The 144179-nt window shown below is 42.0% G+C and overlaps 2 protein-coding genes across 7 annotated transcripts; one reads left to right on the forward strand and one right to left on the reverse strand.

Moving 5' to 3' along the window:
- The first annotated feature begins 17799 nt into the window (after positions 1-17799).
- Positions 17800-30879, forward strand: LOC110493762 (uncharacterized). Of its 4 annotated transcripts, none has more exons than XR_016487643.1 (2): positions 17800-17881; positions 18006-18431. XR_016487643.1 is itself a non-coding variant. In XM_090204242.1 (2 exons), the coding sequence occupies exon 2, from the start codon at positions 30136-30138 to the stop codon at positions 30790-30792; it is 657 nt and encodes a 218-aa protein (XP_090060368.1). In that variant the 5' UTR covers positions 17808-17881; positions 30132-30135; the 3' UTR covers positions 30793-30879. The 4 variants fall into 4 exon arrangements, 3 of the variants coding, with proteins under 3 accessions (XP_090060368.1, XP_021423899.3, XP_021423900.3); XM_090204242.1 differs by lacking the exon at positions 18006-18431 and adding an exon at positions 30132-30879 and having other exon boundaries at positions 17808-17881; XM_021568224.3 differs by lacking the exons at positions 17800-17881; positions 18006-18431 and adding exons at positions 28874-29160; positions 30132-30879.
- An 18105-nt stretch (positions 30880-48984) lies between these two features.
- Positions 48985-95074, reverse strand: egln1 (egl nine 1-like protein). 3 transcript variants are annotated; one of them, XM_090204178.1, is made up of 5 exons: positions 94794-95074; positions 66512-66631; positions 51706-51842; positions 51202-51269; positions 48985-50848 (listed from the first exon to the last, which is right to left on the reverse strand). In XM_090204178.1, exons 1-5 carry the CDS (start codon positions 94794-94796, stop codon positions 50793-50795), a joined length of 384 nt encoding a protein of 127 aa, XP_090060304.1. In that variant the 5' UTR covers positions 94797-95074; the 3' UTR covers positions 48985-50792.
- Positions 95075-144179: the final 49105 nt, after the last annotated feature.

Consider the following 144179-nt stretch of genomic DNA (forward strand, 5'->3'; position numbering starts at 1 on the left):
ATTTTTAGCTTGTGTTTGAATGTAATACCCTGATGTGTGATTTTTAATCTGTTTGTATATGCCTATACAATGTACACCATATACAGTGAGGGAAAAAAAGTATTTGATCCACTGCTGATTTTGTACATTTGCCCACTGACAAAGAAACGATCAGTCTATAATTTTAATGGTAGGTTTATTTGAACAGTGAGAGACAGAATAACAACAAAAAAATCCAGAAAAACGCATGGCAAAAATGTTATAAATTGATTTGCATTTTAATGAGGGAAATAGGTATTTGACCCCTCTGCAAAACATGACTTAGTACTTGGTGGCAAAACCCTTGTTGGCAATCACAGAGGTCAGATGTTTCTTGTAGTTGGCCACCAGGTTTGCACACATCTCAGGAGGGATTTTGTCCCACTTTGCAGATCTTCTCCAAGTCATTAAGGTTTCGAGGCTGACGTTTGGCAACTCAAACCTTCAGCTCCCTCCACAGATTTTCTATGGGATTAAGGTCTGGAGACTGGCTAGGCCACTCCAGGACCTTGATGTGCTTCTTCTTGAGCCACTTTATTGTTGCCTTGGCCGTGTGTTTTGGGTCATTGTCATGCTGGAATACCCATCCACGACCCATTTTCAATGCCCTGGCTGAGGGAAGGAGGTTCTTACCCAAGATTTGACGGTACATGGTGTCGTGTCTTTGGCTATGCCGGATTAAGTGATATGACATGCTATTCCATAAAATAATTTATCCGTAATTAATATTACCTGATTGAGCTAATCATGTAAATGTAATTAACTAGAGAGTCGGGGCACCACAAAATAATATTTATAGAGCTGTTATCTTCCGAATAAACTCTTAAAGACCTAGTAATATTTTACATCAATAGCAGTCAATATTAATCGTCACCTTAATTCAGTCTCATCTGAAATAGAAATCACAAACCCTGGCTAACAAGTTGAATCAGCAATACAAAATTGGGTTTAATTATTTATTTACTAAATACCTAACTAATCACAGAATTACACATACACATAATTAATCATAACTTGATTACAAATGACGTCATAAAGGAAAACGTTCCCTAGCAGGCGGAACAGATATGACAGCTTGTTACACAAAAGAAAAGGGGCTGGGTTTGAGTGAAAGAGCGGGAAGACTAAGTAACAAAGGAAGAAGCTGTGCTATCGTAAATACAGTATCTTATGCATTCTAAATTACCACCCATTTGGAAAAGGAAAAAGGAATAAAGATTTACTCTGTAGGTTGGTGGTAGATGAAAGGCCGTGTTGCCAAACCGAGTCCTTTGTCCTTTGAAGAATGTCTCTGGTGGTCAATTGAATGCGTTGTAGTAACGTCGTTGTGTGATAGACGGGATACTCTGTCTGTTCCTTCCTAACCCTCGTTTGCAGCTGCTGTTGCTAACTCAATGGCTAGGAGGTATCACTTCTGTAGTGAATAAGAGTTCAAAGTTCATACCATTCGCAACCAAAGCTCACGCTGATGTTGGCTTCGTTCTGTAGTTATTATCTGAACCATTCTGACATCGGATCGTCGTCCTCACATCCTCGGAACACATTGTCGTCAAGGCTTTATATAGGAAGGGAGAAAAGGGGTGTGTTTCATAGTTTACAACCTATGTCTCTTCACGTGGGAGGCCACTGAGTTGGGCCTAATTCACTCATGAAAACCCAAATCTCACATTTTAGAAGCTAAAATCACATTTCATCCCATCACGAATAATTTCATATTCAAACATTTAAATTGAACAACAATTCCATGTGAATCCGATAACTCTGATGTGCAGACTTTCCACTGTAGAGTTTATGTCATCTTATCATTGATGATAATGTCTCAGATGACAACCGAACTGATATCATATTCATTAAGTACCACCGCATGTTCAATTGGTCGGATTACCAGAATATAGTTCATTTCCCCCCACCTTCTGATGTTCCCAGAATCTATATGTGAACCAAGGTGTTTGCAAATATAACATCAGTAGGATAGAGAGAGGAAAAAGGGGGGAAGAGGTATTTATGACTGTCATAAACCTACCCCCAGGCCAACGTCATGACAGTGGCCCCGTCCATCGTCCCTTTGATGCGGTGAAGTTGTCCTGTCCCCTTAGCAGAAAAACACCAACAAAAGCATGTTTCCACCCCCATGTTTGACGGTGGGGATGGTATTCTTGGGGTCATTGGCAGCATTCCTCCTCCTCCAAACACGGCAAGTTGAGTTGATGCCAAAGAGCTCCATTTTGTCTCATCTGACCACAACACCTTCACCCAGTTGTCCTCTGAATGATTCAGATGTTCATTGGCAAACTTCAGACGGGGATGTATATGTGCTTTCTTGAGCAGGGGGACCTTGCGGGCTCTGCAGGATTTCAGTCCTTCATGGCGCAGTGTGTTACCAATTTTTTTCTTGGTAACTATGGCCCCAGCTGCCTTGATATCATTGACAAGATCCTCCCGTGTAATTCTGGGCTGATTCCTCACCGTTCTCATGATCATTGCAACTCCACGAGGTGAGATCTTGCATGGAGCCCCAGGCCGAGGGAGATTGACAGTTCTTTTGTGTTTCTTCCATTTGCGAATAATCGCACCAACTGTTGTCACCTTCTCACCAAGCTGTTTGGCGATGGTCTTGTAGCCAATCCCAGCCTTGTGTAGGTCTACAATCTTGTCCCTGACATCCTTGGAGAGCTCTTTGGTCTTGGCCATGGTGGAGAGTTTGGAATCTGATTGTTTGATTGCTTCTGTGGACAGGTGTCTTTTATACAGGTAACAAACTGAGATTAGGGGCCCTCCCTTTAAGAGTGTGCTTCCGGCGCCGACAGAGTACTCCGGCGCCGACAGAGATGGCCGCCTCGCATCGCGTTCCTAGGAAACTATGCAGTTTTTTGTGTTTTTACGTGTTATTTCTTACATTAGTACCCCAGGTCATCTTAGGTTTCATTACATACAGTCGAGAAGAACTACTGAATATAAGATCAGCATCAACTCACCATCAGTATGACCAAGAATATGTTTTTCGCGACGCGGATCCTGTGTTCTGCCTTACAAACAGGACAACGGAGTGGATCCTATGCAGCGACCCAAAAAAACGACTCAGAAAGAGAGGGAAACGAGGCGGTCTTCTGGTCAGACTCCGGAGACGGGCACAGCGCGCACCACTCCCTAGCATTCTTCTTGCCAATGTCCAGTCTCTTGACAACAAGGTTGATTAAATCCGAGCAAGGGTAGCATTCCAGAGGGACATCAGAGACTGTAACGTCCTTTGCTTCACTGAAACATGGCTCACTGGAGAGACTCTATCCGAAGCGGTGCAGCCAACGGGTTTCTCCACACATCGCGCTGACAGAAACAAACATCTTTCTGGTAAGAAGAGGGGCGGGGGCGTATGCCTCATGGCCAACGTGACATGGCGTGATGAAAGAAACATACAGGAACTCAAATCCTTCTGTTCACCTGATTTAGAATTCCTCACAATCAAATGTAGACCGCATTATCTACCAAGAGAATTCTCTTCGATTATAATCACAGCCGTATATATCCCCCCCAAGCAGACACATCGATGGCTCTGAACGAACTTTATTCAACTCTCTGCAAACTGGAAACGATTTATCCGGAGGCTGCATTCATTGTAGCTGGGGATTTTAACAAGGCTAATCTGAAAACAAGACTCCCCAAATTTTATCAGCATATCGATTGCGCAACCAGGGGATGAAAGACCTTGGATCATTGTTACTCTAACTTCCGCGACGCATATAAGGCCCTGCCCCGCCCCACTTCGATGGCATCCCCAGCCGCGCCCTCAGAGCATGCGCAGACCAGCTGGCCGGTGTGTTTACGGACATATTCAATCAATCCCTATACCAGTCTGCTGTTCCCACATGCTTCAAGAGGGCCACCATTGTTCCTGTTCCCAAGAAAGCTAAGGTAACTGAGCTAAACGACTACCGCCCCGTAGCACTCACATCCGTCATCATGAAGTGCTTTGAGAGACTAGTCAAGGACCATATCACCTCCACCCTACCTGACACCCTAGACCCACTCCAATTTGCTTACCGCCCAAATAGGTCCACAGACGATGCAATCTCAACCACACTGCACACTGCCCTAACCCATCTGGACAAGAGGAATACCTATGTGAGAATGCTGTTCATCGACTACAGCTCGGCATTAAACACCATAGTACCCTCCAAGCTCGTCATCAAGCTCGAGACCCTGGGTCTCGACCCCGCCCTGTGCAACTGGGTACTGGACTTCCTGACGGGCCGCCCCCAGGTGGTGAGGGTAGGCAACAACATCTCCTCCCCGCTGATCCTCAACACTGGGGCCCCACAAGGGTGCGTTCTGAGCCCTCTCCTGTACTCCCTGTTCACCCACGACTGCGTGGCCACGCACGCCTCCAACTCAATCATCAAGTTTGCGGACGACACAACAGTGGTAGGCTTGATTACCAACAATGACGAGACGGCCTACAGGGAGGAGGTGAGGGCCCTCGGAGTGTGGTGTCAGGAAAATAACCTCACACTCAACGTCAACAAAACTAAGGAGATGATTGTGGACTTCAGGAAACAGCAGAGGGAACACCCCCCTATCCACATCGATGGAACAGTAGTGGAGAGGGTAGCAAGTTTTAAGTTCCTCGGCATACACATCACAGACAAACTGAATTGGTCCACTCACACAGACAGCATCGTGAAGAAGGCGCAGCAGCGCCTCTTCAACCTCAGGAGGCTGAAGAAATTTGGCTTGTCACCAAAAGCACTCACAAACTTCTACAGATGCACAATCGAGAGCATCCTGGCGGGCTGTATCACCGCCTGGTATGGCAACTGCACCGCCCTCAACCGTAAGGCTCTCCAGAGGGTAGTGAGGTCTGCACAACGCATCACCGGGGGCAAACTACCTGCCCTCCAGGACACCTACACCACCCGATGTCACAGGAAGGCCATAAAGATCATCAAGGACATCAACCACCCGAGCCACTGCCTGTTCACCCCGCTGTCATCCAGAAGGCGAGGTCAGTACAGGTGCATCAAAGCTGGGACCGAGAGACTGAAAAACAGCTTCTATCTCAAGGCCATCAGACTGTTAAACAGCCACCACTAACACTGAGTGGCTGCTGCCAACACACTGACACTGACTCAACTCCAGCCACTTTAATAATGGGAATTGATGGGAAATGATGTAAATATATCACTAGCCACTTTAAACAATGCTACCTTATATAAATGTTACTTACCCTACATTATTCATCTCATATGCATACATATATACTGTACTCTATATCATCGACGGCATCCTTATGTAATACATGTATCACTAGCCACTTTATACTATACTATGCCACTTTGTTTACATACTCATCTCATTTGTACATACTGTACTCGATACCATCTACTGTATCTTGCCTATGCTGCTCTGTACCATCACTCATTCATATATCCTTATGTACATATTCTTTATCCCCTTACACTGTGTACAAGACAGTAGTTTTGGAATTGTTAGTTAGATTACTTGTTATTACTGCATTGTCGGAACTAGAAGCACAAGCATTTCGCTACACTCGCATTAACATCTGCTAACCATGTGTATGTGACAAATAAAATTTGATTTGATTTGATTTGATTTAATCTCAGCTCATTACCTGTATAAAATACACCTGGGAGCCAGAAATGTTTCTGATTGAGAGGGGGTCAAATCCTTATTTCCCTCATTAAAATGCAAATCAATTTATAACATTTTTGACATGCGTTTTTCTGGATTTTTTGTTGTTGTTATTCTGTCTCTCACTGTTCAAATAAACCTACCATTAAAATTATAGACGGATCATTTCTTTGTCAGTGGACAAATGTACAAAATCAGCAGGGGATCAAATACTTTACACTGTATGCAAAGGTATGTGGACACCCCTTCAAATAAGTAGATTTGTCTATTTAAGCCACACCCATTGCTGACAGGTGTATAAAATCAAGCACACCGTCATGCAATCTCCATAGACAAACATTGGCAGAAGAATGGCCTTACTGAAGAGCTCAGTGACTTTTAACGTGGCACCGTCATAGGATGCCACCTTTCCAACCAGTCAGTTAATCAAATTTCTGCCCTGCTAGAGCTGCCCCGGTCAACTGTAAGTGCTGTTACTGTGAAGTGGAAATGTTTAGGAGCAACAATGGCTTAGCCGCAAAGTGGTAGGCCACACAAGCTCACAGAACGGGACCGCTGAGTGCTGAAGCGCATAGCGCGTAAAAAGCGTTTCAAACTGCCTCTGGAAGCAACATCAGCATAAGAACTGTTCGTTGTGAGCTTCATAAAATGGGTTTCCATGGCAAGCAGCCACACAAGCCTAAGATCACCGTGCACATTCCCAAGCGTCGGCTAGAGTGTTGTAAAGCTCGCCGCCATTGGACTCTGGAGCAGTGGAAACGTGTTCTATAGGGTGATGAATCACATTTCACCATCTGGCAGTCCAACAGACAAATCTGAGTTTGGTAGATGCCTGGAGAAAGCTACCTGCCCCAATGCATACTGCCAACTGTAAAGTGTGGTGGAGGAGGAATAATTGTCTGGGGCTGTTTTTTCATGGTTCGAGCTAGGCCCCTTAATTCCAGTGAAGGTAAATCTTAAAGCTGTACTTCCAACTTTATGGCAGTTTTGGTAAGGCCCTTTCCTGTTTCAGCACAAAGCGAGATCCATACAGAAATCTCTTTGTCGAGATAGGTGAACTTGACTGACCTGCACAGAGCCCTGACCTCAACCTCATCGAACACCTTTGGGATGAACTGGAATGACGACTGCGAGCCAGGCCTAATCGCCCAACATCAGTGCCCGACCTCACAAATGCTCTTGTGGCTGAACGGAAGCAAGTCCCCACAGCAATGTTCCAACATCTAGTGGAAAGCCTCACCAGAAGAGGGATGGCTGTTATATCAGTAAAGGGGCGACCAACTCCATATTAATGCCCATGATTTTGGAATGAGATGTTCGACGAAGACTTTTGTAAATTACTATGTATATGAATACAGATGGAAATTCACTGGCTGGCTAATCTGGCACATTTACATATTTTTTTATCAATGTGCATTGTCCATGTCAAATAAACCTAATGTAAACCTAATGTAACCTAAAGTGAAGATAATGTGGTGTTTTATGATTTTAATGTGGATGTATGTACCTTACAAATGAAGTTCCTGTGGGAAAATAAAGTTATTCTAAGTTTAGACAACCCATGTCTGGGCTACTCCGGTCCTATTGGTCCTTTACAGATAAGGAACGAGGGGACCATTCCCTTCCCGTGTCCTCATTGCTGGCAGCCAGTCACAATGGGCGGGATTCATCGGGGTAATTCAGCTACCGACTTGGCCAGGACTCCCGAACCCAAAGAAAGAATGTGACCTCACAATATACCTCTTTCAACATGACCCAGGCTCGGACTGTACTGTAATGTACGTCTCCTGGACTCTCCTTTCATCACCATCAAAAATCGCCTCTGTTCACCACGCATAGGCCAAACTACCCAAAATGTTGTGTAACATTCAGATAGAAATAGATGATTTTTTATGTCTGTATCCATGACGTTTGTATCTATCGTCTTTATGAACTTGTTGGGGTGGGGGAAGTGTACCATCCCGTTTACTGTTTGGTTTTATGAACAAAAGACAGTAGGGACTAGGGAGTCTCCTCTCTTCCTTTCTCGCTCCCTCATTTTCCCTCTTCTTTTCCTCCTGCTCCTGCACTTACGAGGCCAACATCGTAAACTTGTGTGCATGCAACGTGGGAAAATCACGGCCGGCCATCCAAGTGCACTTGAGTGTACAGGAGATACACGACATGCAGTAATGCAAAGCAGATGACTCTGAAGCCATTAGAATAGATATGAATTATAGTCCGTGTTATGTTTCGAGCAACCTCACAAGTTGTCTACATCAAGCCCAATGTGTAATCAGGCCTGCTAACCAAATAACCATTTATAAGTGCATTCACATCACGCCTTGCATACAAAGCACATTCCTGGTTATAGAGTCAGCTGTCACTCATCAAAATACATATTTGCATGTCATATGTACGTATATCAATGTAGCTTTTTATCAGAGTGCATTTATGCTGTGTAATCACAGCAGGCTCATTAACATGGCACTCATTATGCTGTCAAACAAACCCGTAGTTAAGTTTAAATCCCAGGCTTTACATGCCGCTACCAACTGAATCTGCCTCAAAGAAAAGTTGAATTCTCCTCCTTGTCGACACCCATCCAGGCTTTTCACGATCCATACAACATTTGTCTGTGGGATCTATCGTCTCAAAATGGAGGACGATGTCACCACGGGCTTGTAATGATGCCTGTCAGCCTCCCTGGGAAAAGCATTTAACACAGTGCATTAAAGGCCTATAAGTATTTTTATAGAATGCTTCTTGTAGCCATAATTGTTCACAATGACCATAAAGACGGGAGACAATCAAAACTGTAATTAAAATATTCGAGCCGCCTTGTTTGTGCTCTCATAACACGGGCGTGTAAAAAACAGAGGGAGAATTTGTTGAGGGGCACACAAGAAAAAGCATTGAAACCACAAACGGCTCTGTCCAAGTGGGAGAAAGCCCAGCCAATGGAAGACTTTGTAGGGGGAACAAGCCGTTAGCTCAGCGTCTTAAAATAAGAACGAGGCAGCTCATTAAGCGAGAGGAAAACTATGTCACCCTTTAATGTCAAAACATCGCTGGGCCGATTAGATACATATGGGGGCACTGAGCTAACACACTGAGCTACGGAACCCATATTGAATGACGGTTGCCATGGCACTATATAAAGTGGGAGAGGTTCAAGGCTGAGAATTCCCCTCGGGCACTCTCTCGGCCACCAACCCCAAATAAGGACCCCTTGTGATGACAGCACGGCCATTTACTGAGTTTCTCACTTCCTGGTGGCAACTATGTTTTGAACTCCCCTGATTGTTTTGTCTGGAATGCAGATGAATCAGTTAAAAGAGGATGACTGAGCCATTGCAAAGGAATTGATGTTGCGGCGAAACAACAAAGTATTCTGTAATTCAATGGAGACAATGAAAACACAAAACCATTTTGGAGGCCATCACATGCTGTTAAAGGAAGGCTATACATCTGATAAGGGGTTGTGGGACAGAGATATCTGCATGTGTATGTGAAACAAACTGCATAACGCATAACAAAGCAGCCTATACCTGGGTTCAAATAATATTCAATATATTTTGAATTGTTTGAGTGAACAAATGGGAGAGGTTTACAATTTTGGGACTTATTCCATTGTTTCCATTTCGGCAAGCTCAATCAGGCACAGCTAAAGCATTTGAAATAGAACAAATACTATTTGGACCCAGGTCTGAAGCAGTCCTCCATTTCTTTCTGTTTGCCTAGTTTCTGTTGGAAGCCTATAATTGTATTAGATATCTGTGATAAGGTGCGTCTCGGTGAGAGGTGTAGGAGTCAGGCGCAGGAGAGCAGGGATTTCTGAGAAGCATGTTTAATATATATATATATATATATATATATATATAGTCCACCAATACAAAAATGGCACAGACGAAAATCCAAAACTATGCTTTCGAAGGAACAGAAACCCGTGCCAACACACGGAGGAACAACCACAGTTCCGACACGTACATACAAGTGCCTAAATAGTGGAAACAATACAGAAACTCGTGCAAAACACACAGAGGAACAAACTCAGTTCCGAAACTTAACTACACGTGCGTAATAGTGAAAACAATGAACATCAAAGATAATCGAGCGCAAATACACACAAGCTTAATCCCGCACGAATTAAGGCAGGCAACAGGTGCCCTATATACACACAGAAATAAACGCAAATGAAACCAGGTGTGAAAAGGAACACAGACAAAACCACCAGAAAAGGAAAAAGGGATCGGTGGCGGCTAGTAAACAGGCGACACCGAGCGCCGCCCGAACAGGGAGAGGAGTTACCTCCGGTAGAAGTCGTGACAATATCACTATGGAATGGAAAGTGCCGCAATGGAGACAGAGAGGAAAAAAGGGGGACAGAAACAGAGAGAGGTGACAGATGACTTTCTTTGGAGACTGGTTTTTGTTCTGAATTTCGGATGACTGACGTGCCCAAAGTCAACTGCCTGTTACTCAGGCCCGGAAGCTAGGATATGCATATACTTGGTAGCATTGGGTAGAAAATACTCTGATGTTTCTAAAACTGTTAAAATAATGTATGTGAGTATAACAGAACTGATATGGCAAGAGAAAACTTGAGGAAAATCCATCCGGAAATTATTTTTTGAGGTCACAGGCTATTTCAGTGCTAGCCTATGGGAAATAGAAATAGATAGGACACAGATTGCAGTTCATATGGCTTCCACTAGATGTGAACAGTATTTAGAAAGGGTTTTAGGCTTGTCTTTTGAAACATTAGCAAGTAGGTGGAAGAACTGCAAGGAGTCTCTCATTAGAAAAGTAGTCTTGTTGGCGTGTGAATGATGTGCGCGCGCTTCGTTATTTATCTTTCCTATTGAACATACTATTCTCTTCTTCTCTTGAACATACTATTCTTAGATATTAGAGTACCTGAGGATTAATTAGAAACATCATTTGACTTGTTTGGACGAACTTTACTGGTAACTTTTTGAATTTGTTTGTATGCATGTTGAACGAGTGGATTACTGAGATCATTGGCGTCAACTAAACTGACTTTTTGGGATATAAAGAAGGACTTTATCGAACAAAAATATCATTCATTGTGTAGCTGGGACCCTTGGGATTGCAAACAGAGGAAGATCTTCAAAGGTAAGTGATTTATTGAATCGCTACTTGTGATTTTGTGATGCCTGTGCTGGTTGAAAAAGTATTTTGGTGTGGGGCAATGTCCTCAGATAATCACCGTAAAGCCTTTTTGAAATTTGACAACGCGGTTGGATTAATAATAAATTAAGCTTTTAAATGATGTATGACACTTGTATTTTCATGAATGTTTAATATTACGATTTTTGGATTACGATTTCGTGCTCTGCAATGTCACCGGATGATGTCGTAGGTTAAATGAACCGCTAGTGATTCATGCGCCAAAAGAGGTTAAATGAACAGCACTGCGTTGTCTATCATTTTTTTGTACCCCCTTTTCCTGCCCAATTTCGATCTTGTCTCATCGCTGCAACTCTCCAACGGGCTCGGGAGGCGAAGGTCGAGTCATGCATCCTCCGAAACATAACCTGCCAAACCGCACTTCTTAACACCTACCCGCTTAAACCGGAAGCCGGCTGCACCAATGTGCAGGAGGAAACACCATTCAACTGACGTCCGAGGTCAACCTGCAGGCGCCCAGCACTGCGTGAACACTGCGTGTTCTATATGATGAGGAAATACTTTAGCAATGGCAGTATACATTTTTTTGTGTGAAATACATTAATTGAAACTGATTCAAATGTTGTGTTTTACCAGTTACTATTCCACTATCTCAGCAGGTAGCGCTAACGCTAAGGAACGTTTTGTTTTAATTTTCCATCAAAGTGTTGATATAACTTTTTCATAAACGTCATGCAAAATGACTACAACGTATGCACATAATATTAATTTAGCATTTATTCTAAAAATGATGTGCGGAACCAGGAGACCATCCAAAGTCAATTCAACTATTATTTTCAAACCACTGACATCTACATTTCCAAGGACACAGGTTTCAAGCATCCAAGTGCAACAGCTAGCTAGCTATACAACCACTGATATCAGAAATCCCTCCCTGATACAGCAACGTTGAAACACGTTGGTTGAATGAATACTTGGTGTTGTTGTTCGCAGTGGCCATAGCTTCTGACTGCAGGGATATTGGTAGCATATTAGCATCCACACAGTGCCTTATTCAAAAGGGATTACAATTCAATTTCACTTGGTCAATGATGATGGCCATGCAATCATAATGGGGATTAAAAGAGAGCCCTGACATCAGTTGACAACAATACCACACCATTGGCATTTAGTCCATTCTGCAAGTTTCTTATGGTCCCCTTTAATGCTGTTTGGGCCTTAGGGGCCCCCATTGTAATTACAGCCAATTAATTGTAACACTGGACTGAATAGCCTGTGCTCACTGGTGGAACAATGGCTGACAAATAGAGCAAGATGCCAGCAGCCTCTCGCCAGATTATCAACAGCTGCTGCTGCCATGGTACGGCCGTCCCTTTCAATGCCCAATCCCTTCTCTTGAGGACCTGGGGTGAGGTTGAGGGGAGGACCCGGTGGCATGAGAGTGCCATCAATCTCTATTGTGTCCCCTCCCCTTTCTAAAGAAAACAGTCACTAAAGTCTCATTTGTCGCCACTTTTCCATGGTGGGTGAGGTTGTGGGTGTGCGTGATGGAGCCACAGTGTTTTCTATGTGGGGATTATTAAGGGTTAATTGAGTGTGGTAAATGATTGGGTGCTGAATAGGGATTAGTAGGAGGAGGTGGCAGATGTGGTGTGAAACGAAGGGCCACTCGGCTTCTAAAGAATACAAATCAGGGCCCATGCTTTATTCCGGACTCTATCTAAGACTCAATTATCCCATTCACGCTGGGAGCAAAGGAGTTGCTGGAGGGGCTGGAGTGCACAGATGGTTTCCATGCCAAAGAACTCTGGAGAAAGCAGAACTATTTTCCGGGCACCTTTTCTTCAGGTTCAGTTTACCGTGGAGCAATGGGCTTTTTATTGGGTATTCATGATGCGCTGGGCATTGTGATCTTGTTTTTAAGATTGAAGAATTCTGAAAGGGACAATGGAAGAATGGAAAGAATTCATGTCATGAATCGGAATGAGAGGGTGAGGATGCGGCTTAGCTCTGGCTGTTTTCCCGAATTGGGACTACTATACCGGAGACCTCTGATAAATGGGGGAAAAGACGTAGAAGGGCGTGTCCACCTGGGGGGCCGACTGCCTAGCACGCCGTCTGTCGCTCGCCATCTCAAGCCCAATGGAACTATAAGCGAATTCATTCTGCTTCAAAAAACTTAGCCCCTCAAAACAACACAGCTCAAAACAGGCTTGAAAAGGCCTGGCGAACAGTGGAGGCAAATGTGAAGGGGAGCTCAGTCAGGTCATGAATATAGGGGCCTGTATTAGGGCTGCCATGTGTTCACTTCACCCTTGGCTGTTGTTGTTGTTGTGGAGGCACATGATTCTCAGGCGAATGGCCCTCTCTCTATTTAGTCAAACCAAATGAATGCCACTTGTCAGGGAGACAGAAAAACATCCCAAGAGTCATATGGTTAATTTATCCGTTTAATGTATATGAACAATGCTTAATTTACAATATACTTCTAATTGACTTTCAAAACAGGATGGAACTATGGGTGACACCTTAGTACATGGATCACATACTAGGCACTAATTTTATTTATAAGTGTGTATTGATATCTATTTAGGCCCGTATTAGGTATTATTTGCCATGACTTCTAATGTTAGAATAAGAAAACACTGAGTAAATGCCTAATAAATGTCTAACGATACCCAATAAAGGCCAATTTGTCACTTATATTGCAAATGAGTGCCTATGATGTGATCCCTATACCGAAGTGTTAGATAATATAGTGTATGGCCCGTTGTTCCACTTCAACCATACCTTCTATCCAAGTGCAACCGAATAATATTGTTTACCTCGGTCTGCAATCTCATTAAACACGTTTTAACTTTGCAATCTGTCACCGCTTGTGAACTCCACATTGTTTGACACTCAACAGTGTGTTGCACTCCAACAACTCGACCTACAATACCTCGACTGAAATTCCTCAAGGATTCCTGTGAAATGTAACAGTCAAGACGAATCGCCGGGGATATTTCTCAATCTCCATCCTAGCTATTTCAAATATTCACAAAATATCCTTCCTGACATGTTTATGTGTGGACGTAGAAGAGGACATTAATATTGGGCCTAATCCCCAATCAAGGTCCTTTGCCCCCAAACCAAAGTGGTTGAAAAGCAGCTAATATCAGCCAGGAAGGAACAATGGACAAAGCTGAGCACTTGAATCACAATGAAGGAGAAAGACCTGCCCTGCCAACACAAGCTGCGAGGACCACCCGATCAACGGATGCCTCACAATACGCCCAACAATAAATCAGTGATTGAAACAAGGGCCCCAGACTATAACCTCTTATCGCCATCTAAATACAGTACACAACCTATTCATTCATGCATATTTACCACAGGGAAATTTGATTCAAAACTCAATAAGCAAAATGGCCATCAAATGGCACACATTTGTGTTGAACTGGATAACCCATACTGTAATGGTCATTTCCTGGGTTTAAATAAATCATGAATAGGCTTTCAAAGGGCTATAGCAATGGCGGCTGTGAGAGAAGTGCTATTTCGGCTAAAGATTGGAATCAGGTCGGGGTCCCAGACAATACAAAGTGCTTTTGGCTATTTTTGGCGCTTTATTGTCAGGGAAATGGGGTTCCTTTCTTTCATTGTATCCAGTATCCACTCTTTCTTACTTTCTACCCCTAATCAAAAACAAAACATCCCAGGTCTGTACTATGGGGCAATCAGGGGAAGCTTATGTAATGCTATTCATTGCATTAGGAGGCTAAGGGGTTGAGACCAGTACATTCTTGTGGTCATTTTGGTAAGCTTGCGGCAAAGCCGTTGCACTGCAGTCGCCCAGTCCAGGTCAGCTTGTGGGAATGAGTCAATGACTTCTTTGCTTTTACTGTTCATTGTTTTGGAAATGTGTGTTCAAAAATGGGCATTTTGTTTGTGTGGTCTACACACAAGAATATATATTTTTTTGTCTTGTGTATTATAACAAACGTTCACTCTCTTTTCAAAGAGTGACTGTATCTGACATTGACTGGCATCGACTGAAATACTGTAGGAACTCTTGATCACAATTTTGAGGACGAAAAATATGTTGTATTCTGTTCATCAAAAAATACCCTTAGGATGTTTTCTCTACAGAAAGTAGCATATTTTCACATCTCAGTTCCCATGTCTGTCCCATACTGGACTATGACCTTTATGTTTACTCAGTCCTGAACAGACTGGATCGGTCTAAGCAATACAAAAAAAAATGCTGAAGAAATCACAGAGCCTGTGTGTGCGTGGGGGGGGGGGGGGGGGGGGGGGGGGAATCAGTGTGTGTGTGTGTGTGTGTGTGTTTTGGAGTGTCAGTGTAGTAAGTGTATGGTTAGAGTCAGGTGAGTGTATTTCGAGCCTGTGCAACAGTCAGTGCAGAAAACAAGAATAAATATGAATAAAACAAGGTGGTCAATGCAAATAGTCCGGGTAACCATTTGATTAACTCTTCAGCAGTGCTTTGGCTTAGGGGTAGAAGCTGTTAAGGAGCCTTTTAGCTCTCCGGGACCGCTTGTTGTGCGGTAGCAGAGAGAACAGTCTATGACTTGGGTGGCTGGAGTCTTTGACAATTTTTAGGGCCTTCCTCTGACACCACCTGGTATAGAGCTTGAAGAAAATTGAAATTAATAATGGGCAAATGTTGCGCAATCCAGGTATGGAATTCACTTAGAGACTCACAGCTGTAATCGCTGCCAAAGGTGCTTCTACAAAGTATTGACTCAAGGGTGTGAATACTTATGTACTCAGGATGGTAAGTTGGTGGTTGAAGATATCCCTCTCGTGGTGTTGGGGCTGTGCTTTGGCAAAGTGGGTGGGGTTATATCCTTCCTGTTTGGCCCTGTCAGGGGGTATCATCGGATGGGGCCACAGTGTCTCCTGACCCCTCCTGTCTCAGCCTCCAGTATTTATGCTGCAGTAGTTTATGTGTCCGGGGGCTAGGGTCAGTTTGTTATATCTGGAGTACTTCTCCTGTCTTATCCAGTGTCCTGTGTGAATTTAAGTATGCTCTCTCTAATTCTCTCTTTTTCTCTTTCTTTCTCTCTCTCGGAAGACCTGAGCCCTAGGACCATGCCTCAGGACTACCTGGCATGATGACTCCTTGCTGTCCCCAGTCCACCTGGCCGTGCTGCTGCTCCAGTTTCAACTGTTCTGCCATATTATTATTATTTGACCATGCTGGTCATTTTTGAACATTTGAACATCTTGGCCATGTTATGTTATAATTTCCACCCGGCACAGCCAGAAGAGGACTGGCCACCCCTCATAGCCTGGTTCCTCTCTAGGTTTCTTCCTAGGTTTTGGCCTTTCTAGGGAGTTTTTCCTACACCTGCATTGCTTGCTGTTTGGGGTTTTAGGCTGGGTTTCTGTACCGCACTTTGAGATGTCAGCTGATGTACGAAGGGCTATATAAATTCATTTGATTTGATTTATGTAAATGAGATATTTCTGTATTTAATTTTCAATAAATCTGCAAACATTTCTGGATATATGTTTTCACATTTTCATTATTGGTTATTGTGTGTAGCTGGGTGAGAGAAAAACAGATATTTAATCCATTTTAAATTCAGGCTGTAACACAACAAAATGTGGAATAAGTCAAGGGGTATGAATACTTTCTGAAGGCACTATAGACAAGGATGGGGGCTTAGGGTTTTGATGGAAAAGGTCTAGACTTTGCAATGAAGGACCATGGTTAGCCTTCATTCCATTTCAACTCAATTAACTCTGAAAGTGAAGTCAAATGCAGTTCATGAGTTCCCTCAGTTCAGGAAACAACAATATCCTTGAATTGCATTAGCTACGTTTTCAAATGTCCAATTACTATATTTGCTGAGCTGAGCCAGACTGGAATGGAATCAGAGTTTTGCAGGCAGATCACCAGTGACATGTTAGTATTCAATGTCCATCCATGGCGTGGAAACTAGCCACTTGGGGCAACAGTGAGCGCTGTTACCTTAAGTTTCGGTTTTGCTAGGACATTGTGGATGTGGATAAGCATCTGCCTCTGATTTCATGGTTGAATCCAGCGATAGAAAGTCGTTTTTTATATTTTTGTTTTAAGCTTATCCCAAACCTTACCCCTTACCTTAACCATTTGGAGTTAATGCCTAACCTTAAGATTTTGGAGTTAATGCCCAAACTTACGTTTGGGAAAGTTTGAGAAACATGGATGAACGTCTAATTATGATGTGAGACTGAGCCCTTGTAAGGAATTTTGACCCTTGCTGATAGATTTGCAGATCCACGAACATATTTTGGAATATGACTCCCTCTAGTGGTGCTTTTCCATATAGACTTACCCCCATGCCATAGTTTTGCCAGTGTTTGATGTTAACGTCAGATCTCAAGACTTATGGCGAGGGAATCAACAACCTCCGAATCCTTCAAGTCTGTTGACTTGTGAGAAGGTGTTGAAGTTCACAGTTAGCCATTGTTATGTAAATGACAGCTGAAAAGAACACAGAGCATTGCCTTGGCCCCAAGTGGGGCAAGTCTACCGGATACATGGGTAAAACACTAGGGTAAATCCTGTATGGAAATGCAACATTAGATGCTGGATGTAGAAACCAATGGTATAAACTCTGGGTGGTCATGTTTGTGAGGCACCATCTTTTACTTGAGCATCATTTAGGTGACTGTAAACAAGGGCAACAAAGCCCAAATCCAGTGATAATCAAACAACAGAAAATACAACCACTGTTGTAATATGTGGCGGAAAGAAGCAAACATTGTTTTTGTGACTAAGCTTTTCCACTTGTGCTCTAACTAGGAATCCCCCTTTCCCTTTCTTAAAATGTTCCCATGAATGGATTTCACCTGAATTCTTGGGTAGTCCCATCTATGCAAATGGGATGCCCACCATCTAGTGGTGTTTTGCAGCATGACACGACTGGAGTCCTGTCTATCTCTGTAACATGCTGACCAGACCGGATGTGTCCCGTGCACGAGCATTGCAAAATAAATGTACACGTACATGTCATTCAATCATTGCACCCACACTGGTCGCGCCGTCAACGAACTCGGTTGACCGTTTTATCTGTGGATTAATTGTCAGGTAAAATAACAACCCAATGTTTATATCCCAAGACAAATTAGTTAGAAACAGCAAGCTAGCTAGCTAAATTGCCATCAATGTTTAATGCTTTTCGACTTATACCAAATTAATATAATTGGTTTAGAGTTGGTTTTGATATTTCTACCTGGATGTCCTGATCGCGTCTGGTGTGGGGGGACAAAATCAACATTGTCTGGTCTGCATGTAATCTTACTACTGTGTTTTTCACTCAAGGTAAGCACTTTATCACATTTCTATGTCTGAAGGAACTTGATCAATTCAAGTAAGGTCATTCTGAGCAATTTACAGAGCCTGGGAGGTATTAAATTATTATTATTATTATTCTTTTTTTATCGTGCCCATGTATAATAAAACGTGCTCATTAATTACTGAAACATGCTCACAAATTGATATAAAACATGCCCACGAAATGTAAAAAAAATGCTCACAAATTTCTACAAAATGAGCACAAATTGATATACAACATGTCCACAAATTAGGAAACAAACTCACAAATTGTAAAACATCCACATACTGTTGTATACAGTGCCTTGCGAAAGTATTCGGCCCCCTTGAACTTTGCGACCTTTTGCCACATTTCAGGCTTCAAACATAAAGATATAAAACTGTATTTTTTTTGTGAAGAATCAACAACAAGTGGGACACAATCATGAAGTGGAACGACATTTATTGGATATTTCAAACTTTTTTAACAAATCAAAAACTGAAAAATTGGGCGTGCAAAATTATTCAGCCCCCTTAAGTTAATACTTTGTAGCGCCACCTTTTGCTGCGATTACAGCTGTAAGTCGCTTGGGGTATGTCTCTATCAGTTTTGCACATCGAGAGACTGAAATTTTTTCCCATTCCTCCTTGCAAAACAGCTCGAGCTCAGTGAGGTTGGATGGAGAGCATTTGTGAACAGCAGTTTTCAGTTCTTTCCACAGATTCTCGATTGGATTCAGGTCTGGACTTTGACTTGGCCATTCTAAAACCTGGATATGTTTATTTTTGAACCATTCCATTGTAGATTTTGCTTTATGTTTTGGATAATTGTCTTGTTGGAAGACAAATCTCCGTCCTAGTCTCAGGTCTTTTGCAGAATCCATCAGGTTTTCTTCCAGAATGGTCCTGTATTTGGCTCCATCCATCTTCCCATCAATTTTAACCATCTTCCCTGTCCCTGCTGAAGAAAAGCAGGCCCAAACCATGATGCTGCCACCACCATGTTTGACAGCGGGGATGGTGTGTTCAGGGTGATGAGCTGTGTTGCTTTTACGCCAAACATAACGTTTTGCATTGTTGCCAAAAAGTTCAATTTTGGTTTCATCTGACCAGAGCACCTTCTTCCACATGTTTGGTGTGTCTCCCAGGTGGCTTGTGGCAAACTTTAAACAACACTTTTTATGGATATCTTTAAGAAATGGCTTTCTTCTTGCCACTCTTCCATAAAGGCCAGATTTGTGCAATATATGACTGATTGTTGTCTTATGGACAGAGTCTCCCACCTCAGCTGTAGATCTCTGCAGTTCATCCAGAGTGATCACGGGCCTCTTGGCTGCATCTCTGATCAGTCTTCTCCTTGTATGAGCTGAAAGTTTAGAGGGACGGCCAGGTCTTGGTAGATTTGCAGTGGTCTGATACTCCTTCCATTTCAATATTATCGCTTGCACAGTGCTCCTTGGGATGTTTAAAGCTTGGGAAATCTTTTTGTATCCAAATCCGGCTTTAAACTTCTTCATAACAGTATCTCGGACCTGCCTGGTGTGTTCCTTGTTCTTCATGATGCTCTCTGCGCTTTTAACGGACCTCTGAGACTATCACAGTGCAGGTGCATTTATACGGAGACTTGATTACACACAGGTGGATTGTATTTATCATCATTAGTCATTTAGGTCAACATTGGATCATTCAGAGATCCTCACTGAACTTCTGGAGAGAGTTTGCTGCACTGAAAGTAAAGGGGCTGAATAATTTTGCACGCCCAATTTTTCAGTTTTTGATTTGTTAAAAAAGTTTGAAATATCCAATAAATGTCGTTCCACTTCATGATTGTGTCCCACTTGTTGTTGATTCTTCACATAATTTCTTTATGTTTGAAGCCTGAAATGTGGCAAAAGGTCGCAAAGTTCAAGGGGGCCGAATACTTTCGCAAGGCACTGTACATGCACTTTACTTTTAGTTTTGGATGTTATGATGAAATTCCCTGGAGGTGGGTGCCCTGTGTGCCCGGTCGTTAATCTGGCCCTGATCATCAAGTTAAACCATAGGTATTATTGTTACACATCCTCACACTGTCTTGGAGAATAAAACTGAGACTGTAGCCAGCTTCCATTTCACCTAATTTTATTGTCCAAAGAATGTTCTCATAGTCCAGAAGTATTGGATGAAAATCCACAATGTTGGTGCCATACAGGAGCACTGACCAATCTGCCTCCAAAAGAGGACTGCTGGTTTTGAGGATGGTGTGGAGGTCAGTGGTTGATGATCTGAGCACCCGCTGAAATGGTGAGTACGGTTTCAGTAGACCACTATTGGGCTGGTAGATCAGATAGGCGGTTTGGGGCAAGGTCATTTAGTGTTTTGAATGTGGTTCATATTTCCTTATAGTGGATTCAGGACTTGGACAAGGAGTCAATGCCGCTTAAATATGAATTTACATGGGGGTTTGGATGATAGTGTAACATTTCTTAGAATGAGTGAAAATATTGGAGTTTATGGACTGGAAGGGATAATAGTCAAGTTGGGATGTGCAATTATTTAGATACAAATATATAGTCAAGTTGGCAATTATTTAGATATTCCTGTTGAAAAAGCAAAGATATAATCTTACAGTATATTAAATTCATCCAACTGGGCCAAAACGGATTGAATCAACGTTGTTTCTACGTCATTTCTACAACAACAAAAAATCTATGTGATGACGGTGAATCAACGTGGAAAACCCAATTTGGAATTTTAAGAAGTCATCAACTTTATGTAATTTCTCACCCAACTTTTAACCTTACTATTTTGGTTGATTTCCCAATTTAAATCAAAACTAGACAATAAACTGATGTCTGTGCCCAGTGGGATTGGATTTCTGTAATCATATCAGCTCATTTGTCATACTTCTTCTAATCATTCAGAGAGAATGTACCTTTCTTTGAGGTTAACCTTTGAGATGACCTCCCTCAAGGATTCTCGCTCTTTCCTCAGAGCGAATTTGTCCCACATTTTTAGCAAAGTTGCCATTTGTTGCCACGTTTCTCAAGATATTGTGACCATGATGCCTGCGGACAAAGATATTTATATCATCTTAAACGTGCGACATATCAAATCATTTCTGCTGTCTGTGATTTAAAAACAGTACTCAATTGATGGCAAAAATATCCCATCAAAATAAGACATACATTAGGTGGAATTTGCAAGAGGGTCGGTTTGAGTAATAAACCGCAATATCTGATCTACAAATCATCTCAACTATCTAACAACTGGGCATTAACCATTTGTTATTATGAAAATCTTAGCGAATCTGCACAGTGCTTGGCTCAGGCCGACCATTGTGATCAAGTAGGGTTGTCTTCATTAGGCACCAAACAGAAGGAAGGAAACTGAATCAGGTACTGACTGTTTGGACTCATTTACATTTTTTTTCATTGCAAACATTACAAGTTTTGTGCCCTAACAAACACAACCCAAATGGCAACTATGTTGATAATCAGTCTGGGGTCACCCAGGGGTCACCCAGGTCATCCAAGTGTTGTCTTCAGTTGTGTGGTTGTTTGTCTCGTTGGTGTCTGGTTGATGTGTCTGAAGATTGACAGTGTTCAATTTGTAACGTGTATTAGGATCTGTCTGATGTTTGAAAGGGGTTGACATAAAGACTTTCTGCCTTTAAATTAAAAGCTAAAGGAAATATTATATCCGCAAATAGGTGCTACGTGACATAAAAAGTCAAAGTCTAGGCATTTGAGTGGGTTTAAAAGGTGAAAAGCTTTTGTCAAAAACTGTTGGCTTTGGCTTCAGCTAATCCTTTGGCTTTTTAACTGTCAAACCCACGAGTGCCCGGACTTGGATTTTCCTATGCCACTTAGCACTTATTTGTGTTTATAATTTTTCCTTTTGGTTTTCAATTACTATTCCCCTCCAAGAGGTGGTTGTTTTGGAATACCTGAAGTGCTTCCGCTACTTCATTTTCTTCAAGGCATTCCGACTTTAGATGGGTTTAGCTGAAGCCGCAATTCAATCCATTACACCCTTTCGCATAGATGCTCTAGACAGCCGAGAATGTGGCTTTTAAAGGCAATTTCAATTTGTATTTGTGGTAAACGCTGCAGATGTTGACTCAAGTGTAAATTACTTTTAAAAGCCTCATTGTCGCCGGTCTAGTGCTATAGCGAGCCATGGATTGAATCCCGGCCTTAGTTTAGGCCGGCCATTATGTTTAAGCAAGAAACTATACAGGATGAACCTCCCACCTGACTTTCTGTGCAGGGTCCACAGCCAGTTTACTGACGGCAATCAAGAAACAGTCAGTGAGGTTTTTCTTTCCCGACAGGAGAAATATTTGTGACGGTGTATATTAACATAAAATTGATGGACTTTGTGGTAGTATTTGATACATAAGTATTGATATACTACAATGTTTATCTGACTCTAGAAAGATAATTAAAATATGCAGGCAAGCATTAGGCAATGAGTTGACATTGACTAGGAAGAATTGGTCTGAGAGTGGAAAGGCAGATATTTAACATTATGAAATCATATGCAAGGCATTAACAAACATTACAATGCAATACTTTATGCATGATCAGAGACGGAGAGAAGTCATAGCCTGAAAGGCCATGCCCCAAGAGTTCCTGGGGTGGAGAGAGTGTAATCTCACTAGTGCAGGTCAGGAACAAAGAAAAAGAGAGAGACAATGAATCTAAGACTCGTTTAAAAGCCTCTGAGTTGTTAGAATAAAAACAAAAGTGAGTTGTTGACCAATAGGATACTGGAAAAGTGAACTTCCAATCAGGTATCAGACCTACGAATGTAAAGACAACTGAAACTCTGCTACCCAGAGTGGTGATGAGGGGGTTGGTGAGATAATGCAGCATTCCTAAGATAACACAGAGGAAATTCTTGCATACAGTGTAAAGAGTCACTTAGGGGCTAGGCCGCCCCATACAATCTTCCCTTGAACACATCTGATTCTAGATCAGACAGAAGTGTTCAAAACGATCTGGATGGCCAGCACTGTAGTCACTGTAGACAAATAATTCACTAAACCCTAAACCCCAACTACATCTCGTAATGAATAATGTGGAAATTGAGCAAGTTTAGGTAACTGTCATGGTCAAAACATATTGATACAACAGCAGCTAAGATGGGGAGAATTCTGTCCGTAATAAAGCGCTGATCTGCATTCAGTCAGATTAATATAATATATATCAAAGATCACTGCATCATAAAAACTGCCTATTTAAGCAATAAGGCCCGAGGAGGTGTGGTTTATGGCCAATATATAATGTATAAGGTCTGTTCTTATGCACGACGCAATGCAGAGGGCTCGAACCACCCATAAACCCGGTGGTTCGAGCCCTGAATGCTGATTGGCTGATATATCACCTACCATTTGGTTTTGAAGTATTGAAACCAAACCATATAATTTGAGTTAAAGGTATTTTCCTAAACAACAGGAAGAAGTGACTGTAAGAAGCACTCCTCATTTCAAATGACGTGTTGCTTTGGAGCCTATTTGTGCTCTGTTCTAACAAACCTTGCTGCGCATCATGTAGATTTTCAACCTTTATTTAACTAGGCAAGTCAGTTAAGAACAAATTCTTATTTTCAATGACGGCCTAGGAACAGTTGGTTAACTGCCTTGTTCAGGGGCAGAACGACTGATTTTTACCTTGTCAGCTTGGGGATTCGATCTAGCAACCTTTCAGTTAGTGGCCCAATACTCTAACCACTAGGCTACCTGCCGCCCAAGAAATTACCTTTTTCATGCTCTTTTTCGTATGCTTTAAGTTCTGCTTGCAATTGCTCTATTTTGCGCTCTGATGTCCTCTGAGAAGTTCATTGCTAGTTTGCTGTGTTTCTATTAGTTTTTCCCCCGAGTAAAAACACAGCAAGCTTTAGAATATTTTCTTTTCTTATGCATGCCAATTCACTGTGTATACAAAACATTAAGAACACCTATTATTTTAGGTGATTCCAAATATTAATGTCACTTGTTAAATCTACTTCAAGCAGTGTAAATTAATGGCAGGGGACAGGTTAAATAAGGATTTTTAAGCCTTGAGACAATTGAGACATTGATTGTGTATGTGTGCCATGCATAAGGTGAATGGGCAAGACAACATATTTAAGTGCATTTGAAAGGGGGGCTACGGTCATTCTGTTATATCTGGTGTAATTCTCCTTTCTTTTTTGGTGTCCTGTGTGATCTTAGATATGCTCCCTCTAATTCTCCCATCTCTCTCTATCTCCTCTTACAGAGGACCTGTCAGAGTCTAGGTGATGTGGGTAAGGCGGAGTTAGGCACAGGACACAGATGAGTAATAATAGTAACTTTACTCAAAGATAATCTTCCAACAAGGAGAACGAAAATCCAGAATCACATAAACGAGACAGCTGACAACAATAAACACGCACAAAACCATGATGGCTCCAGAGGGTTAAATAGGGAAGTAATTCAAACGTAATGGGAACCAGGTGTGTACAATACAGACAAAACAAATGGAAAAAGAAATGTAGATCGGTGGAGGCTAGAAATCCGGTGATGTCGACCGCAGAACGCCGCCAGTACAAGAAGAGGCACCAACTTGCGGAACGGCGGAAGTCGTGACAGTAACCCCCCCCCCCCCCCCCCTTGACGCGCGGCTCCAGCAGCATGCCGACACCGGCTTCAGGGACGCAGGACGATCCGGGTGGTGACGGTGAAATTCCTGCAGTAAGGAAGGGTCCAGGATGTCCTCCACCGGCACCCAGCATCTCTCCTCCGGACCGTACCCCTCCCACTCCACGAGGTACTGAAGGCCCCTCGCCCAACGCCTTGAGTCCATAATGGCTCGCACAGTATACGCAGGGGCCCCCTCAATGTCCAGAGGGGGTGGAGGAACCACCCGCACCTCAGACTGCTGGAGCGGACCAGCCACCACCGGCCTGAGGAGAGACACATGGAACGAGGGGTTAATACCGTAATCAAGAGGGAGCTGTAACCTATAACAAACCTTGTTCAGTCTCCTCAGGACTTTAAATGGCCCCACAAACCACGGATCCAGCTTCCGGCAGGGCAGGTGAAGGGGTAGGTTTCGGGTCGAGAGCCATACACCGGGGCCTCAGTGCGGTGGCGGTCGGCGCTCTCCTTCTGCCTCCTGATGGTCCATTGCAGACGCCCCATGTTTCTTCCGAGCGCCAAAACCATTCGTCCACCGCAGGTGCTTCAATCTAGCTCTGATGGAACGGTGCCAGGACCGGCTGATAACCTAGTACGCATTGAAAAGGAGATAGGTTAGTGGAGGAGTGGCGGAGGGAGTTTTGGGCCATCTCTGCCCAGGGGATGAAAGCCGCCCACTCCCCCGGCCGATCCTGGCAATAGGACCACAGATATCTACCCACATCCTGGTTCACTCTCTCCACCTGCCCGGTGAAAACTTGAGGTGAGGCTGACCGAGACCCCCAGGCGTTCCATAAACGCCCTCCAGACCCTAGACGTGAACTGGGGACCCCGATCAGAAACTATATCCTCAGGCACCCCGTAGTGCCTTAAGACGTAGGTGAACAGGGCCTCTGCAATCTGTAGAGCCGTAGGGAGGCAAAGGAAGGAGACGGCAGGACTTAGAAAACCAATCCACAACAACCAGGACCGCGGTGTTTCCCTGGTGGAGGAAGATCCGTCACGAAATCCACCGATAGGTGTGACCACGGCCGTTGTGGAAGGGGTTGTAATTTCCCTCTGGGCAGGTGTCTATGTGCCTTGCACTGGAGCGTACACCGAGCAGAAAGAAACATAAACCCTCACTTCCTTAGCTAAAGTGGACCAACAGTACTTCCCACTAAGACAGCGCACTGTCCAACCGATGCCAGGATGACCAGAGGAGGGTGAGCCCAACAGATCAAATGATCACAGACATCAGACGGAACGTATAGACGCCCAACTGGACACTGGTTGGGAGTGGGCTCTGTACGTAACGCCCGCTCGATGTCCGCGTCCACCGGTGCCACAGGGCGAGAAGCCGGAAGTATGGGAGTGGGATCCGTGGACCGCTCCTCTGTGTCATACACAGTGCGTCAGTGCGACAGTGCGACAGTGCGTCTGCCTTAGCGTTCTGGGAACCTGGTCTGTAGGAAAGGGTGAAAACAAAACGGGTGAAAAACATGGCCCACCTTGCCTGACGAGGGTTCAGTCTCCTCTCCGCCCGGATGTACTCCAGATTCCGGTGGTCACAAATGAGGAAAGGGTGTTTAGCCCCCTCAAGCCAATGCCTCCACGCCTTCAGAGCCTCGCAACAGCCAACAGCTCCCGATCACACACTACACAGTTTCGCTCAGCCAGGCTGAGCTTCTTTGAAAAAAAAAACCAGGGGTGGAGCTTTGGTGGCGTACCCGAGCACTGAGACAGCACAGCTCCTATCCCAGCCTTGGACTCGTCCACCTCTCCTATAAATGCCAAAGAGGGATCAGGATGAGCCAGTATGGGAGCCGAGGTAAACAGAACCTTCAGGTGACCAAAAGCCCTGTCCGCCCCAGCTGACCACTGCAGTCGCACTGGTCCCCCCTTTAGCAAAGAGGTAATGGGATCCGCTACCTGACCAAAGATAGTAGTTGGCAAACCCTAAGAACCGCTGCACCTCCTTTACCGTGGTAGGAGTCGGCCAATTACGCACGGCTAAAATGCGGTCCTTCTCCATCTCCACCCCTGGCGCAGACAGGCGGTACCCTAGGAAGGAGACGGACTGTTGGAAGAACAGACATTTCTCAGCCTTGACGTACAGGTCATGCTCCAACAGTCGACCAAGCACCTTGTGCACCAGAGCCTCATGCTCGGTGCGTGTAGCAGAGTATATTAGAATGTCATCTATATACACCACTACACCCTGCCCGTACAGGTCCCTGAAAATCTCATCTACAAAGGATTGGAAGACTGATGGAGCATTCATTAACCCGTACGGCATGACAAGGTACTCATAGTGCCCAGAGGTGGTACTAAATGCCGTCATCCACTCATCCCCCTCCCGGATACGCACCAGGTTGTAAGCGCTCCAGAGATCCAATGTTGTGAAGAAGTGCGCCCTGTGCAATGACTCTGTCACACTGGCTATGAGAGGCAAAGGGTAACTGTACTTCACTGTGATCTGATTTATACCCCGATTGTCAATACACGGGCGTAAACCTCCATCCTTCTTATTAACAAAAAATAATCTCGAGGAGGCAGGTGAAGTGGAAGGCCGAATGTATCCCTGTCCCAGAGATTCGGAGACAAAGGTTTCCATAGCTGCCGGCTCCTCCTGTGATAAAGGATACATGTGACTCCTGGGAAGTGCTGCATCTACCATGAGATTTATCGCGTAATCTCCCTGTCGATGGGGTGGTAGTTGAGTCGCCTTCTTTTTACAGAAGGCGAGAGCCAAATCGGCATATGTAGGGGGAATGTGCATGGTGGAGACCTGGTTTGGACTCTCCACCGTAGTTTCACCTATGGAAACACCTACACTCCTCCCTGAGCACTGACGTGACCATTCCTTGAGAGCCCTCTGTTTCCACAAAATGGTGGGGTCATGATCGGCCAACCAGGGACGCCCCAACACCACAGGAAACGCAGGTGAATCAATCAGAAAGAGACTAATTCTCTCCTTATGATCCCCCTGCGTTATCATACATTGTGGAGCTGTGACCTCCCTGATCAGTCCCGACCCTAAAGGACGACTATCTAAGGCATGTACAGGGAAGGGCACATCAACTGGAACAATAGGGATCCCTAATCTAATTGCAAATGAACGATCAATAAAGTTCCCATCTGCACCTGAATCTACTAGCGCCTTATGCTGGGAATGCAGGGAAAACTCAGGAAATTCTATACATACACACATGTGGGAAACAGGAAGCTCTTGGTGAGTCGAGCCCCGCCTGCTGCCTCGACTCCCTGGAGAACCTCCCCAGCACCGACCAGCAGTGTGCCCTCTGCGGCCACAGGTGGTGCAGTCTGCCATCACTGATGAAGCCACGATGGCCCTCTGAGATTGAGTAGCTCTCCTGATAGCCTTGGATCACAATGGTACAGTATGAAATGAATAGCAGAAGTGAAGTAGTCAAAATAGTTTCTACTGTGTGCCATATAAAGCTTTTAAGCTAAAGATGTTATGGATCTAGGCCTATTGTATATCTATGAAACCATAAAATAAACACGGTGATATTTTTGACCAACTTTTGAAAAACTGATGAGCCTTACTGATGAGCCTTACAAAACTTGAAAACTTGTCCTGGTCACCCCGTTGGTTTAAAGCCATGTTTTGCTTCCTCAAGCTTTCGATGACGCTCTTCATCTGAGAGTTCTCCTTCTGGAGTTTGTCAAACTCACTTGTTTTTCTTCCTCAATAAGCCATTGATGATAAATATTAGCACTCTCTAAATAAGATCTTAACCTATCTCTGTGAAAGATCTATCATGAAATGAGTGGAAATGGAATATTGCCAGTCAGATGGAACCAGCAATGACATCATGGCAAGGGTTCTGTTACATTGTGATGTCATAATTGGGTCTGTTGACAGTGCTGATTAGCACATCAGCACATGGTGAACATTCATGAAAGCTTTTTGATTCCCATATAAAATCATACATATGTGATGAATTTGTAAATAGTATATTTATACATATTCCTATTCTCCTAAATGTTTTTCAATAAAAAAATGTGTAATTTGAATCTGCTTTAGTATCTGAAACGACTGGATTTGAAATGGAATTAACCCCAACCCTGGTGACCAATGATAAAATAATACATGCTGTGTCCCCAGAAAATCACTAGAGGACGATATTGCCTAGCATGTCTTACCATGAGAATGGGCCTTTGGTCTTACAGAATGGGTCTTATAGAATGGGCCTTTGGTCTTAAGATATGGAATAGCATGAATACAAGAATGAGGGATTCTGTGTACACCACTCTAAAATGAAGGTGAATGTGATCTCTAAAGCAAACCGGATATTGTTTGAAGAGATTCTATTGGGTGGGATCTCCATGAATGCCACTCAAGGAAGCAGAGTTGAGCTGAAAAATCGAAAGTGAAACTATCTGAGAAACACTAGAAAAGGTAGGTTAATCACGAGAGAAAGTTATAAACACTGTAATAATATTTTAGAAACTTATCCACAGCCAGTGAGTGGCACAACATTGGGATCTATAAGGCATATATTTGAGATTTTCTATGGTGGTAACTATTCTGTGTTGCATTTATTGTTGCTACTATCTATATGTATGTTTTGCTTTCTCACTGTCCTGTCAAATTACCGCAGTACAGCTGCTATTGTGATCAGGGTTGATTTTAATTCTGTTAGTTCAGGAAAATGAAAAGTCTTCATAATACAGGGAATTATGGGAAATTTGAATTAAATTATTCCCTGAATTGACCCCAGCCCTGGTGGTGACTATACAACATACTCTTTATGGACAGAGAAGTTGAAGTTTAGTTCAGGGAAAAGGAAGTGTTCAGTGGCACCTTGTATACATTATGATATCCTACTTTGGAGTCAAAATTAGCACACAAATTAGCGTTGTAGTTCACGTTTAAAGACAATTTCTGATTGAGCAACATATGCAGCAATTACCGTGAATGCAGTATCCGCAACTGCAGGAACATTGCCTTTGTCAATAGCCCTATAAAGTGGATCTTCAGCTGTACGGTTCGAATTAGAATTTCCGAGAGGCAAAAATCATGGAAACATACTTGAGTAAATAATCATTTGAGTGGGGAGATTTTAGAAAAGAAAGGCTCTATGTCTTCAATACGTTTTGATGTGTGTGTACAACACATATAGCCTAACCCAGTACAGCCTGGAGAGGATAGGTCACCCCTCTCTCTGAACTGAGCTCCTCTCCAGGTTCCTTCATGGGAGTTTTTATCACTGTGCTCTCACTTCTGCTTTGCTTGCACTTTGGGTTCTAGGCTGGGTTACTGTAAATAACTTTATGATAACTACTGATTTATAAAGGTCTTTATAAATACATTTGATTGATTGATCTCATCTGTTTACAAATTGGCGTCAACTGTGTTTCCGTTAGCAGAGCCATGCCAGCGAAGTTGGTGCAGTTCAGCGGTTGGGAGGCTGTGGTTGAGAAGCAGATTGTCCTGAAACCTGGTCAGGCACCACGGGGCAGACAAGGCTACACCATGTACCATGGCACCCACCGTGACAGCGCTCGAGCCATCATCACAGGGGGTTTCCGGCCCTCTGCGGGGGGCACGTTGGGCCCGGGGGTCTATTGCAGCCGGGACATAGCCAAGGCGCGGGGCTACCCTAGTTGGTGCCCCCCTGGGGAACACGTGGTACTGCAGCTGAAAGTCCGGGTGGGCCGCGTGAAGAAGATGGATGGACAGAATTTAGCAATGTGGCACTCGTGGCAACAGAGCGGCTATGATACTGCCTGGCTGCCCTCCACCGTCATTGGGCATGAGGAGGACTGCGTTAAAGACCCCAAGCGGGTGGCGGTGAAAGGCATTGCACACTGTGCCGACACGGCCACGAAGCAAGCCCTCGAGAAGCTCATCAGTCAGCAGAGACAGGGGGGGGAGTCAAGTGGACAGGGAAACGAGCAGGGGGTTGTGGGCAGGTGTAAGGTGTGCAAGATGCAGACACCGATTGGCCACTCTCTGGAGGTGTGTTGGGGGTGTGACGCCACTGTATGCCCTTTTATGGACAAACATGTCTGCAAAAGGAGCAGTTGAAAGCGACAGATTTGACATACTGGATACTATATGATTATGACATTATTGGTTAATTCGACAATAAAAAAAAGTTTGTGTGGAAATAAATGAAGCTTTGTTGATTCGCACATTGTTCCCCACGATGAAATCGGAGGGGGACTATGGATCTGTCTCTGTCCGTTCGCACGTCAGTACGAACAGTGCGCACGTTAGTTAGACCCACGCAATCTCTCAGACACCACTGGGACGATTTTGACTAAACTTGGGTGAATGATGCATCTTGCCATTGACGGCATGTTTACTGTTGCCTTGTAATTCTTTCAAGTATCATGCGACTTTCATTGATAAACAAGCTTTTTTAATTAAACTGTTTTAATGCTGGGCGGCGGATTAAACACAATGAGTGTCTAAGGCTACATTGTAGCAAAGGTGGCTGCTGCGACAAACATATGCATGCCCAGTATTAGTATACCAAAATCTAGACAATGCATTAGCGCAATTTCAAAAGGAGGTGGGGAGAGGACGTGATGAGTCAATGAAATCCATTTGAGAAAAAGGCCTAGGGAGAGTCTCAATAGGATTTGCCTATTCCTCTCCTCTGTCTTCTCCACCTCTTTTTGAAAAGGGTCAAAGGTCATTGAGGAGAGGAGGCGAGGAGAGGTAACATGGAAACATGCACTTGTATGAAATGAGACTCTTCTGCTCCACTAGCAGGCAAATTACGTTTACAGAGGAGGAATTCCACAATACATGTGTAAAGAGGTCAAAATAAATGTAGCTAGTTGTGCTAGACATTTTACAGATATAAGGTTAAGTAGCAAACAACAGCTCATTCAAATTGGATGTGGCGGATTTCTAAACTCTTCCGAGATAAGATAACACGAATTGACACTCAACCTCATATGGCGACCACTTAACGGTTTACGGTCACGGGTAAGAGGTGGAAGGAGATGTGCACACTGCACACTAAATCAGGTGGAAACTGAGCTGCACTTCCTAATCTCTTGGCAAATGTATGACCATACTAGACATATTTCCCTCAGATTACGCAGAGAATTGAAAAAAAAACAGATTTTGATAAACTTCCATATCTACTGGGTGAAATACCCCAGTGTGCCATCACAGCAGCAAGATTTGTGACCTGTTGCCACAAGAAAAGGGCAACCAGTGAAGAACAAACACCATTGTAAATTCAACCCATATTTATGTTTATTTATTTTCCCTTTTGCACTTTAACCATTTGCACATTGTTGCAACACTGTATATATACAGTTGAAGTCAGAAGTTTACATACACTTAGGTTTTCAACCACTCCACAAATTTCTTGTTAACAAACTATAGTTTTGGCAAGTTGGTTAGTACATCTACGTTGTGCATGACACAAGTAATTTTTCCAACAGTTGTTAATAGACAGATTATTTCACTTATAATTCACTGTATCACAATTCCAGTGGGTCAGAAGTTTACATACACTAAGTTGACTGTGCCTTTAAACAGCTTGGAAAATTCCAGAAAATTATGTCATGGTTTTAGAAGCTTCTAGAAGCTAATTGACATCATTTTAGTCAATTGGAGGTGTACCCGTGGATGTATTTCAAGGCCTACCTTCAAACTCAGTGCCTCTTTGCTTGACATCATGGGAAAATCAAAAGAAATCAGACAAGACCTCAGAAAAAAATTGCAGACCTCCACAAGTATGGTTCATCCTTAGGAGCAATTTCCAAATTCCTGAAGGTACCACGTTCATCTGTTCAAACAATAGTGTGCAAGTATAAACACCATGGGACCACACAGCCATCATACCGCTCAGGAAGGAGACGCGTTCTGTCTTCTAGAGATGAACGTACTTTGGTGAGAAAAGTGCAAATCAATCCCAGAACAATACCGATACAAAAGTATCTATATCCACAGTAAAACAAGCCCTATATTGACATAACCTGAAATGAAGCAAGGAGCAAGGAAGAAGCCACTGCTCCTAAACCTCCATAAAAAAAGCCAGACTACGGTTTGCAACTAACTGCACATGGAGACAAATATCTTACTTTTTAGAGAAATGTCCTCTGGTCTGATGAAACAAAAATATAACTTTTTGGCCATAATGACCATCATTATGTTTGGAGGAAAAGGGGGCTTGCAAGCCGAAGAACACCATCCCAACCGTGAAGCATGGGGGTGGCAGCATCATGTTGTGTGGGTGCTTTGCTGCAGGAGGGACTGGTGCACTTCACAATATAGATGGCATCATGAGGAATGGAAAATTATGTGGATATATTGAAGCAACATCTCAAGACATCAGTCAGGAAGTTAAAGCTTGGTCGCAAATTTTACTTGTATTTTATTTCACCTTTATTTAACCAGGTAGGCTAGTTGAGAACAAGTTCTCATTTACAACTGCGACCTAGCCAAGATAAAGCAAAGCAGTGCGACACAAACTACAACACAGAGTTACACATGGAGTAAACAAGCGTAGAGTCAATAACGCAAATGGGTCTTGCAAATGGACAATGACCCCAAGCATACTTCCAAAGTTGTGGCAAAATGGCTTAAGGCCAACAAAGTCAAGGTATCGGAGTGGCCATCACAAAGCCCTGACCTCAATCCCATAGGAAATTTGTGGGCAGAACTGAAAAAGAGTGTGCGAGCAAGGAGGCCGACAAACCTGACTCAGTTACACCAGCTCTGTCAGGAGGAATGGGCCAAAATTCACCCAACTTATTGTGGGAAGCTTATGGAACATTTGACCCAAGATAAACATTTTAAAGGCAATGCTACCAAATACTATTTGAGTGTATGTAAACTTCTGACCCACTGGGAATGTGAATAAATAAATAAAAGCTGAAATAAATCCTTCTCTCTTCTATTATTGTGACATTTCACATTCTTAAAACAAAGTGGTGATCCTAACTGATCTTAGACAGGGAATTTTTACTAGGATTAAATGTCAGGAATTGTGAAAAACTGAGTTTAAATGCATTTGGCTAAGGTGTATGTAAACTTCCGACTTCAACTGTGTATATGCATCAGTAGGGATTAAGAAGTGAGTTTACGCAATACCCACTGAAAAAAAGGGGGTATATGGTTTATTCCAGGGTAAACCCTCCACTATACCACTGGCCCTGTGTTGAGCAAAAATTCCACTCTTCTACATGAGTGCGCTGGTATTACGGTTGCCTTCCTTTCATAATCACGACCCTGTCACACGCTGAAGGCCTATAGGTTTGCCACTGTGCAACCATGTCTATAATAGATACAGCTGTGAAGACATTCATGTTTCAAGGAAGTATATATTTGTATATATTTGGCCTGGCGAAGCCGTTTTATCCACTGACAATGGAAGCTGATATGGTTTCTTGAAGAAACTACGAGCCCTCACTGTCCGAGACCGAGTCAAGACCGAACATATTGACACCTAAACAAGACCGAGATACTCTATGTGTTCTCGAGACTGGTCGGTCTTGAGTACTACAACACTGCCTGAAGAAGTGATATTCTAACATCAGATGTGCTTTTCATTTGTTTATGTACTATTGTGGACTCACCAGCTGGCTTCTATCAAGAGGCCAGCTGGAATCGACTGGATTCCCACTGTGAAGATGAGCAGTGCTGCCGCAGCCCCAGTTTCCACTAAGTTGTCAATTTACAGATATGAAAGGAGACATCCCTCAATTATACGAGATGTTTGTTATATGCTGTGCTCGATTAGGTTGTGCCATTTGAGTAGAGCACCTTCACCTTGTCATCATGACAAGTGCCCCTTAAACCGTATGAATGAATGTATAAAATATCATTTAAAACGTGTAAAATACTATTTTTTTATGATAAGGTAAACATGCTCTACTTTAAGAACAGGATGAATGAAAAGTATTGTGTAATCTCTGCTTTGCAATAAAACATATTTCTTATATCCCAACTACTTTACAATTTAAACACATTTAGCATAGACAATGTAACCAGCCAAGTCAGTTAAGAACAAATTCTTATTTACAATGATGGCCTACACCGGCCAAACCCGGACGACACTTGGCCAATTTTGCACCGCCCTATGGGACTCCCAATCATGAGGCTCCGGTTGTGATACAGCCAGGATTCAAACCAGGTGTAAGGTCCTGGGTGTCGTTAGGGTAAAATCAGGCGCAGGAAAGCAGAGTTCAATAAAGTGCTTCTTTACACGGAGAACTACGGTCCCCCCACTTACAGGTGCTCAAACCAAATGCCCCAGACACAGGGAAACGAAAACAGTCTAGCACTAAATACACAAACATGTACATCTAATGCAAACACCAGGGTTACAAAAATCAATCCCGCACAACGAACCAGGCGGGCCGGCTGACTAATAAAGCCTCACTAATTACAACCAACTCAAAACAGGTGTACTCAATAAACACATAAGGAGGGGGAGAAAATAAATCAGTGGCAGCTAGTAGGCCGGCGACAACCGCCGAGCGCCTCCCGAACGGGAAGGGGAGCCACCTTCGGGTCGGAGTCGTGACACCAGGGTGTCTGTAGTTTTTAAAATTGAACCTTTATTTAACTAGGCAAGTCAGTTAAGAACAAATTCTTAGTTACAATAACAGCCTACAACCAGACAACACTGGGCCAATTGTGCACTGCGTTGTGTGACTCCCAAACACAGCCTGGATTTGAACCAGGGTGTCAGTAGTGATGCCTAAAGCACTGAGATGCAAATACATTGTCTACTGGAATCATTTTTAAATTGAGAACATATAACAATATGTAAACAGTGTGTGAGTCTGCTTCAGATGCACAATGTAAAGGGGAGGGGTGCATCGCAAATGTCCATAAGGCTTAAAGGCGCTCCATGGTCAATCCGATGTCTGCATTGGCCATGCAGCATTTACAGTGATACGGCCTCTGCTGAAGTCACGGCATTCATAATTCTTGAGTTTTGCGGAGCTACACAGAGCTGTTGTGAACGAAGTTGTCAAGGAAGTGAGTTTGTGTTTATACAGGACCTCCCGCCCCCACCTACCATCAACCAATCATGTCAATGCGGAGCTATACGAAGCCCTCCGCATTGTTACAAAATTTGAGACGTGCATGACAAATCAGTACGGAGCTCAATTTGAACTCTGCATGCCCCTGGAGGCTCCGAAATTGTGTACCACCATACAGCGCCTCTGACCACATTTTCGAATCAAGCATAAATTGTCTCTAATGCCATCATACTGTAGGCTAGTGGTTCCCAACTCCGGTCGTCGAGTACCCCCCCCCCCAACAATACAGTTTCATCTTATCATCAGACAAACTTGTCAACTAATCATCAGGCCCTCAATTAGTTGAATCAAGTAGTGCTGTAGTGCTGAAAAAGTGTGCTGTTGGGGGTACTCAAGGACTGGAGTTGGGAACTACTGCTATAGGCCTATGGCTGCATTGGCGTTGCATGCCATTATCAGCTGCAAAATGGGTTCACATGGTTGATATAGTGAAAAAAATTGACAATCAAATATAATTGGAGAGTTTATGACTGAACAAAAAGGTCATGTTAATTTGAGAATATAACACAGAAACACAGACAAATGAGCGACAGATTCCCTTCCCCAGGTTCCCTTATTGCAGGATTGTGATCTGTGATTAATCAACATCAACACTAGTTCATGTTGAAAAATTGTTAATTAAAACAAGTTTAAACACTTAATTTCAAAGAATCAACATTTTCATAGTGTACAAGTAAGCTAACTCAAATGTAAAGGTTAGACTTTTTAATAACAAGTAGGCTATTATTACTAAAACATAACTTCAGGTAAACAAAAAAAAGTAAATACCAGAGTGAGCAGACTTCTGTTCCAGCCCAGCATTAATAGCACACTTGATTATTAACTAATTAGGTTTGATACATTGAATCAGGTGTGTTAGTGCTGGGCTAGAACATATGCATGCACACCCAGCAGGGTTGGCCTGCTCCAGTTGTAATAGGTTTATACATTGTGTGACTTTTAAACTTTTTGTTTACAAAGTTTGCTAACATATATATAATCCATGGTTTACAAGGATGTACCCTTATTCTCTTGGGACATTAATTGGGACCTCTTCATCTGCAGAAAGGGTTTGACTGCTCTCTATACAGTGCCTTGCGAAAGTATTCGGCCCCCTTGAACTTTGCGACCTTTTGCCACATTTCAGGCTTCAAACAGAAAGATATAAAACTGTATTTTTTTTGTGAAGAATCAACAACAAGTGGGACACAATCATGAAGTGGAACGACATTTATTGGATATTTCAAACTTTTTTAACAAATCAAAAACTGAAAAATTGGGCGTTCAAAATTATTCAGCCCCCTTAAGTTAATACTTTGTAGCGCCACCTTTTGCTGCGATTACAGCTGTAAGTCGCTTGGGGTATGTCTCTATCAGTTTTGCACATCGAGAGACTGACATTTTTTCCCATTCCTCCTTGCAAAACAGCTCAAGCTCAGTGAGGTTGGATGGAGAGCATTTGTGAACAGCAGTTTTCAGTTCTTTCCACAGATTCTCGATTGGATTCAGGTCTGGACTTTGACTTGGCCATTCTAACACCTGGATATGTTTATTTTTGAACCATTCCATTGTAGATTTTGCTATATGTTTTGGATCATTGTCTTGTTGGAAGACAAATCTCCGTCCCAGTCTCAGGTCTTTTGCAGACTCCATCAGGTTTTCTTCCAGAATGGTCCTGTATTTGGCTCCATCCATCTTCCCATAAATTTTAACCATCTTCCCTGTCCCTGCTGAAGAAAAGCAGGCCCAAACCATGATGCTGCCACCACCATGCTTGACAGTGGGGATGGTGTGTTCAGCTGTGTTGCTTTTACGCCAAACATAACGTTTTGCATTGTTGCCAAAAAGTTCAATTTTGGTTTCATCTGACCAGAGCACTTTCTTCCACATGTTTGGTGTGTCTCCCAGGTGGCTTGTGGCAAACTTTAAACGACACTTTTTCTGGATATCTTTAAGAAATGGCTTTCTTCTTGCCACTCTTCCATAAAGGCCAGATTTGTGCAATATACGACTGATTGTTGTCCTATGGACAGAGTCTCCCACCTCAGCTGTAGATCTCTGCAGTTCATCCAGAGTGATCATGGGCCTCTTGGCTGCATCTCTGATCAGTCTTCTCCTTGTATGAGCTGAAAGTTTAGAGCGACGGCCAGGGCTTGGTAGATTTGCAGTGGTCTGATACTCCTTCCATTTCAATATTATCGCTTGCACAGTGCTCCTTGGGATGTTTAAAGCTTGGGAAATCTTTTTGTATCCAAATCCGGCTTTAAACTTCTTCACAACAGTATCTCGGACCTGCCTGGTGTGTTCCTTGTTCTTCATGATGCTCTCTGCGCTTTTAACGGACCTCTGAGACTATCACAGTGCAGGTGCATTTATACGGAGACTTGATTACACACAGGTGGATTGTATTTATCATCATTAGTCATTTAGGTCAACATTGGATCATTCAGAGATCCTCACTGAACTTCTGGGGAGAGTTTGCTGCACTGAAAGTAAAGTGGCTGAATAATTTTGCACGCCCAATTTTTAAGTTTTTGATTTGTTAAAAAGGTTTGAAATATCCAATAAATGTCGTTCCACTTCATGATTGTGTCCCACTTGTTGTTGATTCTTCACAAAAAAATACAGTTTTATATCTTTATTTTTGAAGCCTGAAATGTGGCAAAAGGTCGCAAAGTTCAAGGGGGCCGAATACTTTCGCAAGGCACTGTATCTGAGGACAGAAAACATCTCAAAGAAACAGGCTGCATTATACTCAAGTTAGGTATCCCTGAATATTATGTTGCTATAGCTCTCTGTCCTCAGTTTTTCTAGCTTGGGACTGGAACTGGAGAATAGTTTCATAATGACTTCCCACAAAGTTACCTGCCCTATCCAGAGTAGCCCTACTTTCACTTCTCTGACAGCTGGAAGTGTTAGCTAACCCTTTCACCCTCTTCAATGGCTGTTAGCTAGCTACCTACAAATACATTTGGAGTTACAATGACAAATGCATGTAGACAGCTAACTAGCTAATATTGTAATGAACACAAGGGGAGACAGAGAGCTGGTTTCAAGCGCAGGGCGCAGGTGTTTATTGCAAAGGACCACAGGAGGAGGCAGGTAGCTGGGTTCTGGGGCAGGCAGAAGGTCATACACAGGGGGTCCAAAAGGGCAATAGTGCAGGCAGGGAGAAGGCTAGTAACATAGTCCGGGAGATCAGGCAATAGGTAGATAACAGGAAATCCAAAAGGCTAAAATACAAGCAGGAAATAGGCAAAAGGCATTGTTAGTGAGGCAGGCAAAAACTATCATACATGGGAGGAGTAAATCACGGGGAAAACAGAGCTCTGAAAGACGTGTGTCACAAGACAAACAATACCTCACAGAGAATTAAATAGTGTGTGATAATGACATACGGGTGTGTGAACAGGTGATTAGAATTCAGGTGATTGGGATCTGGAGAGTGAGCTGCGTTCAGGGGATCTAGGTGTTTGAGAGTGTGAGCTGGAAAGTGGGCTGGAAAGTGAGCTGCGTTCAGGGGATCTACGTGTTTGAGATGGTGAGTTGTAAGCAGACATTACAAATATGAAGTTACTAAGCTGGTGATATTTAATTAACGTAGCTAGCTAGCTATACAGTATGTAAAGTTAGCTAACTAGCAAACAAAGATTAACGGCTCATTTGTGTAGCAAGCTAGCTATAATACATAGTTTTATACATATTTATATATTTCAACATATATTTACTTACTTGAATAGGTTCTCCCACTGCCTCTGTTTTCTGGGTCCTTAGAGAAACTAAATAATGGGCAATCTTCCTGAAGTTTCCAGTGGTAACAAAACGCAGCCAGCCATGTGGACGATTTGAGGACTTTCAGCAGACTGAGTTTGGTCTTCCAACATGGTGCTTGGTGTGGTTGTGAGGTGATTTATGACGCAACTGTTAGCCCTCTATAGGGAGGAGGTCAGAGACCTGGCGATGTGATCGTGGGCTACAGGAAAAGGAGGGCCGAGCACGCCCCCATTCTCATCGACGGGCTGTAGTGGAGCAGGTTGAGAGCTTCAAGTTCCTTGGTGTCCACATCACCAACAAACTATCATGGCACACTACACACACTTTTTTTTAATGCTGATGCTACTCACTGTTTATTATCTAGTCACTTTACCCCTACCTACATGTACATATTACCTCGACTAACCTGTACCCCCGCACATTGACTCTGTACCGGTACCCCTGTATAGAGCCTCCTTACTGTTATTTTATTGTTTTTCTTTTATTTTTACTTTAGTTTTGTGGTGGAAATTCTTATACAGGGACACCTGAAGTCAATCTTAAATAAATCGCTGTTTATTGTCAACACGTTGGAGAGGTTCCAATCAACTCAATGCTGTAGCGGTTTCCTTCTGTGGACGAAGGATCGGACCAAAGCGCAGCGTAGTTAGAGTTCAACATGTTTAATAAAGACCATAAACGTGAACGCTACAAAACAACAAATGTGAAAAACCGAAACAGTCCTATCTGGTGCATGAACACAAAGACAGAAGACAATCACCCACAAAATACCCACAGAATATGGCTGCCTAAATATGGTTCCCAATCAGAGACAACGATAGACAGCTGCATCTAATTGAGAACCAATCTAGGCAACCATAGACCTACAAACTACCTAGAAAGGAAACAGCCCATAAACATACAAAAACCCCTAGACGAGACAAAACACATAAATCCCTCATGTCACACCCTGACCTAACCAAAATAATAAAGAAAACAAAGATAACTAAGGCCAGGGTGTGACAAATGCACCATAGTACACATGTCAATCAGGAGCTCCCTTGTGGAGTCCCAGCAGCTGTCTTCTATACGGATACACACAGAGAAGTTATATTTGCATGATTTAGCATAATTAATTCGTCATTACCATTTTGTTTCATTCATGTGACCGACCAATACTGTTTCATAACGTGACAGACCAACACCTCATAAGGCTTCTTCTCTCTAAGCTGAGACCTTGAAACTGACAGTAGTGTAAAGTACTTAAGTAAAAATACTTTAAAGTACTACTTAAGTTGTTTTTTGGGGTAGCTGTACTTTACTTTACTGTTTATATTTTTGACTACTTTTACTTTTAATTCGCTACATTCCTTAAGAAATGATTCTACTTTTTACTCACATTTTCCTTGACACCCAAAACGACTCGTTACATTTTGAATGCTTAGCAGGACAGGAAAATAGACAAATTCACACACTTATCAACCGAACATCCCTGGTTATGCCTACTGCCTCTGATCTGGCGGACTCACTAAACACACATACTTCATTTGTAAATGATATCTGAATGTTGGAGTGTACTCGTGGCTTTCTGTAAAAAAATAAAATGATGCCATCTGCTTTGCTTAATATAAGGAATTTGAAATGATTTATACTTTTACTTTTGATACTTAAGTATATTTTAAACTAAATACTTTTATACTTTTACTCAAGTAGGTTTTACTGGGTGACTTTTACTTTTACTTGTGTCCTTTTCTATTAAGATATCTTTGCTTTTACTCAAGTATGATAGTTGGGTACTTTTTCCACCACTGGAAACTGAGATATCTTTAGTTTGTGCTCAAAACAAGGTCTGGGCGTACCGCCAAATTGCAGCTACTGTGAGTGAGGACTTGTACAGTCAGGCACTTGCATGAACACAGAAGTTGTTTTATAGAACAGCACATGAATGGAACACAGAAATTAGTTTTAAGAAAAGCACAAACATAAAAATTATCATTACAGTTTAGTTAGTAAATATAATTTTTCTTAAATGTAATTTTTCTTAAAACTGCATTGTTGGTTAAGGGCTTGTAAGTAAGCATTTCACAGTAAGGTCTATTGTTGTATTCGGCGCATGTGACAAATAAAATTTCGAGCCATCGCAGATGTGGAAGGCCGAAATAGGCAGATTCGATGGAATGAGACGAGATCTCTAGCTTAAATTGACGCATTTTAAATTGACGCATTTTGAAGAAGATTTTTGTATTATGTTACTTGGATTGTCGCATGGGTTGACCAGGGAAAGAAGTTGACCGGGGAATTTTGTGGAATGGTAATGCAGGTCCATTGACTGGGTTAAATCCTATTGAACAAATGGAGGATGTTAATGGAAAGCATTCTAGAACATTCTAGTGTGAAGGAGATTAGCTGTGGGGTCCCGAAGGGGAGCATCCTTGGCCCACTTCTCGTCTTACTATACCTTAACGATATGAAATCAGAAAATGCTCATCATTTGCTTTTGAATGTGGATGACTCTGCTCTACTGGTGTCCAATAAGAACAAAGCCTCAGTAGAAGAGATCCCATGTGCAGAGTTATCCAATATCACTAAATGGCTTTCACATAAACGTTTTCTGCATCTTGGAAAAACAGTTATTTAGTTCCAGAGTAAAGCTTGTAAGGTCCCCTGGTTTTAGTGTCAAAGTGGCCAATATAGTGGTTACACCAAAAACCTCAGGTCAGCTGTGAACTGGATAGGTATCTGACTGGTGAGACTATGGCCCTAAAGGTTTTAACAAAGAACCATAAATATTCATGACACGTAAACAGAGGTTACATAATATCAGGCAATAGCAAGCATTTTTTAAACGGTCTGTTTCAGATACAAGTTTGAGGTGTCTTATTTAATTTTTTATTTATGCTTTAGTCGCAAGTAGAAGTAAAGGACAAGTCAACAACATTATTTGGTTGTGAATGAATGAACTTTTTAAAATTAGATTTTCATTGGACAGTTACAGTGTCCAATGAAACTTTAAATGTACTTTACTTTAAGTCTGTTACAGTGACACCTCATCTGTGTGAGATGAAACCATAGATAGGTCATAAAAGAGGTCATAAAAGTAAAAGCTTGCACAAACACTCTTGAATTTCTATGATGTGTTTGCCGAATAAAACTATTACCTACTAAATGCGTGACAATTCCTACTAACATAGCTGTTGATCTAGAAAGTCTGATGACAAAAATAACATCTTGATAAACTGGCAATATTGATAAATCATATGAACTTTGATTCTCAGATTACCTTATTTTCTTATCTAGACCAACATCAAAAACAAGGAAGTGGGAAAGTATTATTTCTGGCATTCATAAGAGCACACAGTGTAAAAAAAATGAACTTTTGTTAAAGTGGTGTATCAAACCTAAGTGTGCTTGCTTAGCAGCTTAGCTTCCTACCACCCAGGGTGTACAACAACTCGGACCAGGGCCTCATGGCCAGCCATAGCCTTTTGGGGGCCTAAGCGAGATTTGAAGTTTTATTAAAAAATATATATTTTTTGCAGTTTTAAAACACATTTCATACAATTCTCCTAATTTTGCCATGGGGCAGAGAGAACATTTTGCCATTTTAAAACTCATTTCATGTCACGACTTCCGCTGAAGTTGGTGCCTCTCCTTGTTTGGGCGGCGTTCGGCGCTCGTCGTCACCGGCTTTCTAGCTGATCTACATTTATTTTTCTATGTTGTTTTGTCTTGATTGTACACACCTGGTTCCCATTACATTAATATTATTTTTCCCTATTTAACCCTCTAGTTCCCAATATGTTTTGTGCGTGTTTGTTCCTTGTTGAGTGTTTTAACGCTAATTTCCTGCAATTCTACGCATTTTACAATTAGTTGGATAAAAAATGTAATCATGTGTAGACCTTACTGTTAAATGCTTACTTACAAGCCCTTAACTAACAGTGGGTTTTTTTTTCTTCAGTTTTAAAGCTAATTTCATGCAATTCTACATTTTGCCATGACTAATGCCATGTTCATATAATTTCTGAGTGAGACTGACCAAAAAAATCTATGGGAGCTCCCTGGAGGTCAGGGCCCCAGGGTAATTCGGACATGATTAGTACAAGGTTTAGATAGCTGGCTAGTCTAACTACCTAGCAATCTAAAGAATATTAGCTGACATGAGCTAATTCAGTGACTATCAGTGACTGACAGAAGAAGTGGAAAACTGCCGATGCACTAACAAATTTAGCTTATGCTGCTTATTGACTTGGCCGGCACTGCAGAGCTCTCTACCTTGCAAACAGAAGTGAGAGTCCGCTTGACAATGTCTTAAGCTATCTAGCATTGCTGCGCACCACCGCTTGCCCCATTCACAAACAGAGTTTAGTGGGTGTATACAAGTCATTATAAATATAAAGTAAAGAGCTGATTTTCTAGTCCAGCCAATGGGAAAATGTTACGTGTTGGCCTAAGTATGAGCTCACACAATATCAAGAAATAGCAAGTCTTTTTTTTTAAACCGTCTGTTTCAGATACAAGTTTGAAGGTGTGGTTTTTTAAGTTTTTTTCTTCTCTTTAATTTATGCTTTGGTCACAGGTACAAGTCAACAACATTATTATTATTTTTTTAAATTATGTGTGAACAGAATATGAGCTTCTAAAAATGTAATTTTCATTGAACAGTTACAGTGTCCAATTGAACTTAAACTTTGCTTTATGTCTGTTAAAGTGGCACCGCATCTGTGTGAGAAAACCATAGAGAGGGAATAAAGTTCAAATCCGTGGCAGAAGCTGTCCACCAATTGTTACCAGTGCAGTCAAGGACCAGTGCAGTCAAAAATCTGCTTTCCCTGTGGTTTAAACATATTTCCACATTATGAGGTTGGAATAAATACTGTGAAATTGTGAAAATGATGATAATGCCCTTTTAGTGTAAGAGCTGTTTAAAAAGACAGCTTGAAATTTCAGCTTGTTTTGGTGGGGTGGAGTTTTGGCCTGCCTGGTAACATCACCAGTTGGTAAATTAGTTAATTAGGCCAATAATTAAGAGAGTTTTCTGCCAATAACAGCTAGCTTTTAGTTCTCCACTCCCCACTCAGACCACTCCCAGACAGTCCTAGCAAAATTCTTGCTTGAGAAATTGCTCTCAGCTAAGAAGCTATTTTTGTTTATTTTTAACCATTTTAATTGAAAGCAATCACAGTAAGGTACTTAATTGTTACCCAGAAATGATTTGATATTGAGATAAAAACAGCTGCATTGGAACTTTAAAAGCTTGCTCAAACTCTCTATATAATTTCTATGATATTTGCCCAACAATACCATTACCTACTAACTGTGTGATAATGCCGATTAATACACCTGTTGACCTAGAAATTGGTTTGACCTAGAAAGTCGGATGGCAGAACATCCAACATCTTGATAAACTGGCAATGTTGATCAATCATTTGAACTTTGATTCTCAGATGACTCTATTTTCTAATCTAGACCAATATCAAGGAAGTGGGGAATGTATGGGGCGGCAGATGGAATCCCCGAGCTGACAAGGTACAAATCTGTCGTTCTGCCCCTGAACAAGCCAGTTAACCCATTGTTCCTAGGCCGTCATTGAAAATAAGAGCTTTTTCCTAACAGACTTGCCTAGTTTAAATAAAGACAAAATAAAAATACAATTGTCTGGCTGGCATTCATAAGAGCACACAGGTAGTCCCTCTCATTTTCAGTCCATTTTCTAAACTATAAATATGAATATTCTTTGAGGATCTGTCCATAACATTGGTGTTTACTCCAACTGAAACTACAAAATGTAACTGCAGACATGGCTTCTGATGATCTCCACGTGCTGCTATGCTGTGCCACAAGGTAAGTCTGAAATCCTGGAGATGGCCCAAAATACTATTATGAATTGTTGAATAATTACGTGTTTCAGTAGTACTTACTACTAGGGTTGCAAAATTCCCTGTAATTTTCCAAAGCGCCGGGAATTTTCAGACACAAAATTGTGAAAGTTACCGGGAATATTTCCTCCCTTTGAACATAATTGCAAATCATTTGTAGACTGCAATTTTACCACAATAATCACAAACAGATCATTTCAAACCATGCTTACATTTGTATACGATCATATTATGCGTGGGATTAGTTCGGAACAGATTTCCAAAATTAAAATCACTTGGAGCTGATTTCCTGGTGTTTTTACAGTATTTTATGTCAAGCAATAAAATTAAAACAAGAAAAGTTTCCCCAGTTGGGGAACCCTGCTGTAGGGGTTTGTATTAATGATGTATTAAAACACTAGATTGCTAATGATATGTATTGGCCATTGATAGACTTTGAAGCCACTGTCCACCATATTGGTACAATCCTCCATTTTCTTTTATTTTTTACATTTTTATTTCACCTTTATTTAACCAGGTAGGCTAGTTGAGAACAAGTTCTCATTTACAACTGCGACCTGGCCAAGATAAAGCACAGCAGTGTGAACAGACAGCAACACAGAGTTACACATGGAGTAAACAATTAACAAGTCAATAACACAGTAGAAAAAAAGGAGTCTATATACATTGTGTGCAAAAGGCATGAGGAGGTAGGCGAATAATTACAATTTTAGCAGATTAACACTGGAGTGATAAATGATCAGATGGTCATGTGCAGGTAGAGATACTACCAGAAAAGTAAATAAATAAAAACAGTATGGGGATGAAGTAGGTAAATTGGGTGGGCTATTTACCGATGGACTATGTACAGCTGCAGCGATCGGTTAGCTGCTCAGATAGCAGATGTTTAAAGTTGGTGAGGGAGATAAAAGTCTCCAACTTCAACGATTTTTGCAATTCGTTCCAGTCACAGGCAGCAGAGAACTGGAAGGAAAGGCGGCCAAATGAGGTGTTGGCTTTAGGGATGATCAGTGAGATACACCTGCTGGAGCGCGTGCCGTGGGTGGGTGTTGCCATCGTGACCAGTGAACTGAGATAAGGCGGAGCTTTACCTAGCATGGACTTGTAGATGACCTGGAGCCAGTGGGTCTGGCGACGAATATGTAGCGAGGGCCAGCCGACTAGAGCACACAGGTCGCAGTGGTGGGTGGTATAAAGTGCTTTAGTAACAAAGCGGATGGCACTGTGATAAACTGCATCCAGTTTGCTGAGTAGAGTATTGGAAGCCATTTTGTAGATGACATCGCCGAAGTCGAGGATCGGTAGGATAGTCAGTTTTACTAGGGTAAGTTTGGCGGCGTGAGTGAAGGAGGCTTTGTTGCGAAATAGAAAGCCGATTCTAGATTTGATTTTGGATTGGAGGTGTTTGATATGAGTCTGGAAGGAGAGTTTACAGTCTAGCCAGACACCTAGGTACTTATAGATGTCCACATATTCTAGGTCGGAACCATCCAGGGTGGTGATGCTAGTCAGGCGTGCGGGTGCAGGCAGCGAATGGTTGAAAAGCATGCATTTGGTTCCATAGGAATGAATGGAATGCTACATTATTTCAATTTAATGTTTCAAGGGCAAAAGTACATATATTTAAGTATTTATTTGTTGTAGAGTGAACAGTAACATTCATACTCTCTAAGAATTGTATTTTAAGTAATTTTTTTTTGTTGTTTTATTTGTTCATATAATACAATTAAAAATTATGCATTAAGGTGTCTGTAATATAATATGCTTGTCAAAAAAGAACATTTCTTTTTTTACCCTGGTGGAGGGGTACTAAAATGGTGACGCAGTGATTTCAAAACAGCGCCACCCATCAGTCATCTAGTGTTTATATGCACCATTGGTTTGTATGTGTGCTACAGCAGATGGAAGTAAGTTATGGCTCCCTGCGTGGAGGCCACGTCAAGCAGTGTTTGGAATAAAGAACCTAAAAGGATATAGCTGTGCCTGTCCACTTATAATTGTTGGTATCATAATGACAAATTACTTTCTCATATAAATAAAAATCTCAATACTAAATACAATGAAAATGTATAACCACGTCTTTATTAATAGTTTGTTTCCATGACAGCCTAATTTTTGACACCACAGTAAAGCAGACAGGGATTCTGGGCTCTGCACTCTAATCGCACAGAAAACTTCAGCAACGAATGTCTGTGAAACTCAAAGTGGAAGAATATGCCATGCTAGAACTTGGTTTGTACATCTTTTAGGAAATCTTCTGAAGTTTTTACCTATTTGCTGTTCTGGGATTACGTTTTCTGTATCACCGTTCCTCCAGAAAGGGCAAGTATAGATAGAAGAGAGCATGTTGATGGGCATGGACATTTTAGGCATCGCCCAGGGAGACATAGGATTTGTCATGACCATTGTGGTCTGCACACTCCCCACTTGGATAGAGACAATAGGAGACAACCTTTTAATCTAGGAGGGCCTGTGGATGAGATGTGTGACCAAGAACACAGGCCAGATGTAGTGTAAGGTCTACGACTCCATGCTGGCCTTACCTCAGGACCTGCAGGCCTCCAGAGCCCTGACCATCATCTCCATCATGTCTGGGGTTCTGAGGATGATGCTGCTCATCAGGGTCAAAAGCACCAACCACATCAAGAGTCAAAAGTCCAAGGCCATAATGATTCCAATTGGAAATCTCTTCCTCATCCCTTTCTCCTGGATAGCTAGAAACATTATCTGAAACTCCCACAACTCATTGATTGCCCAGAGGAGTGAGCTGAGGGCTTTACATCAGGTGGGGGGCCTCATCCTTGCTCCTGACCAGGGGGACCATGCTGTACAGAACTGTCTATCCCTCCAATATCTCCTAAAGCCCCACTGAAGCAGGAGTTGCATGGAGTTTGTGGTCAACACCCTGGGAGTGGCAGGGTGGATGATCTCCCTAGTGACCTTTGCTTTGTCCTTACGGGCAATTATTCTGTTTCCCCATTACAGTAGGGTAGTAGTTTTGGCCATCACCACCATCCTTGGAACTCTGGGGGTGTTGGGGTCCATTTTCAGGGCCAAGTGCACTGAATACCTCAAGTGGAATTTGTCCAAAGACAGGGTGACGGTCATTGGCGGAACTTTTCTCATCCTGGCCTGTACCGTTCATCTGACCTTTGTCTTCTTGGTTGCCATTTGATGTAAACTCAAAATCATGAATGATTTTGGTGTTTTTTCTGAATGCAATAGGTGGGCCCCTGCCCTGCTCCTGATAGTAGGGACCATACTTCTGGTTAGAGCAGAACAAGCCAGACTGTTACTCACTCAACCGCTAACAGCTTTGTCATTTCTTGTTTATTTGGGGAGTTTCCTCCATATTCCTTGCACCCATCTTATTCCTTCATACACTTGTAAAAACCAAAAGAGTAGGGGCTAGAAAAATATCCTTGGCTTTCCTGCGGGTATGATGTGAGACATGGTCTGGGAAGAGAAGTTCCTGAGGAGACTGCAATGAAGAGATATATTCAGACATGGGTGAAAAAAGGTTGAATATTTCAGCTGTGCTTGATTGAGCCTGCCCTTTATAATGAAACCAATTAAAAAGTCTGTAATTATTTACCGCAATTTATATTTTAAACTTGATGCAAACAATACATACATGTTTATCTCAAGAAACCATTTATTCTCTAAATGTTGTCTTATTTACTTGTCAACTGATTTATTGACAAATGAATAGATCAATGGCAAATGGATAACAGTTTAAACAAAATCACATGCAAAGGTTCTGTGGTATGTTTAAGGGTGGATGGAGAAATGGAAAACCTAATCAGTTGCACAACTGAATGTGTTCAACACAACCCATCTGAAATCAGAGAGGTGCGGGGGGGCTGCCTTAATCGACGTCAACGGCGCCGTTGTTTTTGGAGGTTATTGTCTTGCTCAAGGGCAGCAAGGGAAACATTCAAACCAACGTTTCGGATACTTGCACCAACGCTCTTAACCGCCTGGATACCGGCCGCATTCAGTTAGGTCTGCCAATTCTCCTGCTCATAAAACTCATTGGTCAGATGTGCCTTAACAGGAATTAATCATTTATGGTTTTGTGACCACATGATGGCGATGGTGTATAGCCGGAGAGAATAGTCATGACTGTATTATTACAGTCTCTCTCACTCACTTTCAATCTCGGCTCAGTGGTCAGAGAAAGAATCGCACAAATGCATACGTGCAGATACACACACACACACACGCTGTAATGACGAGATGATACAGCAGCAGACTCAAACTGCACTTACAAAATCAGCCTTTTTATTCAAAACTAAACTTCAGAGCTGCAAGGTCGCTGCAAGGCTAATAGGTAGGTGTCCGTTTTTGGTTTTTAAGACAACGGTGATATTACGTCTGCAACAACAGACAGATCTCTGATCGCAGGTTAGGATGCTCCTGTAACGTACACAGGGCAGTGTTCATAAGGGCAAGCAAAGAAACGTTTTAAAATGCTTTGCAACGGAGAACGAGCATGTCAGTTTCAGTCCATTTTCTTCTGTTTGGTGCCTAATGAACAGGACCCAGTTACCAAGCAATGGATGCCAGGACACAGAACGGCACCGCAATCAACATACGCCTGCAATTTGAAAATCACCACAGCTCGTTTGCACAAACGTGAAAACTTCTATCGTATTCAAGTCAGTGCAGCTTAAGCTATTAATAGCCTTTTCACTCTACTAAGCCAAACCATACTGTACTGTTCTGGCTTGGTTACGCATCATCCTCATTTACTAGAACCGTGCTGCAAAGGATCATGTGAAAAGAAAGTATCCAAATCAGCACAGTACGGTTTGAGTCGGCCTTATGGTGTGCATCAGGCAATAGCCGGACAGTGTGTGTGACAACCTCCAGTCGAGGGACATCATACACAATCTTCTGTACCTTTTTTTCTATTTTAACAGTGAGAGATCCAGCCGATGGAGACCTTGACAACCCGTCTGACAGATAAGCACATATGGGTACCCTTCTTACATCACCCCAAAATTCACAAGAATATAACTTCTTTGCATTCGGCTCACTCCATACATATTTTTTTTCTCCAAAGCTAATTTACACATAATAAAGGCAAAAAATCAAAGCAACAAGCAAAAACAGAAACTTGGGAAATAATGATGAGTCCTTGCAGTGCAATGACATCACATTCAGGGTCTGTCTGTGTGTGTGTGTGTGTCAACTTTGGATATTAAGTGTAAAGAAAGCGGACTAGTCCAAGTTGGTTTCTTTCTTCTCTCTCCTCTTCATCCCACCTTCCTTCCTTCCTTCCTTCCTTCCTTCCTTCCTTCCTTCCATCCATCCATCCCTCTTTCCGAATCTGTCCACAGCAGCAGCAGGTGATGGCAGTGGCGCCTCAGGACCAACCGCTTCTCTCATATTAGCTCAGATTCGACGGCTTGTTCAATTCTACCTTTACTCCCTTTTCTCCTGCACCTATAGGACAGAATAGAGAAGGAGGGAGAGCGGAGAGTTATATTTTATTCAACCATTTAAGAACTAATCATTATTTTGTTCATTTTTATTCAACCAGTTAAGAACAAATTCTTATTTTATTCATTTTTATTCAACCAGTTATGAACAAAATTCTTATTTTCAATGACTTCCTATAAATTCTTACGTCGTATGATGATCACTATGGTCCTGTAGTCATAAAGAGTCTTAGTCTCACAGTGCTGATCTAGGATAATTTGATCTTATTTATTACGATCCAAAGGGCAAAACTGATCCTATATCAGCACTCCTACTTTGAGATTTTTTATGAATACGTGCCCAGGACTCCATCTTACTTGTTAGGTATTTCTCCTTGGCCCGAGCTCGTTCATCGGCATCAAAATACCACACTGTTATGGCATACCTGGACAGCGAGTGAGACAACGGAAACAGAGAGGTCAACGAACATACAATTATTCACATAATAGGTATACATATACTAACACTAACACTACCCAACCATTTGTTATGGTCCAACTATTCTAACATTATTGAGCATTTTCAAATATATTAAAGCTGGATAGTGTTGGTGGTGTTGCTTAATGTGGTAACACTTTACAATAATGTCTGTTCATAGATCAAGGCATGCATTAACCTAATGTAAACTATGTCACAATTCACGCTTCAACCAAGTTCTCAAAATGGACTGACGGATGCATTACTTAAATGACATTAAAATAAGCAACACAAAACAGGAAGTGTGGGATTGTGATGGAAGACAAGCAGACAACTCTGGGTCGAAGGTCAGGAGTATGACATTTTCTCTGCGGTCAAAAGGTCAAGTTAAGAGATCACCCTACCTGGTGTGGTATGCCGGCTGCACCTCATGGGGGTTCCGCCGGTCCGACCAGAAGAAGAGCAGGCGGTCGAACTTAGGTTCGATGTCGGCAAACTGTGCCTTGGCCTCTGGGAAAATCCTCAGGATTCCTCCGTGTTCCTGCGAGACAAAACAAGTCATGTGTGACATCAATAAATTATCCAAACTTATCCAATAATTCATTCATTCAGAAATTATTAAAATTGTATTCCCCTATTTCAATTTGTCAAAGAACATATCCCCTCATAAAACAGCAAACGGTACAAATAGAAAGAAAAATCATATGGAATAAGAACCTTTAAAAACACCTTTAAGAACACCTACCGTTCTGGGCATTGAAACATAACTTTTTTCTAAATGCCATGCTGCAGCAAGGTACATTGTTAATATGACAATCTTCCGCAGGGAAACCAAGCACCAAGTTTCATTCGCAATTACAAATATCATCGAACAATAACCTTTGTAAGTAAATATATTTAAATATATATTTAAATATATATCTTTGCAGACCAGTCAAAGGACATTCCCAAAACTTTTGCCACAAAGTTGGAAGCACAGAATCGTCTGCCGTAGCAAACAGATACTGTAGCGTTCTCCTGCATTTGCGCATGGTGATCTTAAGCTTGTGTGCGGCTGCTCGACCATGGAAACCCATTTCATTAAGCTCCCGGCAAACAGGTCTTGTGCTGACATTTTTTCCAGAGGCAGTTTGGAACTCTGTAGGGAGTGTTGCAACTGAGGGCAGGCGTTTTTTACGTGCTACACGCTCCAGCACTTGGCTGTCCAGTCCAGTCCTGTGAGCTTGTGTGAGGCCTACCACTTCGTGGCTGAGCATATGTTGCTCCTAGACGTTTCAACTTCACAATAACAGCACTTACAGTTGACCAGGGCAGCTCTAGCAGGGCAGAAATTTTACAAACTGACTTGTTGGAAAGGTGGCATCCTATGACGGTGCCAGGTTGAAAGTCACTGATAGAGATGCATGGCTGTGTGCTCAATGTTATACACCTGTCAGCAACAGGTGTAGCTGAAATCCACTAATTTGAAGGGGTGTCCACATACTTCTGTCCATGAAGTGTATGACGTGACCCTGACTGTGCAGAAAAAAAAGTGATGAGGTTCGGGAACGAAACAGGGTTGCATTTTGGTTCAAACTAGAGGTCGACCGATTAATCGGAATGGCCGATTAATTAGGGCCGATTTCAAGTTTTCATACCAATCGGAAATCGGTATTTTTGGGAGCCGATGAGACTTTTTTTTTTTACACCTTTATTTAATCTTTGTTTAACTAGGCAAGTCAGTTAAGAACACATTCTTATTTTCAATGACGGCCTAGGAACAGTGGGTTAACTGCCTTGTTCAGGTGCAGAATGACAGATCTTCACCCTGTCAGCTCGGGGATCCAATCTTGCAACATTAACTAGTCCAATGCAATAACGACCTGCCTCTTTCTCGTTGCGCTCCACAAGGAGGCTGTTATGCGAATGCAGTAAGCCAAGGTAAGTTGCTAGCTAGCATTAAACTTATCTTACTAAAAAACAATCATAATCACTAGTTAACTACACATGGTTGATGATATTACTAGATATTATCTAGCGTGTCCTGTGTTGCATATAATCTGACTGAGCATACACGTATCTGACTGAGCGTTGGTAGGCAGAAGTAAACATTCATTCAAACAGCATTTTGCCAGCAGCTCTTCGTTGTGCGTCAAGCATTGCGCTGTTTATGACTTCAAGCCTATCAAATCCCGAGATGAGGCTGGTGTAACCGAAGTGAAATGGCTGGCTAGTTAGCGCACGCTAATTGTCGTTGTTTTGCTGGTTCGAGCCCAGGGAGGAGCGAGGAGAGGGACGGAAGCTATACTGTTACACTGGCGATACTAAAGTTCCTATAAGAACATCCAATAGTCAAAGGTTAATGAAATACAAATGGTACAGAGGGAAATAGTCCTATAATTCCTATAATAACTACAACCTAAAACTTCTTACCTGGGAATATTGAAGACTGATGTTAAAAGGAACCACCAGCTTTCATATGTTCTCATGTTCTGAGCAAGGAACTGAAACGTTAGCTTTCTTACATGGCACATATTTTACATGGAACATATTGCATTTTTACTTTCTTCTCCAACACTTTGTTTTTGCATTATTTTAACCAAATTGAAAACGTTTCATTATTTACCTGAGGCTAAATTAATTTGATTGGTGTCTTATATTAAGTTAAAATAAGTGTTCATTCAGTATTGTTGTAATTGTCATTATTATAAATAAATAAATAAATAAATAAAATCGGCTGATTAATCGGTATCGGCTTTTAGGGTCCTCCAATAATCGGTATCGGCGTTGAAAAATCATAATCGGTTGACCTCTAGTTCAAACCATTTGTATCAGATTCACCTTCAGTTGTAGCTAAATCAACCGCTTGTTAGGCAAATAGCGGGGAGGAATGAGGAAGTAAACTCAGCAAAAAAAGAAACGTCCTCTCACCGTCAACTGCTTTGATTTTCAGCAAACTTAACATGTGTAATTATTTGTATGAACATAACAAGATTCAACAACTGAGACATAAACTGAACAAGTTCCACAGACAAGGTGACTAACAGAAATTGAATAATGTGTCCCTGAACAAAGGGGAGGGGGGGGGGCAAAATCCAAAGTTACAGTCAGTACCTGGTGTGGCCACCAGCTGCATTAAGTACTGCAGTGCATCTCCTCCTCATGGACTGCACCAGATTTTCCAGTTCTTAATGTGAGATGTTACCCCACTCTTCCACGAAGGCACCTGCAAGCTCCCGGACATTTCTGGGGGGGAATGGCCCTAGCCCTCACCCTACGATCCAGCAGGTCCCAGACGTGCTCAATGGGATTGAGATCCGGGCCCTGCGCTTGCCGTGGCAGAACACTGACATTCCTGTCTTGCAAGAAATCACACACAGAATGAGCAGTATGGCAGGTGGCATTGTCATGCTGGAGGGTCATGTCAGGATGAGCCTGCAGGAAGGGTACCACATGAGGGAGGAGGATGTCTTCCCTGTAATGCACAGCGTTGAGATTGCCTGCAATGACAACAAGCTCAGTCCGATGATGCTGTGACCCACCACCCCAGACCATGACGGACACTCCACCGCCAAGTCGATCCCGCTCCAGAGTACAGGCCTCGGTGTAACGCTCATTCCTTCGACGATAAACGCAAATCAGACCATCACCCCTGGTGAGACAACTGGTGAAGAGCACTTTTTGCCAGTCCTGTCTGGTCCAGGGACGGTGGGTTTGTGTCCATAGGCAATGTTATTGCCGGTGATGTCTGGTGAGAACCTGCCTTACAACAGGCCTACAAGCCCTCAGTCCAGCCTCTCTCAGCCTATTGCAGAAAGTCTGAGCACTGATGGAGGGATTGTGCGTTCCTGGTGTAACTCGGGCAGTTGTTGTTGCCATGCTGTACCTGTCCCGCAGGTGTGATGTTCGGATGTACTGATCCTGTGCAGGTGTTGTTACACGTGTTCTGCCACTGCGATGACGATCAGCTGTCTGTCCTGTCTCCCTGTAGCACTGTCTTAAGCGCCTCACAGTACGGACATTGTAATTTATTGCCCTGTCCACATCTGCAGTCCTCATGCCTCCCTGCAGCATGCCTAAGGCACATTCGTGCAGATTAGCAGTGACCCTGGGCATCTTTCTTTTGGTGTTTTTCAGAGTCAGTTTAGTGTCCTAAGTTTTCAGAACTGTGACCTTAATTGACCTAAGCTGTTAAGTGTCTTAATAACAACCGTTCCACAGGTGCATGTTCATTAATTGTTTACGGTTCATTGAACAAGCATGGGAAAAAGTGTTTAAACCCTTTACAATGAAGATCAGTGAAGTTATTTGGATTTTTTAAAAATTATCTTTGAAAGACAGGGTCCTGAAAAAGGGACGTATCTCTTTTTGATGTGTCTGTGTCTGTTGCTATTTACTCTATGCAGATAAGTTGTGGTTCGGTGTACACACATGACCTGGAAAACAAACAGAGGAGCAATCACATCCCAAAAAAAGCTGTTACCACGTGTAGCGTTTTCTGGGAGTTGGGCCAGTGTGAGTTAAGAGGAAAATGAGCAACACCAAGGCAACAAACACAATGACACACAGGCCAAAATACACATTATAAACTGGGTGGTTCAAGCCCTGAATGCTGATTGGCTGACAGCCGTGGTATATCAGACCGTATACCACAGGTATGACAAAACATTTATTTTTACTGCTCTAATTACATTGGTAACCAGTTTATAATAGCAATAAGGCACCTCGGGGGTTTGTGATATATGGGGCGACAGTGGTTAGAGCGTTGGCCCAGTAACCGAAAGGTTGCTGGATCGAATCCCTAAGCTGACAAGGTAAAAATCTGTCGTTCTGCCCCCGAACAAGACAGTTAACCCCCCCCGGTAGCCCGTCATTGTAAATAACATTTTGTTCTTAACTGACTTGCCTATTTAAATACAAATATGGCTATGGGCTGTGTCCAGGCACTCCTCCGTGTTGCGTTGTGCTTAAGAACAGCCCTTATCTGTGGTATATTGGCCCTATATCACACATGCCAACACATACAAATGAATGCATGCAAACACACATAGGTGCACACGCATCCCTACACACACACACACACACCCCTTGAAACACACAGGATAGAAATGTTAAGGGTGAGAAAATTTTAAAAGGAGAATGGCTTTTTCCTGTGGGTTAATCTGGTGCTAAACATAGCTATGAGGAATCTGCACGGCGTGATTTACATAACTTATGAATGCAGGTTTGCTTGAGGGCCGGTGTGTGACCGGTATGTGTGAGGGGTGTGTGTGTGTGTGTTTGCCTATGACTGCGTGGGTTCCGATGTGTGTGTGTGTGCAGTGTGTGAAGAAGACATGAGAGCGGGGTCTGTTGACCTTCAAACATGCACGTTTCCCCAAGCTTCTCTGGGGGATCAAGTTAACCGTTCGCCTCCTAAGGGGGACTGGGGAATGATGAGGAACTAGTGGATATGAGAGAGTAGTAAATTGGTCTTAACCCTACATCTTAAGTAGAAAATAACTAAAAGGGAAGGTTTTGCTATTTGGAGTGATTTTAATGGCAACAGAAATGTTATCTGATCTCAATCATTTTGAAGTTATTCTATTCAGATTCTATATCTGTCAGCTCTAATATCACTCCATAGTGCCATGTGGATACACTTAAAAGGGCAAATGATACCTCGTGCTTACACGATTGAAAATCAGTTCAACAGTACCTTAATCACTTTTAGTTGACTTTATGTGCTAAAACTCTCTCTATTCAGAGATTGTCCATTTCATTGTGTAGGTATTTGTAAATAAGTGCCCTGTACTCTCTTGGTACCACAACTTGTGTCCTCTTGGTTGTTTCCTTCATAGTAAATCACAGCTATGCCTCCAATTTTGTTACCCACTATGAGCTTATAAAGTTAACTGAAAAAAATGTGGAAATACAGTTTAACTTATTTTTTATATGCACGGAGTAATAATCGGCCAACAACATGGTTTCTACTAGAATCAACACCGAACCGAGCTCTTTGAGGGTGTTTTCACAGTTCTCTTTAAAGTGAACTCTTGGGTAAAAAAAAGAGAAGGTAATTACCTCGGTTCTCTTTGTATTCACACTGCCCCTGCCTTTAAAACGAGGACTCAACTATTTTGCCAGTTCACTTCATCTATTCTGTGATCCGAGTCCTCTTTGCATTCAAATTGATATGTTTAGAAAGGAACCAAGAAATGTTACTAACATTCACTCAATGCACTCACGATTTTTACAAAGTGCAAGACAAGCCATTCCATCAGTTACCGGACAGCTAGACATACCTACTTATATTTTGGAAGCTAATAGATTGCATTTAGTTAAAAGATCCTATTAACATGTGCCTTCAGAAAGTATTTACACCCCTTGACATTTTCCACATTTTGTTGTGTTACAAAGTGGGATTAAAACTGATTTAATTGTAATTTTGTGTCAACGACATACACACAATATTACAGCTGTGAGTCTTTCTGGGTAAGTCTCGAAGAGCTTTCCTGGATTGTGCAACATTTTTGATTCAGGACAAAAAGTTTGTTGCAAACAGGATGAAAAAAAAAAAAAATGGTATTCTGTACAGCTGGTCTTCTTTTCACTCTGTCAATTAGGTTAGTATTGTGGAGTAACTACAATGTTGTTGATCCATCCTCAGTTTTCTTCTATCACAGCCATTTAACTCTAACTGTTTTAAAGTCACCATTGGCCTCATTGGTACACCATTCAAAGTGTAATTAATAACTTCACCATGCTCAGAGGGATATTTTTACCCATCTAACCTATAGGTTGCCCTTCGTCGCAAGGCATTCGAAATCCTTGGTTTTTGTGGTTGAATCTGTGTTTGAAATTCTACTGAAGGGACGTTACAGATAATTGTATGTGTGGGGTATAGAGATTAGGTATTCATTCAAAAATCATGTTAAACACGGGGGTTGAAAACTTATTGACTCACATTTCAGCTTTTAATTTTTTATCCATTTGCGAAAATTTTGACAAAACAATTCCACTTTGACATAATGGGGTATTGTGTGTTGGCCTGCGACAAAATACTTTCTGAATACTTTCTGAAGGCAATGTAAATATTATTAGCAACAAAATAAATAGCAGAAGAATAACTGCAGATTAAATAATGCTGTAATTGAAAATATACACCCAATGTAGGCTACTGCTCCCTAAAGAGCTAGAATTGATTTTGTACCCTGTTGTGATTCTCACCAAATATGGTGTTGAATAAACAGCTTATGAAGCTCCCTTAGCCTATAGATAACATAATGCAAACAACTAACCTTAACTAAAATGTCCACACATACAGTGCCTTGCGAAAGTATTCGGCCCCCTTGAACTTTGCGACCTTTTGCCACATTTCAGGCTTCAAACATAAAGATATAAAACTGTATTTTTTTGTGAAGAATCAACAACAAGTGGGACACAATCATGAAGTGGAACGACGTTTATTGGATATTTCAAACTTTAACAAATCCAAAACTGAAAAATTGGGCGTGCAAAATTATTCAGCCCCCTTAAGTTAATACTTTGTAGCGCCACCTTTTGCTGCGATTACAGCTGTAAGTCGCTTGGGGTATGTCTCTATCAGTTTTGCACATCGAGAGACTGACATTTTTTCCCATTCCTCCTTGCAAAACAGCTCGAGCTCAGTGAGGTTGGATGGAGAGCATTTGTGAACAGCAGTTTTCAGTTCTTTCCACAGATTCTCGATTGGATTCAGGTCTGGACTTTGACTTGGCCATTCTAACACCTGGATATGTTAATTTTGAACCATTCCATTGTAGATTTTGCTTTATGTTATGGATCATTGTCTTGTTAGTAGACAAATCTCCGTCCCAGTCTCAGGTCTTTTGCAGACTTCATCAGGTTTTGTTCCAGAATGGTCCTGTATTTGGCTCCATCCATCTTCCCATCAATTTTAACCATCTTCCCTGTCCCTGCTGAAGAAAAGCAGGCCCAAACCATGATGCTGCCACCACCATGTTTGACAGTGGGGATGGTGTGTTAAGCTGTGTTGCTTTTACGCCAAACATAACGTTTTGCATTGTTGCCAAAAAGTTCAATTTTGGTTTCATCTGACCAGAGCACCTTCTTCCACATGTTTGGTGTGTCTCCCAGGTGGCTTGTGGCAAACTTTAAACAACACTTTTTATGGATATCTTTAAGAAATGGCTTTCTTCTTGCCACTCTTCCATAAAGGCCAGATTTGTGCAATATACGACTGATTGTTGTCCTATGGACAGAGTCTCCCACCTCAGCTGTAGATCTCTGCAGTTCATCCAGAGTGATCATGGGCCTCTTGGCTGCATCTCTGATCAGTCTTCTCCTTGTATGAGCTGAAAGTTTAGAGCGACGGCCAGGGCTTGGTAGATTTGCAGTGGTCTGATACTCCTTCCATTTCAATATTATCGCTTGCACAGTGCTCCTTGGGATGTTTAAAGCTTGGGAAATCTTTTTGTATCCAAATCTGGCTTTAAACTTCTTCACAACAGTATCTCGGACCTGCCTGGTGTGTTCCTTGTTCTTCATGATGCTCTCTGCGCTTTTAACGGACCTCTGAGACTATCACAGTGCAGGTGCATTTATACGGAGACTTGATTACACACAGGTGGATTGTATTTATCATCATTAGTCATTTAGGTCAACATTGGATCATTCAGAGATCCTCACTGAACTTTGGGAGAGAGTTTGCTGCACTGAAAGTAAAGGGGCTGAATAATTTTGCACGCCCAATTTTTCAGTTTTTGATTTGTTAAAAAAGTTTGAAATATCCAATAAATGTCGTTCCACTTCATGATTGTGTCCCACTTGTTGTTGATTCTTCACAAAAAAAATACAGTTTTATATCTTTATGTTTGAAGCCTGAAATGTGGCAAAAGGTCGCAAAGTTCAAGGGGGCCAAATACTTTCGCAAGGCACTGTATTTTGGAATTTCTGTGTATCCACATAAAAATAAAAAATAAACTTTTTTTTTTGCAACCCTGCACATCATCTCTCTTTTGTTTTGTGGCACCAATGTGAGGGGTTATGTCAGGGGAAACCGTGTTGCAGTAGCCTAGTGTGGTGCGGGAAGAATGACAAGCGAACCTCTGGAGTTTAAATTGCCCTAAAAAAGGGAACTGGAATTCAAGCAACCTCTCGAGATCACGTGGTGGGCTATGGCAAGCTCTTTTAACATGTATTCATTGAAATTCTATTTTTTTTATATCAATAACTCCCAATAGGATTCAATGGAGAAACCGGTGTTTGTGAGTTCGATTCCCCCTGCAAACTTTTTTTCCTCCCTGAAAATACTATCCACTGCTGCTCCTCAACAGTGTCAGAAGAGCTGTGCTTAGGCCTACATAATGTCTATATTACTGTAGCAACAGGGTTAGGGTCATGGCGTCCTGCGCATCTTTGCTGCAACGCTGCTAACTTGGTGAAATACACGTGCGACCATGTTGCTGTGTCTTCCTGTTGGGAGCAGGGAAGATATGCAGCATGCAAATGTTATCCTGCCCCCATGGAGGTCATTATCATAGAATTATAGATATACAAAAATGATTTATCAATATCAAAACTTATAAAAAATTCTATATATATTTGTTTAATCATATCAATAATAAAAATATAGATATTTTTTTATTTATAAAAATCTATTTTTATATTAATAAATCATTTTTGGGGATATAAAAATGTAAATGTTTGATATAAGATATTAATTATTGATATAAAGGAAGACAATTATTGATATAAAAATGTAATGTATTTATGTTAAAACATCTTTCCATATGGGGGCTCTTTTGAGGGGTCTGAGTTCCTTTGGAGTGTTCACACTGAACCAAAAAAAAATAAGCAAAAATTGTCTGAAAGGGACCAAGTGTGGAAACACCCTGAGTATCTGCATGGTGTAAAATGGCACCAAACACACACTTTCTAATTCATCCTGCAGTCCCAATTTGTCTTGTAAAGTATATTTATCCATAACTGACACCACATCTGGGCTCTGTTCATCAATCTGTTAATAAACCCATAGTGTAGATCAGTGTTTCCTAATCCTGGTTGTGGGGACCCAAAGGGCTGACACTTTTTTTGCTTTGCTGTAGCACTACACACGTCATTCCACTAATCAACTCATCCTCAAACCTTTGATTAGTGGTGCTAGGGCAAAAACTAAAATGTGTACCACTTTGGGTCCCAAGGACTAAGATTAACACTGCTGTAGATGGCACAGACCAAGTCTTGGAGTAATCTAACATCCTATTACAGTGGGGCAAAAAAGTATTTAGTCAGCCACCAATTGTGCAAGTTCTCCCACTTAAAAAGATGAGAGGCCTGTAATTTTCATCATAGGTACACTTCAACCATGACAGACAAAATTTGATTTTTTTTTTCCTTTGCCAAGATAATCCACCAACATAACAGATGTGTCAAGCTTTGAGGGAGCGTGAAATTGGCATGCTGACTGCAGGAATGTCCACCAGAGCTGTTGCCAGAGAACTGAATGTTAATTTCTCTACCATAAGCCACCTCCAATATCGTTATAGATAATTTGGAAGCGCATCCAAACAACCTCAAAACCGCAGACCACGTGTAACCACCCCAGCCCAGGACCTCCACATCCAGCTTCATCACATGCGGGATCATCTGTGACCAGCCACCCGGACAGCTGATGAAACTGTGGATTTGCACAACCAAATTATTTCTGTCAGAAACCATCTCAATGAAGCTTATCTTCGTGCTCGTCGTCCTCACCAAGGTCTTGAACTGACTGCAGTTCGGCGTTGTGACCGACTTCACGGATGAATCCCGGTTTCAACTGTTCCGGGCAGATGGCAGACAGCGTGTATGGCGTCCTGTGGGCGAGCGGTTTGCTGATGTCAACGTTGTCAACAGAATGTCCCATGGTGGCAGTGGGGTTATGGTATGGGCAGGCATAAGATACGGACAACAAACACAATTGCATTTTATTGATTGCAATTTGAATGCAAAGAGATACCTTGACAAGATCCTGAGTCCCATTGTTGTGCCATTCATCCACCACCATCACCTCATGTTTCAGCTTGATAAAGCACGGCCCCATGTCACAAGGATCTGTGCACAATTCCTAGAAGCTGATAATATCACAGTTTTCCATGGCCCTGCATACTCACCAGCCATGTCACCCATTGAGCAGGTTTGGGATGCTCTGGATCGACGTGTACAACAGTGTGTTCCAGTTCCCGCCAATATCCAGAAACTTCGCACAGCCATTGAAGAGGAGGGGGCAACATTCCACAGGCCACAATCAACAATGATCAGCTCTATCCGAAGTAGATGTGACGTGCTGCATGAAGCAAATGGAGGTCACACCAAATACTGACTGGTTTTCTGATCTACGCCTCTACCTTTCTTTTCAGGTATCTGTGACCAACAGATGCATATCTGTATTCCCCATCATGTGAAATCCATAGATTAGGGCCTAATGAATTTATTTGATATTGACTGAATTCCTTATATGAACAGTAACTCAGTAAAATCTTTGAAACTGTTGCGTAAATATCCTTCTTCAGTGTATTTGCAGCTATTAAGACCCTCTGGAAGTATCTCCCGGGTATCTACCTCTTAGTAGATTTCATAATGTAGATCATTATAAAACAGGTTGTTTGGGTCCTGGATGCTGATTGGTTGATATGTGGGACAACAGGAAATAATGTATGTGTGTGGCAATCGGTGAGAGAGCTCATTTAAGGGTTTTTGGCAGCCCCTAACATGGAGAACAGAAAGTGCTGGAGTGACATTTTAGCTTGCAGCGATGTGAGGGATGTCCGATTCTCCGCCAAAGAAGAGGCAAACACTGGCTGTCACTAACCATTGCCAGGATCATGGACAGTTCTTCCATTCGAGTGCCATCAATGGAAACGTCACTATTAACATCAACAACTGGCTTGGTTAGCTTGGACTTGCCAACCATAAGTTGCTGCCTATGTTGGCCTATTGGATATTTATTAAATCATAAATGATCCCAAATTAAATCTAGGATCGGCTTCCTATTTCGCAAACAAAGCATTCTTCACTCAGGCTGCCAAACATACCCTAGTAAAACTGACTATCCTACCGATCCTTGACTTCGGCGATGTACTTTACAAAATAGCCTCCAACACTCTACTCAGCAAATTGGATGCAGTCTATCACAGTACCATCCGTTTTGTCACCAAAGCCTCATATACAACCCACAACTGCGACCGAAATGCTCTCGTTGGCTGGTCCTTGCTTCATATCTGTCGCCAAACCCACTGGCTCCAGGTCTATAAGTCATTACTAGGTAAAGCCCCGCATTATCTCAGCTCATTGGTCACCATAGCAGCACCCACCCGCAACACGCGTTCCAGCAGGTACATTTCACTGGTCACCCCCAAAGCCAATTCCTCCTTCGGTCGCCTTTCCTTCCAGTTCTCTGCTGCCAATGACCGGAACGAACTGCAAAAATCTCTGAAGCTGGAGACTCATATCACCCTCACTGGCTTTAAGCACCAGCTGTCAGAGCAGCTCACAGATCACTGCACCTGTACATAGCCCATCCAACTACCTCATCACCATATTGTCGTTATTTTATTTATTTTTCTCCTTTGCACCCCAGTACCGCTACTTGCACACTCATCTTCTGCACATCTATCACCCCAGTGTTTAATTTGACATACTGTAATAATTTTGCCACAATGGCCTATTTATTGCCTCACCCCCCTTATCCTACCTCATTTGCACACACTGTATATAGACTTTCTCGATTGTATTATTGACTGTATGTTTGTTTATTCCATGTGTAACTCTGTGTTGTTGTTTGTGTCGCACTGCTTTGCTTTATCTTGGTACGGTCGCAGTTGTAAGAACTTGTTCTCAACTAGCCTACCTGGTTAAATAAAGGTGAAATAAACATAAATAAATAAAAATGTAGGTTCTTGTCTCTCATCATTATTGAATCTCTGCTAGCTAGCTACATGCCAATGATTTGTTTAGCATAGCAATGTCGAATGAATATAATTATTTTAATTTAACAACTGGGTCAAAACATGAGAAAAGAACTAACGACCAGCCCACTTGGGTAGCAATTTCAGAATGCAAAAACAAATTTACTTGTTAAAATAATATTTTTTTGGAAAAATATTTGTGTAAATATGTTGGCAAACATTTTAAAAAGCAATAACTCCCTCATACCCGGGAATTATCATGTGACAACTCCCTCCATGGGCTATATCCCAGCCCTTGGCTTTGCCTAGGGTCTCAGAACAACCCTTGTTGGGAGCTGTCAGACAATAATTCCCAGGTTCTCAGGCATTATTGATTAGAATATTTCCCAACCCCTGGTCCTCGAGTACTCCCAACAGCACACATTTTTGTTGTAGCCCCAGACAACACACCTGATTCAACTAATTGAGGGCTTGATGATTAGTTGACAAGTTGAATCAGGTGTGCTTGTCGGGGGGTACTGGATGACTGGAAGTGGGAAACACTGATGATGCATCAACTTCTCCAGCATTCCTCAAACTATTCCACGGAAACCTCCAACCATTCCATATATGTGATATTCCAGAGCTAGCACACCTGATTCAACTAATCCTCAAGCCCTTGATTAGGTGAATCAGGTGTGCTGGTTCAGGGCTACAACAAAATGTTTGGGATGTCTGATGTTGAGGCATTTGCAAGTTTAGGGTCGTGCTCAGTAGGGCACACCATTATTACACAACAGTAAATTAAAATCTGTGTCTTTATTGGAACAGTTTAGGTAGTTCCTCTTGTTTCACTCTGTTTTCGCCTTACTGAACATGACCCAGGTAAAATCTCTAAGTGGTCCTAATTTAATAATTAGCTGCTACTCTTATACCAGGCCTGTAGGGCAGTGAGACTGACAGCTTCTCTTCTGTCGAGTCTTACAAGGACCTAGGCTGCAGCCCTACTACTATCCACTAGTGGTTTCCAAACTCCTTATCTCCCTATTCACATTAATTCTTTCAGATCTGAGAGGAGGGTCAGCAAAGGCAAAGATCGTATTAGAATCAAAGGCCCACAACGTCAGAGTGGGAGAGCTAGAGGACCTGCCTGCCTGTCATCCCCATTCCAGCATAGTTTCCACCTGCAATCACAATGTTCTAGTGGTAGCCCTGGGGTTTGTTCTAGAAGTTACTGCCACCCCCTTTGGTGCCTGTGTGTGGGGGGGATTTAGTGTATTATTTGTGCAATTGAGATGAAAATGTAATAGCAGTGAGTGCCCACATTTGCTGTAAATTATGCAGACTGTGTCCATTACATGTTTTCTGTCCCAACAGGACTCCATAGTCAGCCATGTCAGAAATTGCTTTTGTCATCACTTGTCACACCGTAGCATGTATGGTTGTCATGTTAGAACAGCTTCAGATTCACAAGGCGTTGGTATCCTTCTGATTTGTCTATCAGAGACTGTCCTAATATGGACACCATACATATGGCATGGAGTTAGTTACCTGACCGACTCAAACTGAATTCTTCCGCTGCTCTATCGTTTGCTACATACTTCAGTCAGACTGCCATCGTTGAAGTCGTCTGTGGTGGCGTCAAAATGAGGGGCGCTTTACAAAACAAAGTCATCAGACTGGATCATCTCAAACCAATCAGAGTTTCAAAGCCAATGATACATTTTCAAAACAACGCTTTACCAACATGTGTTCTGGCTCTGTCCCAACCCATTGGTTTCTAGAGCAAGGAGTTTGGGTGCCAGGTAATGGAGTCAGTGTACAGTATGTATGGGATTATTCCATAGCGTGTCAGCACCTGTTTAGACACCCCCCTTTCCCCTTTATCGATCAACGCTTCTCTCCTCCGCATAAACTCATGTAGTGGTCTGCTTGGTGAACTTTGGGATTACAGCCAGAAACTGAAGGGTGACTGGCATGGAATTAACAGAGTTAATATTCAAAGCCACAGTGTTGTTCCCAGCAGAGAAAACTGGTTGCAATGACGTCATTATGGCATCTTTGATGAATAGGCCTTGTATAGATCTACTGTATTTTTTTAAGGAACCAGAATTGTTTTTTACTGGTTAGAATTTGACCAAAATATGTAGTCTTTCCCATGCCATCTAGATCTTGTCATGAAAAATACTTCTTTACCCGGTGAAATGTCCCCAAACAGAGAACCAGTTTACAACCAGAAAAATAAGTAATGTGCTGAATTTTGGGTTAGTATAAACTAAACATTGGACATAAAGTTTGCTTTGAGTTCATTATTTTGACATACCTTAGCCTCCCAGTCTTTATTGAGATAGTAAATACATGTTACACATCTCCCATCGCCGTTAGGGTTATCCACGTGGCGTACATACCCAGTCCCGTTTCCTGGGTAACAGGCCACCATAGCCTGAAAAAGAACATAAGAAGGGCATGTCAGAAGGAAATATTTTGGGTGGCCATTTTGAGTGTCGTAAAAGTTGTCACAGAAAATAAAAATGCTTCCCAACAGTAGACATATTTTCAAACACCTATTTCTAAGATGTAATTTATTGCTAACTTGCATGGACACCGGTTGAGGATATCAATACAGATGCAATTCAGTTGCTTGGCTGTTGCTTTCCAAATACATTTTTAAAATGTGACAATCATTGCAATGCATTTCACAACAAATGATTAACGCATAGCCAATTGTTTAAAGTGACCCCTTTTTAACACGCTATTCTATGTAATTTCATAATACATGATTAGGCTACACTCTGGTAAAGCATATAATAGAACAGCACATTTCCTATTATGAAATTGTCATGTCATTTAAGACGTCTTGTTGATTCATAATGGATAATACTGCTATTGAAATGCATGCGTATACAAAGTATATACTCAATTATTCCTGTTCAAAGCAATGCTAACAAAAAAAAAGAGATTCACAAACAAAAAGGCGAGCTTGTAATTCATAATTGATGACGAGTGAAAGACGAGGCAGAGGCGCGACTGACACACTTGCTGGGCTGATTTGAAAGGAAAGAGGCTAATTGGAGTAGCCAAGTTGTTTTTGCTGTGTCATCAGTCAGGCCTTTACTTCAAGTGTTAGAAAACAATAGGTCAGAACTGTTGGCTTACGAGCATTTTTCCCCTTTATTATGTCGGTCTCTGGGTCACAGGCACAAGTTGTTACGTAACAAACCGTGGGTGGATTTGTACATTTTTTTATACACAGATACATTTTGGTGCTCGGGTATTGCCACGGGACTGGGCCAAAGTGGAGGAGAGGGACACACACACATGCATTTTGCTTGGTCATTGCAGATGTATAGTACTTCCAAGGACATAGGCTACAATTGAGTAGTCGCAAAGTAGTATATTTCGTCAGACTTTATTTGGATAGTCCCATATCTACGGACCAAAAGAGATGGCACTGTGCTCTGATATTGATTCATTCATTGTTAGGAAAGAGCTTGCAAAAAAGGCATTTCACTGTCTTTGTGCATGTGACGATACAACTGGAACCTTGAAAGTACAGATGGTCAAACTTTCAACAAACGAGGCAAAAGTAAACATGTCGTCCCCCACGAACGATGCAGCACCTCCCTTGGATCAATCAGTGTAATTTTATACATGACAGATCTCTAATGCAAGATGCATCATTCGCCCAAGTTGAATCAAAATCGGGCCAGTGGTGTCTGAGACATTGCATGGGTTAGCTATCATATCCCTGAGCGTGTGTGCCAGATGTAATCACTCGGAGTCAAACAGATCAAGAGATATGTTGAGACTTCTGTCTATAGATGCCACATATCAAGTTTTGTGCAGATAGGTAATTCTGTGCCATAGGCGTAGCATTTAAGTGTTTTACACAAAATTCTAAAGGGCGGAATGTGTAATTTTGTAAATGCCAGATCTCTATGGCAAAACACATCACTCACCTAAGTTTTCGTCAAAATCAGTCCAGTGGTGTTTGAGAAATCGCGTGTGACGAACGAACGTACGGGGACTCATTTAATCATGGGGGACAACTATCTGTTGATAAGCAAGAATGTAACCCACCCCGCCACGACCCCACAGGACTGTATGATACCATGACATGAGACTGCTTACACTGCTGTTTTCCCCAGATTACCGGGCTCTCTCTGTATGTGCTTATTTGTTAACTGGAAGACCTTCTGATCTCTTTTCCATCTGTGGAGGAGGACGGAGAGGTGGGGTGAGATGAGGGGAGAGGGGGGCGGGAGGCTGTTAACCACCAGGATGTTCTGCACGTCTCCCGTTCACGCCTCTCCGCCAGGGTCATTTCCAGATGGTGGAAACCCCCTCGTCTTTTTATTTAAGAGAGGCCCGCACGCAAAAGAAAGGAAATCAAAGAGAGGAAAGGGGGGTCTGAGGTCACGAAATAGGTCACCGGCGCTCTGGGTCAGACTTTGAGTCTAACTGGGATAGGCGGTGGTGATCACAGTTGCGTGTGTGCGTGTGGTTGTCTGTCTGTGTGGAGACCATGTTGTGAAGCCATGCCGTGAAGGCCAGACTTTGTGATAACCAAGGTTTTGATTTTTTTGTTTTGCACAACAGAACAATCCATCCTCGAAAGTTTTGGAATGTCGAGGTCGGAACGTTGGGAACGAGGGCAGCAGAAACTTGAAAAAAAGGCCCACTGCTATTGTTAGAATTTTTCTGCTTAGCTCATCAGGATAGGGCGGCAGGTAGCCTAGCGTTTAAAAGCATTGGGCCAGTAACTGAGAGGTCGCTGGATCCAATCCCCGAGCCGACTAGGTGAAAAATCTGATGTGCCCTTGAGCAAGGCACTTAACCCTAAATGCTCCAGTAAGTAACTGTGGATAAGAGCTTCGGCTAAATGACTTGACATTTTTTTAATATACAGTGCCTTGCGAAAGTATTCGGCCCCCTTGAACTTTGCGACCTTTTGCCACATTTCAGGCTTCAAACATAAAGATATAAAACTGTATTTTTTTGTGAAGAATCAACAACAAGTGGGACACAATCATGAAGTGGAACGACATTTATTGGATATTTCAAACTTTTTTAACAAATCAAAAACTGAAAAATTGGGCGTGCAAAATTATTCGAATACTTTCGCAAGGCACACTGTAAATTACCCTGCTTCGATCTCCCCCGCGCTCGCCCTCGGATTCCGTAGAGTGATCTCCACGCTGCAGCCGGCAGTCAGTGACAGGCTACGCATGACACATGACAGCCCCCACAATCCACTCGCCATTATTTCCCTGCTGGCAGGTGCAAGCTGGGCTCGAAATGGAGGGAACCACCGACACACGCAAACAAAAACAAAAGACGAGTAGGGACAAAAGCTAACACAGCTCCGAGGGCTGACGCAAGTCGAGGGAGTGAACGGGTACATGCGGAAGATAACGTCAGATGCCATTGGAAGACATGGAGTGTGGGGCTGAAGTGCGTCAGAGAGGTTTCGCTCAGTGCGAGAGGGGTGGTGAGCCGTGGGGGTTTACATTATGTGGGCATTGCGTCATTTGGCTTCTGGTGGTCATGTCTCGCATGCCATGCTATGCCTCCTATAAGCTCTGTGCAAGAGCAATTTCTCAAGTGCCCCCATTAAGAGAGGGCAGGTGAATGGAGAAAAAAGGTTGTACCACCTTTATACAGGCAGTGCCCGTACAAAACCTAGGGTTGTAAAATTCAGGAAGCTTTCAATAAATTCCCTGGTTTTCTAGAAATCCTGGTTGGGGGATTACGGATTTCCTGCTTTTTCGCTCCTGAATCCAGGAATCCACCAACAGGGATTTTGGAAAAACCAGGGAATTGATTAAAAGTTTTGCAACCCTACGCATACCATATTATGACAACAGCGGCCTACAAAACGCAAGAAACATCTCATACTGTAAGCACTTAATATGCATAACAAGACTGTTATAGGGGGTTGAGGGTAATTTGGTAACTGTGACCTGAAATTGCAGCTCTTGTTACTTTATTTTCCAGATGTTTAATGAATGTTTTATGTAAATAAAGTTGATGGTGATCAGTTACATTTTATACCGCACTTGCTGCAAGCAGACGTGAGAAAGCCAATGTATGTGTAATGCAATAGACATGTATTGGAGCGAGGTACTCGCTTACTGTAGGCACAATGCATAAATGGGTCACAGCTCTGAACTGTATAAGGCCACACAAATGGAATAGGCTATATTGCACTTAGCATTGAGCATTATGCGCTTCAACACTCCAGTCTTTGCACACTTGGAGTGAGTGTATCGGTGTCCGAGTGTAAATGTCTGAGTGTAAATGTCTGAGTATTCCAGTGTTTGTGTGTCTGAAGGTGAGGGTGTCTGTGCATGTTTCAGTCTTTCTGTGTAATTGCATGGTTCAACGTTTGAAAGTGAGTGTGTGTCTGTGTGTTTGTGTGTGTGAGTGATGTTTCCCACTCTCTCATCCTACTCGATCTCTGACACCGCACCACCTCCAGAGGAGGCATGGGTAGTATGCAGATTTTCATACCGTCCTTATCTCATCCCGAGATTTACGATATTACCGGCATAGCACACAAAGGGGAGCTAAAAACACGAGAAAAGCTAATTGACCTTCTATTATCAAAATGCTAACAAAATTAGCACAAACTAATAGCAAAATCACATAGACACTGTTAGCTAACTGCTAACGAGTGAAAAACAAACAAACTAATTGCAAAGACAAGGAAATCGAGCTCATAAAGCTATACAAGTTAGTAGCTACCGAATGTCATTTTTCAGTGAGTTTACATTTACAAGCAAAAGTGAACTAGGGGAATTGTGCAAATAAAGATGTGATGCATGCTTTTCTCAAGGAAGAGCAGCATGTGTAAACCGAGCAGATGGAGAAAGAACAGAGGAGGAAAAATGCTAATAGGAAGCACAGGGAAAAAATTGTAACTGTGCAGATAACTCATCCAGAGTTTTTGACTTCTGGCAGAAAGCCATTAGTAGTGAATTGCATTACCTCATGTGTTCGCCTTTACAACTGAGACACGCCGATAGACACGCCGATGGACATACCGGCTCCTGCTGTGCTATTTAAAAACAAACACGCGACTGGCTCAACTGTTCTGGGGAACTACGGTAAGCTTCATAATGTAAAATAATGTCACAGGTGAAATTAAGAACGCAATCTGCTTTATCTCCTAACGTATAACACAAGTTGACTGCAGGTATTAACTTAATTAAAACCTTTTCACAAGTGAGTTCCAAATATCTCTGATGGTCGCCCCGTCGTGAGTCGTTTTATGCACATGATGTCAGAATGCACTCACTGTTCTTAAATGTGATTTTACACAACAGGACAGTTAACACGCACTGCCTGCTAATTATCTATAGGCTATGTTTAAACTTGTCAATTTCAAATTATTTTCTAACAAATTATATTTTTTAAGAACAGTTTGAATTGAGGTGTGTTCCGCCTCCTCATTAATTCACATAGAAGTAGCCCATTTCAGCGTTGCGGACAATTTATGTTTGAGGCTTTACTGAGCCGGATAAACTTCACTCATGTTTGCGCAGATCAAATATGCATATATTTGCGCAGTCTTGCAAGAATTGGAAAATTCTCTTGCTGGCGCTCGCTTTGCCTTCCTTGTTGTTTTCCTTACAAATAATAACGTTGGACATGTGTGCGTTCCTATCAAAGTAAGTTCCTTATTTTTTTGTATATCGTGTTGTCGTTTCTACTGTAGGCGCATACAGTATCTATCCGTGTAAGTATGTATGGAGCATAATGTATTTACAGTTTTATTCACCTGTTTTCAAGTACTACTGACAAATAATGCATCCCGATTATTGCATTTATTGCAATGGACACCTACGATGTGTGAAAAAATACTTTTTTGAAGGTTGTACTATAAACCGACCAAACTCATCTTATCTCCTATTATCTGTGGTTGATGCGAGGAAGAAAAGAAAAAGCAAGGCACAAACTACCCATCGTCAGATTACTTAATAGAAAGTGTTTTACTCAATTATTTTGATCAGTGGTGAGCTCACCCGTGATGTGATTAATTATAAATAGTAATTGCTATTAGCTAATTCATATTGTAGTTTCTATCAGCCGAGAGTTAGAAAAATATGACTGCTTGTGTTACTTCAATCTTCCCTCAGTTAGCGGCAGAACAAATGTAGCCTAAATCTTTCTAGTTCGGATGATTGTGTTACGCTGTACATACTTCTGTGAACGTCTGATCATTCCATCCAAAAATAAACTGGTCACATTCTGGACATAACTTTGTAAGGACTGTGTTTGTGCAAAATGTCAGCTCAAATGCTGGCCAGCTCAAATGCTGATTGACACAACAATCGAAAATGAACGTTCGAAATAAGCGTTCTAACCAAGAGGTATGATCGTACGCAACAGGGACCACTGTAGGATGATCACATCCGTTTGTTGGTAAGTGTGAAATGGTTAAAAGTTAGCTACAAATATTGGTGAAAAACTTCATAGTTTAGATGGTTTTGAAAAAACATCCTGCTGCTTTTTTCAATACCCCGGTATACCACAGGAGGTTGGAGGCACCTTAATTGGGGAGGACAGGCTCGTGGTAATGGCTGGAGCCGAATGAGTGGAATGGTATCAAATACGTCAAACACATTCTTTCCATATGTTTGATGCCATTCCATTCACTCCGTTCCAGACATTATTGTGATTTATTGTTATCCCTTCAGCAGCCTCCACTGCGGTATATGGTATAAATGGTATACTGCCCAAGCCTACTTCAGGGTGAAGAGTGGCTGAACTGATCTAAACTCAGCGGTGGCTGTGTCGGCAGCTGGAGCCCATCCAGACAGGCTTTATTTTAATGATCGTGCTACGTGCGGTGCGTGATGCTGCTTGTCTGTCTGTCTTCTAGCTGGCTGCTGTTTCTCTAGCGGGGAGTGGGGACTAGCCCTGGCACTAGAAGAGCATCCAGGCCAGGCTCAACCGGTGTTGGAGTAAACACATTTGTTATGGTCAAGAGAGGGAGGTTAGCGAGCCAATTGAGACGGGTCATGCACAACCCCCGCAGTGTGCAGTTTACGCTACATTAGTTACTGTCTGACAGACATTTAGTGTTTGAGATGAAGGACCTGAACTGCCTTCAAAGTGACCTTTTAAAGTGAGACTGACTTTCAAGAAGGATGTGCACTGTTTTATGCTTTAAGCTGGATTTATATAAAGCAGCTGTTTAAAAAGCAACTGTTTTCACTCTTTCAATGCAACTTCACTTAGATCACGAAGCAACTCACCCACGTTTGAAATTACCTGCAATATTCAATCAAAGTCGATAAATATGCTCTTCTTTACGGCAGTGTTCTACAATTTACCCACCCAGGGTGTGGACATTTCTGTTCTATCCCAGCGCTAAACACACCACATTCAACTTATCAGGGGCTTGAGTGTGCAAAAGCTATGGGTCCCCCAAGATCAGGGAAGAGAATTGCACTACTGTAAGAATTTGTTACAACAAGTTGTGCGTATTGCTTATTGGCCAAGTCCATGTAGTCCATCCCGGTATTGGTAAGCTTTCCACAGTTTATGGACTAATGAACACAACCCTGGATAAACCATCTATGTGTCTCACTAGAGAGCTCAGCCTGTTTTGTTGACATTCCCTAAATTGCTGTTTTAGCCTTTAGCCTGTAGCCTGTGAGGGTCAACCCATTGCATCGCTGCCCGTCCAAACAAGCCCCTAAATGAATCAATAGCGCTTCCTAGACAGGATAAAAATGGTGGGGAAACTGCCAGGACAGGTTCAAACAATCCTAAAGCAGCCAGCCAGTAACTCACCAAAGGTTTTTGGAATTTTTATGAGGCCTGAGACAACCAGTATACACAACCAGGAGGAATTATGCCATAGGTTTCCCATTACCATGTGTGGACCACTGCATTTTGTAGGTCCCCATAAGTAAGATTCTTTAGGGAGCGCAGGTGGATCCCAAATGAATGCAATGGGCCATGTTAAAGGGAAAGGGGTAGTGTACAATTTTTGCCTAGTAACTTGAGCATTTCCTCATTGTCTAGTAGGTGCTAACATGCTATTGTACTAAAGGTCAGAGAAACCAGTATGGCCCTGTTGCCCGTATCAGTGTCTGCAGGAAGTGCTGCTTTGGCGCTTCTCAAACATCCTGTTGTAGTGCACGGCCACAAGGAGATGACACGGCTGAGCAAACTGACAGATGAAACTGGACCAGCTGCATTGAACTGTTGCCAATTTCCTTGAATTTGTACAAAAGTCTATCAATTGCAGCTGACATGTCCTTTGAATTGTCAAACAGGAAAGTACACAGGAAAATCTCCTAAGCAATTTTAACACCCACAGTGCTTAAATAAACACTTTCAACATGTACATACATGTACACCTGGAAAAGCGTTAAATTAACTTTGAAAAGTGTTGATAAATGAACACATTTTAAAATGTCAAAGTCCATCAATCAAGACAACTTTAGCGTGTTAGGCACCCAACACTTTCGGTGACAAATGTAGATTTCAAAATAGTGACAAGCGACAAAAAACATTGATGTACAATTTTTCGGGCAAATAAGTCCAAGCCTTGCAATCATGGAAAGGGGACATTTTCTTGTTCTTTAAGACCTTGACAGAGTGCATTTGTGCTAAGTCCCAGGACCACTGGAAAACAATCAATTAGGAAACAATAATGAACGTTTTTTCCCCCAATTTGTTAGCGGATATGGCACACAATATCATGGTCAGTCTGTTTATTTTCCTACTGTTTAGGCCTAACACCCAGAAAATTTTAAAATGAAACCTTCAAGCCTGGACACTAGTCTGCTTCTCACAAACTAACGACTGAGGCAAACGTCAAATTATTATAGAAAATAAACAAGCCACTATTTAATCTTGCAGGGCGGATTACTTCCTATCAAATATCACTTGAAAGCCCTATCTGTACTCTAGGGAGATGATTGTTTTCCTTTAACACCATACCATAGTGTTGTTTCCAGTGTAGAATTACTGTAATTTCATATTACTTTGAGATCTTGACACCAGATACCAATTTTAGTTAACACAAAAGCCAGGCTTTTCTTGTAGTGAAATGTTGCTTTTTGCATTCCCCATGTCAACCACAGAACCAATCATTATAGACAGAAGATACATCAAGAGACAGAGCATGTCCGGGTTCCAAAAGCAACATTCTCTGGGTAGTTTAGAAGTTGTTTGTTTGGTTAGACACCCATCAGTAAAGTTCATAGAATCCGGGGCTTACGTTACAAGCAAGCAGAGCTCCACTGTTTTCCATGGCAGACAAAGTTGAGCTTCATGCATATGTCTGTCTGTGTATAGAGACTGATAAGGGAAGCAATCCAATCTACGTCCAAACAGTCACTGATCTATCAGGGGTCGTCCTTCTTCACAGCTGTGACAGAACAAACTCAGTCACCTTGCTAGCCAACAGTTGAGAGAACTACAGCAGCTCAAAGGGTTCAGAGACATACCCCCAAACAAAATGGCAGTTACATCAGTGTATTTTTTCTCTATTGGTCTAATAACTTAAAGAGGCTATATGTAATATCTGCCGGAAGGTGATCTTGAGCCAAATGGGTACCCTAAATGGACTGAAATCGCCCATTGTCCAGAAATGTCCTCATTGGACAGAGTGACCTTTTTCACAACCATGAGTAAAAGCATACATTGTTTCCCCAATATTTTTTCATGGATTTGTGTGAAAACAGGAAATGCATGTATAAACATATAATATGCATATGAAACATGCAGCCAACATCCAAGCCACAATTTGACTTAAACAATGAGAACTAAACTTCCAAAGTGTATCTTTAAGGCAATTGTCCTCTAAAACACAACACAAGTAAGGGCCCAAAGCTGGCGGTAAAGGGGTGTTCCTCACATGCAGGAAATGTGAAGGTCGTCCTGGCGATGGATGACTCAAATACGTCCTATCAGTAGCATAGGGTGCAGCCTGCCAGGAAGTCCCTGTTTAAAGAAATGGTCTCAAGTTTTTATATCAGAGAGTTCAGAACAATAGAGAGAGATGATACACAGCAGTTTGGCTGAGCCTCTACCTTTAAACCCCTATTGAGCAGATTCCTAACTGAAGATAAGTGCACATCACAGCATCTTTTTGGGTACATCTTCAAACCTCAAAACATTGAGTTTGTGTGTTAAGAGGGGGTGGGCCCCATGTGTTGAGCTTGAGTGGTGGGCCTGTGGACTTTGCAATGAACCCCTGGCAAGAACCTATAGGGGCCACAACAGATGCATACCTTAGTGAACTAGTCCTCTCGACGGGGGCAGATTGTGGAATGAAGTAATGATAAACCATGAGAGTTTGGCAGTAGAGTGCCGTTAACAGCTGGTGAGAGAGGCGCAAGGGGCCAAGGTCCACTACACATCCGAAAGTCAAGGGGACATGAGCAGGGCAGCAATTACGCTTGCATTGCTCTCCATACAGCTCAGTCAAAGGTATTCGAATAGCTTTGCATTGAATTATTTTGCATCACCGGTCAACCAGTTAACAGTAGACACCAACACTGTACATAGAATGGTTAAGACTTCAAAGTTTGTCAAGAGATTAGGCTTAATGAGTGCATACTAGCAGCGTGATTCAGCTGGTGTGTGTGGATAGACTGGATGAATAACACAGTACTGTATTGTAACCCTAGTACAGTTCTGTCTGGTGGAGGGGTGAAGACTGATCGCACGACTAGATGTGTACCAACGGTTGCGTGCCATGTCATTGACTGTGCAGTTGGGCATCAGATGGAATATAGTGACCCCCTTGGCATTTTTCCTATTTTGTTGTCTTACAACCTGGAATTAAAATTGATTTTTGGGGGGTTTGTATCATTTGATTTACACAACATGCCTACCACTTTGAAGACGCAAAACATTTTTTATTGTGAAAAAAAACTAGACGAAAAAAACAGAACTTGAGCGTCCATAACTATTCACCCCTCCAAAGTCAATACTTTGTAGAGCCACCTTTCGCAGCAAATACAGCTGCAAGTCTCTTGGGGTATGTCTCTATAAGCTTAGCACATCTAGCCACTGGGATTTTTGCCCTTTCTTCAAGGCAAAACTGTTCCTGCTCCTTCAAGTTGGATGGGTTCTGCCGGTGTACAGCAATCTTTAAGTCATAACACAGATTCTCAATTGGATTGAGGTCTGGACTTTGACTAGGCCATTCCAAGACATTTAAATGTTTCCCCTTAAACCACTTGAGTGTTGCTTTAGCAGTATGCTTAGGGTCATTGTCCTGCTGGAAGGTGAACCTCCATCCCAATCTCAAATCTCTGGAAGACTGAAACAGGTTTCCCTCAAGAATTTCCCTGTATTTAGCGCCATCCATCATTCCTTCAATTCCGACCAGTTTCCCAGTCCCTGCTGATGAAAAACATCCCCACAGCATGATGCTGCCACCACCATGCTTCACTGTAGGGATGATGTTCTCGGGGTGATTAGAGGTGTTGGGTTTGCACCAGACATAGCGTTTTCCTTGATGGCCAAAAGGCTCAATTTTAGTCTGATCTGACCAGAGTACCTTCTTCCATATGTTTGGGGAGTATCCCACATGACTTTTGGCGAACACCAAATGTGTTTGCTTATTTCTTTCTTTAAGCAATGGATTTTTTTCTGGCCACTCTTCTGTAAAGTCCAGCTCTGTGGAGTGTACAGCTTAAAGTGGTCCTATGGACAGATACTCCAATCTCCGCTGTGGAGCTCCTTCAGGGTTATCTTTGGTCTTTGTTGTAGCTCTGATTAATGCCCTCTTTGCCTGGTCCGTGAGTTTTGGTGGGCGGCCCTCTCTTAGTAGATTTGTTGTGGTGCCATATTTTTCAACATTTTTAATAATGGATTTAATGGTGTTCTATGCGATGTTCAAAGTTTCTGATATTTTTTTATAACCCAACCCTGGTCTGTACTTCTCCACAACTTTGTCCCTGACCTGTTTGGAGACCTCATTGGTCTTCATAGTGCTGCTTGCTTGGTGGTGCCCCTTGCTTATTGGTGTTGCAGACTCTGGGGCCTTTCAAAACAGGTGTATATATACTCAGATCGTGTGACACTTAAATCAAGTCCACATGTGTTCAATCTTAACTAATTATTTGACTTCTGGATGTAATTGGTTCGCTTATATTTTAACTTCTCTAGGGTAGGAGGCATTATTAGGAATTTTGGATGAAAAGCGTGCCCAAATTAAACTGCCTACTACTCAGCCATAAAATCTAGAATATGCATATAATTAGTATATTTGGATAGAAAACACTCTGACGTTTCTAAAACTGTTTGAATGATGTCTGTGAGTATAACACAACTCACATGGCAGGCAAAAACCTGAGAAGAAAATCCAACCAGGAAGTGGGAAATTTGAGTTTGTAGTTTTTCAAGTCATTGCCTATTAAATATACAGTGTCTATGGGGTCATATTGCACTTCCCAAGGCTTCCACTAGATGTCAACAGTCTTTAGAACCTTGTTTGAGGTTTCTACAGTGAAGGAGGGGGGAATGGGAGCTAAATGAGTCAGAGGTCTGCCAGAGTGCCATAAGCTGACCAGGTGAGAGTTAGCTTGCATTCCGTTGCATTTCTACAGACAAAGGAATTCTCCGGTTGGAACGTTATTGAAGATTTATGATAAAAACATCCTAAAGATTGATTCTATACTTCGTTTAACATGTTTCTACGAACTGTAATATAACTTTTCGTCTGGACCTAGTGCTCGCGCCTCATGAGTTTTGATTGTGTACTAAACGCGCAAACAAAAAGGAGGTATTTGGACATAAATTGACTTTATCGAACAAATCAAACATTTATTGTGGAACTGGGATTCCTGGGAGTGCATTCTGATGAAGATCAAAGGTAAGTGAATATTTATAATGCTATTTCTGACTTCTGTTGATTCCACAACATGGCGGATATCTGTATAGCTTGTTTTTGTTGTCTGAGCGCTGTACTCAGATTATTGCATGGTGCGCTTTTTCAGTAAAGTTTTTTTGAAATCTGACACAGCGGTTGCATTAAGGAGAAGGGGATCTAAAATTCCATGCTTAACAGTTGTATCTTTTAGCAATGTTTATTATGAGTATTTCTGTAAATTGATGTGGCTCTCTGCAAAATCACCGGATGTTTTGGAACTACTGAACATAATGCTCCAATGTAAACTCAGATTTTTGGATATAAAATATGAACTTTTTCGAACAAAACATACATGTATTGTGTAACATGAAGTCCTATGAGTGTCATCTGATGAAGATCATCAAAGGTTAGTGATACATTTTCTCTCTATTTCTGCTTTTTGTGACTCTTCTCTTTGGCTGGAAAAATGGCTGGGTTTTTCTGCGACTTGGCTCTGACCTAACATAATCGTTTGGGGTGCTTTCGTCGTAAAGCCTTTTTGAAATCGGACACTGTGGCTGGATTTACAACAAGTGTATCTTCAAAATGGTGTAAAATACTTGTATGTTTGAGGAATTTTAATTATGGGATTTCTGTTTTGAATTTGGCGACCTGCAGTTTCACTGGCTGTTGATGGGGTGGGACGCTAGCGATAAAGTCGGGCAGGAACTCAGTCATAAAGTAGGGGACGTTTCGGAACCGACAATCAGTCCAACACCGTCAGTGGTCGACCATCACCCACAGGTGTCTACCGCATCCTCGCCGTTAGTTGGACATGAGCGATTGGCCGTCATTCCCAGATTCATGTATAATCTTGTTTGTCAGTGGCAAGCCATCGCTGAATCCTTTCTATCGGTTTTAGGATTAACACTTTTGACTGCCCATTAATTTCATTTTTATTATTCTGCCATTTTAAGTCATGCCCGTCGCCCCTCCGTTCTTGACTTTTCCTAAATAAGTATATATAACACACTGTCGATGTTAGAATCGTATTATCACAAACAGAACTGGAGTGAATGGTTATTCCCCATTGGCCCTCCTTTTCCCGACAGTTGAAAGTGCAGTGCCCAGCTGATAGTCACCCCAATAATTGCCTCGGAGCTAAACCTGAACTATACCGGAACTAATTTCACACATATGAAAACAGATTAAATAAATGAAGTAAAGTATGATTAGGGGTAAAAGGGTATGAATGGGTTGATGAGCAAGAGAAAGATGCATAATTATGTAACCGCCAATTGTGAATGAAGAACAGGATGGGCCATTCTATTGTAGTGATCTGTTCTAATTATAATCTACAAAATGACATGTACCCTATATCAGGGTTGGCAAAGGGAGCTATGTCACCATGGACAATTTCTTTACTCCACTGTCATTGGCAGGCACCATGAACAAAGTGAGGTGGGAGATCCCTCCCTCTGTGCAAAATAAGGCATTGCACAGCCATTGTACTCCACAATATGGCTGAAGAATGACAAGACGACGGGGACACAACAAAGCGAGAACTGAAGACTATTATGCATTACAACCAAACAAAGGTGCGGTGCATTCGGAAAGTATTCAGACCACTTGACTTTTTCCACATTTTGTTACGTTACAGACATTCTAAAATTGATTAAATTGTTTGTTCCCTCATCAATCTACACACAATACCCCATAATGACAAAGCAAAAACATATTTTTATAAACTTTAATACAGTACCAGTCAAAAGTTTGGACACACCTACTCATTCATGGGTTTTTCTTAATGTTTACTATTTTCTACATTGTAGAATAACCATAATTTCCATTTTACCAAATATGGCTCTCTTCTACCACCCCTACCTTGTCACAACAAAACTGATTGGCTCAAAAGCATTAAGAAGGAAAGACATTCCACAAATTAACTTTTAACGTGGCACACCTGTTAATTGAAATGCATTCAAACTGACTACCTCACAAAGCTGGTTGATAGAATGCCAAGAGTGTGCAATACTGTCATCAAGGCAAAGGGTGGCTACTTTGAAGAATCTCAAATATATATATTTTTTGGTTACTACATTACTCCATATGTGTTATTTCATAGTTTTGATGTCTTCACTGTTATTCTACAATGTAGAAAATAGTAAAAATAAAGAAACTTTGTTGAAGCACCTTTGGCAGCAATTACAGCATCGAGTCTGCTTGGGTATGACGCTACAAGCTAGGCACACGTATTTGGGGAGTTCCTCACATTCTTTTCTCCAGCTCTGTCAGGTTGGATGGGGAGCGTCGCTGCACAGCTATTATTAGGTCTCTCCGGAGATGTTCGATTGGGTTCAAGTCCGGGCCTCTCAAGGACATTCATAAATTTGAACCAAAGCCACTCCTGAATTATCTTGGCTGTGTGCTTAGGGTTGTTGTCCTGTTATTAGGTGAATCTTCGCACCAATCTGATGTTCTGAGCGCTCTGGAGCAGGTTTTCAACAAGGATCTCTCTGCATTTTGCAAAGTTCATCTTTCCCACGATCCTGACTAATCTCCCCGCCGCTGAAAAACATCCCCACAGCATGATGCTGCCACCATGCTTCACCGTAGGAATGGTGCCAGGTTTCCTCCAGACGTGACGCTTGGCATTTGGGCCAAATAGTTGCTATTTTTTTTGCAGATAGATTGTAGCTTCCATCAATTGTACGTCAGTGCATAATTTCCAATCCCCCATATCATTTTTGAAAATATACACATACACACACTACATATTTTTTTAATATACATTTTTCCTTTATTACCCTACTACCCCTGCCACAATTGGTGCAAACTAGTGAACAACAACACTCACCTGTTTTTCCATCTTCTACATATTATATACATTTTATGGCCAGTCTATTTTACAATATTTCTATTTTGTTTGTTTTTACTCCAGTCCTTCCTCTACCCTCAACCTCTTCCATCTATTTCTGATGCCCATTTTATTTGCCATATCTCTCAAACTGTGCTCTTTAAAAAAAAGTTCTCAACCTATATTCGTTTTACGGGCACAGTATGTTTTACATTGGTTATCTTGTTATTAGTCGCAACCTTCAGCTCCATTCAAAACCTCCCATCCATCTCTTAACACCATCCTTATTGGATTTCAATTTGCCATATATTTTTCAACCGCGCTGTGATGTTTCATGAAAGTCCTGAACCTTTCTATTCTCATTGTTTCTACCGATTGTAAATATTTTTTTTGCTAAAAGTATTATTATATTATTAAATCGATTGACTGTGACTTTTCAGATCGCACAGTAGTGCAGGGTTAGCTCCAGGTAAATATTGCAAATCTTCAGCCATTCCTGGATCTATGACCAAAAACAAGCTACATATGGACAGTACCAAAACAAATGATCTAATGATTCTGCCTTTTCACAGCAAAATCTGCAGAGCTGGGAAAGTTCTATCCGCCATATAAATAACATTCTATTGATTGCAAGAATGTTGAATAATAATTTAAATTGAAAAATATATATGTTTTGAATCCGGCCTCATTTTGCGTATCAGTTCATAAACCATGTGCCATGGAAAAATCTCTTCCCATCTACTTCGCAGTCTATATGGCAATTTTTTGGTCATTAAATGAAACTGGTATACTTTTTTCTTTATCACTATTTTCTTTAACCAATTATGGTCTTTAATGCAGGGCCGACAGACAAGTTACTTACTCTTTCCGCTTTCCTCTTACATTTTTGTGGTAATGCTGCAATTAGTTGGTTGTAATTTTGGGTCAAGCAGAAATTGACATATGCTTTTGTTAGCTGCATGTATGAATAAAAACATGAGCTGGCGAACACCCAGAAAAAAGTATGTATGACATAACTCTACCAGTCGTATTTATGATATAATTTACGAAGATTTACTTTTTTTTTTAATTAAAAACTAAGTGAGAGGTCTAATGCTTTAATATTTATTCATTTCTGTCATTCGAATTCATATTCATTATATAAATAGGCCCGTTTTTATTATTTTCTGGCTTGCCGTTCCAAATAAAATGGAATATTTTTTCTCTCTCCATTTAATACAAAAAAACTGTTCACTAGGTGTAGGCAAGACCATAAACAAATAGGTAAACTGGGACATGACTAAAAAGAGTTAATCAGGGTGATTTTTCCACAAATAGAAAGGTATTTGCCTTTCCGTGGTAGCATTATCTTAACTATTTTTGCAAACTTTCTATAAAAATGTATTGGAGGGATGGAGGCCACTGTGTTCTTGGGGACCTTCAATGCGGCAGACATTTTTTGGTACCCCGTCCCCAGATCTGTGCCTCGACACAATGCTGTCTCTGAGCTCTACGGACAATTAATTCAATCTAATTTCTTGGTTTTTGCTTATATAGACAGGTGTGTGCCTTTCCAAATCATGTCCAATCAATTGAATTTACCACAGGTGGACTCCAATCAAGTTGTAGAAACATCTCAAGGACGATCAACGGAAACAGGATGCACCTGAACTGAATTGAGTCTCATAGCAAAGTGTTTGAATACTTATGTAAATAAGGTATCTTTATATTTTTAATACATTTGCAAAAATGTCTAGAATTTTAAAATATATATATATTTTAGAATAAGGCTGTAACGTAACAAAATGTGGAAAAAGTCAAGGGGTCTGAATACTTTCCGACTGCACTGTACGTCAGTGTGCCAAGCAAGTGAACGTTACGAAGATTTGTGCCATTGCGTGAAGACACACACAATGTGAGCACGAGCTGACAATAATTATCTATTTTTGACTGCTGTCATAGACACATTCATTATAATGCCATTATTGCTTTTGTTATGATTTTTCACTATTTATCAAGGCCACTTGGTGCTTATAATGATGTTTAGGCTACTGATGTTTTCATCATCTGACCACACGTCTTGCTGACCGTGTGTCTTGGTGGTTGGGCTATTAATTTTGTCATTATAAACAGAAGCTGTTACTGTGTTCGAACACATATCCTTTCTGTTTCACTGTTGTAACAGTGGCAATCCACGAATAAAATTGATTTAACACTTGAATTTGGGTGTTTTCTGTTTTTACATATAGCATACAGTTTATTTGGGTGTTTTCTGTTATAAACTAATGAACATGTTTAATTTGAAATAAAATAACAATTATATTCTAATGTTACCCAAGGCCTTCATAAACACAACCAAATAATATTTGTTTGCGATAGCATATATGAAATATATAAATTACACTGTTAGAACATTGCAGTCAGAATGACTCCTCATTAGCTTGAAGGGGTGTCCCTCGAGGCCCAGCGGTTCTAGTGTTAAGAGTGAGAGGTTGTTAGGGTGTGTGGCACAGTGGTCCACTAAGCACACATGGCCAATAACTGCATGGGATCAAATCTTGCCCCCGCCACCACTTTCCTCATAAATATACTGAAAAACCTATGTTAGGACTGCAGAGCTCTATTATCCCTACAAAAAAAAGGGAGGTGGTGGTGGAGGGAAAGAGAATCTGGACTCCTCAGTAATAGGGAATACCCCGTTCTCTCAGTTTTTTTGTCCTATAACTAAAATATCCTAGCATATGGAAAGTAGCATATCGTAGTAACAGCTACATTTACTAAGACTAATATTTAATTAATTTAACAATTTAATAAGCATCAAGTCATTGTATTGTGAGTAACACTGATTCTGCTTTGTTTCAAGTAGTGGTGTACAGTACTTAAGTAAAATCACTTTAAAGTACTAATTAAGTTTTTTTTGGGGCGGGGGGGGTGTCTGTACTTTACTTTACTATTTACACTGGAAAAAGTATATGAACGCAACATGTGAAGTGTTGGCCCATGTTTCATGAGCTGAAATAAAAAATTCCAGAGATGTTCCATACAAAGTGTTGTGCACAAATTTGTTTACATCCCTGTCAGTGAGCATATCTCCTTTGCCAAGATAATCCATCCACCTGACAGGTGAGAAGCTGATTAAACAAGCATGATCATTACACAGGTGCACCTTGAGCTGGGGACAATTGGCATGCCGACTGCAGGAATGTTCACCAGAGCTGTTGCCATAGAATTTAATGTTCATTTCTCTACCATAAACTGGCTCCAATGTCGCTTTAAAGAATTTAGCAGTACGTCCAGCCAGCCTTCAGGGCTACTTTCAGAATTCGCTACAATACTTTCATATTCTTGTTCATACAGTGCATGCGAAAAGTATTCAAACCCCTTGACTTTTTTCACATTTTGTTACGTTACAGTCTTATTCTAAAATGTATGAAATTCATGTTTTTCTTCATCAATCTACACACAATACCCCATAATGACCAAGCGAAAACAGGTTTTTAGAAATGTTTGCTAATTAAAAATAAAATATACTTTATTCACATAAGTATTCAGACCCTTTGCTATGAGACTCGAAATTGAGCTATGGTGCATCCTGTTTCCATTGATCATCCTTTAGATGTTTCTACAACTTCATTGGAGTCCTCCTGTGGTAAATTCAATTGATTGGACATGATTTGGAAAGGCACACACCTGTCTATATAAGGTCCCACAGTTGACCAGTTCATGTCAGAACAAAAATGTCTGCAGCATTGAAGGTCCCCAAGAACACAGTGGCCTCCATCATTCTTAAATGGAAGATGTTTGGAACCACCAATAATCTTCCCTAGAGCTGGCCGCCCAGCCAAACTGAGCAATCGGGTTAGTAGGGCCTTGGTCAGGGAGGTGAGCAAGATCCTGATGGTCATTCTGAGAGAACACAAGAGTTCCTCTGTGGAGATGGGAGTACCTTCCGGAAAGACAATCATCTCTGCAGCACTCCACCAATCAGGCCTTTTAAGGAGTTTGCCAAAAGGCAGGATCAAGGGAAAGATGAACAGAGCAAAGTACAGATAGATCCCTGATGAAAACCTGTTCCAGAGGGCTCAGGACCTCAGAATGGGGTGAAGGTTCACCTTCCAACAGGACAACAACCCTAAGCACACAGCCAAGTCTCTGAATGTCCTTGAGTGGCACAGCCTGAGCCTGGACTTGAATCCAATCGAATATTTATGGAGAGACCTGAAAGTAGCTGTGTAGCGATGCTCCCCATCCAACCTGACAAGAGCTTGAGAGTATCTGCAGAAAAGAATGAGAGAAACTTCCCAAATACAGGTGTGCCAAGCTTGTAGGGTCATACCCAAGAAGACTCGAGGCTGTAATCGCTGCCAAAGGTGCTTCAACAGAGTACTGAGTAAGGGGTCTGAATACTGGGCTCACGAGTGGCGCAGCGTTCTAAGGCACTGCATCTCAGGGCTAGAGGTGTCACTACAGACACCCTGGTTGGAATCCAGGCTGGATCACAACCGGTCGTGATTGGGAGTCCCATAGGGCGGTGCACAATTGGCCCAGCGTCGTCATTGTAAAAAATAATTTGTTCTTAACTGACTTAGCTAAGGTTAAATTTAAAAAAATGTCAAATGTGATGTTTTTTTTTAATACATTTGCTAAATTTTATAAAAACATTTTTGCTTTGTCATTATGGGGTACTGTGTGTAGATTGAGGAGAGAAAGATTCTAAAATTGATTAAATTGTTTAACATAAAATGTGGGGAAAAAATCAAGGGGTCTGAATATTTTCCAAATGCACTGTATAGGCCTACTCTTATTAATTATTATATTAAGAATAGGCATATGTTATTATAAGATTATGTATTATATATTCTTATAATAGTATAATTCATATGATACCATATTCATACTATTACACATTTTTAAATATTTGATTCCTGTTTTCAATATTACGATTATGTTGCTGCAAAAACAAATGTTTAAGAGTCATAACTTTTAAATAGTCCTAACTGGAGAGGATAAATAACTATTTCAATATGTTAACATCTAATAATAATGTGTAACTCACTTTCAGTGTTTACTTACTTTCGTCCTTCCATTTATTTTGTAGTTTCCCAGTTTACCATTACAGTGTCGGACCAAGTCGTCCATGCGACTCATGAGAAAGGCTATCTTCTCGCAACCAGGCTCTCTTCCTTCAGTCCAAGTTATTTTGTCTCCTCGTATATCTTTAGTGGAGTCGCTTCTTTGACTAACCAACTGTCCGTCAGTAAATTTACCAGTCTTGTGGAGGGCTCTCACATCTTCCAAAATACTCAGTCCAGTCTCTTCTCCAAGGAAATTGTCAACAACACAGATGCCGTGCTTATTCATACATGGAACGATATAGTTCATAGCCAGTTTTTCCGGGGGGGACATCGTTTGTCCGTTGGTCTTATAGCTGAGCTTAATTCCTTCCCCAGTCTGCTTGCTGTCAGACACACTACCCGAGCGAGTTGCCGAAGTGATCAAATATTTCATTCTTTCGCCATCTGCAGGCGGATTTGAACGTCCAGTGTTTGTGGTGCTCTGAGAAGCTGTGTCATTCTGTTGCTCGGTGCTTTTATTTTTGAACCGCTTGCCTTGCCCTCCTTTGCCAGTCCGTGCGGGCTGTTGTGTTGATTCGGGCTGCGGCTGACACTGAGGTTTTTCGGCCTCTTTGCAAAACTGCTTGTGCTTCTTCCAGTCCGATTTCTGGTGTTCTTTACTACAGTAGAACGAGTTCCGACATCGTCCACATTTAAGCAGGTTTTCCATCTTTCCACAAAGCTCACAATACTGCTGGTCCCTGTCCAAATCGGTCACGACGGCGCTTTCCTTCGCGCTCTCCGTCTCCATGCTTAAGGCAGAACGAGCACCCCTTTAAACCTAGCTCCTTTGACGCGCTGCTACCGTGTAAGTTTTGGAAGACTCCCAAAACAATACAAAACGAAATTGGAGAGCGGCGGCATCCCAGTTAAATTATTTAATCACGTGGTGAATTTCCCTCCTTTTGGGTTTGGTAATAGATAAAATACTGTTTGAGCACGACAACCAATTGCCTGACTCTCGTTTGCAGTGTGTCGTTCTGGTCGAGTCGCATGGCGCCGACGCACCGTACCCCACCCCCTCCCCCCTCAACTTCACTCCACACGTAGTCCAAAGTAACCCAACCCCTGACGTCAGCATAACGAGGGCAGGGCCAACGGCTGAGGGGGCCAAGGCCCGTTCAAAGGTAGAAACAAAGCGTGCCGTTTTTTCCAATTCGCCGTTGTTTTTGTCATTCAGATCGTTATTAAGCTATAAGCACTCATTATTTTATATTTTCAGTTTCAGTTAAAGTGGTTGTTTACATCAGCATGTTATGTTTACTTATTATAAATGTGTTACTAAATTATGAATGTGTTATGAAGTCCTTAGGTATACATTTCATGATTTGATGTCCCCAATGTTCTTTTCATAATTAAATAGAAAGAGTTTTGACCCGCAATGAAGCTTTGTTAATTTGCAATATGAAATTAGCCTATTTTGGACACTCATCCATATATGCTGTCATTCATCAAAAGTACTTTTATACTAGGATGAAGAGTGACAATAACCTAACATTAAAACAACTATATATTCAGAGTTGATTTTAAACATATGATGCAACGTTATAAATATAATATCATAATAATCATAAAATCAGAAATATATCTCCTATATCATAAACCAGAAATACCTGGACTGTAATGATAATAAACAGATAATAGACTACCCATTGATGTTTGACTCATTCACTGAAAACAGATACTGACGAAAGGTCGTGTTCCTTTACCCACAAATTCCTCGACACCAGCAGCATATAATAAATGAGGATTAATATTAAACCGAGTTGAACACCTGCTTGGTAAATACTGGCACTCTTACAGGAACTGTTGGAGCGGCTGCACGTACACAGTTGGCTTCAGTCCTTTTAGAGAGGAGGACCTCATATAACACTCGACCTTCACCTCTCCTGAAGAGGAAGACATTAATGTGTTTCATTGTAAAATCAAGGAAGACCAACCTGCAACCTTACTGTCTCCAGGGTTATAATAAACCGTGAATTGGAAGTGTATCATTGCTAAAGTCAAAATTATAATGCTCAACTTTGGAATAAAAGGGTGTTGGAGCATTTAAAAAGTTGAGCATGCAATTCAAATAAAATATGGTTCAAATATCAACAACAACAACAATATTTGGATAGGGATAATACCCATTATGCTGTATAATCAGAGGGATAAAAATGTAGTATAAAACGACAACAGCACAAATCGCCAAGTAGAAACATTTGGTGACACTTTCTATGAGGCACACATACCTTAAAATTGCATAATGCCTTATGATATACTTATTGTAAATTATAACACTATAAAGTGTTACCAAGTTTCTTCTAGGCACTAGACTAGGGCCAACTCAGCCACCACATGAAGTGTGCCAAGGCACTGATTATGACATGCCACCCTTGGATATGACATAAAAATCACCCAAATATTAATATTTCCCATTGCTATCTTAGAGAGAGGTAGAGAATTGGTCTGGGACAGACATATTGTCTGCCATGTTTTTGAAGGGAACATTAGGGGCTTTTTCCAACTGCTTTTTACTGTAGTTATCTTGAAGTTAATTTTAGATTACAGTCCCGAGGGAATTGCTTTTCCATCTAAGCTGACTTGACCACTGGCCCTTTCCCAACAATTCAAGCTGTCTTTAAAACTAATATAGTTTTGATCAACTTTTCTAAATTAATCGACATCCCAACATTGTGGCGGTTATCTCACAGCAAAGAAAGTGTAGATGTTGTTAAATAACACACGGTGTTAGCTACCTCTGTGTAGTGTGGAACAAAATAGACACTTTTTAGTGTTACATTTAACACTATTAGTGTTAGCTTTCAGGGAGTTTCAGTAACTGTAAAGAATTGATAATCAACACTAATACAGTTGACTACTTTTGAACACTGTAGAGTTTTAACTTTAATTATACATTGTAAAACCTAAAGGTTAAGATGTTATGTTCTCCCACAGGGAAAGTCTTTATAGTGGTTGTTGTTTGCACAGTAACCATTAACATCTCTCAGTGGCTACATCTGGGGCGTAATTATCCCTGATATGAAAAGTGCTTTGATAAGGTCTGTCTGAGTAACAGTTGGCTTGCTGGAACTTTTCCTGCTAACGCTATCTTAGATAAGCTAAGAAGGGAGGCTATCTTCACAACAACTTTTAGTAACTTTCTATGTCAGGCACATGCATTTATTATGCTTTATGATAGGCCTACCCTTGTAGTTCATTATGACACTTGCTGTAAACTGTCATAACAACTCTTAAGTAGTTATAACATCCTTATAATACACTCTCTCGCCTCTGAATTCTGAAATACCCCGTTATACAGTACCAGTCAAAAGTTTGGAAACACCTACTCATTCAAGGGTTTTTCTTTATTTTTACTATTTTCTACATTGTAGAATAATAGTGAATACATCAAAACTATGAAATAACACATATGGAATCATGTACTAACCAAAAAATGTGTTAAACAAATCAAAATATATTTTATATTTGAGATTCTTCAAAGTAGCCACCCTTTGCATTGATGACAGCTTTGCACACTCTTGGCACTCTCTTAATCAGCTTCATGAGGTAGTCACCTGGAATGCATTTCAATTAACAGTTGTGCCTTGTTAAAGTTAATTTGTGGAATGTCTTTAATTTTTTATGCATTTGAGCCAATCTGTTGTCTTGTGACAAGATAGGGGTGGTATACAGAAGATATTTGGTAAAAGACCAAGTCCATATTATGGCAAGAACAGCTCAAATAAGCAAAGAGAAACAACAGTCCATCATTACTTTAAGACATGGAAGTCAGTCAATCTGGAAAATGTCAAGAACTTTGAAAGGTTCTTCAAGTGCAGTCACAAAAACCATCATGCGCTATGATGAAACTGTCTCTCATGAGGATCGCCACAGGAAAGGAAGACCCAGAGTTACCTCTGCTGCAGAGGATAAATTCATTAGAATAACTGCACCCCTGATTGCAGCCCAAATAAATGCTTCACAGAGTTCAAGTAACAGACACATCTCAACATCAACTGTTCAGAGGAGACTGTGTGAATCAGGCCTTCATGGTCGAATTGCTGCAAAGAAACCACTACTAAAGGACACCAATAAGAAGAAGAGACTTGCTTGAGCCAAGAAGCACCAGCAATGGACATTAGACAGGTGGAAATCTGTCCTTTGGTCTGATGAAGCCAAATTTGAGATTTTTGGTTCCACGGATGATGTGTGGTTCCCACCGTGAAGCATGGAGGAGGAGGTGTGAAGGTGTGGGGGTGCTTTGTTGGTGACACTGTCTGTGATTTATTTCGAATTCAAGGCACACTTAACCACCATGGCTACCACAGCATTCTGCAGCGATACGCCATACCATATGGTTTGGGCTTAGTGGGACTATCATTTGTTTTTCAACAGGACAATGACCCAAAATGCACCTCCAGGCTGTGTAAGGGCTATTTGACCAAGAAGGAGAGTGATGGAGTGCTGCATCAGGTGACCTGGCTTCCACAATCACCTGACCTTAACCCAATTGAGATGGTTTGGGATGAGTTGGCCTGCAGAGTGAAGAAAAAGCAGCCAACAAGTGCTCAATACTGTTGGAGAAACATTCCAGTTGAAGCTGGTTGAGAGAATGCCAAGAGTGTGCAAAGCTCTCATCAAGCCAAAGGGTGGCTACTTTGAAGAATCTCAACTATAAAATATATTTAGATTTTTTTAATCACTTTTTTGTTTACTACATGATTCTGTATGTGTTATTTCATATTTTTTATGCCTTCACTGTTATTCTACAATGTAGAAAATAGTAAAAATAAAGAAAAACCCTTGAATGAGTAGGTGTATCCAAACTTTTGACTGGTACTGCATGTTTGGATAGTAGGTAGGCCTATTATATTCACTTCATGGCCAGCCTGACTGTCATCTCCTCAGTTGCTTATATGGCCCACTTTACTGGCACATATACAATGACTCAACAACATTGTCACTGGGGCACAGGGTATGTTTGGCAATAACTCACCTTCTCCTTTCTGCTCAATCTGACGGCGGCAGCGACTTTGCTCGCCCCAACACTGAATGCTTTGTTAGGCCCTGCCATGGCGGTACTGACGTTGGCACCTGCGGGTAGACCTGAACCCACACGTGGTGTTGGAAGCGTCACAGTACTGGCATTGCCAGTTTTGGCTTGCAGCTGTGTTTACCTCTCCGATGCACGTATATGCAAAACAGCTGTGTGAAAGTGACCTTTTGCAGTGTTCTGAATGAAAATTGCACAACACCATCTCATTATGGAGGCAGAGTCAAAATCATAATCAATGATTGGATAGAATGAACCCAGCAATTTATGGATAAATAGTCCAAGATATCCTTAAATCTTTGCAATTTATCCATTATTCTCACATAGGGGATTTGACTAAGCCATACCTTCACAGTAGAAGGGTGTAAGCATTTAAAGAGAACGTAGAGAGAGTACTCAAGCAACAGCACATTCACGACCCATATAAACTCCCACATCTCTCAGTCTATGATGTATTGTCTCGCTAAGAAAGGCCCAGTCGACCCAAAGTGATAAGAGCCCTGTTTTTTTTTTATCAGATGCATACCAGATATAAATTCCTGCCCCTATCTACATGGCGGCTCTATTACCACCTCCATTAGAGGGTATCACAACATACCAACCCCTTTCAGAAGATGCCGCAAAAAACGGAGGTCATTAATATACTATTTAACCGTCTCTGTTTTGTCCTCATTTTTGTGTCGCTTATGCGGTTCACCGCTCCCATGGAAAACAAGGGACCCGGTGTCTTGTTGAGGTTTTGTCCATGTGGGTAGACGTTTTGATATTCTTGGCCGCCTACCACGCCAGCTCATTTTCGAGGTTGCGTCTGAAATGGCACCCTATATTCTTCCCTATCTAGTGCACTTTTGACCAGAGCCCTATGGCCTATGGCCCTTAGAGCCCTAAGCACTACATAGGGAATAGGGTGCTATTTGGGATGGATCCCAACTGTTTATTGTGGAGGAAGTCAGGTGTGCTGTCTTTTTTCTCTCTCTCTCTCTCTCTCTCTCTCTCTCTCTCTCTCTCTCTCTCTCTCTCTCTCTCTCTCTCTCTCTCTCTCTCTTCCCTTTCTCCTCGTCACCTTAAATAAACCAGACGGTCCCACGAATCACACAACCATGGGCACTGCCAGGCACCTCTCTGTCACAAGGTAAACATAACAACTTGTCATAAGCTAGACATAACTAACCCTGTTGTAAGTCATAAGGTAGACAAAAGTAAGCAATGTTTCAGGCCATAGGCCATACTAGCTATACTATTCTTGTTAACCGTACTTAAATAATCAACGTAAATGTAACATTTATTTATTTAACTAGGCAACAAGTCAGTTAAGAACAAATTATTATTTACAATGACGGCCTAGGAACAGTGGGTTAGCTGCCTTGTTCAGGGGCAGAACGACAGACTTTTACCTCGCCAGCTCGATGATTCGATCTAGCAACATTTTGGTTACTGACCCAACGCTCAAACAACTAGGATACCTGCCGCCCCAAATTACACAATCGTGTACACAGTGGTGTTGACTTTACCTGAATAATTAAGTGAAGTGTACTGAAATGTTGTCGACTTTACTTAAATATAATATGTTATTGTAACATAACACTTTTGAGTGAAGTCACTTTTGAGTGAAGCTAACACACAAATGAGTTAAGCCCTGTCACGCATGCTCCTGCTCCTCCTCTCTGGTGCTCGATGGCGCCAGGCTTCCCATCATTACGCACACCTGTCACCATCATTACGTGCATCAGCGCTTCATGGGACTCACCTGAACTCTATTACCTTATTGATTGCCTCCCCTATATCTGTCACTTCCTAAGTTTTTTCCCTGTGTCTGCATTAAGGTTGTTTTGTTCCCATTGTCCAGACGCTGTCCCTGTTTTGTTATTTACTAAATATTCACTCCATGCACTTGCTTTTCATCTCCCAGCGTCTGTCCTCACAAGCTCACTTGAACATGAAAACTTGCTACTCAAATGGCTTAAGGAAACCGATTGCACTAAACCTATTAAGTTGCAACAACTCAACACACTTTAAACCAATTAAGCTGTGGCAACTCAATATACAGTAATTTCATAACAAAACTACATAAACACATGTATGATGGAAAGATGGCCCAAAAACATGGTCTTTATGAAATAAAACTGTTAATTAGGACACATTATTCAAATGTTCTATGTCCCAGAAATTACGTCTTAAACACGCTTCTAAACATGAATAATGTAATTCATAAATTCAGTCAATACAAAAAGTAAATTCACCAATATCAATTCAAATTTCCTCATTGCCTCCTATAAGGTTACATTTGGGGGGTTGGACTTTCAGTTTACTTCCTGGAATTGACCCCAACCCCAACCCTGAACTCCTCTGATACATTTCCCATACAGTATACTCTGTATAGTCTTTCTATTGTGGTTATGAAATAACAATTATAAGGTTATAAGAAGGTTTTCCCAAGAAGGTTTTACACACACACACACACACACACACACACACACACACACACAGTCACGTCCTGACCTTAGTTCCTTTTGTATGTCTCTATTTTAGGTTGGTCAGGGCGTGAGTTGGGGTGGGCATTCTATGTTTTGTTCTATGTTTGTATGTCTATGTGTTTGGCCTGGTATGGTTCCGAATCAGAGGCAGCTGTCAATCATTGTCTCTGATTGAGAACCATACTTAGGCAGCCTGTTTTCGCCCTTGAGTTGTGGGTAGTTGTTGTTTCACCTGACCGGACTGTATTTTTTCTTTCATTCACTTTGTTAGTTTGTTTTGTGTGTTCAGTTCTAATAAATTAACATGGACACATACCATGCTGCATATTGGTCCGATCCTTCCTACTCCTCCACAGACGAAGAGGAGAAGCGTTACACACACACACACACACACACACACACACACACACACACACACACACCTTCTCTCTCTCTCTCTCTTTTTATATCTCCCTCTCCCTTCCTCTCTCACACCACAATCTCCCTTCTATCTGTGTCGTGGAGGTATGCTCTTGCAACAGATGGAGACAGGCCAAGTGATAGCAGCAGCGTTGAAAGGAGCCATCCAACATTCGACGAAGCTACGTGTCAGACTGTGGCCAAAGAATGGAGAGATATCACATTCTTTGATGTTAATTGCCGCAGTAAAAATAGATCCAAGTGCTAAACCCTCCTTCCTGTGGCTATTGGGCCTGTAGCTATTGTTTACTGATGGGCCGCTCAAGACCTCATATGACCTCATTTGTGTTCATGGTTGTCATTAAGAGTCTCATCTAGCTGATGAAATGCTGGCTAAACTGTGTTGATTTTGTGGCTCAGCTACTTTTCTGCTCTTTTATATGTGCTTGATGATTTACAGTTAATGTACAGGCTACAACCTTTTCCTTGTTTTTTCCCTCGGTGTCACAGTGTATCAAATGTACTGGATGGAGATTATTTTGAGGTGATATTGTACCGTCTATAATTCTGTGGTTGGGTGCTAATCATCATAAGCAAAGTTCACAATATAAGAGAGAGAAAAAAGTGCAAAATTAGAGGAAAACTGATCTACTGGTGAAAATATACAAATGTAAAGATACCACATAGTATTTATTTCTCCTCCACTATTTAATTCAAAATGCAGTGTCACACAAACAGCACAGCATATCTTGATGTCAAATGTCAAGTCAATGACGTTATAGTCACCATAACAAAAATGTCTGTCATCTCATCAATTCAAAAGAGCTGTCACGAAAACCACACAAACATGCTTCCAGTAGAGGTCGCTGTAATACAGGCAATTGGTGCTCAGCAAATTCAGTCTTACATACAGTACAGTACAGATAGAAAATAAAATGTCACTACAAAACTGTTTGAAAAAGCACCACATCAATTGACTGAAGTCACTATTCCTGCAGTGTTGTCGAGGTTAATGAAATTAAACAAGCACCCTCTATGCTTACTGTAACTCAGACCAGTATTCAGTTGTTGCAGACACAGATAGTGGGTTTTTCTACATTGCGCTTTCAGACATACATTTGATGTTTGTCCCAGTTCGATGGGCAGGTTCACCTTAGACCATAGTTAACTAGACCATAGTTGTGTTGGGTAGGCATGAAAGGAGGGAAACGCACCTAAATGGAGTGAAATGGGGAGGTACTATCTGTACTTGTCCAATAAGAACTGCTTGTTTTAAAACATTTAAAAACATTTTCTATTGTATGTCCTAATGAACACGACCCAAACTTGGGCTCATCAGTGCTCCAATTTAGATTTTGTGAAGTTACACTCCCGCCTGGTGGATGAATGCATTGCAACAGGTCAACAAGGAGTCTGTCTGGTCGACAATCTGCGCCTCTCGTAGTCGGTGGGGAGGGGCTCCTCCTCTCATGATTTACACAAACCAACTCCCATCTGCCAGTGTGCCCTAGTTGCATCACTTTGGCGCATGTGAAATTTGTAAACAGAAATCACCCTTGTTGCAAAGTGAAATATATGTGAGAGCTGAGAGCCAAGGGACAGCAGTTGCCCGGAACCATAGTCAAAATAGAAACTTGTTATTTTTTGGGGGGGTTGTTTATTTGATCTATCCCTCCTGTTTCTGATGAGTCCGTGTTGAACATTGCCTCTGTCAGGGCCCTCACGCTTGGCCTCCCCACGACAAGATTTGGAGAACTCTCCGCCACCTCTGTGTTGCTTAATTGGTGTGACCTTTTCCCTCTCTTTTCTCTCCTTTTTCTCTGTTCTCTCTCTCTCTGTTCTCTGTCTCTCTCTCTTTTCTGGCTACAGCGAGTTTGGCCATTATCTGCAGGCATAAAGTATCTCTCTGCGTGTGTGTTTGCGTGTGAACGGAAGGTTCATGACCTTGGTTAAAACATTCTGTACACTTGATTCATCTCGTGGTCAAAGTTTCCAGTCGGCTGGATTTCACAAGCTATAATCAATGCATGTAGGCTACAGTATGATGAAAATGGAGGAAGTCATATGGTTATGCTTATGGTGAAAATGCATGCACAGTTTTGCAAAAATGGAGCAAGTTACATGGTTATGGTTATCCTTACGTTTATGGCTATGGTTAAGGTTATGCTTATTATTACAGTTTATTTTAAGTGTGCTTATTGGTTTATTATTCTCACAGATGTAATTGGTTGTGATTTATTTGAAAATATACCGAAACAGCGAGCACATGCAAAAAACATATATGTCTGAGACCCATCAAATCAAGCTTTATTTATAGATCACATTTCAGACTTGGAATGCAACGCAATGTGCTTCACAAGGGGAAAAAAATGTAATAATGAAAATAAAAGCTGTATTAAGCTGTAAAAAGTATTTACTACACAACAAACATAAGATTAAAAAAAACTAAAATAATGACAAAAACTGAAAAACTAAAAAAGCAACCTAAGGAAAAGTAAAGCTAAAAATGTGTTTTAAGATCTCTTTTAAATATGTCCACAGTTTCGACCCCACTCAGGTTCTCTGGCAGGCTATTCCAGAGGCCTTGGAGCATAATAACTAAATAATGCTTCTCGATGAGTTTGGGATGGTTAAAAGGCCAGTGCCAGAGGACCTGAGGGACCTACTGGACACATAAAAGCATTTCTGATATGTATTGGGGTGCAAATAAAATTATCTTAAAATTATTCCGAAACTCACAGGCAGCCAGTGCAGAGACCTTAAAACCGGTGTACTGTGTGCTCTCCGTCTGGTCGTGGTCAGTACCCGTGCTGGAGCATTCTGTATGTTTTGCCAATGGCTTCCTTCGGTAGACCAGATAGGAGAGCATTACAGTAGTCAAGCTCTCCTGTCTGGACTACCCAAGAAAGCCATTGGTCAACTGCAAAACATACAGAATGATGCAGCACGGGTACTGACCAAGACCAGACGGAGAGCAAACATTTAATCGGTTTTTAGGTCTCTGCATTGGCTGCCTGTGTGTTTTCTGAATGTGAGTTTACAGTAGTCAAGCCATCACTGCCAAGACTTTATTGTAATTTCCTTCTTTTTATTTATTTAGTTTGTTTTCTAGCTACTACCAGTCTGCATGTCACAGTGTTTTGGGGTGGCAGCACAGTGACCTGATTCTTAAGTAATGAATCTTTAAGCAGTAGGCTGATTCAAGTCCCAAATGGTTAAATTTGCCTTGCTCATGTGAGGGTTATTTGTAGCAAGTTTAACTTTTCACACCATTACTCAAGTAGCACATGCTTCCAGAGATTTCCCATGTTTTTTTGTGAATTCATAACGCTTTCTGTCTCTTTCACAGACTGTTTTATATTTGTAGTTTTTTCCAAATGTTATTTTCTCCCGTGGCTTCTTGCCCCAGTTGTGAGTGAAGCTGTAAAATAGGCCTACTGTGCACTATGAGGGGTGTGCTTGTGTGTGTTTGTGCGTGTACTTATTGTCGTGTCTTTGGCTATGCCGGATTAAGTGACATGACATGCTATTCTATAAAATAATTTATCCGTAATTAATATTACCTGATTGAGCTAATCATGTAAATGTAATTAACTAGAGAGTAGGGGCACCACTAAATAATATTTATAGAGCTGTTATCTTCCGAATAAACTCTTAAAGACCTAGTAATATTTTACATCAACAGCAGTCAATATTAATCGTCACCTTAATTCAGTCTCATCTAAAAGTTGTAAATTCTTGGTTATCTGCACGAACCCTGTCTAACAAGTTGAATCAGCAATACAAAATTGGGTTTAATTATTTATTTACTAAATATCTAACTAATCACACAGAATTACACATACACATAAATAATCATAACTTGATTACAAATGACGTCATAAAGGAAAATGTCCCTGGCGGGCAGAACGGATATGTCAGCTTGTTACACAAAAGAAAAGGGGCTGGGTTTGAGTGAAAGAGCGGGAAGACTGAGGAACAAAGGGCGAAGCTGTGCTATCGTAAATACAATATCTTATGCATTCTAAATTACCGCCCATTTGGAAAAGGAAAATGCAATAAATATTTACTCTGAGCTGCACTTCAGTAGGTTGGTGGTAGATGGAAGGCCATGTTGCCAAACCGAGTCCTTTGTCCTTTGAATAATGTCTCTGGTGGTCAATTGGATACGTTGTAGAGAAGTCGTTGTGTGATAGACGGGATACTCTGTCTGTTCCTTCCTAACCCTCGTTTGCAGCAGCTGTTGCTAACTCAACAGCTAGGAGGTATCACTTCTGTAGTGAATAAGAGTTCAAAGTTCATACCATTCGCAACCAAAGCTCACGCTGATATTGGCTTCATTCTGTAGTTATTATCTGAACCATTCTGACATCGGACAGTCATCCTCACATCCTCGGAACAGGAGGTTACATTGTCATCAAGGCTTTATATAGGAAGGGAGAGGCGGGCGTGTTTGAAAGGTTTTATAGCCCATGTCCCTTCACAGGGGCGAGCCACTGATTGAGCATAGCCCTAACCTTATGAAAACCCAAATCTCACATTTTAGATGCTAAAATCACATTTCATTCCATCACAAATGATTTCATATTCAAATATTTAAATTGAACAACAATTCCATGTGAATCCGATAACTCTGATGTGTAGACTTTCCACTGTAGAGTTTATGTCATCTTATCATTGATGAGAATGTCTCAGATGACAACCGAACTGACATCATATTCATTAAGTACCACCGCATATGTTCAATTGGTCGGATTACCAGAATATAGTTTATTTCCCCCCACCTTCTGATGTTCCCAGAATCACTATGTTAACCAAGGTGTTTGCCAATGTAACATCAGTATGATAGAGAGAGGAAAAAGGGGGGAAGAGGTATTTATGACTGTCACAAACCTACCCCCAGGCCAACGTCATGACATTATAAATGAAGACAGTGGCATAAACATTATTATCCCAAGTCTAAATTCTACACTTTTTATTTTGGAATATGTAGCTATGCATGCCTAGCCTGGTCAATATTACTGGCTGCTGAACTCAACCAGATTGGCCGCTGTGCTCACTCAGTCTGGTTTAAGGGGCTAATGCATACCTGTCTGCCTTTTGCTTTTAAGAGCCGCACCACGGCTTATGACATTATCACACAGTGTCGTCTGGGCCATTTTCCCTGTTCTGGAACGTGAGTCACTGAGGTGCTCCAGGGTGAAGTTTCCTCTAGGTACAGATCTAGGATCAGCTTCTACTCCCCAAATACTAACCTTAACCATTATTGGGGGAAATGCAACACTGTCCCAAGATCAATGTCCAGGGACAACTGACATGAGTCGTTGAGGTAGCACTGCTGCTGCTGCTACTGCAAGCATTTCTCCCTCCATGTCTAGGGAGAGCATAGAAATATTTAGAGAAATAGCAGGACGTCGTAAATGCTTGGCAGGGTATCTTCTCAGCAGGAAAGTGGGCCAGCTTATCTGTCACATTTGAAGAAAAAATCAACACTTGAGTGACTCGATTCTGAAACTTCTTTTGGCAGTAAAAGGGACAGTGTAAATGTCAAGACAGATTCAAAGTTATAGGTTGGCATGTTGGTTGAACACTTTGGATTGATCTTTCCATCACTGGCGTGTCAAAAGTTTTTGTGAGAAGGCTTTCAGATCACCGAAATGTGTCGTTTTTGCTTTAAAGCAAACCCCTTCAGGAACACACTTGCACACAGATAAATACCCAGAGGAGTTTGAAGCCAGAATCAGCTATAGTGGGTGTTAGCTTTTTGAACAAATTATATTTGTGAACCAAACCTACATTTTTTATGTAAATGGCACATTATAGAAGTGTCCAGATACTTTTTTTGTGATTTCACTTACCCCACCATTGACATATATTTTTTAATGAAGGCATTTTGCAGACACTCTTATCCAGAGCAGCTGGAGTGCATACATGTTTGTACTGGTCCCCATAGGAATCAAACCCACAACGCTGGCATTGCAAGAGCTAAGCTCCACCAACTGAGCCACACTGAGCGGCTTTGTGCGGTGATAAAACATGTAGAAAGGCTCCAAAAACACCCAAATATGTCCATCTGATGCTCAGATGATGCGTCAGGGCTTGAAAACTATTACGGACTACAAAGGGAAACCCAGACGCGAGCTGCCCAGTGACGCGAGCCTACCAGACGAGCTAAATGCCTTTTATGCTCGCTTCGAGGCAAGCAACACTGAAGTATGCACAATAATGCCAGCTGTTCTGGATGACTGTTTGATAAGGCTCTCAGCAGCCGATGTGAGTATTGCGTGAAACAACAACATTGACGAATATGCTGATTCGGTGAGCGAGTTCATTAGAAAGTGCATTGATGATGTCGTTCCCATAGCAATGATTAACCTCTTGAAACTCTAGGGGCAGTATTTCATTTTTGGATGAAAAACGTTCCCGTTTTAAACAAGATATTTTGTCACGAAAAGATGCTCGACTATGCATATAATTGACAGCTTTGGAAAGAAAACACTCTGATGTTTCCAAATCTGCAAAGATATTATCTGTGAGTGCCACAGAACTGATGCTACAGGCGAAACCAAGATGAAATTTCAAACAGGAAGTACCCCAGTTTTTGGAGGCGCTGTGTTCCAATGTCTCCTTATATGGCTGTGAATGCGCAAGGAATGAGCCTACACTTTCTGTCGTTTCCCCAAGGTGTTTGCAGCATTGTGACGTATTTGTAGGCATATCATTGGAAAATTGACCATAAGAGACTACATTTACCAAGTGTCCGCCTGGTGTCCTCCGTCAAAACTATTGCGTAATCTCCAGGTGCGTGCATGTTTCCATTTTGAAAAGAGGAGAAACTAAACTGCCACGAATGACTTATCATCGAATAGATATGTGAAAAACACCTTGAGGGTTGATTCTAAACAAAGTTTGCCATGTTTCTGTCGATATTATGGAGTTCATTTGGAAAAAAGTTTGCGTTTTAATGACTGAATTTTCGTTTTTTTTTCTCAGCCAAACGTGATGAACAAAACGGAGCGATTTCTCCTACACAAATAATATTTTTGGAAAAACTGAACATTTGCTATCTAACTGAGAGTCTCCTCATTGAAAACATCCGAAGTTCTTCAAAGGTAAATGATTTTATTTGAATGCTTTTCTTGTTTTTGTGAAAATGTTGCCTGCTGAATGCTAGGCTTAATGCTATGCTAGCTATCAATACTCTTACACAAATGCTTGTTTTGCTATGGTTGAAAAGCATATTTTGAAAATCTGAGATGACAGTGTTGTTAACAAAAGGCTAAGCTTGAGAGCCAATATATTTATTTTATTTCATTTGCGATTTTCATGAATAGTTAACGTTGCGTTATGCTAATGAGCTTGAGGCTATACTTAAGATCCCGGATACGGGATTGCTCGTCGCTAGAGGTTAAAACATTCCCAAACCAGAAACCGTGGATTGATGGCAGCATTCGCATGAAACTGAAAGCGCGAACCACTGCTTTTAACCAGGGAAAGGTGACCGGAAACATGACAGAATACAAGCAGTGTAGCTATTCCCTCCGCAATGCAATCAAACAAGCTAAGCGTCAGTATAGAGACAAAGTAGAGTCACAATTCAACGGCTCAGACACAAGAGATATGTGGCAGGGTCTACAGTCAATCACGAATTACAAAAAGAAAACCAGCCCCGTCTTGGACCAGGATGTCTTGCTCCCAGGCAGACTAAATAACTTTTTTGCCCGCTTTGAGGACAATAGGGTGCCACTGAAACCCTGGGTCTCGACCCGTCCTGTGCAACTGGGTACTGGACTTCCTGACGGGCAGCCCCCAGGTGGTGAAGGTAGGTAACAACATCTCCACCCCACTGATCCTCTCCACTGGGGCCCCACAAGGGTGCCTTCTGAGCCCTCCCCTGTACTCCCTGTTCACCCACCACTGCGCGGCCAAGCACTCCTCCAACTCAATCATCAAGTTTGCGGATGACACTACAGTGGTAGGCTTGATTACCAACAACGACGAGACGGCCTACAGGGAGGAGGTGAGGGCCCTCGGAGTGTGGTGTCAGAAAAAGAACCTCACACTCAACATCAACAAAACAAAGGAGATGTTTCCTGAAGTCCAAGATCAGCAGAGGGAGCACCCCTCTATCCACATCGATGGGACAGTAGTGGAGAGGGTAGTAAGTTTTAAGTTCCTCGGCGCACACATCACGGACAAACTGAATTGGTCCACCCACACAGACAGCGTCGTGAAGAAGGCGCAGCAGCGCCTCTTCAACCTCAGGAGGCTGAAGAAATTCGGCTTGTCACCAAACGCACTCACAAACTTCTACAGATGCACAATCGAGAGCAACCTGTCGGGCTGCATCACTGCCTGGTATGGCAACCGCTCTGCCCACAACCGTAAGGCTCTCCAGAGGGTAGTGAGGTCTGCACAACGCATCACCGGGGGCAAACTACTTGCCCTCCAGGACACCTACACCACCCGATGCCATAAAGATCACCAAGGACAACAACCACCCGAGCCACTGCCTGTTCACCCCGCTATCATCCAGAAGGCGAGGTCAGTACAAGTGCATTAAAGCAAGGACTGAGATACTGAAAAACAGCTTCTATCTCAAGGCCATCAGACTGTTAAACAGCCACCACTAACATTGAGTTTCTGCTGCCAACACACTGACTCAATTCCAGCCACTTTAATAATGGGAATTGATGGGAATTGATGTAAAATATATCACTAGCCACTTTAAACAATGCTACTTAATATAATGTTTACATACCCTACATTACTCATCTCATATGTATATGTATATACTGTACTCAATACCATCTACTGCATCTTGCCTATGCCGTTCTGTACCATCACTCATTCATATATCTTTATGTACATATTCTTTATCCCTTTACACTTGTGTGTATAAGGTAGTAGTTTTGGAATTGTTAGGTTAGATTACTCGTTGGTTATTACTGCATTGTCGGAACTAGAAGCACAAGCATTTCGCTACACTCGCATTAACATCTGCTAACCATGTGTATGTGACAAATACATTTGATTTGATTTGATTTGATTTGACCTTTAAACAGGTCAACATTCACAAAGCCGTTGGGCCAGAAAGATTACCAGGACGTGTACTCAAAACATGCGCAAACCAACTGGCAAGTGTCTTCACTGACATGTTTAACTTCTGAGTCTGTAATACCAATATTTTTTAAGCAGACCAGCATAGTCCCTGTGCCCAAGGAAGCGAAGGTAACCTGCCTAAATGATTACGGCCCCTTAGAACTCACGTCGGTAGCCATGAAGTGCCTTGAAAGGCTGGTCATGGCTCACATCAACAGCATCATCCCGGATACCCTAGACCCACTCCAATTTGCATACCACTCCAACAGATCCACAGATGATGTAATCTCAATCACACTCCACATTTCCCTTTCCCACCTGGACAAAAGGAGCACCTATGTGAGAATGCTGTTCATTGACTACAGCTCAGCGTTCAACACCATAGTGCCCACGAAGCTCATCACTAAGCTATGGACTCTGGGACTAAACACCTCCCTCTGCAACTGGATCCTGGACTTCCTGACGGGACGCCCCCAGAGGGTAAGAGTAGGCAACAACACGTCTGCCACGCTGATCCTCAACACTGGGGCCCCTCAGGGGTGTGTACTTATTCCCCTCCTATACTCCCTGTTCACCCACGACTGCGTGGCCAAACACGACTCCAACACCATCATTAAGTTTGCTGACGACACAACAGTGGTAGGCCTGATCACCAACAACAATGAGACAGCCTATAGGGAGGAGGTCAGAGAACTGGCAGTGTGGTGCCAGGACAACAACCTCTCCCTCAATGTGAGCAAGACAAAGGAGCTGATCACGTCCTGGTATGGCAACTGCTCGGCATTTGACCTGTAAGGCGCTACAGAGGGTAGTGCGTACTCTGGTCTCCCAAGTCATAGACTGTTTTCTCTGCCATCGCATGGAAAGCGGTACCGGAGCGCCAAGTCTAGGACCAAAAGGCTCCTTAACATCTTCTACCCCCATGCCATATGACTGCTGAACAATTAATCAAATGGCCACAAACTATTACATTGATTTTGTACACTGCTGCTACTTGCTGTTTATTATCTATGCATAGTCACCTCACCCCTACCTACATCTACAAATTACCTCAACTAACCTGTACCCCCGCACACTGACTCGGTACCAGTGCCTGTACATAGCCTTGTTACTGTTTTGTTATTGTGTTACTTTTTATTTTAAATGTTTTACTTTAGTTTATTTCGTAAAAATGTTCTTAACTCTTCTTGAACTGCACTGTTAAGGGCTTGTAAGTAAGCATTTCCCGGTATGGTCTACACTTGTTGTATTGGGCGCATGTGACAAATAAAGTTTGATTTGATTTTAGAAATGGCAAAGTTCTCAGTATAGAGATGTAGGTCTTTAGATGTTGTACACACGAACATGTGTCATTCCGAACTTCACAACGTTATAATCCATTATGTTGGACTCGAGCGATACTTTTCCGTGTGCGAGCATGGGCTTGCTTTCCGTTCCCATTGTGCTGATAGAAAGCACACGCATGCTCACACATTGAAAAGTATCGCTCGAGCCTAAACAAAATGTAATATATTTATCTGTATTTTTTTAAATGTCAAAGCAGGAATCCTTTGCCTTTCACCTTTAAGGGCATAGGTCATCTAGGATACCTAGAATCCTATCTAACTTTAATCAGGAGTCTGTTCCAAAGGGCCCCATTACAGAATGCAATGCTCAGCTAGAAATGTACAGTATTGTGTTCAACAGATATTATTGTCTGTCGGTTAGAATTGTGGCTGCTCTTTTAATTTGATTTATGATTCACTTGTAAAGAACTGTATCAAAAGAAGGAAAACAAAGACAGCGCTTCTCTACGCAAGCCCCTCCCTCCATTGCCTTTGAAATCCAAATAACTAGAATCATATTTTTCAATTACACTATATTTTCATGGGTAACACATTACTTTACTGCACAGAAAAAGCAGTTATGCTAGTTGTGACCTAAAATACTTACCCACATCACTTACAGCAGGTTTTATTTTTAAAAAAAGTACATAGTAAAATGGTACATGAAGACCTTCTTTTCAGTTTGACAGTTAATGACGGCTATCTCCAGGAAGTCTTTGACTGTGTCCCAAATGGCAATCCATTTCCTAAATAGTGCACTACTTCTGATTACAGCCCTATGGGCCCTGGTCAAAAGAAGTGACCTACATAGGGAATAGGGTTCCATTTGAGAGGTGGATTCTGGGACTGACCTTTACAGTTAGTTGGCTTGGCCTTTGTGACAAGGCGCCTTCCTTTCCATTTGACATTTCTGGGGCTACCGTGTGTGCGTATGGGGGCGGTGTGTGTGGAACGGGGGTATCTGTGTGTGTGTGTGTGTGTGTGTGTGTGTATATAGCATGGCTGGCGTTGGAGGAGCTGAGACTTGTGACTGTTCACGGAGGTGACAGTAGCTTATTGCGTGGAAGGAGATCAGTGTTGAAATTCCACCGCTGCCAGGGGGATGCCAGTGACAGGGGCTCTTTGGCAGCCACCCACTGGGCAAAAACTGGTTGAATAAGTGTTGTTTCCACGTCATGAAGTTTTTTTAAATGTTTTTTTTTATGTTATGACGTATCAATGTGGAAAAATTATTGGGTTTGCAAAACGTCAACAACATAAGGGAATTTTGAGATTTTTTCACCCTTACTTTAACCTAAATCCAATGTCATGGTAACATTTTTTGTTGACAACTCAACCAAAAAATAGACATTGAACTGACGTCTGTGCCCAGTGGGCAGGCACTGGTGTGTGTGTGTGTAACCTGAGGTGAAATGGTTAGCAGTGGTACACGCTAATAGCGTTTTAATCGGTGACGTCACTCACTCTGAGACCTTGAAGTAGTTGATCCCTTTGCTCTGCAGGTTACACGAAGGGTAACGATGCTTTGAGGGTGGCTGTTGTCGATGTGTGCAGAGGGTCCCTGGTTCGAGCCCAGGTAGTGATGAGGAGAGGGACGGAAGCTATACTGTTACATTGATGCTGTTGACCCGGATCACTGGTTGCTGAGGAAAAGAAGGAGGTCAAAAGGGAAGTGAGTGTATCCGATGTGAAATGGTTAGCGGTGGTACGCGCTAATAGCGTTTCAATTGGTGACTTCACTCACTCTGAGAACTTGAAGTAGTTGTTCCTCTTGCTCTGTAAAGGCCACGGCTTTTGTGGAGCGATGGGTCACGATGCTTCGAGGGTACCTGGTTCGAGCCCAGGTAGGGGCGAGGAGAGGGACGGAAGCTATACTGTTACGTGTGTGTATGTTCGGTGTGTGTGAGTGTGTGCTTGTGATGATATTGTTCAGTGTGTATTCTTATCAGCCAGTCTGAGTATACAGAGGCTTGTTGAATGACGTGTGTGTGTGTGTGTGTGTGTGTGTGTGTGTGTGTGCGCTAGCGCACGCCCGTGTGTGTGCGCATGTGCGACCGTACACGCTTGCATATGTGTGTGTGGATGGGAATATGTGGGTGGGTATTGTCTGTTCATGCATCAATAACCAAATTAACCCAGTGAAATTAGCAGCCATTCCAGACTGGAGGTTAAATGCATTTAAGATTCAAACCTTCTTGTTCTCACGCAAGGTCCCAATAGACCAATGACATGAGAAAAAGTGTGTGTGTTTGTGTGTGTTTGTGTGTGTACATGCTTGACAACGCCTGTCCCCCTACATGCCTTTAGCATTGTAAAGTCATTTAAATTTCATACAGAATGTGACAATTTCAATTTTCCTCAACCTTTTTGAGGAATAAAGTTTTGCAATCTAGTATCTATGAAATTATATTCATCGAATATCGGAATATACTGTATGTCAAGTACTGTAAGTTCATTATCAAGTCATACAGAGAGGAAAGGCCTCCAAATTGGTTGTATTACTATCGTCATATTGTAGAATGATACCATGCCAAGTTATCTCGTTATGCTGTCTGACCAATATGATGGAATCATAGATGTACAACATTCTCATTGTACTGTCTTGTAGGCAGAGGAAGGGATGGTTTCAAATGAGCAATCTTACATCCCTCAGTCAAAATCGCAAGCCATTCCACTAAGAGCACCGAAGCCTAATGGCTATGCTGTGAGAGCTTACTGACATGCTCGTTATGGTTGTCACTAGAATACACTCCTACATGCTGACCAGCCCATATGTGCGCGTGTGTCCGTGTTCGCCATGGCGCGCATGTTGATTCTGTCCCCCCACACTGGATGCGATCAGGACACTTAGGTTAAAATATCAAAACAAACTCTGAACCAACTATATTAATTTGGGGACAGGTCAAAAAACATTAAACATTTATGGCAATTTAGCTAGCTAGCTTGCTATTGCTAGCTAATTTATCTTAGGATATAAAAATTGGGTTGTTATTTTACCTGAAATGCACAAGGTCCTCTGCTCCGACAATTAATCCACAAATGAAATGGTAAACGTTTGTTTCTAGTAATCTCTCCTCCTTCAGGCTTCTTCTTCTTCTTTGGTCTTCATATGGCGGTTGGCAATCAACTTTAAGGTGCATTACCTCTACCAACTGGAATGGAGTGTGGACCTCAGTTCGTCTTTCAATTACCCACGTAGGTATAAAAACCAACGAGTAAATAGTAGTTCAATTTTAGCACCTGGCCACGCAGACGCTCGTCAACGCGCACAAGCAGTGTTGGTGCAATGATTGAATAATATGTATGTGTAAATTTATTTTGCAACGCTTGCTCACGTGATGCGAGCGGGGTTGTCAGCATGTTAGAAAACAGGGTTTCATAAGGGTTCTTCAGCTCACCATAGGAGAACCCTTTTTGGTTCCAGGTAGAACCTTTTTGGATTCCAGGTAGAACCCTCTGTAGAAAGTGTTCTGCATAGAACCCAAAAGGGTTCTACCTGGAACCAAAAGGGTTCTTGAAAAGGTTATCCTACAGTATGGGGACAGCCGAACAACCCTTTTAGGTTCTAGACAGCACCTTTTTTGTAAAAGAGTATACCAAAGCACCTGTTGATGTCAAACGCCATTGGTTTGGAGATCCAGCCCAACCCCAAATTAATGGAAAAGATAAGCACCGCAAATGTGGAAATTACATGGGGATTACCTTATTCATTAAATTTGGATTGTGGCATAGAGCTGGATATACAAAACAGATCTCCTGGGACATGAACTCATCTTGACATTAGACTACTTTTGACAAAGTTTGATTTTGGAGGGTGTTGTCCCTTTAAGTCAGTGTCCTTCAGCCCTATTCATGGAGGGCTGCAGTATGTGTGGACTTTAGTCTCAACCCAGCACCAACACACCTGATTTGTCTCGTCAACTAATGACCAAGACCATGATTAGTGGATTAGCTGAATCATTAAACTAGGTGATTTAATGTTGAGCTGGAATAAAACTATGAACACACTGTCTATGTACAGATTTCTAAGATCAGAACTGTGAAGTGGAGAACACTGCTTCAGTTAGTCATTGTTTTGTTGATGCTTGTTGAGTGATGGAGGCCATGTCTGCCTGTATGCAGCTGCGTCATTGTTCTCTCTGCTGTAAAATCTTTGTTCACTTCAGCCTCCACTTTGAGATGTCGATGTTCAGAGGCGGCATGCCTGAAGCGTAGCCCCGGGGGAGACGGGACCTCCAGTCATCCTCAAATAGCTTTCTCTGATGGAAGTTCCAGCTGCAACAACAGACAACTATGTAGCAACATTGTCATTGCATGCTTCCATTATTCCATTATATCACTCTGGTAAAAACCCAGAGTGGTAAGATTTTTTGGTGCAGTGGTAAAAATAGAAACGGTCCTTTTACTGGTATTTTACTCTGACTCTCTCTCTGTAGGACATTTTCTTTTCCTTTTTGGGTGTTTTTTTAGATGACTGCTGAAGGACTTCGCCTTTTATTGGACTGTACTTGTTCTGTAATGTACAGTATGGTGCTCAATGGAATTCTGTACTTCAATTACATTTTGCTTGGTGCATTTACATTAGAAATTCAAGACTTAAAGGAACAATCTGCAATTGCTACATCCATTTAGACGTTTAAATGAATGATATATGTGACTCACCAGCTGGATTCGGTCTCATGTAGAAAAATTTGAAATGTTGTTTTTTACATTAGATAAAAGTAGAGACTCAGAGATACAAAATGGTATATCATACACAAATTTTGAGGAAGATTGGGAAAGTAATTCTGCTTTGAAAGTTGATCAACGTAAACTCACTTTTGACAAAATCGCCTTTGAATGTTTTGCTATCTTTTGTAGAGTTATTCTTTGTCTACACCCATTCAGCATTGTTCACACCCTCAACCTAAGCTTTAGTCCCCCCCCCTCCCCATCTCGTTTCACTCTCAAAGCGCACACTTGAAGCTCTGGCCGATGATTTGTTTACCTCTGGATAGCATGAAAACAGCCTAACCAGCTCTGCTGGCAACAATTTCATTACACGTTTTTGCAGACGTTTACTGACACCGGCCATATTCAAAGGGTGTTGTACACACGTCACGTGACGAGTCAGCCAGCCAGCCAGCCAACGTTAGCTAGTTAAACAATGAACAGTGCCAACACTGCCACAGTGCTGGGAGCTAACCAACCATGGCTCTAACTAGAACAGCACACGGCTCTGAGAAACAAATTATAACGTCAACTAGGGAACCGGCCAGCTAACGTTAGCTAGCTAGCTAACAGTACACTTTAGCTTAAGACATATAGCTAGCTAGGTAAACAATGTACCTAGCTAGGTAAACAAAGTGTAAGTTCACACAAGTCACATAACGTTAGCTAACAAGCCAGCCAACTAACATTAGCTAGTTAAACAACATGTTCAATGTTAGCTAACTAGATTAGCAAATGGCTCTGGGAAACGAATGATAACATCAGTAAGGGAGCCAGCCAGCTAACGTTAGCTAGCTAGCTAACAGTACACTTTAACTTGAAATGAAACCACTTTCTGTCAAAATTAGAAAACGTGTAATATCTGAAAATGTAGCTAGCTAACACTAGACTATTTTACCTGTATACATCATTGTGCATTGACGCGTCTCCCTGACAGAAATGCCACGCCACGGTTGCCCTTAGTTTGAAGATGTAATCCGAGACAGGTGTTTCCTCCATCTCTTTAGCTATAATACCCTAATTCCACTGAGTTCAAAACTTGATCCTCCAGAAAGTGGAGAGCAACACTTATGCAGCGCCACTACACAATACATTTTTAAAAAGCCGCGTTCGACAGGATTTCCAACACAGACTGAAGAGCTTCTATGGCAGACCAATCCGAATTCCTCTCTCGGGCATGTCCAGCCCACTCATTATCTCAGCCAATCATGGCTAGTGGGAAGGTTGCTGACTTTTTCTGTGGCTTAACCAACAAGGCTTATAATTAAAAAATTGTATTCGTATGGCATACAAGTTTGATGCATACAAGTTTGTTATTAAGGGAAATGAAAGTTCACATATTCAAGAAGGCATTTCTGCCCAAAAAACGTTTACGATCAAACGGCTCTCCTGTGAAGTCAAGACTTGTGACATACACCTAGTTTCCTGAATCGGGTCACATATACCCCTTCTTTATTGAAGAATATACTGTAACTCATGAGCCTCATGAGCTTAGTTCAACTGTAGTGCCCCATCAGAACTCAAGATATAAGCTTGTTTTAATCCAACAACGTGAATGTAAACAAATACTGTATAGCCTGAAAACATGATTAAAACTATACATTTGATATTATGGATGGTCAGTTCTTGTATCTATAGCTCTGTCCATGAGTTTGAGAGTTGTTACATTTCTCCAGCTCCACCCTTCAGCTGTTTACCAAATCAGTGGCAGGGTGTTGCTTTGTTATTTTTTGAACCGGCATGGAGTGACTGCCCTTTTAAAGGGACAATCTGGGATTGGTACATCCATTTTTTAGAATCCCAGATTGACCCTTTAAAAACACGTTCTGCATTTCTTACACTCTACATGTTTCCCTGTCTATAGGAGCCATTTTGGCCTGTTTATGATATATATGTTGTCTGTCAAGGGTTATTTTTACTTGTTTTGTACACTAGAGGGCACTAAATGTTTGTTATGGGTCACTGGTCTTGTGTGCATAGGTCGCACAGGTGACCAGGAAGGGTTAGCACAGGTGAGAGGAGAGCACATACAGTTCTTACCGTATCACATATATACAGTGGCAAGAAAAAGTATGTGAACCCTTTGGAATTACCTCGATTTCTGAATAAATTGGTCATACAATTTGATCTGATGTTCATCGAAATCACAACAATAGGCATAAACAATGTGCTTAAACTAATAACACACAAATTATTGTATTTTTCTTGTCTATGTTGAATACATAATTTAAACATTCACAGTGTAGGTTGGAAAAAGTATGTGAAACCTTGGATTTAATAACTGGTTGACCATCCTTTGGCAGCAATAACCTCAACCAAACATTTTCTGTAGTTGAGGATCAGACCTGCACAACGGTCAGGAGGAATTTTGGACCATTCCTCCATGATTCTCCCTCCACCATTGTCTTTTATGCAATCAGGTGAAATAAACACTTGTGCTGTGTGGTAAATGGAGCATAAAGTATTAGCTGTATTCCTCTTATCCGTGTAACATGAATTATTTCTGCGTACCCAATCAGCTGACCATTTAGAATGCAGACACGACCACAGAAATTAAATAAATGAAAGGGAAGCATAGAACCCCCACAGGCACATGAACACAACTAAAAAAGGACGTTGAGACTAGAGACATTCGACTTCACAAAGGATAGAGAAATATCATTGAAGGATGTTGAGAAACATTAGATTCACTCAAAGTGTATTAAATATTTAATCCAAAAGCCCCCAATTCGACATTTATGCACTCACTTCACATGCTCAATTCATCTCCACTGAGCCTACAGTATGAGTCAGTGAGTCAGTGGCTCAGAAGGGCATTTCCTGACCGGCGGATAGATCTTGACATGACAGCAGGACAAGTGTATGTCCAATTACTCACATTATAGTCTCCTGAAGCAAGCAAGGAAAACTCCACAGGGACTGCAAGTAGATAGTGAATAATTTGTTTTTGTTGTGACTTATCTTAAATTTGTTTCCTTACCTTTAAGGAACATAAACAGTTTATGGACATGGAGTGACTGCAATCAATACTTTGATTTTGTTAAAGTAGCCAAACAAATATGTAAAATTGATGAAACATCCCTTTAAGACTGAGTAGGGGAACTTAGTCCACAGTCACTGTTAGTTAAAATAATGCGTGACTTAATTGGCATGGCCCAGTTTCATTTAGAAGTTTTCTTACAAAAAATGACATCCTTTCAAGGAAATGTAGGCTAGAGCAGCCAACGGATCATATCCATCAGATCAGTATTTGTAAAAAAAAAAAATGTAACTAATGTGACGAAGCGCAAATTGTGAAATCAGTTTTTACTTATGGGGCACATTATCAAATCAAATCAAAGTTTATTTGTCACGTGCGGCGAATACAACAGGTGAGTGCCACGTGGCGGTAATCATTTTGGCAGGTTACCTTGGGCACAAGAACTATACACCTTACAGTGAAATGCTTACTTACAGGCTCTAACCAATGGTGTGGGGAAAAAAGGTATGTGTGTGTGTGTGTGTGTGTGTGTGTGTAGGTAAGTAAAGAAATAAAACAACAGTAAAAAGACATTTGAAAAAAGAGTAGCAAGGCTATATACAGACACCGGTTAGTCAGGCTGATTGAGGTAGTATGTACATGTAGGTATCGTTAAAGTGACTGTGCATATACGATGAACAGAGTAGCAGAAGCGTAAAAAGAGGGGTTGGCGGGTGGTGGGAAACAATGCAGATAGCTCGGTTAGCCAATGTGCTGGAGCACTGGTTGGTCGGACCAATTAGGTAGTATGTACATGAATGTATAGTTAAAGTGACCATGCATATAAAATAAACAAAGCAGCAGCGTAAAAGAGGGGTTGGGGGGTGGCACACAATGCAAATAGTCCGGGTAAGCATTTGGTTACCTGTTCAGAAGTCTTATGGCTTGGGGGTAAAAACTGTTGAGAAGCCTTTTTGTCCTAAACTTGGCACTCCGGTACCGCTTGCCATGCGGTAGTAGAGAGAACAGTCTATGACTGGGGTGGCTGGGGTCTTTGACAATTTTCTGACACCGCCTGGTGTAGAGGTCCTGGATGGCAGGCAGCTTTGCCCCAGTGATGTACTGGGCCGTACGCACTACCCGAGCAATTGCCGTACCAGGCAGTGATGCAACCGGTCAGGATGCTCTCGATGTTGCAGCTGTAGAACCTTTTGAGGATCTCAGGACCCATGCCAAATCTTTTTAGTTTCCCGAGGGGGAATAGGCTTTGTCGTGCCCTCTTCACGACTGTCTTGGTGTGTTTGGACCAATCTAGTTTGTTGTTGATGTGGACACCAAGGGATTTGAAGCCCTCAACCTGCTCCACTACAGCCCCATCGATGAGAATGGGGACGTACTCGGTGCTCCTTTTCCTGTAGTCCACGATCATCTCCTTTGTCTTGATTACGTTGAGGGAGAGGTTGCTGTCCTGACACTGTCAGGTCTCTGACCTCCTCCTTATAGGCTGTCTCGTCGTTGTCGGTGATCAGGCCTACCACTGTTGTGTCGTCAGCAAACTTAATGATGGTGTTGGAGTCGTGCCTGGCCATGCAGTCGTGGGTGAACAGGGAGTACATGAGGGGACTGAGCACGCACCCCTGGGGAGCTCCAGTGTTGAGGATCAGCATGGCAGCCTGTCAGGATGTCCAGGATCCAGTTGCAGAGGGAGGGGTTTAGTCCCAGAGTCCTTAGCTTAGTGATGAGCTTCGTGGGCACTATGGTGTTGAATGCGGAGCTGTAGTCAATGAACAGCATTCTCACATAGGTGTTCCTTTTGTCCAGGTGAGAAAGGGAAGTGTGGAGTGCGATTGAGATTGCATCATCTGTGGATCTGTTGGGGCGGTATGCGAATTAGAGTGGGTATAGGGTGTCCGGGAGGATGCTGTTGATGTGAGCCATGACCAGCCTTTCAAAGCACTTCATGGCTACCGATGTGAGTGCCACATGGCGGTAATCATTTTGGCAGGTTACCTTGGGCACAAGAACTATGCTGGTCTGCTTGAAAAAATGTAGGTATTACAGACTCGGTCAGGGAGAGGTAGAAAATGTCAGTGAAGACACTTGACAGTTGGTCCGCGCATGCTTTGAGTACACGTCCTGGTAATTCGTCTGGCCCAACTGCTTTGTGAATGTTGACCTGTTTAAATGTTTTGTTCACATCAGTTGCAGAGAGTGTTATCACACAGTCATCCAGAACAGCTGGTGCTCTCGTGTATTCTTCAGTGTTGCTTGCCTTGAAGCGAGCATAAAAGGCATTTAGCTCATCTGGTAGACTCGCGTCACTGGGCAGCTCGCGTCTGGGTTTCCCTTTGTAGTCCGTAATAGTTTTCAAGCCCTGCCACATCCGACAAGCATCAGAGCTGGTGTAGTTGGATTCAGTCTTAATCCTGTATTGGCGCTTTGCTTGTTTGATTGTTTGTCTGAGGGCGTAGCAGGATTTCTTATAAGCGTCCGGAGTAGTCTCCCGCTCCTTGAAAGCAGCAGCTCTAGCCTTTAGCTCGATGCGGATGTTGCCAATAATCCATGGCTTCTGGTTGGGATATATATGCACAGTGACTGTGGGGACGACGTCATCGATGCACTTATTGATGAAGCCGATGACTGAGGTGGTGTATTCCTCAATGCCATTGGATGAATCCCGGAACACATTCCAGTCTGTGCTAGCAAAACAGTCCTGTAGTGTAGCAACCACGTCATCTGGCCACTTAGATATTGAGTAAGTCACTGGTGCTTCTAGCTTTAGTTTTAGCTTGTAATCAGGAATCAGGAGGATATAATTATGGTCAGATTTGCCAAATGGAGGGCAGGGGAGAGCTTTGTATGCATCTCTGTGTGTGGAGTAAAGGTGGTCTAGGATTTTTTTCCCCCTGGTTGCTCGTGTGACATGCTGGTAAAAATGTGGTTAAACTGATTTAAGTTTGCCTGAATTAAAGTCCCCGGCCACTAGGAGCACCTCTATTGGGTGAGCATTTTCTTCTTTGCTTATGACCTTAGAGTTGGTTGAGAGCAGTCTTAGTGCCAGCTTCATTTTGTGATGGTAAATAGACGGCTACGAATACTACAGATGAGATCTCCCTTGGTAGATAGTGTGGTCCACAGCTTATCATAAGGTACTCTACCTTAGGCGAGCAATACCTCGAGACTTCTTTAATAGACATTGCGTACCAGCTGTTATTGACAAAAATACACACACCCCCACCCCTCGTCTTACCAGCTGTAGCGTTTGTTCTGCCGGTGCCTTGAAAATCCTGCTAGCTCTATATTGTCTGTATATTCGTTCAGCCACGTCTCGGTGAAACATAAGATGTTACAGTTTTTAATATCCTGTTGGTAGGATCATCTTAATCATAAGTCATCAATTTTATTTTACAATGATTGCACATTAGTGAGAAGGATGGAAAGCAGTGGGAGTTTACTCGCTCACATCCTGATTCTCAGAAGGATGCCCGATCTGTGGCCCCATTGCCGGAGGTCTTTTCTTCATGCAAAAGGTGTGGATCTGGGCCTTTTCCAGTGAAAGAGGGATGCCTTTCTTGTCGGACTCGTTAAAGGAAAAAGTTTCATCCAGTCCGCGGTGAGTAATCGCTTTTCTGATGTCCAGAAGTTATTTTCGGTCTTAAGAGACGGTAGCAGCAACATTATGTACACAATAAGTAAAAAAATAAGTTACACAAAATGCAAAATAACCCAACTAAATAGCACAATTGGTTGGATGAATCTAAAACGTCAGCCATGTTCTTCGGCGTTATCTTTTTCGGCCATCATGGTTGAAGATAGAATCTTCCTCATGTATGCCATCCTCACTGGCTGCTTTGGCACATTCCCCTATCCATTTTGCTACTGCAAGTTATACCAAAAACATTTTAGTTAAAACCACTCTCAAGATCTGGAACCAGTTTAGACATCACTTTAGTTTCAAAACCTAGTCATTAAGGGCCCCTCTACTCAGAAATCATGCTTTCCATCCATCCCTAGTAGACGGAGCCTTCTCCATATGGTTCAGCCTTGGCATCAAACCATTCAATGATTTGTATATTGACAGCACATTTGCATCGTTCCAACAACTCTCAGCTAAATTATATTTTCCGAATAGTAATTTCTTTACATATCTACAAGTGCTCAGTTTTGTCCGTGACATGACCTCTCAATTCCCCACTCTTCCTGTGGGACCTCCCACTGATGCCTTTTTCACACCATCCCCAACAGTAAAGGGTATTATTTCTTGTAGCTATGATCACAATCCTTCATTCGCAGCTATTAAACTCAGGCTTTCTAAGATCTATCCTGATGTCGACCCTGTTTGCGACAGGTGTCGGCAAGCCCCTGCTTCATTAATAGATATGTATTGGTCCTGCTCTTCTATACATAACTACTGGTCTGCCACCTTTGATACCATATCTAAAGTACTACAAGTGCCTTTTACTCCTACTGCCATAACATCATAAATTGGGGTAATACCTGATATACCTTGCTGACAAAGCCAACACCTCTTTTGCCGCCTTTCCTTCCAGTTCTCTGCTGCCAATGACTGGAACTAATTGCAAAAGTCATTGAAATTGGAGACTTATATCTCCCTCACTAACTGTAAGCATTAGCTGTCAGAGCAGCTTACCGATCACTGCACCTGTACACAGCCCATCTGTAAATAGCCCACCCAACTACCTCATCCCCAAATTGTTATTTATTTTGCTGTTTTGCACCCCAGCATCTCTACTTGCACATTATCATCTGCACATCTATCACTCCAGTGTTAATGCTAAAATGTAATTATTTAGCCACTATGGCCTATTTATTGCCTTACCTCCCTAATCTTACTACATTTGCACACACTGTATATAGATTTTTATATTGTGTTATTGACTGTACTTTTGTGTATCCCATGTGTAACTCTGTGTTGTTGTTTTTGTCGCACTGTTTTGCTTTATCTTGACAGATGTAAATGAGAACTTGTTCTCAACTGGCCTATCTGGTTAAATAAAGGTGAAATAAATCAATACAATTAAATACTATAACATTACCAAAATACATATCTGACTTTGCAGCCTTTGTGAGTATGTTGGCAAGACTTATGTGAAAGTCGCCCACCCCTCCCTTTCATTTTCTGTGGATTAAAGATGTCTGACACGTTAGTAAATTGGAGAAGATCAAATATACCCTACGGTGTCCACTGAATGTGGAAACCTTTCTTTACCTACGTAGAGACACTACAATTTCCCTCTAAACTACAGTAAACTGCCTACCTAAGCTTTGTATTTAATTGATCTAACACCTGTGAGTGTTAAATATTAGTCTGTCTTACTGTTATAATTCTTCTATTAGGTTTGAAGACTAGTTTTATTTTATTTATTTGTGTACGTTATTGTTGTTCTTAATGTTTTATTTATTTATTTTTTATTTTACCTTTATTTAACCAGGTAGGCAAGTTGAGAACAAGTTCTCATTTACAATTGCGACCTGGCCAAGATAAAGCAAAGCAGTTCGACAGATACAACAACACAGAGTTACACATGGAGTAAAACAAACATACAGTCAATAATAAAGTATAAACAAGTCTATATACAATGTGAGCAAATGAGGTGAGAAGGGAGGTAAAGGCAAAAAAAGGCCTTGGTGGCAAGGTAAATACAATATAGCAAGTAAAACACTGGAATGGTAGTTTTGCAATGGAAGAATGTGCAAAGTAGAAATAAAAATAATGGGGTGCAAAGGAGCAAAATAAATAAATACATTAAATACAGTTGGGAAAGAGGTAGTTGATAGGGCTAAATTATATGTGGGCTATGTACAGGTGCAGTAATCTGTGAGCTGCTCTGACAGTTGGTGCTTAAAGCTAGTGAGGGAGATAAGTGTTTCCAGTTTCAGAGATTTTTGTAGTTCGTTCCAGTCATTGGCAGCAGAGAACTGGAAAGAGAGGCGGCCAAAGAAAGAATTGGTTTTGGGGGTGACTAGAGAGATATACCTGCTGGAGCGTGTGCTACAGGTGGGAGATGCTATGGTGACCAGCGAGCTGAGATAAGGGGGGACTTTACCTAGCAGGGTCTTGTAGATGACATGGAGCCAGTGGGTTTGGCGACGAGTATGAAGCGAGGGCCAGCCAACGAGAGCGTACAGGTCGCAATGGTGGGTAGTGTATGGGGCTTTGGTGACAAAACGGATTGCACTGTGATAGACTGCATCCAGTTTGTTGAGTAGGGTATTGGAGGCTATTTTGTAAATTACATCGCCAAAGTCGAGGATTGGTAGGATGGTCAGTTTTACAAGGGTATGTTTGGCAGCATGAGTGAAGGATGCTTTGTTGCGAAATAGGAAGCCAATTCTAGATTTAACTTTGGATTGGAGATGTTTGATATGGGTCTGGAAGGAGAGTTTACAGTCTAACCAGACACCTAAGTATTTGTAGTTGTCCACGTATTCTAAGTCAGAGCCGTCCAGAGTAGTGATGTTGGACAGGCGGGTAGGTGCAGGTAGTGATCGGTTGAAGAGCATGCATTTAGTTTTACTTGTATTTAAGAGCAGTTGGAGGCCACGGAAGGAGAGTTGTATGGCATTGAAGCTTGCCTGGAGGGTTGTTAACACAGTGTCCAAAGAAGGGCCGGAAGTATACAGAATGGTGTCGTCTGCGTAGAGGTGGATCAGAGACTCACCAGCAGCAAGAGCGACCTCATTGATGTATACAGAGAAGAGAGTCGGTCCAAGAATTGAACCCTGTGGCACCCCCATAGAGACTGCCAGAGGTCCGGACAACAGACCCTCAGATTTGACACACTGAACTCTATCAGAGAAGTAGTTGGTGAACCAGGCGAGGCAATCATTTGAGAAACCAAGGCTGTTGAGTCTGCCGATGAGGATGTGGTGATTGACAGAGTCGAAAGCCTTGGCCAGATCAATGAATACGGCTGCACAGTAATGTTTCTTATCGATGGCGGTTAAGATATCGTTTAGGACCTTGAGCGTGGCTGAGGTGCACCCATGACCAGCTCTGAAACCAGATTGCATAGCAGAGAAGGTATGGTGAGATTCAAAATGGTCGGTAATCTGTTTGTTGACTTGGCTTTCGAAGACCTTAGAAAGGCATGGTAGGATAGATATAGGTCTGTAGCAGTTTGGGTCAAGAGTGTCCCCCCCTTTGAAGAGGGGGATGACCGCAGCTGCTTTCCAATCTTTGGGAATCTCAGACGACACGAAAGAGAGGTTGAACAGGCTAGTAATAGGGGTGGCAACAATTTCGGCAGATAATTTTAGAAAGAAAGGGTCCAGATTGTCTAGCCCGGCTGATTTGTAGGGGTCCAGATTTTGCAGCTCTTTCAGAACATCAGCTGAATGGATTTGGGAGAAGGAGAAATGGGGAAGGCTTGGGCGAGTTGCTGTTGGGGGTGCAGTGCTGTTGACAGGGGTAGGAGTAGCCAGGTGGAAAGCATGGCCAGCAGTAGAAAAATGCTTATTGAAATTTTCAATTATGGTGGATTTATCAGTGGTGACAGTGTTTCCTATCTTCAGTGCAGTGGGCAGCTGGGAGGAGGTGTTCTTATTCTCCATGGACTTTACAGTGTCCCAGAACTTTTTTGAGTTAGTGTTGCAAGAAGCAAATTTCTGCTTGAAAAAGCTAGCCTTGGCTTTTCTAACTGCCTGTGTATAATGGTTCCTAGCTTCCCTGAACAGCTGCATATCACGGGGGCTGTTCGATGCTAATGCAGAACGCCATAGGACGTTTTTGTGTTGATTAAGGGCAGTCAGGTCTGGGGAGAACCAAGGGCTATATCTGTTCCTGGTTCTAAATTTCTTGAATGGGGCATGTTTATTTAAGATGGTTAGGAAGGCATTTTTAAAAAAATATCCAGGCATCCTCTACTGACGGGATGAGGTCAATATCCTTCCAGGATACCCCGGCCAGGTCGATTAGAAAGGCCTGCTCGCTGAAGTGTTTCAGGGAGCGTTTTACAGTGATGAGAGGAGGTCGTTTGACCGCTGACCCATTACGGATGCAGGCAATGAGGCAGTGATCGCTGAGATCTTGGTTGAAGACAGCAGAGGTGTATTTAGAGGGGAAGTTGGTTAGGATGATATCTATGAGGGTGCCCGTGTTTAAGGCTTTGGGGAGGTACCTGGTAGGTTCATTGATAATTTGTGTGAGATTGAGGGCATCAAGTTTAGATTGTAGGATGGCTGGGGTGTTAAGCATGTTCCAGTTTAGGTCGCCTAGCAGCACGAGCTCTGAAGATAGATGGGGGGCAATCAGTTCACATATGGTGTCCAGAGCACAGCTGGGGGCAGAGGGTGGTCTATAGCAGGCGGCAACGGTGAGAGACTTGTTTTTAGAAAGGTGGATTTTTAAAAGTAGAAGTTCAAATTGTTTGGGTACAGACCTGGATAGTAGGACAGAACTCTGCAGGCTATCTTTGCAGTAAATTGCAACACCGCCCCCTTTGGCAGTTCTATCTTGTCTGAAAATGTTGTAGTTTGGAATTAAAATGTCTGAATTTTTGGTGGTCTTCCTAAGCCAGGATTCAGACACAGCTAGAACATCCGGGTTGGCAGAGTGTGCTAAAGCAGTGAATAGAACAAACTTAGGGAGGAGGCTTCTAATGTTAACATGCATGAAACCAAGGCTATTACGGTTACAGAAGTCGTCAAAAGAGAGCGCCTGGGGAATAGGAGTGGAGCTAGGCACTGCAGGGCCTGGATTCACCTCTACATCGCCAGAGGAACATAGGAAGAGTAGAATAAGGGTGCGACTAAAAGCAATAAGAATTGGTCGTCTAGAACGTCTGGAACAGAGAGTAAAAGGAGGTTTCTGGGGGCGATAAAATAGCATCAAGGTATAATGTACAGACAAAGGTAAGGTAGGATGTGAATACAGTGGAGGTAAACCTAGGTATTGAGTGATGAAGAGAGAGATATTGTCTCTAGAAACATCATTGAAACCAGGAGATGTCATTGCATGTGTGGGTGGTGGAACTAATAGGTTGGATAAGGTATAGTGAGCAGGACTAGAGGCTCTACAGTGAAATAAGCCAATAAACACTAACCAGAACAGCAATGGACAAGACATATTGACATTAAGGAGAGGCATGCTTAGTCGAGTGATCAAAAGGGTCCAGTGAGTGGAGAGGTTGGTTTAGGGTCACGGCGATTTAGACAGCTAGCCAAGCCAACCGGTAGCAAGCTAGCATAGGATGGAGTCTGTTGTTAGCCACCTCTTGCGTTCGGTCAGTAGATTAGTGGGGTTCCGTGTGGTAGAGGGGATTAATCAAAATCACACAAAAACAAAAATAAGAACAATAGATATAGTTATAGAGGCCCGAGAAGAAAACATAATAATTCAAATAAATAAATTGTCCGATTGTCTATTCAGAATAGCAGCCGGAAAGACAGCTAACGGTTAGCGGGCCGCAGATGGGCGTTCCGGTAACGTCGCGACAGAGGAGCCAGCCGGATCTCCTTCAGGTAGATAACGTCGGCAGTCCGGTTGTGAAGGCCCGGTGGGGCTCCGCGTAGGCAGTGAAACGGGTCCGGATAGGTGACTGCAGCCCAGGAGTGAATGATGGAACTCAGGCGTGATTGACGGAGCTGGCTAGCACCGGAACAATCGATGTTTGCTCCGGAATCGACGAAAGCCGACTGTCACACGGATAGCAGCTAGCTAGCTGTGAGATCCGGGTATGAATGTCCAGAGAGCAGTTGAAATCCAGGGACATGGAGAGAAAAATTGGTCCGGTATGTTCCGTTCCGAGCCGCGCTGCGCCGTACAAAACTGGCGATAGATTTTCGAACTAAAGGACAGCCGATGACCACAAACCGTGGTTAGCTTCTGATTAGCTTCTGGGCTAGCTCCTGGCTAGCTTCTGGCTAGTTTCTGGCCAGCCTCCTGGAGTTTCTGGCTAGCTTCCTGAAGGATTGCAGATCTGAGGTAAATAATACTTTTTTATAAATATAAATTGGTGAGGCTGGTTGCAGGAGAGTGTTTAGAAGATGAGTTGATGGAAAATAAAAATAAAATGTATGTGAAAAAAGTTGTAAATATATATATATATACAGGACACGACAAGACGAGGACAAAAGACGTCTGAACTGCTATGCGATCTTGGAATGTATGTTTTGTTAGGAAAGTATTACTTAAGTATTTTATAATAATAATAACCGTATAGGTTAACACATTCCTACCTCATTTAAAAAACATGTTCCCATGGTATATCCAATGTATAAAAACACATGTGCAAACAATGTTTATTGTAACTGTGAAAGAAAATGCTAATAAAAAGTTGTAAAAAAAATGATAATTCAGAACATGGTCCGTTCTTACAGTATTCGCCGGGTAAACCAAGTTATAACCGTATTATAAGCAGAACGTGAAAGCTCTTACAATATTCAATGATTACATTTCTCTCAAACAGGCTATAAGCTACATGTGCACCATCAAGTCAAAACAGTAGGCTAAGTTAGGAGGGGGAAATTATTAGGGTGAGGCACATGGGCTACAAACTGCTTACTACACAACATACACTTAGTATTACTTTCTTAGCTACAGTATACATATCTCCCTGGCATATTACATCATTTATGCAGCAGCATATAAGACATTCTTGGACTCACCTTGTTAGCTGTCAAGAAGGTCCTGTGAGGATCCGAATGGGTCAGGTCAGCTTAGCAATGGATGAGAGTAACCAGACCCTCTTTCACCCACAGAGGGGAGGAGAGAGCTGCTGGGGGGTTGACGGCTCACACCCTGTCATAAATTAAAGGAGAGGATCGAGAATATCCTCTTCAAAATCCACACAGGAATTGTAACGGCAGATTTCCTCCTCTTCGTCTGAAGAGGTGTAGCAAGGATCGGACCAATACGCAGCGTGGTAAGTGTCCATGTTTTAATAGAAAGGACTGAACACTATGAAATACAAAAACAATAAAGTGAATATAAACGAACCAAAACAGTCCCGTGTGGCACAAACACTGACACAGGAAACAAACACCCACAAACCAACAGTGAAACCCAGGCTACCTAAATATGGTTCTCAATCAGGGACAACGATAAACAGCTGCCTCTGATTGAGAACCATATCAGGCCAAACACAGAAATAGAAAAAACATAGAAATACAAACAGACTGCCCACCCCAACTCACGCCCTGACCATACTAAATAAAGACCCCCCCCCCCCCCCCCCAATGTGCGGACTCCAGCTGCAAAACCTGAATCTATAGGGGAGGGTCTGGGTGGGCGTCTGTCCGAAGTGACATATGTGTCTCTTTAGGAAGGAAACAATAAACATAGAAAAAAGGAAGAAAAAATAAATAGAAATCCCACCCACCCTGATTGTCAGACTAAAACAACAATCCCAACAATCAAACATGAATACACTTGTAGAGATACGTTGCTGCTCGCTTTCCATTTTGCTCTTACTAGCTAAACCTTGGGGTAAACTAAAACCTGCGAGCTCTCTAAGTTGAAAACAAACATTGTGAATAGATATTTATGGTTGAATATTTACTGCCCACGGTAAGGGCTGCTTGAGTCTCTTTTCGAAAGATTAACATAAATGACGGGGAAAGCAGTGGGCCTAAGCCCACTTATTTGCTTCGCCCAGTGGATATGGACTAAACCAAAATATACTCTCTTGTAAATGTAATAGAACTCACCCGGGAAAGATACGGTTAGTTGAAAATGTACAAATCAATTATAGTGACCGGAAGATATCAGCAGTTCAGTCCGGATAAGAGAAAACAAACAAACTGCATTTTATCCCCCAGAGAGACCGTCCTGGCTCAGACGTTGTTCAGTTCTTTGAGAAAAGTGTGCACTTCTCCCGGTGTGTTGAAGAGATGGCTGCAGCCTTTGTACTGAACTTTCATCCGCGCAGGGTGGATGAGGTAGCCGGTGATGTTCTTCTCCTTCAGTGCTTTGGTGGCAGGTCTGAACTGCTTGCGACATCTGGCGAGATCCGCGCTCATATCCGGGAAAAGGCTGACCCTCTTTCCATTGATGGTGATGTCCCCTTTGGCTCTTGCGAGTTGCAGTATTTTCTCTCTGTCTAGGAAACGGAGGAACCTGATCAGGACGGCCCGTGGGGGCTCATCCGGCGCTGATGTTCTGTGGGCGCGTTCGATTTCCAGCGGCTTGGTGAAGCTGATTATGCCTAGGACCTTTGGGATACATTGAGTGAGTAAACGGACTGGGTCACGGCACTCACTGTCCTCTTTCAACCCCACCACACGGATATTACTACGTCTTCTCTGGTTCTCCATCTGATCTACCTTGTTTTTGAGGTAGGCATTGTCCTTTTGCAGTTGTATCAAGACCTGGTCATGTCGAGCGATGGTATCTTCAACTGTGCTAATGCGCAACTCTGCCTCAGTCGTTCTCAAAAGGAGATCATTCATGGAGGTTTTCAGGTCGTCAATGGAAGAATGGAGTTCAGACGATTTCTTATCAATTTTCATAGAAAGACCTTTGTTACCATCCTGAATTTCCAGGAGGAGAGTAGCCAGCATGTCAGCAGGCTCGCAAGAGGCTGCTGAGAGCAACAGCCTGAGTTATGAGGGCTAATGCTAATCTTGCTAGCTGTATCATTATCGTTATCTTGGGAATCAACGACGTTTTGGTCGTCCTTCTTGCCTCTCGGTCGGAGGTCCATGGCTGTTTTGGAAGGTAAGTACTTGACAATTTATCAGCCGATGTTAGAATATTGTTTCAACGTTGTTATTTAGGTAAAAATATAATAACTTTGAAGAGCTCGGTTTGTCAACGTCTGCTCAGCGCCGCGGCATCACGTGCTCCTCCGACAGATAAAACAGTCATCAGATTAATGAAAGTAAAGTCACGACATTGTGCTGTGCTCACTTGAACAGGAAGGTGGCCCGATCCTTCATGGACAAATTTTGTCATCAAAGTCTGGCATTCTCTGGATTTATGGTGCTTTCAATACAACTGGGAACTCTGAAAAAAACAGTTGAATCATGACGTCAGTGATCTTCAGGTCGGAGCTCTAGAAAGAGGCCAGAGTTCCCAACTTGGAATTCAGAGTTGAATGACCGGTCAAAATGTATTTTTACAGTTGGAGCTCGTTTTTCTTTCCGAGTTTCCAGTTGTTTTGAACTCACTGAAGTCTGAGATTTCCTAGTTCTGAGTTTCCAGTTGTTTTAAACACCGCAGAAGTCATGCTGGATTGATAGCATTGCCAATGTATTCAACCTTTTCTGGCCCATGGTTAACCGCTGATTCTTCCAAACCACTCATTGTTGAATTTCTAACTTGTGTAATGTTCATGACCAATTGTCGATGAGCACCAATACATTTTATCTATAATTTCTCATGTTAGAAACGGGCTTCTGATCATGAACAATCATTGATGTCAAAGGGATTTAAAACCAGGTTATTGAGCTACAAAATCAATTTCAAACATGTTTTGGGGAAGAAATGTACAGTTGAAGTCGGAAGTTTACATACACTTTAGCCAAATACATTTAAACTCAGTTTTTCTTAATTCCTGACATTTAATCCAAGTAGAAATTCCCTGTTTTAGGTCAGTTAGGATCACCACTTTATTTTAAGAAGGTGAAATGTCAGAATAATAGTAGAGAGAATGATTTATTTCAGCTTTTATTTCTTTCATTCCCAGTTGGTCAGAACTTTACATACACTCAATTAGTATTTGATAGCATTGCTTTTAACTTGTTTAACTTGGGCCAAACATTTCGGGTAGCCTTCCACAAGCTTCCCACAATAAGTTGGGTGAAGTTTGACCCATTCCTCCTGACAGCTGGTGTAACTGAGTCAGGTTTGTAGGCTTCCTTGCTCGCACACTTTTTCAGTTCTGCCCACACATTTTCTATAGGATTGAGGTCAGGGCTTTGTGATGGCCACTGCGATACCTTGACTTTGTTGTCCTTAAGCCATTTTGACACAACTTTGGAAGTATGCTTGGGGTCATTGTCCACTTGGAAGACCCATTTGCGACCAAGTTTTAACTGATGTCTTGAGACGTTGCTTCAATATATCCACAGACAACAATGCTTGCACAGCAGGATAAATTAAGAACATTGGGGCCTAGGGGCTAGTTCTCTTGGGAGAAGGGCTATGTGTGTGCATGTATGTGCACACGTGAATGTTTGTGTGGATGGGGTGAATTGCACAAGCATGCCATACTTGGTTAGGTCCAGTGGAGACCGAAAGGTCAGAGCTCACTCCACACATTGGGCTGTGCTGGAGCAAATTAACACTGGAATGGCGCAAAACAATGCTGGGATGGATGAGGAGGGAACACTGGGGATCACAGGATCAGCATGGTCAGTTTATAGTGTGGGAAATATATCAGATGACAAGTTCACTCGTAGGCATTGGACTGAGCTGTACTCGCACAGCACTGTACTCTAGGTCAACTTATCTGAGCTGGAGCCCTGGGTTCCTGAGGTGTACTGTAGTTATCTTTGAGCCATACAAGTAGTTGAAAACAAATTTAGAGCGTAAAAGTGTACAGTACCTTCAGAAAGTATTAATAGTGTTTAACATGATTTTTGAATGACTACGTCATCTCTGTACCCCACACAGATAATTGTAAGGTCCCTCAGTCGAGCAGTGAATTTCAAACACAAGTTCAACCACAAAGACCAGGGAGGTTTTCCACTGCCTTGCAAAGAAGGGCACCTATTACTATATGGCAAAAAAAAATAAAATATTCAACCCCTTTGAGGATGGTGAAGTAATTAATTACACTTCGGATAGTGTATCAATACACCCAGTCACTAAAAAGATAAAAATGTCCTTCCTAATTCAGTTGCTGGAGAGGAAGAAAACCTTTCAGGGATTTCACCATGAGGCTCACGGCGACTTTAAAACAGTCATGGAGTTTAATGGCGGTGATAGGAGAAAACTGAGGATGGATCAACAACATTGTAGTTTCTAGACGATACTAACCTAATTGACATAGTGAAAAGAAGCAAGCCTGTACAGAATAAAAAAATCCAAAACATGCATCCTGTTTGCAACAAGGCACTAAAGTAATATTGCAAAACATTTGACAAAGCTAAAAGCTATACTTTTTTGTCCTGAATACAAAATGTTGTATTGGTTTTCCCTAAACATAACACATTACGGAGTACCACTCTCCATATTTTCTAGCATAGTTGTGGCTGCATCATGTTATGGGTATGCGTTAACTGGGAAGCTTTTCAGGATAAAAAATAAACATAATAGAGCTAAGCACAGTAAAAAATCCCAGAGGAAAACCTGGTTCAGTCTGCTTTCCACCAGACACTGGGAGATAAATTCACGTTTCAGCAGGACAATAACCTAAAACAAGGCCACATCTACATTGGAGTTCCTGATGGGCCGAGTTACAGTTTTGACTTACAGTGCATTTGTAAAGTATTCAGAATCCTTGACGTTTTCCACATTTTGTTACGTTACAGCCTTATACTAACATTTATGAAATTGTTTTTTTCCCCTCATCAATCTACACACAATACCCCATAATGACAAAGCCAAAACAGCTTTTTAGACATTTTGGCAAATTTATAAAACAATAAAAACTGAAATATTACATTTACATACAGTACCAGTCAAAAGTTTGGACACACCTACTCATTCCAGGGTTTTTCTTTATTTGTACTATTTTCTACATTGTAGAATAATAGTGAAGACATCAACATTATGAGATTATACAAAGGAATCATGTGGTAACCACAAAAGTGTTAAACAAATCAAAATGTATTTAATAATGTAGATTCTTCAAAGTATCCACCCTTTGCCTTTATGACAGCTTTGCACACTCTTGGCATTCTCTCAACCAGCTTCATGAGGTAGTAACCTGGAATGCTTTTCAATTAACAGGTGTGCCTTGTTAAAATTACATTTGTGGAATTTCTTTCAATATTATGGCAAGAACAGCTCAAATGAGGAAAGAGAAATGAAAGTCCATCATTACTTTAAGACATGAAGGTCAGTCAATCTGGAACATTTTAATAACTTTGAAAGTTTCTTCAAGTGCAGTTGCAAAAACTATCAAGCGCTATGATGAAACTGACTCTCATGAGGACCGCCACAGGAATGGAAGACCCAGAGTGTCACGCCCTGACCTTAGAGAGCCTTTTTATTTCTCTCTTTGGTTCGGTCAGAGTGTGATTTGGGTGGGAATTCTAGCTTTCTATTTCTTTGTTGGCCGGGTATGGTTCCCAATCAGAGGGAGCTGTCTATCGTTGTCTCTGATTGGGAATCATACTTAGGCAGCCTTTTTCCCACCTGTGTTTGTGGGTAATTATTTATTTTCTGTGAGTGTTTGTGTGCGCCACGGTTGCGTTACGTTCTGATTCTGTGTTACCTGTTTTTTTTGTGAAAGGTTTCACTTCGATTAAAGATGTGGAATCAGACAGATCTCAACATCAACTGTTCAGAGGAGAATGTGTGAATCAGGCCTTCATGGTCAAATTGCTGCAAAGAAACCACTACTAACACCAATAAGAAGTTGGGCCAAGAAACACAAGAAATGGACATTAGATCGGTGGACATCTGTCCTTTGGTCTGATGAGTCCAAATTTGAGATTTTTGGTTCCAACCGCGGTGCTTTTGTGAGACGCAGAGTAGGTGAACGGATGATCTCTGCATGTGTGGTTCCCACCGTGAAGCATGGAGGAGGAGGTGTGATGGTGTGGGGCTGCTTGCTGGTGACACTGTCAGTGATTTATTTAGAATTCAATGCACACTTAACCAGTATGGCTACCACAGCATTCTGCAGCGATATGACATCCACATCTGGTTTGCGATTAGTGGGACTATCATTTGTTTTTCAACAGGACAATGACCCAACACACCTCCAGGCTGTGTCAAGGCTATTTGACCAAGAAGGAGAGTGATGGAGTGCTATATCAGATGACCTGGCCTCTACAATCACCTGACCTCAACCCAATTAAGATGGTTTGGGTTGAGTTGGACGGCAGAGTGAAGGAAAAGCAGTCAATAAGTGCTCAGCATATTTGGGAACTCCTTCAAGATTGTTGGAAATGCATTCCAGATGAAGAGATGTTTGATCAAGTTCAAGTCCGGGCTCTGCTGGGCCCCTCAAGGACATTCAGAAACTTGTCCCAAAGCCACTCCTGTGTTGCCTTGGCTGTGTGCTTAGGGTCGTTGTACTTTTGGAAGGTGAACCTTTGCCCCAGTCTGATGTCCTGAGTACTCTGGAGCATGTTTTCATCAAGGATCACTCTGTACTTTGCTCTGTTCATATTTCCCTAAATCCTGACTAGTCTTCCAGTCCCTGCTGCTGAAAAACACCCTAACAGCATGATGCTGCCACCACCATGTTTCACCGTGGGGATAGGGCCTGTTTTCCTCCAGATGCAACTCTTGGCAGTCAGGCCAAAGAGTTCAATCTTGGTTTCGTCAGACCAGAGAATCTTGTTTCTCATGATCTGAGAGTCTTTTAGGTACCTTTTGGCAAACTCCAAGCGAGCTGTCATGTGCCTTTTACTGAGGAGTGACTTCCATCTGGCCACTCTACTATACAGTAGGGCAAAAAAGTATTTAGTCAGCCACCAATTGTGCAAGTTCTCCCACTTAAAAAGATGAGAGAGGCCTGTAATTTTCATCATAGGTACACTTCAACTATGACAGACAAAATGAGAAAGAAAATAATAAAAATCACATTGTAGGATTTTTAATGAATTTATTTGCAAATTATGGTGGAAAATAAGTATTTGGTCAATAACAAAAGTTTATCTCAATACTTTGTTGTATACCCTTTGTTGGCAATGACAGAGGTCAAACGTTTTCTGTAAGTCTTCACAAGGTTTTCTCACACTGTTGCTGGTATTTTGGCCCATTCCCTCCATGCAGATTTCCTCTAGAGCAGTGATGTTTTGGGGCTGTTGCTGGGCAACACAGACTTTCAACTTCCTCCAAAGATTTTCTATGGGGTTGACATCTGGAGACTGGCTAGGCCACTCCAGGACCTTGAAATGCTTCTTACGAAGCCACTCCTTCGTTGCCCGGGCGGTGTGTTTGGGATCATTGTCATGCTGAAAGACCCAGCCATGTTTCATCTTCAATGCCCTTGCTGATGGAAGGAGGTTTTCACTCAAAATCTCACGATACATGGCCCCATTCATTCTTTCCTTTACACGGATCAGTCGTCCTGGTCCTTTTGCAGAAAAACAGCCCCAAACCATGATGTTTCCACCCCCATGCTTCACAGTAGGTATGGTGTTCTTTGGATGCAACTCAGCATTCTTTGTCCTCCAAACACGACGAGCTGAGTTTTTACCAAAAAGTTATATTTTCGTTTCATCTGACCATATGACATTCTCCCAATCTTCTTCTGGATCATTCAAATGCTCTCTAGCAAACTTCAGATGGGCCTGGACATGTAATGGCTTAAGCAGGGGGATTTGAGTCCCTGGCGGCGTAGTGTGTTACTGATGGTAGGCTTTGTTACTTTGGTCCCAGCTCTCTGCAGGTCATTCACTAGGTTCCTCCGTGTGGTTCTGAGATTTTTGCTCACCGTTCGTGTGATAATTTTGACCCACGGGGTGAGATCTTGCGTGGAGCCCCAGATCGAGGGAGATTATCAGTGGTCTTGTATGTCTTCCATTTCCTAATAATTGCTCCCACAGTTGATTTCTTCAAACCAAGCTGCTTACCTATTGCAGATTCAGTCTTCCCAGCCTAGTGCAGGTCTACAATTTTGTTTCTGGTGTCCTTTGAAAGCTCTTTGGTCTTGGCCATAGTGGAGTTTGGAGTGTGACTGTTTGAGGTTGTGGATAGGTGTCTTTTATACTGATAACAAGTTCAAACAGGTGCCATTAATACAGGTAACGTGTGGAGGACAGAGGAGCCTCTTAAAGAAGAAGTTACAGGTCTGTGAGAGCCAGAAATCTTGCTTGTTTGTAGGTGACCAAATACTTATTTTCCACCATAATTTGCAAATAAATTCATAAAAAATCCTACAATGTGATTTTCTGGATTTTTTTTCTTCTCATTTTGTCTGTCATAGTTGAAGTGTACCTATGATGACAATTACAGGCCTCTCTCATCTTTTTAAGTAGGAGAACTTGCACAATTGGTGGCTGACTAAATACATTTTTTGCCCCACTGTATAGGTCTGATTGGTGGAATGCTCCATAGATGGATGTTCTTCTGGAAGGTTATCCCATCTCCCAATCTCCCGATTGCTTAGTTTAGCCGGGCGGCTAGCTCTAGGAAAAGTCTTGGTGGTTCCAAACTTCTTCCATTTAAGAATGATGGAGGCCACTAGTACCCTTCCCCAGATCTGTGCCTCATCACAATCTTGTCTTGGAGCTCTATGGACAATTACTTCGACCTCATGGCTTGGTTTTTGCTCTGACATGCACTTTCAACTGGGGGACCTTATATAGACAGGTGAGTGCCTTTCCAAATAATGTCCAAACAATTGAATTAACCATATGTGGACTCCAATCAAGTTGTAGAAACATCTCAAGGATGATCAATGGAACCAAGATGCACCTGAGCTCAGTTTCGAGTCTCATAGCAAAGGGTCTGAATACTTATGCAAATAAGGTATTTCTGTTGCACAATCAAGGAGTGGAAAACTCTTAGAGACTTACCCAGAAAGACTCACAGCTGTGATCACTGCCAAAGGTGAATCTAACATGTATTGACTCAGGAGGTAGAATACTTATCTAATCAAGATATATCAGTGATTGATTTTTAATTATTTAAAAACTTTTGTAGAAGGTCCAGGTATTCCCGCTCTGTGTCAGTCTGTTTTATTCTGTTTGGTGCTTAATGAACTGCGTGGCACACTGTTTTTATTTCATGATATTTATTCTGTCGAAAACAGACGTTGCATCCCTAATGGCACCCTGTTCCCTACATATTTCACTACTTTTTCCATTTATATTTGAGTCATTTAGCAGATGCTCTTATCCAGAGCGACTTACAGGACCAGAAGCCATACAGATCTGGTCAAATTTGGTGCACTATATAAGGAATAGGGTGCCATTTAGGATGCGGAGCCAGAGGCACAGAGCGCGTGGTGGTGAGTAGCTGACTCCCACGATGCAGTCGGGTACCAGTGATGAACTGTTGATGAGACATTCCAGAAGGTGCCAAAGGGGATGCTGTGATACGTAATTAGATCACAATGCCGATTGGACCAGAAGTGGACGTAGCTGAGAGGAAGGCAGATAAGAAAAGCAAAACATTTTTGATTAACAAATCAACTTCCAAAATGGATGCCAAAAAACATGCAAAAAGAAACATCCGAAAGCATTAAGAACACTTTGTTATGCGAGATCTCTGACCAAAATCGACTCACTTTATACTGGGGGCAGACATGAATCATTGAAAACCTATTTGGTTGTCATCGCACAGCAGGAATGAACAAACACAGAGTGTGTGGTGGCGGTGGCAAGCAGTGAGGGCAATTCCCACAATGCAATGGTGATGGGGAGTTGATGTGACACAGGGGGCTGCCATAGTGATGCTGGGTAATTAGATCTCAACTCCAGTGAGCCGAAAGTGGCTCAGACACAAAGGGGAGGCACATAGGGAAAGTGTAGCATGTGTGTGTAACTGTGAGAGTAGACAGATAGTGCACTGATCCTCTCTTCAAGGTCCATGACAGTGTCCTGGCTTTGCAAGTAAAGGGCAACTCCACCACTTTTCAACCTCATTTTTCATCATCTCCAGCACAATACCAATGTCAACATATGAAGAATTTAATTCCAAAACATATTATACATCCATTTTCAGTTCATGTGTTTTCTAATCATGGTATGGGGTTGGTAAATGACAGACATGAACTTGTTTGAAATCATGTTTTTTGCAAACACTAGTATATATCCACCTCACTCTCAGAGAAATAAGTTGTACTGCTAGGTTTTACACTGTCAAATGTAACAAATAAGTAGATTTTTTTTATAAAGAACTGTAGAAATGATAACTTTTGACATCAATATTTAATAAAGTAATATTAGATATGTAGGTAAAACATTTACATTTGACATTTTAGTAATTTAGCAGATGGTCTTATCCAGAGTGACTGACAGTTAGTGCACTGATCTTAAGATAGCTAGGTGAAACAACCACATATCACCATCAAATGTACAGTATATAAAAATTCCATTAAAAAAACACATTAAAAAACACATTAAAAATCTAAAATATATGAAGAAATTGTATTTTACACACACATGAAGGTACCCATAAGCAATCTCTTTTTGTGAAAAAACAACTGTGGCAAATTGGTGGATGTAGCATTGTTGAAATAAACTCTTCATATACGAAAGGGACATTTTTACCTGGCTAAAAGAGAAAGAATATAATATCTATTATTTACAGGAAACTAATTCTACAAATATAGATGAGATTGAGTCGAAAAAGGACTGGGAGGGAGAAATATATTTTTGTCATGGGCAAAGAAACTCAAAAGGGGTGATTATAAATGAAATCACACAACAAACTATCACCCTCAAGCACTTAAGGAGATCACGTATCGTGGATACATTAGAACTAGATGATATATGGAGGCTGAAAAACCCTGGCCTTGTGAGAGATACATGGAGGAGGCTAAATCAAGCTAGCCGTCTTGATTACTTCTGAGTCTCATTCTTGCTGGCATCAAAAGTTGTAAAAAGTATGAATAGGAGACCAAATGTGATCGGAACACCATCTAATTGGCCTCCATATAACTCTTACAGAATTTCCACGTGGCTATTGGAAATTTAATCAAAGCCTATTGGATGAAAGTGTGTCTGTTGTTGTTGCACAACATAGGTACAGCAGATCCCCTTATTGTATGGGACACTTTTAAATGTACTTTTATAGGCCATTCAATACAATACTTCATTAAAACTCCTCATTAAAATAAAAGCAGTTTAGGTTAAAAGAGATGAGACTAATAAATGAAATATAGGAAGTAACACCGCAGGTAGATGGTAATGGAAACTGTACTATAGAGGAACAAAATAGGATAGAGGAAAACAAAAAGAAATGGAGATACTTATTCAAGAATGATCAAGTGTAATGTATTACAAAAATTGTGAAATGCTACCAAAAATAATTTACAGAAACTCGTTACAAATGATGGAGTCGTCCATGAATCACCAAATTATATTTTGTTTTATTTTCAGTCTCCTCCATTTCCACTGAATGATGTTAACTGTAAGGATTTCCTTCCTAATCGCAATAATAATAATGTAAAATTAACACATTTACAGAAAGACCTGTGTGAAGGCCAAATTACAGAAGGCAAACTTTGAGGCAATAACATATTTTTGGTCTGGAAAAACACCAGGGCTTGATGCTATATAGAGGTATGTCAGACCTTTTTTATGTACTCAAAGATGCATTATTAGTATGTTGTAATTATTAGTCACTCCTTTACAAAATGATACATTTTCAGGTACTCAACAAGAAGGTCTGATTTCATTACCACTAAAACAGGACCCAGGTGGTATTTATACAGGTCTAGTCCACTTCAATGTTGTGATGTGAAAATCCTGGTGAAATTAATTGAGCATAGAATAAAAAGGTTTTACCAGATATTGTTCATCCTGATCAGACATGTTTTTTACATGAACGATATATTGGACATAATATACAACAATTACTTGAAACAACTGAACATTATGAAACATCAAAGATACCAGACCTGGCCTTCATAGCAGATTTTGAAAAGGCGTTTGATAAAGTACGACTAGAAATTATATCTCAATTCCTGGATTATTTTAATTTAGGTGAATCTCTTATACAAAGTGTTACAGGTATGCACAAAGGGTTAAAGTTATGTACACCCCAGATGTAAAATAGCAAACCTCTCAGAATGTATTGGGCTTTTAAGAGGAGTGAAACAAGACTGTCTGTTGTCTCCATATCTATTTATTAAGGCCATTGAAATGCTAAATTAGATCAAACAAAAACATCAAGGGGTTAGAGATCCAGGGGATAAAAACAAAAGTGTCAATGTATGCCGATGACTCTAGTTTTTTCTTAAGTCTGCAATCTGGATCCCTGCAAACTGTCATTGAAGATCTTGATCACTTTTCTAGCCTCTCTGGACTGAAACCTAATCATGACAAGTGTACCGTATTACGCATTGGATTGTTATAAAACTGTGTTTACATTACCATGTAGTTTACCGATAAAATGGGTGGATGGTGAAGTAGACATACATGGCATTCACATCTCAAAAAATAGTCATGAACTAACCACAATCAATTTCAATAGAAAGTTAGCAAAAATAGATATACGATTCTGCAACCATTTACTTGTCTATTTATGTAAAAATCACATTGATTCACTCTTTGGTCCTATCACAGTTTACATACACCTTAGCCAAATACATTTATACTCAGTTTTTCACAATTCCTGACATTTAATCCTAATACAAATCCCCTGTCTTAGGTCAGTTAGGATCACCACTTCAATTTAAGAATGTGAAATGTCAGACTAATAGCAGAGAATTATTTATTTCAGCTTTTATTTCTTTCATCACATTCCCAGTGGGTCAGAAGTTTACATACACTCAATTAGTATTTGGTAGCATTGCCTTTAACTTGAGCCAAACGTTTCGGGTAGCCTTCCACAAGCTTCCCACAATAAGTTGGGTGGATTTTGGCCCATTCCTCCTGACAGAGCTGGTGTAACGGAGTCAGATTTGTAGGCCTCTTTGCTCACACACGCTTTTTCAGTTCTGCCCACACATATTCTGTAGGATTGAGGTCAGGGCTTCATGATGGCCACTCCAATACCTTGACTTTGTTGTCCTTAAGCCATTTTGCCACAACTTTGGAAGTATGCTTGGGGTCATTGTCCATTTGGAAGACCCATTTGCGACCAAGCTTTAACTTCCTGACTGATGTCTTGAGATGTTGCTTCAATATACCCACATAATTTCCCCTCCCTCATGATGCCATCGATTTTGTGAAGTGCGCCAGTCCATCCTGCAGCAAAGCACCCTCACAACATGATGCTGCCACCCCCATGCTTCAGGATTGGGATGGTGTTCTTCGGCTTGCAAGCCTCCCCCTTTATCCTCCGAACATAATGATGGTCATTATGGCCAAACAGTTATATTTTTGTTTCATCAGACCAGAGGCCATTTCTCTAAAAAGTACATTCTTTGTCCCCATGTGCAGTTGCAAACCTCAGTCTGGCTTTTTTTAAACCAGTTGCACTTAGCCATCCCGGATCCAGGATCGTGAATACAGACTCAAGCTCATTACCATAACGCAACGTTAACTATTCATGAAAATCGCAAATGAAATGAAATAAATATGCTAGATCTCAAGCTTAGCCTTTTGTTAACAACATTGTCATCTCAGATTTTCAAAATATGCTTCTCAACCATAGGAAAACAATCATTTGTGTAACAGTAGCTAGCTAGTGTAGCATTTAACGTTAGCATTAGCATTAGCATTCAGCAGGCAACATTTTCACAAAAACCAGAAAAGCATTCAAATAAAATCATTTACCTTTGAAGAACTTCAGATGTTTTCAATGAGGAGACTCTGTTAGATAGCAAATGTTCAGTTTTTCCTGAAAGATTATTTGTTTAGGAGAAATCGCTCCGTTTGGTGCATCACGTTTGGCTATCAAAAAAAAATGAAAATCCAGTCATCAAAACGCCAAACTTTTTCCCAAATTAACTCCATAATATCGACTGAAACATGGCAAACGTTGTTTAGAACCAATCCTCAAGGTGTTTTTCACATATCTCTTTGATGATATATCGTTAATGGAAGTGTGCTTTCTGTCCTGAATCCCAGGAGAAAATGACCGCAACTGAAGATTACGCACCAATTTAGACAAAGGACACCGGGCGGACCCCTGGAAAATGAAGTGATATGCCTACAAATACGTCACAATGCTGCAGACATCTTTAAGAAACGACAGAAAGCGCAGGCTCGTTCCTGGTGCATTCACAGCCAAATAAGGAGACATTGGAAAACAGAGCTTCAGAAATTCTGCTCATTTCCTGTTTGAAGTTTCATCTTGGTTTCGCCTGTAGCATGAGTTCTGTGGCACTCACAGATAATATCTTTGCAGTTTTGGAAATGTTAGACTGTTTTCTTTCCAAAGCTGTCAATTATATGCATAGTCAAGCATCTTTTCGTGACAAAATATTGCGCTTAAAACGGGCACTTCTTTTTATCCAATAATGAAATAGCGCCCCCATAGACTCAACATGGCGGTTTTGGAGCAGTGGCTTCTTCCTTGCTGAGCGGCCTTTCAGGTTATGTCGATATAGGACTCATTTAACTGTGGTTATAGATACTTTTGTACCGGTTTCCTCCAGCATCTTCACAAGGTCCTTTGCTGTTGTTCTGGGATTGATTTGCACTTTTCACACCAAAGTACGTTCATCTCTAGGAGACAGAACGCGTCTCCTTCCTGAGCGGTATGACGGCTGCGTGGTCCCATGGTGTTTATACTTGAGTGTTTGGAAATTGCTCCCAAGGATGAACCAGACTTGTGGATGTCTACAATTTTTTTCTGAGGTCTTGGCTGATTTCTTTTGATTTTCCCATGATGTCAAGCAAAAAGGCACTGAGTGTGAAGGTAGGCCTTGAAATACATCCACAGGTACACCTCCAATTGACTCAAATTATGGCATTTGGCCTATCAGAAGTTTCTAAGGCCATGACATAATTTTCTGGAATTTTCCAAGCTGTTTAAGGCACAATCAACTTAGTGTATGTAAACTTCTGGCCCACTGGAATTGTGATTCAGTGAATAATAAGTGAAATAATCTGTCTGTAAACAATTGTTGGAAAAATTACTTGTGTCATGCACAAAAACTATCGTTTGTTAACAAGAAATTTGTGGCGTGGTTGAAAAACAAGATTTAATGACTCCAACCTAAGTGTATGTAAACTTTAACTGTACTTACTAATGGCACTGCCTACTCCAGATGTCTTGTTTTATTTGGAATGCTAAACCAGACACAATTAAATGTGCCTATTTTTATAATGAGTATGAGTTTGGGGAGCTAAAATTATTACATTTTCAAGCTTTAAACGTCTCACTAAAAGCTTCACTCATACATAAGTTATACTTAACCCCCAAATGGTTCTCCAGTAGGTTATTAAGAAAGGCTCATCCTTTGTTATAACATGTCTTTTTGCCTTTATACAGATAACAACTTCACATTTCTGCCTAACTCAAATGAAATTGTTTAAAGTATCGTCCTTTCTTAAACGAGCCAAACAAAGATAGTTACAATTTCAGTTTTATCCTCCAGAAAAGAGAGAACAAATATTAAAACAAATTTGATGGTTAAACTCAAATATACTGATGAGTAAAAAAAATGTCTTTATGGAAAAAATAATATGGTATTATATTTATTAAGGATATTATGAATAGAAATGGATGCAGCTAACGAAAATATATGAGAATATCTGCTCAATCCAAATTGACAACCAACTGATTGCAGCATTTCCACAAAAATGGAGGATGCAACTGTCACGCCCTGGCCTTTAGTATTTTGTGTTTTCTTTATTATTTTGTCAGGCCAGGGTGTGACATGGGTGATTCATGTGGTGTGTTTTGTCTAGGGGTTTTGTAGGTTATGTGATTGTGTTTAGTTAAGTATTCTAGGTAAGTCTATGGTTGCCTGGAGTGGTTCTCAATCAGAGGCAGGTGTTTATCATTGTCTCTGATTGGGAACCACATTTAGGCAGCCATATTCTTTAGGTCTCTTGTGGGTGATTGTTCCTGTCTCTGTGTTTTGCACCAGTTAGGACTGTTTTCGGTTTTCCACGGTTTCTTGTTTTGTATAAGTATATTGTTCACGTTATCATCTTTATTAACCTTTCTGATCTCCCCATCCCGGATCCAGGATCGTGAATACAGACTCAAGCTCATTACCATAACGCAACATTAACTATTCATGAAAATCGCAAATGAAATGAAATAAATATGCTAGCTCTCAAGCTTAGCCTTTTGTTAACAACACTGTCATCTCAGATTTTCAAAATATGCTTCTCAACCATTGCAAAGCAAGCATTTGTGTAACAGTATTGATGGCTAACGTAGCATTTAGCGTAGCATTTAGCATTAGCATTCAGCTGGCAACATTTACACAAAAAAACAGAAAAGCATTCAAATAAAATCATTTACCTTTGAAGAACTTCAGATGTTTTCAATGAGACTCTCAGATAGAAAATGTTCAGTTTTTCCTGAAAGATTATTTGTTTAGGACAAATCGCTCCGTTTTCTGCGTCACGTTTAGCTATGAAAAAACCCCTGTATCCAGGATTGTGTAAATCTATCAGCAAGCTCATTAGCATAACACAACGTTAACTATTCATGAAAATGGCTAATGAAATGAAATTAATCTATTTGCTCTCAAGCTTAGCCTTTTGTTAACAACACTGTCATCTCAGATTTTCAAAATATGCTTTTGAACCATAGCTAAACAAGCATTTGTGTAAGAGTATTGATAGCCTAGCATTGCATTAAGCCTAGCATTCAGCATGCAACATTTTCCACAAAAAACCATAAAAGCATTCAAATAAAATAATTTACCTTTGAAGAACTTCAGATGTTTTCAATGAGGAGACTCTGTTAGATAGCAAATGTTCCGTTTTTACAAAAAATATTATTTGTGTCACTCCGTTTCGTTCATCACGTTTGGGTAAGGAAAAAAAATAAATAAAAAAAAAATCATTAAAACGCAAACTTTTTTCCAAATTAACTCCATAATATCGACAGAAACATGGCAAACGATGTTTAGAATCAATCCTCAAGGTGTTTTTCACATATCTATCGACGATAAAATCCATCGTGGCAGTTTACTTTCAATTCTGAAGAAATGGAACGCGCATGGACTTACTGATTACGCACACAGGACACCGGGCGGGACACCAGGTAAATGTAGTCTCTTATGGCCAATCTTCCAATAATATGCCTACAAACACGTCACAATGCTGCAGACACCTCGGGGAATATACAGAAAGCACAGGCTCATTCCTGGCGCATTCACAGCCATATAAGGAGACATTGGAACACAGCGCCTTCAGAATCCGGGGCATTTCCTGTATGAAACATCATCTTGGTTTCGCCTGTTGCATTAGTTCTGGGGCACGCACAGATAATATCTTTGCAGTTTTGGAGACGTCAGAGTTGTGTCTTTCCAAGGCTGTCAATTCCATGCATAGTCGAGCATCTTTTCGTGACAAAATATTGCGCTTAAAACGGGCACGTCTTTTTATCCAATAATGACACAGCGCCCCTATAGGTTCAAGAGGTTAAAGATGTTTATAAATAACCACGCTGCGTTTTGGTCCGCCTCTCTTTCACCAGAAGAAAACCGTAACAGAATCACCCACCACCACAGGACCAAGCGACGTGGTGACAGGCAGCGGCAGCAGGAGCAGCGAAATCAAGATTTCTGGACTTGGGAGGAAATCTTGGACGGAAAAGGACCCTGGGCACAGCCAGGAGAATATCGCCACCCCAAAGAAGAGCTGGAGGCGGCAAAGGCGGAGAGGCGCTGGTATGAGGAGGCAGCACGGCGACGCGGATGGAAGCCCGAGAGTCAGCCCCAAAAATGTATTGGGGGGGACGCACACAGGATGTATGGCAAAGCCAGGTAGGAGACCTGAGCCAACTTCCTGTGCTTACCGGGGGGGGGGGGGGGGGGTAGAGAGACCGGGCAGGCACTGTGTTATGCTGTGGAGTGCACGGTGTCCCCAGTGCGGGTGCATAGCCCGGTGCAGTACATACCAGCTCCGCGTATCGGCCGGGCTAGAGTGGGCATCGAGCCAAGTGCCATGAAGCCGGCTCTACGCATCTGGTCTCCAGTGCGTCTTCTTGGGCCGGCTTACATGGCACCAGCCTTGCGCACGGTGTCCCCGGTTCGCCTGCATAGCCCAGTGCGGGCTATTCCACCTCGCCTGGCAGGGCGACTGGGAGCATTCAACCAGGTAAGGTTGGGCAGGCTCGGTGCTCAAGTGCTCCAGTGTGCCTACACGGTCTGGTCTATCCGGTACCACCTCCACGCATCAGCCCTCCGGTGGCAGCTCCCCGCACTCGCCCTGAGGTGCGTGTCCTCGGCCCAGTACCACCAGTGCCGGCACCACGCACCAGGCCTACAGTGCGCCTCGCCTCTCCAGCGCTGCCGGAGTCTCCCGCCTGTCCAGCTCTGCCGGAGTCTCCCGTCTGTCCAGCTCTGCCGGAGTCTCCCATCTGTCCAGCGCCGCCGGAGTCTCCCGCCTGTCCAGCACCACCGGAGTCTCCCGTCTGTCATGATCCGCCAGAGTCTCTCGTTTGTCATGAGCCGCCAGAGTCTCCCGTCTGTCATGAGCCGCCAGAGTCTCCCGTCTGTCATGAGCCGCCAGAGTCTCCCGTCTGTCATGAGCCGCCAGAGTCTCCCGTCTGTCATGAGCCGCCAGAGTCTCCCATCTGTCATGAGCCGCCAGAGTCTCCCGTCTGTCATGTGCCGCCGGAGTCTCCCGTCTGTATGGAGCAGCCAGAGCCGCCAGTCAGCATGGAGCAGCCAGAGCCGCCAGTCAGCATGGAGCAGCCAGAGCCGCCAGTCAGCATGGAGCAGCCAGAGCCGCCAGACAGCATGGAGCAGCCAGAGCCGCCAGTCAGCATGGAGCAGCCAGAGCCGCCAGTCAGCATGGAGCAGCCAGAGCCGCCAGTCAGCATGGAGCAGCCAGAGCCGCCAGTCAGCATGGAGCAGCCAGAGCCGCCAGTCAGCAGGGAGCAGCCAGAGCCGCCATTCAGCCAGGATCCGCCATTCAGCCAGGATCCGCCAGTCAGCCAGGATCTGCCAGAGCCACCAGTCAGCCAGGATCTGCCAGAGCTGCCAGTCAGCCAGGATCTGCCAGAGCCGCCAGTCAGACAGGATCTGCCAGAAACGGCCCCCTGCCTGAGCTATCTCTCAGTCCTGAGCTTCCTCTCAGTCCTCAGCTTCCTCTCAGTCCTGAGCTTCCTCTCAGTCCTGAGCTTCCTCTCAGTCCTGAGCTACCCTTCAGTTTTGAGCTACCCCTCAGTCCCGAGCTACCCCTCAGTCCCGAGCTACCTCAGTCCCGAGCTGTCCCTCAGTCCGGAGCTGCCCCTCAGTCCAGTGGGGCCCTTTGTTAAGATTAGTAGGTCAAGTTTGATGGCGAGGGTCACCAATCTAAGGACGCTAAGGAGGTGGACAAAGACTATGATGGAGTGGGGTCCACGTCCAGCGCCAGAGCCGCCACCGTGGACAGACGCCCACCCAGACCCTCCCCTATGGGTTTAGGTGTGCGGCCGGGAGTCCGCACCTTTGGGGGGGGGGGGTACTGTCACGCCCTGGCCTTAGTATTTTATGTTTTCTTTATTATTTTGTCAGGCCAGGGTGTGACATGGGTGATTTATGTGGTGTGTTTTGTCTAGGGGTTTTGTAGGTTATGGGATTGTGTTTAGTTAAATATTCTAGGTAAGTCTATGGTTGCCTGGAGTGGTTCTCAATCAGAGGCAGGTGTTTATCATTGTCTCTGATTGGGAACCATATTTAGGCAGCCATATTCTTTAGGTCTCTTGTGGGTGATTGCTCCTGTCTCTGTGTTTTGCACCAGTTAGGACTGTTTTCGGTTTTCCACGGTTTCTTGTTTTGTATAAGTATATTGTTCACGTTATCATCTTTATTAAAGATGTTTATAAATAACCACGCTGCGTTTTGGTCCGCCTCTCTTTCACCAGAAGAAAACCGTAACAGCAACTGGAAAAGGGAAAATGTAGGGTACTTGTTTGCCTGCCATATTTTAAAGATACAAATTGGCTGAAAGGAATTGGCATAAATAGAAAAATATACCAGTTTCATTTGAGGACAAAAATGTTGACAGCTGTGTCATACAGGTTTTAAAATAAATGGGAAGAGATTTTCGATGTACCGATGCCATGGTATCGGTACATTGAAAATCGCAAACAGTACCAGAGATAACAGAGGGAGCTCGGTTTTGTTACCCACAGGATACAGAAAGACCCCGGACCCCCGAAGATGGTATCCCAGAGGTGGTCTCCTGGAGGAGACCTATTCTTTGTTATTTAAATAAACACCCTTGAAACCTTGCTAATTCCGTCTGTGTCTGATCTGTGTAAACGTCTTGACCAAACCACCTGGTCTGCCACAGGTGGTGGAGAATGCGGGAATTCTGATAACAGGGTCAGTTCAGGGTTGACGTTTACACAGCATCAGCATGGACAAGTTGATAGCTCAGTTCG

Source organism: Oncorhynchus mykiss, chromosome 17, assembly GCF_057628025.1.
Source record: "Oncorhynchus mykiss isolate SJ-2025 chromosome 17, ASM5762802v1, whole genome shotgun sequence".
In the NCBI taxonomy this organism is placed as follows: domain Eukaryota; kingdom Metazoa; phylum Chordata; class Actinopteri; order Salmoniformes; family Salmonidae; genus Oncorhynchus; species Oncorhynchus mykiss.

What these genes read in the sequence shown, in the direction of transcription:
- LOC110493762 (XM_090204242.1), top strand. Translation starts at nt 30,136, where the DNA reads ATGCCAGCGAAGTTGGTGCAGTTCAGCGGTTGGGAGGCTGTGGTTGAG.
- egln1 (XM_090204178.1), bottom strand. An exon ending in ATAAAGACTGGGAGGCTAAG is followed by an intron (nt 51,843 to 66,511) that starts GTATGTCAAAAT and finishes TTTGTCTCGCAG; the next exon opens with GAACACGGAGGAATCCTGAG. An exon ending in CAGCCGGCATACCACACCAG is followed by an intron (nt 51,270 to 51,705) that starts GTAGGGTGATCT and finishes CTCGCTGTCCAG; the next exon opens with GTATGCCATAACAGTGTGGT.